The sequence below is a fragment of the Pectinophora gossypiella genome, chromosome 9, assembly GCF_024362695.1.
Source record: "Pectinophora gossypiella chromosome 9, ilPecGoss1.1, whole genome shotgun sequence".
Classification (NCBI taxonomy): Eukaryota; Metazoa; Arthropoda; class Insecta; order Lepidoptera; family Gelechiidae; genus Pectinophora; species Pectinophora gossypiella.
Window position 1 is genome coordinate 12,683,489 of NC_065412.1, and position 144,179 is coordinate 12,827,667.

The 144,179-nt window shown below is 37.8% G+C and overlaps 2 protein-coding genes across 3 annotated transcripts; one reads left to right on the forward strand and one right to left on the reverse strand.

The window, feature by feature from the left end:
* Positions 1–13,837: 13,837 nt before the first annotated feature.
* On the reverse strand, positions 13,838–56,713 carry LOC126369627 (sodium- and chloride-dependent glycine transporter 1-like). Of its 2 annotated transcripts, none has more exons than XM_050014137.1 (12): positions 56,672–56,713; positions 35,004–35,160; positions 34,299–34,577; positions 33,331–33,547; positions 28,702–28,816; positions 27,662–27,841; positions 25,657–25,846; positions 18,489–18,688; positions 17,694–17,825; positions 16,937–17,071; positions 15,432–15,584; positions 13,838–14,736 (listed from the first exon to the last, which is right to left on the reverse strand). In XM_050014137.1, exons 1-12 carry the CDS (start codon positions 56,696–56,698, stop codon positions 14,602–14,604), a joined length of 1,920 nt encoding a protein of 639 aa, XP_049870094.1. In that variant the 5' UTR covers positions 56,699–56,713; the 3' UTR covers positions 13,838–14,601. The 2 variants fall into 2 exon arrangements, with proteins under 2 accessions (XP_049870094.1, XP_049870093.1); XM_050014136.1 differs by lacking the exon at positions 56,672–56,713 and adding an exon at positions 40,543–40,616.
* Positions 56,714–56,784: 71 nt separating this feature from the next.
* On the forward strand, positions 56,785–114,000 carry LOC126369655 (acid sphingomyelinase-like phosphodiesterase 3b). Its single transcript, XM_050014205.1, has 10 exons — positions 56,785–56,909; positions 72,533–72,657; positions 84,330–84,398; positions 91,201–91,360; positions 91,835–92,031; positions 92,661–92,818; positions 103,844–104,018; positions 107,615–107,727; positions 109,354–109,556; positions 109,883–114,000. The coding sequence occupies exons 2-10, from the start codon at positions 72,570–72,572 to the stop codon at positions 110,121–110,123; spliced, it is 1,404 nt and encodes a 467-aa protein (XP_049870162.1). The 5' UTR covers positions 56,785–56,909; positions 72,533–72,569; the 3' UTR covers positions 110,124–114,000.
* Positions 114,001–144,179: the final 30,179 nt, after the last annotated feature.

The following is a 144,179-nucleotide window of genomic DNA, read 5'->3' on the forward strand; positions in this document are numbered from 1 at the left end:
CTAAGTGACTATATGATATATCTATAAGTACACAAGAAGAGACCCCCTACATATATTTCATAAAAGAACAGAAGTAGGCTTAAGAATATCTACAAAAGCAAAAGCAAAAGGTTACAAGTTGTTTAACGGTGGTTTTGACACTCTTAACCACGCGATGACTAATTAAAACGAAAGAAAGACACATCAAATATATTTCATGTTCTATGTACGAAACGCCTCAAAAACGTTACTTACAATATTAATTAAGATTTTCCTTGTCAATGTGGCCCGAAACGTCCTTCAGCGCTTATCGCTAATCGGCCTACTAGGGCCGATTGATTCTTTCAAATATAATCCCCTCAAATGCGCTCCTGAGCCAAGGTTCGCACCCAACTGTCAAGTAACCAAGAAGTTAATGCGATAAGTCACGTTAAAACCAAAACCGTGGAGTTGTTTTGTTGTATATATCTAACACTATCTTACCTAGCAAATAAGCTATAAAATGTACTAACTCTACGGTTTTGGTTTAATATTGCGTCACCAAAAACTCCACACTATAATAATTATTGATAATATATCGTTTATTTCAGGTAGTAGTCTCGTAGCATTACAAATTATAAATTACATTTCAAAACAATAAAATAAATAGTCAAACAAATAATATCATACATAACAATTACATTTACAGTATAAATCACATACAAAATTATCTTGTTTAAATTCGTGTCATGGATATAGACGATGCGGAGGTCCCGGCTTCAAATCCCGGTGGGGATGGGGGGATGAATCCGTGCTTCGGAAGGCACGTTAAACCGTTGGGCCCGGTTACTACTTATTGATGTAAGTTGTCGTTACATGAGCCATATATGGGGCCTTTGGCGGCTCAATAATAACCCTGACACCAGGGTTGATGAGATTGGTAATCCACCTAACAACCCACACGATAGAAGAAGAAGATGGATTAGAAACCGTAGTATACAGATACCACTATCTTGTTCAGGACGCATTATATTAAAAAGTTTTGTATATCGCCGTATATTATATGTCAAATTCACATTTAAATATATCTTTATTCAGTAGGTAACATAGTTACACTTTGAATCGTCAATTTTTACTTAACGAACGTCTCAGCCCTAAAACTACTGCAGCTTCTCACAACCTGTATAGCCGGGGAAAAGAAGCTGCAAGAAAAACCTCGGCACAGGGCCCTAGACGTTCTTTAAAAAAATATATTATATTTTACTGCAACGGCTTAAAATATTATTATGTTATGTTTTACTTATAAGCCTTAAGTGTTATCTATCCAAAGTGATATTGTTATCACTTCACAGTCATACACGGTGGTGAGGAGTTGGTTTAATTAAATATAACAACTGCAGAGAGATCCAGTGCGCCCTTGGGAACAATAGTTCCAGGTTTGAGGTTTGTGTAAAGTGGAAACAGACGTGGTCTTGTTATGGTGATTGCTGTGGGAACTTACTTAGGTACTTGTCAAGATACAGGGTGTTAGTGACATCGTAACTCGTGAGGAGCTCGGTGGCGCAGCGGTAAACGCGCTCGGCCTGCGATTGTTGAAGTTAAGCAACTTTCGCAAAGGCCGGTCATAGGATGGGTGACCACAAAAAAATTCATCTCGAGCTCCTCCGTGCTTCGGAAGGCACGTTAAGCCGTTGGTCCCGGCTGCATTAGCAGTCGTTAATAACCACCAATCCCTACTGGGCCCGCGTGGTGGTTTAAGGCCCGATCTCCCTATCCATCCATAGGGAAGGCCCGTGCCCCAGCAATGGGGACGTTATTGGGCTGGTGATGATGATGAGTGACATCGTAATGAATACTCAGGGGGATGATGCAGATCATGTTTCTGATATAATTTCGTGTATTATTTTGTTTTTTTAAATTATTTTCGATACATTTGCGATGGAAAATTCCACTTGATATAAACTCAGAATAATGAGCTGAATCATCCCCCTCAATATTCTACCAACCTCATTACATGAGCCATGTCAGAGGCCTTTGGCGACTTAATAGTAACCCTGACACCAGGGTTGGGTTGGTTGGGTTACTATTGAGTCGCCAAAGGCCTCTGAAATGACACATGTAACGACTGTTTAGTTACATTAGTAAGTACTAATCGGGGCCAACGGATTAACGTGCCTTTCGAAGCACGGATCATCTTATATTCGGACAATCTGGTGATCAGCCGGTAATGTCCTAACCAAACTAGGGACCACAAAGTAATTTTTGTGATATGTTCCCACCGGGAATCGAACCCAGGACCTCCGGATCGTGAGCTCACTGCTCAACCACTGGACCACGAAGATCGTTCTTACTGTTGATTTACTTATAGCACCAAATAAAGCCAGGATCAAATAAGCACTGAACAATATTTATCTGAATTAAAACACATGATAACGGGTTCTTACCGCGTTCAAAGCAGGGATATGAGATTCAAATCAAATCAAATCAAATATACTTTATTGCATACAACATACAAAACAAATTCACACAGATGGAGATAGATACAGTACAATCTGGCGGCCTTATTGCTAAGCAGCAATTTCTTTTTTCTTTTCTTTTCTTTTATATTTTTTTTTCTTTTTTTTTTTATTTAGATTCCCGATGTTTCAATATTTATCTGTCCTCCCCTCCAGCTCTATGATGTCACCGAAGCGTAGCAACTTCCAGCACCTGTGCCCACTCGAGTCACTTTGCTTGCGACTTGTTTCGCGATGTACCACCGACTTATTCTCTTCTGTATGCAGACTAACTTAAAAACTTTCCGGCGTTTATATTTTTTGTTTCTTCTCCAGATTTACTGTTGCGCAACTGAATTTTTAGTCATTTTTTTGTGCTTTTATAGTTTTCCTTATAAAATGTCTATGTTACAGTCAAAAATCATAACCGATAAAAAATACTTTTAACTGCGAAAATCCGTCAAAATAGGTTTTGAGGCCCTAAGTCAAAACCAGTTTTAACTGATTTTTGTGGTCAAAATTCGATGCTGTTTCGGCCAATTGAGTAAAGATTTAGTTTATGATAAAAATAATTAATGAATATCACCACAATCCGCAGTTATGAAATCTAATAAAACTCATTAGCACCCCATTCAAAATGGATTTAGAGTGGCTTGTCTCTTTATCGTGATTCAATTAAAAAGTTTCAGCAATGCGGTCGCTCGCTGTTATCAAGACGAAGTCGCAGACATCAAATAATGGCCAGTTATTAAAGTCCTAAGTAAAATGGATAAAATATAATTAAACTTTTATGAGGGTTGATCTACTGGATTGCAGATATTTATGATGAATTGGCGTTGTACACTTTTATAGGTATCCACTCAATTTATTTATTTATTTATTTATTTATTGAGGATATCCAACAGCTTATTAATTAACTAAGAATAATTACAGTAAGTACAATGTTTGTTCGCCAATCACAGGATACCACAAATAAAACAAATTGTAGAACTTGATGAGAACAGTAACAAAACTAACGATACAATGCTAGGCTTAAAGTATATAAAAATATACAATTATATTATAAAAAAACACATTATAAAATAACTGGAAATGTTACAAAAAGATTGTTTATAAACTTAAACCTATATATTATAAACTATTGCCATTATAAGCAGGCACAGACTAAAATTGGTTCAATTCATCATAAATCAGGTGATTTAAGTCAGTAATGTCGTCATCAAACAAAATACCAAACATGGACCTCTAGCACACCCCGGACACTTCATACAAACAACCTCGTTTTACACAGACACCACACATTGACATTATCGTACACGTACATATGTGTGTGTGACGTCTGACAACATATTATGTGCCAGTAAAATATGTCTGAATCTGTCTGGAGCAGTGAAGGGTTGCCGTTCTTTACATAGTATTATTCCTTGTCCTATGCGGCCAGTTTGTGACACCAACGCTCTAACCACTAGACCATAAGCATGTATTATAGTCATTTCATTGGATATTATGAGACCGGGTGAGAGCCTTCAGCGCTCCCCATTTGTCCGGCCAAGTAGTTAATACCATCTGCGGCAAATCTACAATAAGTCACGTCAAAAAAAAAGGATATTATGAGCCACGTTAGTTGTTATACAAATACGGTTCATTTATATGAACCGTTTTAACGTTTCTGGGAAAATAACCTTTAATAATAATAATATAATAATCTTTATTGCACAAAACTTACAACAACACAATGACAATATATAGTTAAACAATAAAAACAAGTGCAATTACAAAAATACAGATTATAACATTGGTTAATTAAACAGGGGTCCCCAAACTAGGCTAAGCCTGTGTCTTGGGGAACCAATTAAATAGGAAATTACAATTTATCCTTAAATTAGGCATCCTTTTTAATAAGACTTATTATTATTAATACAGTGGGTAAGTATGAAAAATATTTAAAAAAAGATGTACTTAAAGGAGAAACATAAAAATAAGTATTCTATTTTAAAAGCTCTTCTGTTGATTCGATTGACTACGTTGTTGTTGGAGTCCTAAAGGAAGGTTACCAATTACAGTCCTAAATTATAATAGGATTTCAATTCTTAGGTATTCACTAGATATTACCTATTGTAAAGATATTACCTATACTTCTGGGGCCTTTGAATCTGTATGTCTTTATTTAAGAGCTGCGCTCTTGTCGGTGGAGTAATCGCCATTCCTCTCTTCTCTCCGCCAAATCCTTCACCTTCTGATACGACACGACCTGCACCTTCTCTTTTATTTCATAAATGTATTTTGTTTCATAAATGTTCTCCTAGGTCTACCGCTTCCTCTCTTTCCTTAAATTTTTCCTTCTATGATATTCTTTATAAATGAATCGTGTCGTATCAGGTGGCCAATCATATTTCCTCTCCGGTCCTAAAGTATCTATTATAGTTCATTTTCCTTTAACTCTTCTCAATGCTTTTGTGTAAGCATGTTATTCGTTAGTACATTAGCCTAAAAAGGATTGTAGAATTACACAAGTTAACTATACACTAACGACCTCCTTGGTCCAGTGGTTGAGCGTTGGGCTCACGATCCGGATATCCCGGGTTCGATTCCCGGTGAGGACATATCACAAAAATCACTTTGTGATCCAGAGTTTGATTAGAACATTACACGCTGATCACCCGATTTTCCGAAAGTAAGATCATCCGTGCTTCGGAAGGCACGTTAAGCCGTTGGTCCCGGTTACTATTTACTGATGTAAGTAAGTAGTCGTTACATGAGTTATGTCAGGGGCCTTTGGCGGCTAATAGTAACCCTGACACCAGGGTTGATGAGGTTGATAATCCACCTCACAACCCACACGTTAGAAGAAGGCTATACACTGCCGAGTAATATATCGAGGATGTATATGTGTATAGGTAATCAATGTTCATCATTTACGAGCACAAAAGCATTTAACCATTAGAACACCAAGCCCAATTAGTCCAAAACTAGACGGAAGCTATTAATTATAGTTATTGCGGTGCACAGTGTGACCTGCGGTAAACGAGACTGTGCGTTGTCCGCCAAGTTTGGATATGTCGGCCATTTTGGAAAACGTACATGCATAAACTGCAACTAGGTAGATAAACCCACCAGTAGTCAGAAGACAACTTGCAGACACTTTTGGTAACGAAGTCCTTAGATGAATATCGTCGCCTTATAGTGAAAACCCTTCACTCTATGTCCGGTAGAATATACAATGGCCCCGATTCCTACAGTCACCTCCTAATTTTATTTTAAGTTATATCTGTCGTTTTCTTATCCGCCGAAAACGAAAGGGACGGACTATTGTCAACAAGCTAATTTTAAAACGAATGATAACCCGGGCGAATGAAATAGGCATCTCGCTAGTGTGCAATCCGTTTGACGTGTTTGACTCTGTCGGGTTATTGGCCTATGTAAAATTTTTAGACGGTTGTTTTAGATTTCTGCTTAAAATTGACGTGTGTTCCATAAATTTTATGCTTGTCGATTGCCCGTCCCTTTTCCCTACCCCCGTTCCCTACTTTTTCAGCGGATAAGAAAATGACAGGTATAACTTAAAATAAAATTAGATGGTGCCTGCAGGAATTAGCACCATTAAATTACCTAAATTCATAACTCGTCTCATTGGTCACACCGAAAATGCTTTTCTCGGGAATGTGGGTTTCCTCACGATGTTTTCCGTCACCGCTGAGCACGTGATAATCATTTACAATCCAACCATGAATTCGAAAACAAAATCAGTATGTGTTTATTATTATTTCTCTTTTCATTATTCCTTTTTAAACAAAGCCCCATTCTTTAAGCGATCAAGTCGACGATTCCACATTAATTTAGTTCAATTTAAAAGCAGCTGCCAGATAGCAGTTGGTCGAAAAGCCTGAAAATCCCCGAGAATTTGTGTTATTTCAAGGAATGAAACTTTTGCGCTTATCTTTGTAATGTTGGCCATCAAGAAGGTAGGACAATTGAAATCCTTTAAAACTGGCACCAAATACTCGTATATTTCTTAGATATTACCTCTATAAACATTATTTATAATCGCACAAAAAATATAGGTAAAAACATACACAGATACAAAACGGGAACATTTAATTTTGTTATTTTAGGACACCACAGAAACATTAAATTATCATTATGTGCATTAAAAATGTAAAGCAGAAAAAGAAATAATAATATATTTTAAATTAAGCATCAAAGTAAATAAAAAATGTACTTACATTTAATGAATGGATACATGTTGGTAATATCGAGTGCATTTATTTAACAGTTTCAGGAAATACACTAGAGCAGCGTACATAGAATAAGGAATCCCAACAAAAACATTTTCATGTAAAATTATGCCAAGACGAAATTATATCGATTGCCATATCAAAAAGTTATGGGGGTAAAATGGCTACACCGAAGCAATTCATCTAAGAAAGCAATATTGCTATTTGACACTTGTTAGCATTGCGTACTTACTTTTATATGCGCAAAAGTAAAATTGCAATATTGCTTTGTTAGATGAATTGCTTCGATGTGGCCTTTTTAACCACTCAGATTTCTTTAAGAGCAAGCTTCTAACTATACACGCCCTAACTATACAAACACTAAGTTCCCAAACTCTACACGTTAGGCAAAATATGGGAATCTAAATCAGACTTAGGAAGGTGCCGTGCCCCCATATATAATAATACTACGTATAGAATGGCAACTCTTCGCTCCCCACCAGAGACTTAGCTAGGTTTACCTCACCTCCCCTCGGTCTTACTAATCGTATGGGTGTCAGACGTCACACACACAGATGCGCGCATACGATAACGTCAATGTGTAGTGTCTGTGTAAAACGAGGTTTTTTGTATGAAGTTTCCGGGGTGTGGCAGCGTATGTAGGTCCGCCAGAACGTATTGCTCAAACCAAACCAAAACCACAGAATATATACTACGTTCGTACTACCTAGAATACTTTTGTCGGTCAACATTATCTGGATTCAAGCTGCTACCAACCCAATATGTAATAGTATCCATTACACGTTAATGCTTCGTACACATTTGGCGCATGTGACGATGCGTTTCACTCTATTTACACCTGGACATCCATAGAATCCATACATCAACACAACATGTGCTAGCATAGCATGCAATGTCGATGTGCAAGCCGCGATATATACCTCCCGCGACAGCCCGGCACTTCCCAGAATTTTTCTCTACACTTAGTCACATCAGTTTGCGACAAAGTTCAAGAATTTGTTCCTAGCCAAGTATACGCGATGTCTATGGTTCCTATAGATAGAAGCGGAGGAATGGCGTGAAGGTGCTCTAAAAGAGCGAAAAAGGATAAGTACCTACAGTATCATTTGTTCACTGTGACTGGTTGATTCCCACTAATTTACCCATCAAAATTCAAACTCAACACTTTCCTCGAATTATGCTTTTCATCCCTCTTCATTACATGTCTATATCATGCTAATCTGTTGCTCCTCAATTTCTCAATTTGCCAATGGCCATTTCCTCTTAAAAAAGAGAATACTGAGAACCTATCCAAAATGCGTCATTATGACCGCTGCGCTATCGTGTAAAGTCAAAACACTGTATTGCTGAACACGAAAGTTTTTTAATAAGCCAATATTTCACTATTAATAGGGTATTTAATACTGTGGCAATTTCATACATAATCCAGTGTTTTAGCTTTCACGACGCGCTGCTCTGTAACCTAGTTATATCTTGCCAGATCAAATTAATTGTAGGATATTATGAAGTAAGCATTGAATCTCTATGAATAGGGCACCTTTGCATTGGGTGTGTCATTATAAGCTTGACAGATTGTTTTAAAAAATATACTAAAAAAATATACACTGTAAGTACATGGCAACACAGACTTAAAATCTGTAAACATTTGCATAAATAGATTAATTTTAAAAACTCCGCTCATTTTGCCGTTGGCCGTTATTCAACAATGTGAAATACTAACTGGCACAACAGAAACACACCAGTAAAACAAGCACTTATTGCGATCATAAAGTAAAGCTTAACGTTGTAAGTTTAACAGTGCATATACTAGACAAAACGGCGTGGCGCGAGTTATGATGCAGTGCGGAAAGCCTACTATAATTTGGGTTTTTGTTGAAATACATCATTTCATACTAGGCTTTATCCCGATAAAGGTATGGGTGGCCAATATGGTAAAGTGTAGATGGTACGGCCACAAGCATTTATTTATACCTAACACTTTAGTTCCATGTCACATTAACTTTTTTTGGCAAATTGAACAATGTCAATGCGAAAGGATTCAAAGTAGGTACATGATATTAGTCATTACTGTATAACGACTAGTATGCAACGTTTTCTTTTCGTTTGTACTTTAGTTTTACGACTACCGGGGCCTACGGGCGGCGCCTCCACCAACCCGCAGTGAAGCAGCATGGTGGAGTAAGCTCCATGCCCCTTCCGGTTGATTGAGGGGAGGCCTGTGTCCAGCAGTGGGACGTAGGCTATTTATGTTATGTTATATATTTAGTAACATTGCAGAAAAGCTTTTATTTTAAGATGTTGATTTATTATGATGATACTGTTTATAATTTATTTGACACAATTATTTACTTCTCCCTTTATGAAAGTACTACGTATAGGTACTTTGGGGTAAAACTTAGTAAAAACCCGAAGCGAATTGGTTTTGTAAAAATAAATTGCTATTTATTTCTGTAGCTTGCTCCAATGACATGCCGAGAGAAGCATCTCTTGGCATGTCGTTGGAGCAAGCTACAGATGCGGCAAAAGATCGCGAGGAGTGGAAATCTGTAATTCGAGTCATACATCCCAATAGGAGATAAAAGGATTACTTAGGCGATTTGCACACGGCGCCGCGCACCGCCGCGGTGGGCGGTGAGGCGGTTCTCATGTCGCATTGGCCTGTATGAAATCCGTTGGTGCCTCGCACACGTACACCGCCCGACCGCGCAGTGAAGCGGTGCTCTCGCCGCCACCGCCCCTCCGCGCTGCCATCCGCGCGGATGGGCGGCGCCTAGCACACGAGGAACCGCATAACCGCGCGAATCGTCATGAGTGCAGGACGTGTTAATGTAACTTAAAAATGGATTTCGATGTCGAGAAGTTTATTTCGGAGATTGAAAGTCGCTCTGCTATTTGGAACATGAAAAAAACTTTTATAGAATAATATGAATGTCCCATTTCGAGTTCTGCTTCGCAAAAATGGATGAACCCAATATCTTCTTATTTTTTTCTTTCTACGCCATAAATAACTCCACAAGAGCCAGATTGCTGCCACTACTTCAGCGTCCATTATTGCCAGTGTCTGTGATCAAACTGTCCAAAACCGCGTTAAATCCATCCGCGCGGATAGGCGCGTAAACCGCCTCAGCGCGCGGAGCACCGCTACGAAATCCGCTTCACCGTCGCCGTCCTCCGCGGCGGTGCGCGGTGCCGTGTGTGAATCGCCTTAGAAGAACTAGAAGAAGAAGAAAAATAAATATCCGTTGGACTAGTCGAATGAAGAGATATCATTAAAAAAAACTTTTAAGACCAACTGTTTAATATTTTTGCTCATTCTCGTCTTAATTTTTAAAAAGTCATTAAGTATATTTATTTTAAAAAACGCAACGTTGAAACAGTAATTGAAAAATTATGTGTCCCGGACAATGTCTCTTCTAAAATAAACTTGCGAACTCGCCAGAGACTTTGTTTTATACTTCTTCTGGGTTTGACGTTCCAATGCGTTGTTCTTAGCAGTTTTCTTTATTTTATACTGTATAAAACTTCTTGTGTCTCCGATATTTTATCATCTAGTGAGTGACTTTTCGTGTAGTGCTTCTAAATCCAATACAAGAGTGATTCAAGAAACTGTCTTGCCATGCCAGCGAAATAAAAGTTAGGCAAACACGATAAAACGATCCAAACGGAATCGTTTTAAATATAATATGGCCAATTGAATACCATCTATGTCGTTAGAACCGACAGGGTTATTGTATCCTTTTAAAATACCTATCAGGCTAAACACTTGTCACAACTGGCGTAGTCGACGTTTTCCCTTATTCAGCACTTATCGCTATCGGCCCGCTAGGGTCGATTGATTCTTTCAAATATCAGACGACTCCATGAGCCGAGGTTCGCGCCCGACTTGGCATCCTCAGGTCTGTCGTCTTAAATATTTATTTAAGTTTTGGCTGCGCCGCTAAAATAATATAATCTGTCCTTTTATCTATTTTTTTGCAGCTTAAAGCATAATATGAGTCAGAAAGTCAAGTCAGTCAAGTAATGTGTGTATATTTTAATGTTGTAAATGTACCTATATTGTGTATCGTAGGTTTTACCTAAATAAACTTTTTTATTCTTATTATTTTTTATTAAAATAATTTTAAAAATCACTTAAACTTGGGAAATTTCACTTAATATCAACTCAGAAACATAATCTAGATCATCCCCCAAAGTTTTCGCTACGGTCACACTAACACCCTGTAAGAATGGGTAAGAAATAATACACATTTTTTATTTCTTAATTGTACATTTTATTATATTATTTAAAACGAACATTGGTGCTGATTCCAGTACACACAATCTAATTTTATTTTAAGTCTTCTCCTATCGTGTGGGTTGTGAGGTGGATCACCAACCCCATCAACCCTGGTATTTTTAGTTATACTTATCATATTCATGTCCGCCGAAAACGAAAGGGACGGATGATTAACAGGCAGAAAGTTTAACAACTTTCTCAAAATTTTACATTTGCAAATAACCCGATAGAATTAAGTTGACAGTACACTTCAAACTGGTTCCATATCAGTGAGAAGCCTATTTGATTCGCCCGGATTATTCGTTCATTCATTCATTCATTTTGAAATTAATAGCTAATCATCCGTCCCTTTCCGTTTTGGCGGATAAAAAAGAACTTAAAATAATATTAGGAGGCAACTGCAGGAATCAGGGCTATTTATCTACTACACATTAGAACTTAATATACAATACAATTTTATGAATAATATAGAATCTAGAACTAACGTCTGTTGTCTGCTTAAAATTAGCCATCGATAAAAATTATTCGATTCTGCCATGCCGACAGTTTGACTAGACGTATAAAATATTCTAATTAATCTATACATAGCTATTTATAATCCATTTTTTACTATTCTTATTTTTCAAGTGATAATAACTTGAAAACCTTCAAATGAATTATCGTTCTTAGGAATTTTCAAAATTTGAAAACCGTATTAAAAGTAATGAGCCTGACATTCGAGCGCCATTATTTTGTTATTAACAAGACGAATGTAAAAAAAAAACAGATTATAGCTACCCTGGTTATCCTAGTGGTGGTGGTAGCTATGGGTACAAGTTGACGCATTTGAGTCTATAGAAAAAAACGGCATAAAACAACGCAAACTATTAAGTAGATAAGGTGGTATTAAAAGGCCACATCGAAACAATTCATCTAAGAAAGCAATATTACTATTTGACATTTGTTTGCATTGCGCACTTACTTTTATATGCGCAAAAATGTCAAATTGCAATATTGCTTTCTTAGATGAATTGCTTCGATGTGGCCATTTTAACCCCCAATTACAATTTTGTTTTGATTTAACGAATCTCTCAACTGTATACAATTTGGATCAAGGTAATAAGTAATTAAATTAAACAGCCTCTGTGGTCTAGTGGTTAGAGCGTTAGGCTCACGATCTAGAGGTCCGGGTTCGATTCCCGATGGGGACATTGTCGAAATCACTTTGTGAGACTGTCCTTTGTTTGGTAAGGACTTTTCAGACTGGAATCACCTGATTGTCCGAAAAAGTAAGATGATTCCGTGCTTCGGAGGGCACGTTAAGCCGTTGGTCCCGGCTATTAGCCGTAAAAACACCTCCACCAACCCGCAGTGGAGCGGCGTGGTGGAGTATGCTCCATGCCCCTTCCCGTTGATTGAGGGGAGGCCTGTGCCCAGCAGTGGGACGTATATAGGCTGTTTATGTTTAATAAGTAATTATGTTACACAAAAAAGTTATAAATACTATAATCTATAGAATAAGTGAAAATTAAACTATGTTTTATTTACAATCTCATTTGTATAAAATTATTATTATAAAAATAATAAGTACAATTCTAATAAGGTACATTAGAAAATGCGTGAATGATTTCACTTGAAACCGTAAATTATATTACAATCTACACGATCACGGATGCAAAGCTCAAAGCACATAAAACTACCACTAGTTTTGGGCCGGCAGCGGAGTTTTTTTTTTTTTTTTTTTTCGTAACTCATCGTTCAGACGGGATACACTCCACGTTGCTCCACATTTTAAAGCAATTTATCAATAATTTAGCTGGACAGTATGGAGAACTGTCAAACTTTAGGAACACTCAATGCTGCCGCCTACATTTTGAGCTTTTAGTTTTATCCTCATACCATGCAGCAGAAAAAAGTGCCGTAGATTATATAAGGAACCGGCTACGCGCATTGAGATACACTACTAGAGAGTCTCTATCAAGCGTAGAAACAAACATATCCAGTTGTTAAAAACTATGTAGCATTGAAACTTAATAATTATTATATTTTTAACTACACAGAGACCTTCGCCAATGAATAGGAAGACGCGGACATACTTATGTGCCACTCAACTACCTAGTTGCTAACACTTTGGCCAAGTAGTAATCTAGTCATTAAAGTACAATGATATTACTAACAAAATATAAATACATGGATGTCAATCCAATGCCTCACAATGGGTCAGTCAATCAGTCTGTCCGCCATCATGTTTAAGAGACTGTTGGAGCTGGTCCGGACCCGGTGCAGTAAAAAAACAGTTTTTTTCCTAATGATGGCATAAAATCCATCGGTACTTGCCTGCGCAAACATGCCGGACGCACTGCAATATCTCGGCAGCTCCAACAGCATCCTAAACGCGTTATTATACTGTACGCGTAAGGCGTTGAATGGTCCCTGAGTATAGTTGACCCATAGATTGCACGTGTAAAAGGATTGACACAATGCCTTAAAATAGAGTCACTTTTACATCTCTTGTGCAGCGTGCGAATCTACGAGCCAACATAGGTTCGATAGGTCTCCCATAATACCAGCGCCGCGGCCCGTGCTAAGCACGTGTCACGGCATTATGCTGAGGGAGATCCTTTTTTTATTTTGGGCGCCTCCATTGTGTATTTAATATTTTTTTTATTTCTGTAATGTAAGTTTGTAAATGTGGCGTTCAATATGGAAATAAATATTTTCTTTCTTTCCTTCTTTCTTACATATTCCCACGGACAGCCAACGCCCTACGCTCCTTCTCAATGTCGATGTCATCGTCGAGATCTTCTGAGACCCAGTGCCCCAGGTACTTGAATTGCGAAACGTGATAATTATAAGCTCACGACTATATATCATTAGATGAAGTAAGTACCTACACCTTACCGAGCTTTCTGTTAGAACAACATGATAGGTGGTGAGCCGTATCGCCGTCTATAATGGTAGTGCCAACTGTGTCAGTGAAAACTGCACTTAAGATAAATCCATAACATTGTTGCAAGTTCGGTTTTCAAACTAATATAAAACATAATTGCTAATAGTAGATAACTATGTACCATAATTAGGTACGTAACGTGACAAAAGCTGGCCCTATTTATTACTCTTAATAAGTAGGGCCATTTTCACGTGCCGTACCTACCCTAAGTTGTTTTAAGGCCCTAAGTTGACCCTAAGTTGTCATAACATAAGCACTTGACCAAGTTCCCAATTGGGCTAGTAAGAGGTACATCCATTGGAAGGTGAACTAAGTATCTACATTTCACCCAGCTTTCTGTTAGACCGACGTAACGTATACTCGTATATCGCAACTGGATTATATAATCAGCCGTATATTATACAATTATAAGGTATCATGGAAATATAACACTACAGTGTTGAATTAGTACAATGCGGCTAAACGTGGGCCGCTATATTGTAGAATTTGTAGCAATGACAATCCGGCTAACTATTAACCCGTCCAATTACAAAATGACAATGATTTTTTATTGAAAAACGGCTAACCGTAAATTCATACGGATTATACAATCCGACTGCGACTATAATTATAATCAAGTAATTTTAACGGGGTATGGTAATTTAGTTATTATAGTAACATATTATAGTCCACGCATATCTTACCCTTTCCAATCAGGGTCATTGTCTGTCACATGACGTAGCCTAAGTTGTCGTACGGCCCCCCACGCGTCGGGGTCACTGATACTATTGAGTCTGACCGAGGGGCTGGCGCTCCATTGGCTGGTTTCCACGCATCCGTCGGAGAGAACATTGTTTTTCCTCGCTGAAACGATAGAAGATACTTTTAACACGTGTCACCATCGTCGTATTTCCGAATACAAATTAATGCTTATTATGCTTTCCATGTTTGTCAATAGGGTATTTAACTGGGTCAAAGACAAATAATAAAATGCTAAATATAGATATGGAAGTAAGTGAATAATGATCATTTATCGAATTTTATTTCTAAATTAAGTAACAATGACGACGTTTGACCGCTTTTATTTATGATATCACATGACAGAGAGTATTTCTATACAAATTTCAAACAAAACTTTCGTTTTGAATGTATCTCAAATCAAATTAAATCGAATCATTTATTCGCATAGGCTTCATGGTAGTACTCATTTGACTAGGTTGACAAGTAGCCTATTGTTAAATTTATCGTACTTATATCAGAATTTAAATTCTATTATAATATACGTTAAATACAAAAAGTCCACTGTGAAACTAAATATAAAAATAATCAAAATTTGCGTTTGCCATCCTCGGCGTCACTGCTTGTCTATTATAGGACGACAAATACCTAAACACTATAGATTTTTGAATAAACAGAACGAAGAACACTGTTGATATGACACAAGTTCTACATAACATAACAGCCCGGGAGTTTGACACTTCACATTTCTTTTTTCTTTTTTTTGCAAGTCTCTACTGGCAGAGTTGCTTTAATATAATAGTACAAATAAGTCTACTTACATATCCATTAAACCACGCCCACGCGATGCCAACCGGGAAGAATATGAGGGTAGACAGGCCTACACCCCACCCGAGCAGATCAGCGAATAATGGAAACACGTAGCTCTCATACGCGGGCGGTTTCCAGTCAGAGAATATAAAACCAAGGATAGCCTGTAAAATAATAATAATAAAAAAATAAGATTAAAACTAGAAGCTGTAATGTAGGCGGCAGCACTATTGTGTTCCTAAATTTTGACAGTTTTCCATACTGCCGAGCTAAAATTCATGATAAACTGCTGTTGCAAAAAAATGTGAAGCAACGTGGAGTGTATCCCGTCTGAAGGATGAGCGAAAAAGAAAAACAGCTAAACGAAAAAGGCAGTTTAGATTGAAAATAAGCTTTTATAAGTACCAGTAGCAGGTTTTTGTAGTAGTAAGCTTTTGTAAGTGCGGTTTTTAGTAATATTTGTTTGTTTTTTTTTTTTTAGTGGTATTCTTCTTTCCGATATTTAGGAAATAACTATAACCCCATGATTTTGAAATTAAACGCTGCGCAAAGGGTTTTTTGTAAAAATATAACCAAAACAATATGTTTGTTTACTCAAATAGTATGGGGTACTGTCAAAATTCAAGAACACTCAACAGTAGCGGCATCTGATGGGAGAAACAGGCAGTTTTTATCCTCATTCCATTATTGGTTAGGCATGTAATGATGACGGTTGAAAAGCATAGTACTTATGAGGAAAGTAATCAGTATGAAAGTAAATGGGTAAAGAGGTAGGGTGCGACCCAAGAAAGTGTGGATGGATTATGTGAAGAAGGATGTTGTATGTGAAAGAAGACGACTGAACAGAGATGAATAGAAGAGGAACACATGCTGTGCCGACGCCTTAAAGTGGGATAAGGGCAGGAAGGTGATGATTTATTTATTTGTAGCATTTCTTTTTTTTGTAGGCCCGGTTGGCCAGGAACTAAAATCTCTCAGCATGTCATAGGAGTAAGCTATAGAGGCTATAAAAGATCGCAAAGAATGTAAATCTATTGTTCGAGCCCATCATCCCAGCAAGGGATAGTAGGATTACAAGAAGAAGGATGGCATTATTTTAACACTGTGACCCACTTTCTTATTTTCCTTTCTGTTAACCGTCTACCGTCTGTTTTACTAAGCTAAGATTAAGCTTTTGTAACTGATAATCATCATCACATCACTAATTCAAGAGCCACGCTCTTGTCAGTGTAGCATCCTCCATGCTACTTTTTAGGGAAAAATAGAGCAGTGGTTTCCCCTCTTGCCTTCTGCCTCGCAGTACTCAGTCTGACGTGAGTGGAATGGCGCCCAGATTAGCCTATTTCAGTTAGTTACTGTTACCCTCTGTCAGTTTCCAGGGTCGGGTGAATACCTCAACGGTTGCAGAGGCGGAGATGGGAGCCGTCGGTACGGCAATACAGGACAGAACAATCATGGGCATGGCCTGAACTAAATACTTCTAAAAATATTCACAAAACAGAAGTCATGGACTTACGATGCTCCCAAGAGGTACGATGACAGTCCAAGAAGTCATCCAGTAGACCCTCAAAACCTTGTTCATTTTCATGTTCATTGCAGCAAGGTCGTCAATGGCTCGTCGTATTCCGTAACTCCAACCGACTGCAGCACACTACAAATAAAACCAGAATAAACACATTACTTTCCTTCTGCAGACTGTCGGTTAAAAACTGCTGATTAAAATAACGCTCATAAAGGGATCATCCAACCCTACTTCCAGATGATATTCGTCCTCGTACAAAATCCCACTCCCGTAATACCTAATGGTGGTAAACATACTAATGACATAAAATAAGGAATAATACTACGTATAGAACGGCAACTCTCCACTCACCACCACCGGCTGAGCTAGGTTTACCAGACGCGGTTGTGTGCAATTGCGTTCCCGTATTCCCGCCACACGGCGGCAAGGAGGAACACCGTTGGGTTTTAGTGGGTATACCGGGTTTCCCGGGGAGTCCCACGTAACCACGTCGTCGTAACGCATTTCCCAACGTTGAAAAAAAAGGTTTACCTCACCACCCGTCGGTGTAATCAGCTCGTCGGAATCATAATATTACGTCCTTCGGTAGTGTCTGTGTAAAACGAGGTATTTTGTATGCAGTGTCCGGGGTGTGCTAATAGTCCATCATGATCATTTCTTTGACACAGTTGGTTATCTCATGTGGAGCTGGAGGAGAGTCCTTCTGATGTTCCAGATACGTACTCCATAACATTGATTAAACCAATCTCACCTCAGCCGTGCCAATGAGGAGAATTGCCCAGGATGCTGTGTTCCAGTCCAATAATGTGAAGAGATACACTCCACCGCTGAAGCACATTGGTAGACCGAGAATGAAGAATGAGGTGCAAGTGAATGCTGTCACCTATAAAAAATAAATTATTATTAGAGGAAACATTTTTCCTGTATCCTTATTAAATATAAATAGATCATAATAATATACATCACATAGCTGGGAGTAGAATGAATTCAATGTCTTCTCATCAAAACCTATAGCTTAAGAGATAAAGTGACGCAAGGAAGTCATCATCATTTATATCTACAGGGTATTAGAGACAAGACATAACTTGCTCTTATTTTATGCCCGGCATGTAGAATACAATGAAAGCCAATCATATACCTATCTAAAGTTAAGTCCAATTAGTAGGTTGAATCAATATGAAAAAAAAATTGTCGTCTGATCGGAATGCCAAAGCAGTCGGACCACATGACCAAAGGAGAGTCTTACTCGAAGGACTCCAAATACAAAGTAGCTATAGTCAAACTTACCCTCCAATGCCACTCTCCAAGACATGGCCAAAAAAGAAGTTCATGTCGTCCGATTGGTAGGATAAAGTTTTCGAACCACATAACCAGAGGGGAGTCTTACTCGAAGTATCACTATAGAATAGCGATGGTCAAACTTAACCTCCAATAGCACTTTGGAATGTGCGGCCAAAAAAGTTCACGTCATTCGATCGGCAAAGCCATCCACATGCCAAAGGGCAGTCATGAGTATGAATAGAGAAGTATGGATGGCCAAACTTACCCTCCAATAGCACTTTCGAAGGTGCGGCCAGCGGTCTACGATTGCAGTGTTGACCGCTTCAATGCCAGCAAACTGACTTCCTAATCCCAGGATGAACAGCATGAGGAAGAATAGTATAGACCACAGCTGGGGCACTGGCATTTGCAGCAAGGCTTCAGGGTACGTCACGAACGCAAGGCCTGGTCCTTCCTCGGCTACGTCTGAGAGCAAAGTAAATATTACTGTCAGACTAGTGTTGTCGAGCTATCGATAGTTTTACGAATCCACAGATCATCCTCACACGGAAAATTCCATTTGATATACCACTCAGAATCATAGTCTGTTTCATTCCTTAGTTTTCGCTACGATTTCACTTAGCCTGTATAGGCAAGATCTGTTTTTAGTTCTTTTTGTTTTAATAAAAGTTGACATATCCTTGCATTAATAATTCTATCAACTAACAGGTATATTTTGAATTATTATTTTATAATTTAATTATGAATTCTGAGTAAATATTCTCGGTGTTGGCGAAACATAAGTAGACAATTTCCCGGAATAATCCACTGTAATAGCAGATTAGAAGGGCTGCTGCAATGTTTTTAAAGAAAATTGCTTTTTTTCTATAAGCTTGTCATAATCTGGACATAAAAGATAATGAACAAGGAAAGTGTTAGAAGGTCCGTACTACGTAGGTAAGAATGTTGTTGAACAGCGATGAGCTTATTTTATCTTATTTATTTGTTTTACCTTATTCACATTTTTGACTATTCCCAGAACTGTCTCTTTGCATTTATAAGACTACTGACTTGCCTGATAGGATGCTAACTAACAACACAAAATAAAGAATAATTATACTGCGTATAAAGGTAAATTTCCGCTCCGCACCAATTCGTATTGGGTGCCGGACTAGATTCGCCTCACCCCCCTTATTAGGTAATAAAATAATAACAAAAAGTATGCATGTCTCACTCGCACTTATGACTACAAAAACAGGTGCTTCTCGACCGCGACCGAATGTTTGAAAGTGCCTTTGCATAAATTCCAAGCCGGGTTTTTTTTTTTGCAACAAAAAATCTACAGTAATTTCGCATTAGGACACCTCTATGTCAATTGAATCGAATGATTTATGAGCCCCTTATTTCTAGTCTGTTTTGATTCTAGGAAAGTATGCAAAAATTCGCCATAGAATATATTTAACAAGACTCGAAAATTCTCCCTCGATAAAGAACTATTTCTATCGACGAATATTCGTACGCGTTAGATTTTGAAAGCTAACATAACGTCATGTGTTTTTCATTGTAAAAGTACCAAAACATAGTGTATGTTATCGTAACCAAAGGTAAACATCATCAAGTGTTAATATTCCGAGAGTTGAAGTGTAATATCAGATGTTATCGAGTAATAACTATATTATAGCATTATTGTGGTGAACATATTAACAATAAAAGAGACGTTATCAACAGACAGAATGACAGATCACTGGGGAATTTTAGGTAGTTGAAACACGTGGGTTTTTATACGAACTACAATAATATAGAGGTTGTAAGTGACATCGTAAGGAAAACTTTGAGGGACGATACATATCATGATTCTGAATCGATACCATGTGGAATTTTCCATCGCAAAAGTATAGAACTGAAAATAATTTAAAAAACAATTTTTTACAAATTTTCTGACAGAAAATAATACAGGGTATTGATTGGAATTGATATCAACTCAGAATCATGGTCGGAACCATCCACCAAAGTATTCGATACGGTGTCACTAACACCCATGCGTACTTGTATGGGGTGTAAGTGACATCGTAACGAATATTGAGGGGGATTATTTAGCTCATTATTCTCAGTTAATACCAAGTGGTCTATCGTAAAAATGTCACGAATTTTACATGGGACTTAAATATATCTGGCTAGAAGTGGGTGTATGTACGATATACATCTGTTTACTCCTTCGGAAATACAGGTCTGATGTTACGTTATGTGTAACCTAATTTGTAATAGACTACTCTGATCGCCATCCTACTCGCGTCATACAGAGTCCTACGGGGCGGAAGGCAAGAAGGAAACCACTGTCCTATTTTTCCCTAAAAAGTACCATGGAGAATGCTACAGCGACTTTTTTTTTTTTTTTTTTTTTTTTTTTTTTTTTTTTTTTTTTTTTTTTTTTTTTTTTTTGACGTGACTTATTGTAGATTTGCCGCAGATGGCATTAACTACTTGGCCGGACAAATGGGGAGCGCTGAAGGCTCTCACCCGGTACAACGTTTAAGACAACAGGCCTGAGGGTGCCCAGTTGGGCGCGAACCTCGGCTCAGGGCGTCGTCTGAGAGGAAAAATATTTGAAAGAATTAATCGACCCTAGTGGGTCGATAGCGATAAGCGGCTACAGCGACAAGTGCGTGGCTCTTGAATTGAGTGATGAATATAATTTCAGCATCGGACGTTCCAACAATAGCAAAGTGAAAAAGAATCCCAACGTTCATCTTCCTACATTGGTTATACAGCGACATGCTAATCCATTAAGATTTTAAACAAACACTAGTCCTAGCCCTGGGTTTGTTCATCAACTGGATACGGACGTTGTTTGACCAAGCACACGTATATAACCGCATACAAAATTCAAACATTCCTATGCATTGTTTCATATTGTGTGTCAACAACGAAGCTGCGTGATTGCGAGTGTTCTAAACCCTGTTTACGTGCACCTATGTGGCGAAAAAAGGATAATATTTTATCCGAGTACCTATGCCTAACCACTTAAAGGACACTCTACATAACCCCCCCCCCCCCTCCCACGCATAATTGAGAGCAAGACACTCTTCGCTCTCTCGCTTATTCCTAAGTTTACAGCCATTTAATTCCAATTGGTGCGGGACGGAGAGTTACCTTAGGTTAACTTAGGATTCCTTCGTCGAAGACGTAGATACCGAACTTACTTATATATTGTAAGGTCACAAAGGTTTATCTCGGACACTCTATACAAAACTCTCATTCATTCTCTAGTCGAGTGCGCCCATCCCCCTCCTAACCCTTACGCGTAAGAGAAAGCAAGACAGTCTTTGCTCTCTCTTATTTCTTACTTTACAACCATCTAAGACTAAAGAATAACCCAGAGGCGACGAGGTCGGCCCTCGATGCCAATTGGTGCGGGAGAGTTACTGTTTTGTATTATTTATTTATTCTATGCCTTAACTAAGGATACCTTCGCAGAAGACGTAGGTAGAAGACAAATGTTTTGTAGATCAAAATAAAGTAGATTTACCTACTTTATTTTGATCAACGAAGAATTTCTGTATTTACAGGGCAACATTTTTCCTCAAGCACTGAGTCTGTTACTTAGCGGCTATAAATTGGAGTATAAAAGTACCTAGTTATAAATTATCTTTAGATTATCACAACTCCCACGTTTGATATTTTTAATCTACTTAGCTCTTCATTACTTGGTAAGGGATTTAGATGTCATAATTTTAAGGATAACGTCATTATCTTATGACAAGATTAGAGTAAAGGTTACTTTATTGCACCGAATCAAAATGAAAATAGTAACACAAATACTTAGCTAAATACTAGGAAAATGGCGGCTTATTAAATTGTTACTGTATTTTTATTTATTCGTCTGTGCTGAACGGTTGCTTCTGTCGAAAAAGGCAGACATACTCCAACATGATATATCATTATAATAATAATATTTATAAATGAATATTATAGTATATGAACGTATATCAAATAGGTAGATCTTTTCATTATTTCTATGTTAAAATGCACTAATAAAGGTAACGAGTGGTGTGTGTGTATGTGTGTGTGTGTGTGTGAAGCAAAAGAAGTGTGTCAAGATCGAAGTAAATGGAATGCCATAGTCTCTGCTTACTGCTGAATTAAGCGTGAGTTTATGTACAGTCATGAGCAATATATTATAATGTACCCACTTTAGGACTCTATCGCACTAACATATTTGACATTTAGTCAGACTAACAGTTCAATTTGTCAAAAAAAGTTAATGTGACATGGTACCAAAGTGTATACATATTAACCTCGTAAGGCCCGGATTTCCAGACACAATAGTTAAACAATGGGATTTGGATTTTAAAAGGACTTTGGGTCTTACGACCTTAATGTTGGTGACGGTATGCATGTATGTAAGAATGCACTAACCCGCTACTACTATTATATTTGTACAAATATTTCCTGTACCCAAAGGTTGCGTGGAATAAATCGCTGCACGAACAATAATGCCGCCTGTTGTGTTTTTGTGTACCTATCTGATGTAGTTATTTCTGTATGTTGTATCCATTTTGCTCAAAGTATTTTATCTATCAATCCATCTGTTACACTTGCAATTGACTGATCACCTGATACCATGAACGATACCTGATACGTATCCACTCGTATCCGTCTTGGGTAGGAGTTCGTATCAAAGGTTGCTGCAACATAAACTACTGACTACTTGTGGTTCTTCTCGCGCCAAAAGAGATAACGGACGTGGGTTTATGTATGACACAACTTTATTTCTGACGTGACTTATTATAGATTTGCCGCAGATGGCTTTAACTACTTGGCCGAAGATGGTACGGTCACAACCATTTATGTATACATACTTTAGTTCCATGTCACATTAACTTTTTTTGGCAAATTGAACAATAAGTCTCACTAAATATCAAATATATCAATGCGAAAGGATTCTAAAGTAGGTACCATCAGAAAAGAGCTACGGTTCGTATTGGAGTGATTCAAAAATGTGGTCGCCAATTAACTTTTTGTTAATTGTATCTCCATTGACGCGTCATAAATATCGTTAATGAAAGACTTTTCAGGCTACTTTCCCCAAAAACAATATAGATGGCGTTGTACAGATTTAACGTGGAAATTATTTATTTTCTCATCGCTCGGGTGGCAGGATATATAAAAATAATTCTTGCTCGATATTTGGATCAAATATGGTATAGAGTTATATGTTGCTACCTATATTGCTTTTGTTTATTTCAGTCAGAATAATAATAGGAAGAAAATATATAATGTTGTCCCTGGGTGTATTAACAAGGGTCATCATTTATACCCAAAACAAAGATAAAAGATATGTTTGTTATTCATGAAATTAGAACATTAAAGTAGTGTCTTGTAATACGATAAACAATTGTTATGGGCGATAGGTTGATCCCTTGTCGCCATAAGTATCATCATATCCATCTAAGGACTCCGTATCAACAGTGGCTGCGAGTTGTCTTTGTTTATTTGTGGCTCTGCTCACCGCGTTATGGATTGCGGGCGTGAGTTTTCGTATGTATATAGAAGATTAAACGAAGGTAACTCTGTACGGTCACGAGTACTAATATGTATACATTTTGATACCATGTCACATTAAATTTTTTGACACATTGACCCGTAAGTCACATTATATGACAAATATGTTAGTGCGACAGAGTTCTAAAGTTGGTATATGATATTGCTCATGACTGTACAGCGCCATCTATTTATATATATTTTGGGGAACATAGCCTGGAAAGTCCCTCATTACTGTTAGAGATAAAAAATGATAAGCACATATATTAGACGACAGGTCGACATGGCAATTCTCTAGTGACGTGACGCTTTCAATATCGATATATTTTTATTATGTATGTAACAAAATGTGAATAAAATAATACCACGTTTTCATTTAAGTTAATATTTATTCATCTGAATCATCTAACGTTAATTTTATTTCTAAAATATTATTCTTAGTTTTCAATAATTTCTTAGCAAGTATATGTAAAATATACTTGCTATATTTATAATTTTGATTGACCATAAATATTTAGATTAGATTTCTTTTAAATCTATTGTTTTTCTTTTGTGTTAATGTTAATTTCTAATTCAATAAATTATGTGAGCGAGATTATAATCGATAAACGCGGTCGATACGGACTCCTGCGACACTAAGACTAAGGTCCCGCGGGGACTGTGCGGGTGTGCGGGGCGACCCCGCCTCCGCGGCTCACCTCATGCCCCGATTGCCATGTCGACCTGTCGTCAACAGTACTTTCTTCGCGTTAATACGATCAATTAATCAATATTAAACAATTGATAACTAATTATATAAAGAAATACTTTACTTTATTCGGGTGTCTTACGAAATATAATTAACTAGCTTTTGCCCGCGACTTCGTCCTCGTGGCGTGTTATAAAAGAGAGATCTTTGTGTGTGTGGGAGAAAGGTTAAAAAATGCTTAATTTTATTATTTTTAAATGAGGTTATACTATAAGTAGCTCAGTTAAATAATGAATTGTTATTAATTTTTAGATTATTAGTTCATGATAATTTGGTTTAATATAAATTTAGGAAAACACGATCAGAGGAGGCTAACCCTGAAGTACCTATAAACTTTCGTCTGAAATTCAGATATGAGAATGTTTTCTTCCCGCTAATTCCCGTTCCCGTGGGAATTTAGAGAATTCCTTTCTTAGTGCACCTCAACGGTACCTAAACTACGTCCTTTCCAAATTTCAAGTGCCTTCGTTTAGCCGTTTAGGCTGTGCGTAGATATGTCAGTCAGTCAGTTTCTCCTTTTATATATTTAGATTTCATGGGGTATCTTATCTTATCTAGCCTATTCGATCCCACTGCTGGGCAAAGGTCTCGCATTGATTTTTCCACTCCTGTCGACTTTGCGCGAGCACCGGCCAAACCCTCCGATAAGCATTGAGGTCGTCACAACATCTTTTACACGGTCTGCCTCGACTTCTACGCCCGCCTTGAGGTGACCAGTGGGTAACGACTCGTGCCCATCGCTCCGGATGCATCCGACAAACGTGTCTGGCCCAGTCCTATTTTCGTTTTACATACATACATAAACACAAGCCTGTTTCCCACCGGGTTAAGCAGATGCAATGAAATTCCATTTGCTTCGATCCTGAAATACTTCTCTTGCTTCCTCCACATCATCATCATTCATTATAATATATATTATGTACATATACGTTCATTATATGTAGGTACGTATAGAATAGAAAATTAAATTAAAGATTTTTTTTTGACGTGACTTATTGTGGATTTGCAGCAAATGGCACTAACTACTTGATGGGGAGCGCTGAGGGATCTCACCCGTTACAAAATTTAAGACAAGAAGTGCCCAATTGGGAGCGTACCTCGACTCAGTGTGTCGTCTGAGAGGAGAATATTTAAAAAAATATGTATGCAGACATATACAACTTACCATCAACACTGACTCCCATCAGTTGCGCTTGGAACCCGAGCACGGAGAAGATCGCGAAACCGGCGTAGATGGAAGTGAAGAAGTTGGCAAAGCTCACAAACACTGCGTCAAAGTGACAGTTGTTCGTAAAGTTGTTGTACGACGCCAGTGTGATCAACGATCCACACGCTATACCAAACGAGTAGAATATCTGCAAACATACATTTCCTACAATAATCCTGCAGGGCAAACATGCGCAAAGTGATAAAATTATCAATCGATTCAATATACAGGATGTTAGTGACATCGTAACGAAAACTTTGAAGGATGATTCAGATTATGATTCTTAGTTGAAATCAAGTGGAATTATCCGTCGCAAAAATATGGAATGGAATATAATTTAAAAAAAACACTAAGATTTTCATGAATTTTCCGTCAGGAAATAATATATTTTATAATATTAGGGAATTTTTTGATGGAAAGTGGAATTAGATTTAAGTACACCATTGTGCAAGTTTTTTTTAAGTTATTAGCATTTGTATTTTTATTTAATTTTTTTACCTTAATGTTACCTATTTGACATACAATTTTCTAACGTTTATATTGAAAAGACATTTCATTACAATATATTTGTTAATTTTCTATTTTGATTATATTGAATGCTATTGTAATTTATTTAATAATTTTATTTGTAATTTAATAATCTGTTATGTTTTAAATTCGTATACCAAAAGGTGCGACATAGTGCGACATATATTATATTGTAACAACTCTTTTACCTATGTTGACGAATAAATGAATTTGAATTTGGAAATTCCACTTGATATTCAAAGAATTCAGAGTCATGGTCTGAATCATCCCTGTGAGTATTCGTTACGATGCCACTAAGAGTATTTTGTCCAAAATCAATAAGTTTAACTCAATAAGTGTAACGATATGACTTATTTAGGTTCACATGTCATACCAATCAATAAAACGACATAATTATATCGACAGAATCGATGAAATGACCGTGACAGAATTTCACGTTACGCATGTTAGCCCTACTGGAGTTTTCAGGGCTATTATAGGCATTTGTTAAGTAAGCAACTCCCACCTTAGATCGGGCCGATTCGTAACGGGCGCCGACCTTAGCCTCTCTGGGTCTTACTTTAGTCATAAATGGCTATAAGCCACTATGGAGTAAGGGGGAGCGCGCAGACTGTGTCTCGCTCGCACTAACTCGTTAGGGAAAGAGACCGGGGTATGCTTTTACACTTTAATTTTTTCCTTGATAGGGTATTTGCGATGACATTGTGAGGTATGCCGGAAAGCAATGGATGAGACTTGCACAGGACCGGAAAGGATGGCGTGAAAGAGAGAAGGCCTATACCCAGCAGTGGGTGGATACAGGCTGAGTAGATATATAGATAGGGTATTTGACTGGGTAAAAGATAAATTCATCATCAGCCCATTAACGTCCCCACTGCTGGGGCACGGGCCTTCCCTATGGATGGGTAGGGAGATCGGGCCTTAAACCATCACGCGGGCCCAGTGCGGATTGATGGTTATTAACGACTGTTAATGCAGCCGGGACCAACGGCTTAACGTGCCTTCCGAAGCACGGAGGAGCTCGAGATGAAAACATATTTTTTTTGTGCTCACCCATCCAATGACCGGCCTTTGCGAAAGTTGCTTTACTTCAACAATCGCAGACCGAGCGCGTTAACCGCTGCGCCACCGAGCTCCTCAAAGATAAATTATAAAATGCTAATCAAGAAATACAAGCCAGTCTAAGATATTCAAATATCAATCTCATTTTACTTTTCGACATATTTTTGTAGTTTATTTATAAATTGAGTAATATTGAGTAAGACGTTTGACCGCTTTTATTGATGACGTCACAGGACAGTATTTCCACACACAGTTCATTTTCTATTGACGTTTCGTAAAAAGTATCTCATTTGACTAAGTTGTCAAGTAGCCTATTATAATCCCTCAGAGTAATTCAAAAATATATCTTTAAATTTAAATATGCCACCCATACCTGAGATGCGGCGTCACCCCAGACCTTGGGTTCCAATAATATTTCCCAATCAGGTAACAGATAGAAGAAAATGCCGTCGGAGGCCCCCTCCAAAGTTACTCCTCTAACCAAGAGGGCAGTCAACATCACATACGGAAAGAGAGCCGTGAAGTACACCACTTTCCCTGCAGATTGCACACCCTGAAAAAACGTAATTGGGATAGATATTGTGTTGTGACGTAGTGTTATTCAAATATCGAACATATTCTTGCGTTTCTCTTGAATAAAATTTGTATACTTTTATTAGGTATATACGTAACGTGACGTCATAGAAAATTCTGGAGTTGAAAACGTTGGTGTACGTAACGTAAACAGCCTATATACGTCCCACTGCTGGGCACAGGCCTCCCCTCAATCAACCGGAGGGGGTATGGAGCATACTCCACCACGCTGCTCCAATGCGGGTTGGTGGAGGTGTTTTTTACGGCTAATAGCCGGGACCAACGGCTTAACGTGCCCTCCGAAGCACGGAATCATCTTACTTTTTCGGACAATCAGGTGATTCAAGCCTGAAAAGTCCTTACCAAACAAAGGACAGTCTCACAAAGTGATTTCGACAATGTCCCCATCGGGAATCGAACCCGGACCTCCAGATCGTGAGCCTTACGCTCTAACCACTAGACCACGGAGGCTGTTGTGTATGTCGGTATAAAAAATGCGATAGTTTTGCCTATTTACGAATTTTAATGTAGAAAACTTTCGATCAATATATTCGATATTTAATCACATTTTTACATGACGTCACTACATGCTCTTTTAAAACAAATTCCATTGTATTTCTTGTTTTGACGTTATATAAAAAGTAATTGAATTGACTAGTTGAAAACTAGCCTGTTATCTTATTCATGTTTTTTTATTTAGAATACTTATTACAAAAGACGATTACGAGATTTGTGAAACATGAGATCAAACGGAGAAAACTGAAAACACAGCAATAAAGGATGTTTCTCTTGTCTTGTCTTTTCTTAGTAATGATTATAAAAATTAATTGTTTTACTAACTTTGATAACACAGAAGAAAGCAATAAGCCACGACAGGAAGAGTGTCCCGACCAAATGCCACTGAATGCTGCCCCAATTTTCCCATGTCGCGTCTCCTCTACCGAGCACTCGTTCGCTTGAAATATATACGCAATATTGTTAAAAAGAAGGAAAAAAAGGAGGAGCTCGGTGGCGCAGCGGTAAACGCGCTTGGTCTGCGGTTAAGCAACTTTCGCAAATCCCGTCATAGGATGGGTGACCACAAAAAAAGTTTTCATCTCGAGCTCCTCCGTGCTTCGGAAGGCACGTTAAGCCGTTGGTCCCGGCTGCATTAGCAGTCGTTAATAACCACCAATCCGCACTGGGCCCGCGTGGTGGTTTACGGCCCGATCTCCCTATCCATCCATAGGGAAGGCCCGTGCCCCAGCAGTGGGGATGTTAATGGGCTGATGATGATGATTGTTAAAAAGAAACCCTTTGTAGTATTTCACGATAAGTATATAGGTAGGTAGACGCAAGAGAAATACAACCGTTCGTTAGTTCGTTTATTGCAGAACTGCCGCATACAAGAAAATATGTATCTACCTACAATACACCCTTAAAGTTTCATGCACACAGAAGGAATACCGTTCTTCAATTGTGGTGGGATTAACTGTCTGAGAACTGATATTAGGCAGCTAAATTACTCAATTGTATACCAATATTTTATGTTTATTTTTATTTTTTTAAAGAACGTCTAGGGCCCTGTGCCGAGGTTTTTCTTGCAGCTTCTTTTCCCCGGCTATACAGGTTGTGAGAAGCTGCAGTAGTTTTAGGCGGATGAGACGTTCGTTATGTAAAATTGCCGATTCAAAGTGTAACTATGTTACCTACTGAATAATAATAATAAAACACTTTATTGCACACAAATTCACAAAACATAAAAAAGAAAAAAAAAAGTGAAATGAAGTGAAGTGAAAGTGAAGTGAAAAGTGAAAGTGAAAGTGACAGTGAAAGTGAATAAAGATATTTTTGAATTTGAATTTTGAATTTGAATTTGTGTGGGTTGTGAAAGCCGCCTAAGGCCCCTAATATGGCTCATGTAACCTACATACACATACATCAGTTGCTAAGGAGTGAAATACTCTGGCGTCTTCTGTATTTCCGAATGCATATAACCCGAGTGCTTTCAAGGCCAGAGTGAACAGAGACCTTCTGGGCGAGCTCGCACCATTTTAAGCTTCGTCAATGTCTTCGGGCAAGTCTGGGGCTAACCCATCAAAGGTAAAAAAAGGAAGTGAATAACTTTCGGTCAATCGGGTGATCAGCCTACAATGTCTTAACCAAACTAGGGATCATAGAGTGTTTTATGTGATATGTTACCATAGGCATTCGAACCTGGGACTTCCGGATGAGACCAACGCTCAATCACTGGTCAAACACAAACCGACACTTTATAAATTCTCTGTGTGAGTTTTATCAAGTCAATCAAACACAGTCATATTACACATGTTATCGTGCATAAATCACAAACTTGATCAATCAAAAACCTGAGTCGTGGAATCCAATATACGTTCATCGATAATAATGGAAATGACGTACAATATTTGATTCGGCGGTTGCTACCTAGTGGGCAGCCTTGTCTCTCTGATGTGCAACGATATCATAGAGATTATAATAAAATTATAATATCAACCAATTTGAATCGTGTTCCATAATTTGAATATTACATAACTGGGGGTTTAAAAACGCCACGTCGAAGCAATTCATCTACAAAAGCAATATTGCTATATTAATTTTGTATATTTATGTATAATATAAATATGTAGTTAAATGTACTTATTTTATGTAGGTAGTTCTTTTAATTATTGATTTTGTTAGAATGCACTAACCCGCTAAATTCAAATTCAAATTCAAATATTTATTGCATTCCATGTAGTACAATGAGGTGTTACATAGGCACAGGAACTAAAACATGGACCCTGTAGGGCACAGCAACGTTGAAGGGAAGAGAGGAAGTGTGTATTAAAATTAAAACTTATCATTTAAAAATTCGTCTACAGTATAATAGCTCTTTTTAATTAGCATTATTTTTAGATTATTATTTTTTTTGCTAGGATTATACTTGTACAAAATTGTTTGTGCTTTTCTGTATATGCTGTCCTTATATCTGTATTTTGTGTCCATTGTGCTCAATAAAGTATTTTATCTATCTATCTATTTGACTTTTGTTTGCATTGCGCACTTACTTTTTTGCAATATTGCTTTTATAGATGAATTATTATTGCTTCGATGTGGCCTTTTTAGCCACCTTCCTTTATTATATGGTCCATTTGCAAATTATTGTACGGTGGAGCCACCGGCTACAATCTGAGATGCATTGTATTTTATTATGTTAATAGGTAATAGCAGCCTTTATAGACGGTGAATACGGCTCACTACTACGTTGGTCTAACAGAAAGTACACTGATGTGGGGTCATCATCATCAGCCCATTAACGTCCCCACTGCTGGGGCACGGGCCTTCCCTATGGATGGATAGGGAGATCGGGCCTTAAACCATCACGTGGGCCCAGTGCGGATTGATGGTTATTAACGACTGCTAATGCAGCCGGGACCAACGGCTTAACGTGCCTTCCGAAACACGGAAGAGCTCGAGATGAAAACTTTTTTTTGTGGTCACCCATCCTATGACCGGCCTTTGCGAAAGTTGCTTAACTTCAACAATCGCAGACCGAGCGCGTTTACCGCTAGGCCACCGAGCTCCTCAATGTGGGCATACTTAGTTCATCTTGTGATGAATTCGTGAACTTATGTTATGTTTAATAGCCGTCGATATACCACTGCAGACCAATACCTCTTTTCATATCTTCCACTTCTCTTTGTTTTAAACTGGTCCAATTAAACGCACCACCTCTTTGTGGCTTTTCCAGACGTCTGGCGTTTGCAGCATTTGGCGATACACTTTACGTAGCTTTTTAGTCCAAAGATAGTCAGGCATAAAGAAAACAATTCCAGCCAGTCCCAGTTTAAGGTAGCGGCTTAATTATTTATCTACGTCTGCTATCTTAGTTTTGGAAGTACTAAGGACCTGATCGACCTATTTATTTGCCAAACCTTGAGTTTAGATTTTCGGCTGTCAGTCAAAGAAAGTTAGAGCCATAGGTGAGAATGGGAAGGACATATGCCCATGAGATTATGCGTTAGATATAGCGAAAGATTATTCTTGAACTTCAACAATGCCTGGAAAGGAACTCTCCATTACTTTTTCAGCATATTTTTCCTCTAAGATTTCGTTGTATTTTAATCAAAGATTTTGTATATTGATTAGAATTGCAATCGTGCGATTTATGTAAACACGAGTTTGTACATTCATTACCCTTCCGTTTGTTTGAGGCGGTGTTGGTTGGCCTGCAGTGGGATTTATATAGGCAATTAACATAACATACATAAACAGCCCATATACGTCCCACTGCTGGGCACAGGCCTCCCCTCAATCAACTGGAGGGGGTATAGAGCATACTCCAGCACGTTGCTTCACTGCGGGTTGGTGGAGGTGTTTTGACGGCTAATAGCATGGACCAACGGATTAACGTACCCTTCGAAGCACGGAATCGTCTTATTTTTCAGACAATCAGGTGACTCAAGCCTATAAGGACAGTTTCACAAAGTCATTTCGACAATGTCCCCATCGGAAATCGAACCCGGACCTCCAGAGCCTAACGCTCTAACCACTAGACCACGGAGGCTGTTGAGTTTCTATTAACAAAGATAATCGAACACGCGCGCTTGTTAAATAAGTTTATGTTGAAATACACTGAATAATCAATATAAAACAAACCCTGTCTTCCCGAATCTGTTTTAAATATTAATTTGGTCGAATCTCGACTAACACTGAATGAATTTGCATGCGGTGTTAACTTTGGGGTTCATTATTATGATTTGGCATGTCTCTAAGAAGACATTAAGGTAAAAAAATTACACAGGCGAAACCGGTTCTAAGTAGTTGCTAGTAACTAATAAATATCACTTGTCTTATCTTTATCACGAATAAATATTTATTTGATTACCAACATGTTTTGGCCGTAACTGCTAATCAAATGATGAAATCTGTTACGGCTTGCTAATATCAAACGATTAATTATGATAAACACCCATGTAGATATCAAATGAAACACTTTTTTATTCTGTATCTACCTAATATTTACCTTATGTAATTAATTAGTTTCAATTTATAGATACCAACTATACAAAAAGTGATTGCTTCTGTGTGTGTGTGTGTATGTGTGCGCGCATGTACATGTGTGTGTGTGTGTGTGTGTATACGTGTGTGTGTGTGTACGCGCGTGCACGTGTGTGTATGTGCGTGTGCGCGCGCGTGTGTGTGTTTGTGTGTGTGTGTGTGTGTGTGTGTGGGGGGGGGGGATGTGTGTGTGTGTGTGTGTGTATATATGCGTAGTTGTAGGCTAGATTAGATGATACAAAATAGTCTGTGTAATGTGTATGTCGTTATTATACCGTGGTTTACGTAAATAATAGACCTAACAAAACGCAAAAAGATTACTACACTGGAACAGAAAGAATTTCAGGCAAAGGGGCGGGCTACCTTATCAGCAGTGAGATACTATATAATAGATATAATACAAGTATTAGATAGCTAGAAACAACTTACTTATAATATTCTTCCGAAGCAAGAGTCCTGGTGACACCAGTGTACCATACGATAGGTTCTGTGTTATTCAAACAATGTGTTCCATTCAAAGGCTGGAAGTTAGTAATGGTGCATATTTCTCCAATAGAAACGCAGGTTCGCCTGAAGAATGTCCGATCAGTCATTGCACCAGTGTTGTTCTCCCGGCATCCCTTGTCATAAGAGCCACTGTAACAAACTAAGTCATTTTGTCTTCTTTGCATAAAATAAGAATGTATTGAGAGGTTTTCTAGCTAGCTTTATGGTTTATAAGCTTGGAGAGAGAAATTTAAATCTAAAAAAAAATCTGACTCAGACGGGACTTGAACCCGCAGCTCTTGTCAATACGGGACGAGCGTGTTAACCATTACACCACCGGGTCCTCCTCCTGTCCATGCGAAATTCTTTCGATCTATGTATCGTCATTAAGCCGACGCCTGCGACATCTATCTATAATATTGAATAAATATTACTTTAGACCGACAAGTCGGCAAGTAGTTTGATTCAAAAATATATTTTTACTAGTCATTTCGTAAAACAGCTAGTATCTTTAATCTAATAACTGTGTTTATAAATAGACGAAGACAAAAAAACACACAAAAGAAAATTATACAAATTGCTTAATAAGTAGGTACATTATTACAAACAGAAAAAGTTCTAAATTAGCCACGGGTACGTTGTGTGTAGCAAGTAAAACTGATAATATCTAAAATTAGGGAAATTATTTTCAGTGATACGTAAAAAAGTACATAATTAAAAGTTTGTAAGAAAGAAATTCATCACTAATTGAGTGTCAATATTAAAATACTGTTTTAAAACCTATTTATTACACGAACTCGTAAGAATAATTTGCATTGCATTTAAGCATAAGTGTGTCAGGATCAAAGAGTACAGAATACCATAGCATGTATATATTTGAAGCTTGCAAAGGAAGTATGCATAATACTTACAGTCGGTATTATAATCGTTAAAACACGAGCCCCAGTCGAGATAACCAGCAATGGAGACAATAGTGTAGAAGAGGGTCCACGCCACAATAACCATGTAGTAGATGGATACAATTGATATGACGACCATAGTACAATATCCAAGTCCAGTGAAAAATGGGGATATGGCTGTGAAGGCGTCCAAAGGTCCCATTCCAGTGTACTGTCCGATGTATAATTCAAGATAGAATAGTGGCAGGCCTATGAAGACCAACATCAGGAAGAATGGGATGAGAAAGGCTCCTGTAAAACAAAAGGTTTAGTAAATCTAATGGCGTCTCAGACCGGTCACACGTTAGACGCGTAACACTGATCCACTTTGAAAATCGCGCGCCCAGTGGACGCGTTTATTCTTGGAAGATTGGGAACGCAGCACCGTGGGCTTTTGTACATGTACGCACGAGTCAAATTCGTGCGAAGATGCATCCAAAAAATGAAAGGTTTTAATTTCACATTAGTTATTTAGACGCTAAAAAGTCAAAATGTAACAGTATACACCTAAGAACCTGCTTGATGATAAACTGTCTGATATCCTCTATCTGTGAACCAGATGGCGTGACTGATACAGTTTTATTATCTCTCAGATAAGGTTCTGGATAAGCCGTTACTGGTAAATTGTAGTCAATTTTTTGAGGCAGTAAATTCAGAAAAGGGTTTTTGTTGACTCACCTCCGCCATTTCTGTAGCACAAGTAAGGGAACCTCCAGACGTTTCCCAAGCCAACTGCGTAGCCCAGACAAGCCAGTATAAACTCTAGTGGTCGACCCCATGACGCTCTGGTAGGAGCGGGCTCATCTAGTGGACCGAGATAACTGTTACGAGCAAACTGGAAAAAAAGTTGAGTGATATAAGCCGGGTGATCCATGACGAAGAAGACTGAAAACAAGGTGGAGACGTCATCAAAACGCAATGTTCTTGCAATGTTTCTTCAAAAATGGGAACAAAACACCAGAAATCCCACCACCACGTGGAAGTAATGCAGATTAGAAACAGAGATAAAAAGAGAGAGAAAGAGAGAGAGAGAGGGGGGAAATATCTATGCTAATCAATGTAGGTAGTATATATGATAAAGATCTGCAAAGGGAAATCCAAACATCTCCAACCCACACTGGAGCAGCATGATAAAGTATGATCCATACACCCATCCGGTTAATTAATAAACATAAGTATCTTTTTTTTGGAAATCTGCCCGCAACCTCTTCAAAGAGGGGATGTAATATGTGACTTTTCGCAGTTTTCAAAGTAGGAAGCTAATAATTAGTACATTAGGAAAGGGGAACCCCGAATTTACCGCGAGCGACTCCGGAGCAAAAAGCTAGTATATATATATATAAGCGAAAGTTCGCTTACTGGCTCACTCATCACGAAATCTCAGAAACTACAAACGCTTAGAGTCTCAAATGTTGAATGGGGGATCTTTTCCGGATGTAGATGTTCATTAAGACGGTATTTTGTGAGATTCAATCCCTAAAGAGTAAAAAAGGGGTTGAAAATCTGTATGAAACTTTGTCATTCTTGATGTCAGACCCATAAAATTTAGCGCATGAAGTCGCGTGCGAACAGCTAATTATTAATAAAACTGTTACTTAGTTAACAACACCATTGATATTGGTATGCTAATAATGTAAACGTAACAATATTATCGTTTAATATTTATATCTAAGGATAGTAATAAGTAGGTACACTGGAAGGATTATCGTACACAATCGTTTCTAATCAACACGTTTATGGGTTTCGATAAATAGAGATTTGCAGTTGAAGCAGTTTTTTTATCAAAAATATCTAATCGAGATACTGAGGAAAATCAATGTCCACTTCAAAAACTTTTTTGCCCGCATTTTCCACCTGATATTAACTCAGAATCACGGAATCATTTATCTTCGGTATAATAATTTACAAATTTTTAACGGTGTTGGAACCTTCACTATATAATTTTCGGCGACAATAGAGGTAGATAGCGTACCTAAGTGTAACTACACTTGAAGGTCTAGAGAACCTCCAAACAATAAAACATATAAACTCTATTTTCTTCAGGCTTACTCTGGGTTTGAAGCTATTGACAACTTCCTATTTAAATGTCCTTTTTATTTATTAATATTACAAACTACTTTATTAAAAAATACAGAACCTAAATAAATACGTTTGTATGGGAATGTATATTTAATCAATAATTTAAAAACAATACCTTATTATTAAAGTAGCAATCGTGCATGCTACACCGACAAGAGCTTGGCTCTTAAATTAGTGATGTGACCTTATTATTTTACCTCTTGTGACACAAATAAAATGAAGCCTCGGAAATAACGATAAATGAGAAAAAGACTAATTTATTTACGTTTTACTCTGAATCCGCTATACGTTCGCCATCTAGGTAATGGATAGCAACTAGACTAGGGTCTCTACACCCTTAACCGACATTAGACTAACTCACAACTGTCGATTTAGAACCCGTGCCGCCCATGCAAGAAACACCAACTAAACTTCAATCGCCGTGGTAATTTTTACCAAATACCAGGATGACAGCGGAATCAAATTGGTACTTTTTATATTTCTCTCTAGTTTCAGAGTGAAGCAATCAACGCAAACATTGATGAAAACTGGTACCTACTTCCAAATTTGCGACACTTCCTTTGATTTATTTATTGAACAAGGCTCAAAAAGAACCCAGAAAGGTTAAAGTTATTCAATCAACCTGAAAATAGTGCTAATTGATGAGTAATTATGTGTTATAAAATCAATGCCAGTAACATTGATTGAATCCACGGGATTTCAACTCATTATAACTCGCCAATTGGCAGTAATACTTCCGCGATCGACGATGATTTGGATATAGCGTCCATACATTTCGAGTATATTTTTTTACATTGTGTTGCACAACTTCTAAACCCCTTAAGGATTGAATCAGAGTTACTTTTACTGATTCAATAACTCATTGTAACTCATCGATTCGCATAGGTGGCGTCGTGATCCGATCCAGTTTTGGGGTTTTCGGTCATACATTATGAGCATTGCCCTTTACTAAGGCTGCGTTTCCATTGAACTGGAGCTGGGCGGAGAAGAGCGGAGGTGTGCAGGAATCGACCAATCACCGTGAGGGAGAGAGTGACAGTGCGTCTTTGTTTTTTGCTCTGTCGAACGCTGTGATTGGTCAAATCCGCACATCTCCGCTCATCTCCGCACAGCTCCGCGTCAACGGAAACGCAGCCTAAAGGTTTGAGTCTAGGTCCTCATAAGTTAATAACGATGAGACGTTGCGGTGACATAAACTCAAACGAGTTCGAACTACGTAGAACGGATATTGACCCATGCTGACCTTAGCTGTACCACCAACAGACCCATTTACACTTCCTGATTTGATGCTTTCTGATTTTGCGCGTTTCAGGTCCATTATAATCTATAATGTGAAAATTCTACTAAATATTTAAAGACTGCAATATTTATTACTTGTCACATTTAATATGTTCTGTCAATGATTTGTTTCTTTTCGACCAATTCTTTGACATTTTGCAAGCTTCTTGGTATTCTTCGTTAAAAAGATTTTATTGTTCTGGCGAATAATTTCGGTCAGGTTATCGTAAAACATATACAACACGGACCTCCGTTTTATATAGATCGAGTTAGCCCGTGGCCAATTTGTGTGATTTTGGGGAATGTCTGCGTATCCACTATCCACTCTTTTCCTGTGTTACTCTAGGATAAATATATTGTGTTAGGTACTGCAACTTCTTCAAATGTTTTGCTAGCTGTACAGTGCTCGAAGATCATCGATCTCTAACATATCAAACTGATCTATTCTATTTAATCTATTGTACCATATCTCTTATGATACCTACTGGAAAGTCTTAAGCAAATATTTCCCTAAATCTAGGTACTTCCAAAATTTACTACGGCCACGGAAACAACGAGAACTAAAATTTAATCCCTTCAAACAAGGGAATAATCGTTTCCATTTAAATGTAAATTCTGACTCTGCATCGAGTGAATAGAAGCAAGTTTTCCTTCGATTCGTCTATTTGAATACTCCACAGAAGTTGGTCGGAACTAGCAGTAACTCTCAGAACACAAACTTGGCATAACCTGCGTTTATTAAGAGGTCCATTGTTTGACAACGAATGCCAAATAAAATCAGGATTATAGAAAAGTTATCTTCGCTGAAAATTAAATGACTTCCTGTGACTTTAACCGCGTTGACTTCGGTTACCGCGGTAACTAACGCCCGTATTCCAAGTTGTTCACTCAAACCTTCATTAGATACGTCCTCAATTGAGGCAACCTCAAGACCTTCCTCGAACTCAGCTCAGAACTGGTATTCTTAGATGGCGCCTCAACCTTCTTCTTATCGTGTGGGTTATGAGGTGGATTACCAACCTCATCAGCCTTGGTGTCAGGGTTATTATTGCCACTGACATCAACTTCAACCAACCTCAACCTTAAGTCGAGTTTACTCCAGTAAGTCATAACGTTATTAATTTCGTATTCTTTTTTGTTGGCAGTATGCTGGACTCCAGTGTGTAAAATCCTCAAGTCGAGGAGTGGAGGAAGAGTAGAGTTAACATCTTAGAATATGGGAGTCAGTCTATCTCTGGAGAGTACTCGAAGGGCTCTGCCTCACTAGGACACCATGGCTGGCGCCACCGTATGCAAATGTAAAAAAATAACGCATCTCACATACGGTCTGTTGTTGTTTGCGCAACTTACAAAACGGCAGGAGCCACCTGCATACATTTTGTTGATGATGCGACTGGGGTCTGGGAGCATCATGCCGGTATCACCGACGAAGTAGGCAAAGGTGTATAATTAATTCTGTGTTGCTTTTTTACCCGACTACGGCAAAAAGGAGGGTTATGTATTTGACCGCTATACGTACGTCTGTTCCAACCTAACTTCTAAACCACCTGTGTCACAAATTCGATGTCACTAGACGTCTTGATAGTCCGTTTGATTATAGACTATGTGACGTGACGCTAAATTCAACTTCGCGCCTTATAGAGCACATAAATTGATTACAAAAATATTTTTTTCCAAATGGTAGTTGGGTATTGTTGGGCATATCTCTAGCTTATACTTGCGGGTTTCCTTGTATTTACACGATAATTATTACGAATAATTGATAACATGATTGCTCAGACATTTTGCGAGTAGGTTTTATCTCCACATCTTGCATAAAACACGTATCGGAAACACGTTATCCTAATAACTAAGGCCCCAAAATAATATAAGTATAAAAACTGAAAACCTGACTGTGTAAAAATATTTTTCTCTGAATTTTTACATTTTCCATATTGTGACAACCCTAAGTGTATTTCGTGTTAAGTTACTGTTGTTAGTGCACTAAGTTTAACGATACGACCATTACCTCTATGAAGGTACACTTAACGACTCACTTGTAAACTGTTCACATCTTGTCTCTACATTAACTTAAGACTTAATCTTAACCCTCACTTCAGTTATGTACTTCAGCTGAGTTTTAGGTGCGCCGTGTAAGCTCAGTTGGCAAAACGCACACGTACGCTTTCTTTAAGGACGCTGGTTCGAGTCCATCACGGGCCTAAACCAATTCACCATCATCTCCCTAGCATTATCCCGTTTTTCATAGGGTTCGCTCACCTAACCTTACGATTTGACAGGTACGGTTTTTACAGAAGCGACTGCCTGTCTGACGTTCAAACCCGTGAAGAGAAAACCACATTTATTTTTTAAGGATTACCAATCGGAAGAATTTCAGGAAAACAAATTTACTTAATTTCTTGTTTCATATTTTTAGAGCGTGATTTTCCGTAGTTGCGTTTTAGTTTTTAAACTTTTATTTTCATCCCTAATTAACCCTTTCACGGGCACAGACCATGGGACATTGATGGTTCATAATAGATAGTATGACACCTTGGAATCGGAACGTCATTAGACGTTCTGTCCTTGAAAGTGTTAAACAAGTAGCTAATCGTGTGTTTCTGTTTGTCCAATTAGTTCTAAACAACTTGTCAGCGAGTTTCACTAACACTTAATAGATATCTTGCGTTTTTTCTTACATAATATTCTAATAAAATTTATAAAAATCAAGAAAAATCAATAAATTGTAATTGACATGTTGGCTACTGTTACGATATATTGCACGAAGCCGGTTTTCTCTTTCCTGATAACATAAATAATATGGTTCGAATTTCGAACGGACCATTCATAAACTTTATAACAAAAAAATAAGAAAAAATACCTTCTCATCACCGTTCACAACATGATTACTAGTAGCCATTTCAGTAGTCACTTTTGGAGTTCGCTCTCAATGTTCTGAAATGTCCAAAATTCCCAAACTAAGCTCATGACATGGGCACAAAGCACTCACTCGAACAACTGAGTATGTATTGTTTTTCTGTACATACAAATCCATACAGTACGACCAACATTTGCCCGAAGACAAAACACAAATGGTAGTGAGGCGGAATCGAAAAACATTATCAATGCGTTTTTATCGCCTCACAGAACGATAAAAAATGTTTATCGATACCATACCTACTTGATATTATAAATGCGAATATAATTCTGTCTGTCCGTAATTTTTTCATGCTAGATCAAATTCGATAAAAAATATGAAAATGAAATGTTTTATGCGACCATGTGCTCGCACATGGTGCTATAAACATACAAAAGCAAGTATAGAGCACTGCAACTGGTAGAGAGGATAATATACTTTATTATTAGTCAATAATGACTAATAAGGACAAAAATAAATTGAACCCCACGGAGCATTACATAAAAAGCCTATATACGTCCCACTGCAGGGCACAGGCCTCCTCTCAATCAACCGGAGAGGTAGGTAAAAATATCCTTGGAGTACATACGTACCTTATTAGGATATTTTTAAACTGTAAGTCTGATAAGGCCACTTTTGGCCACTTTTGCCCACTTTTAGTTTATGTTTTTCCTTTTACCTGTGCAGTGTTTGTGTGAGCAATAGTGTTTATTCGTTGTTTCATTTATTCTTATTCCCTCTCATGTTTCTAACAACATCAGTATTGTCAAATGATTTTTGTTTTATATAGCACTCACATGTGCTTAGAGAAACTCACAAAGAGAAAATTAAATCAAAAATATTCTTACTTCCCTAAAGGTGAAAAAACATGCATCATTTTTTGGAAATGTCCTTAGAAAAGGTTTAGTACGATCTACTCTGAACCGGCGTGCATGTATGAAGCGATTGATGAATGTGGAGGAAGCAAGAGAAGTGTGTCAGGATCGAAGCAATTGGAATTCTATAGACTTTGCTTACCCCGGTGGGAAATCGGCGTAAGTTTATGTTTGTTTGTATTTTTTTGGAAATCTGCCCCAAACTCATCAAAGAGGGGGTAAAATTTTATTTAGGACATTTCGCAGTTTTCAAGGAATAAAATAAACATGAGAACAAAATGGTGTCCAGTGTAATAGTCTAAGCGTTGCGAATGCATCTTAACTGGGCTTCCAAGTTACTTAAGGGTGGGGGGGCTGCGGATTAAACGAGATAAGCGGTAGAGTGACAACGGTGAAATAAACGTGACAATATCCACGAAACAAGCAAAATCAGTGCTCAATATTTCATCACTCGTTTTCCCTTATCTAAAAACTCTTTACCGATAAACAAATAGAAAAATAATCTATATGTTTCATGTTACGATATATCATTATTAACATTAGCTATCTTATCTCAGCTATAGAAATCCTAACAGTGAATTATTTGACATCATTGATTAATATAATCTACAAGTTACTTGAACTCTGTGTCCTTGAGATATTTCTGAGAAACAAATGTACTGAAACCAGTTTTTTGCCGAGCGAATGAAATTACGTAATTAAAACACATAATAACGGGTTCTTACCAAGTGCCATGATCACGGGATGACATCAGTCATCCCGTGATCATGGCACTTGCAACAGTGTCGAAATATCGGGAGTCTCATATCCCCATTTAAACGCGGTAAGAACCCGTTATTATGTGTTTTAATTATGATAATAACCGCGTAAACTTAAAACAATGAAATTACGTAGTTAACTACAAATAGTAACATAGCGTAAACAGCGTGTGTACGTCATACTGCTGGGCAGAGGCCTCCCCTCAGTCAACCGGAGTGGTTATGAGCCATCAAGCTGCACCACTGCGTGCCTTCCGAAGAACGACATCATCTTACTTTTTCGGACAATCAGGCGATACAAGCGTGCATGTCCTTACCAAACAAAGAACAGTCTCCCAAAGTGATTCCAACAATGTCCCATAGGATATCGAACCCGGACCTCCAGATCGTGAGCCCAACGCTCTAACCACTAGAGCACCGATGCGGTTTTAATACATTATAGTTAATAGTAAGTACTAATATATCTACAGCTTATGAAGATTATCCTTATTCGAATAATGCAGTGCTTATTAATTAATTGATTAGTAAGTACAGCACAAAACGTGTTTCCGATATCAATCGTGATAACAATTATTTAAAGTAAAACAAAAAGATTTTATCGTTTCGTTAGGAATTCTTCTTTTTATGGTGTGAGTTGTGAGGTGGAATACCAACCTTGTCAACTCTGATGTCAAGGTTATTACTGAGCCGCCAAAGGCTCCTGACATGGCTCTTGTAACGACTACACACTTACATCAGTGTAAGAAGTAACAGGGACCAACGGCTTAACGTGCCTTCCGAAGTTAGAGATTGAAGTGAACATAGTGTAGTATGCTATACTCCGAATGAGTTCGCGCCAACAAACGCTTCAAGACCCCGTCACCGAGACACCGCCGTCGGTGGTCAACGACTTCCGCTGCGCTTACCGCTTTGGGCCCACGAAAGTCAATTAATTCCTTCAAATATAATCCTCTCAGATGACGCCCTTAGCCGAAATTCACGCCCAACACCCTTAGGCGTGTTGTCTTAAATTTTGTACCGGGTGAGAGCCTTCAGCGCTCCTCATTTATTTCTCTGCCCAAGTAGGAAGTTCATTCCATCACAAGCAAATCTACAACGTGACTTGTTGTAGGTTTTCCTCTTAATAAATAAGTACATACATAAACTCACGCCTATTTCCCACTATGGAATTCCATTTACTTCTATCCTGACACACTTCTCTTGCTTCCTCCACGTTCACCAATCGTTTCATATACGTACGCCGGTTCAGAGTAGATCGTACTTAACCTTTTCTAAGGAGATTTCCAATTTGGTAAATGTACGTCCTTCTAGGTCTTCCTCAAAGAGAGAGAGAGAGATGTAGGTCTTTTAATAAATAAGTAACACGATTAATCTCTTAAAGAAATGAATTTCTGAATTTGGTTGTCAAATTCGACTTGATAACCGTAAAATCAATAACCCAAGACCGCCACGGGCAGTATCTATCTATTGTCCCATGGAGACGAACGTAATAAATAATGAAAATAAAAGCAACAAATCAGAACCAAGGACTTTTCTTAGTTGAGAGCACTCGTTGAAAGAGTAAAGAAATTCCTTCTATTATACCGGCGCTATTGAATACAGAGAGATAAAATCGCTAAGACAACGTCAAAAGAAGTCATTGAAAAAATGGTAGCAGGGACCTTCATTATGCAAATGAAAACATCTTTTATCCCCTCCTATTAGCCGTTAGTACAAAAAATTATTTGCAATTTGCAAACATGATCCTTTGCAATTTATTTGGACTACGTAGGTACCTACTTATTTAACAGGGCAACGACTATGTTCGACTTCCGTTAACACGATGAGTGCACTAAGTCCTTCTCTGGGAATGGAAAGTAAAAGAAGAAAAGAAATTATCTTTTATTTGATTCAGATTTCAGGTCTTAATCCATACAAAATACCTTCATCTACATACAATATATCTATACCTGCAGAGCTAACATGCTCAACGTCATAAAATTATCAATCGATTCAATAAATTTTGTCGAAATCGATAAGTTTGTTTTTTTCCCTAACATGCGTGACACGTGATTTTATTCGTATTTTAAAAGAACGATATGACTTATTTGGGTTTACATATTAGCAAAAAAAAAAAAACAGACAAACAAATGGAGTAACCTACGCATATAGGTAATAGATATAACAGTAGTAAGTATGTCCTTTCTCTCCCTTATCGAGTGCGAGCGAGATAAACTTATAAAGACAATTGGAAACACGTTGACTCAGTTAGTAACGGCCGCAATATACCTAGTAATTTGACATAAAGTCTAGATTAAGTAAAAAAAAATACAAGACATAATAGGTATATCTCGATCAACTGCGATGGAAATTGGTGGAGATGGGATAAATGTAAATTTAAATTAATGTAAATTAACATCCATTATGGATATCGCGAGTGCTGGCAGCTTTGCATCGGCCTGGAGTTTCGGACAGCACTATGATTACTGAATTGTAGGTACCGAAATTGACCTTTAGCCCTTTAGCTGACTACCTATAAATAGAAGTTGACTATTGCCTACTCTTTCTCCTTTAACCCTTTCACGGACAGAGACCATGGGTCATTGATGGTTCATAATAGGTAGTATGACACCTTGAACTCGGAACGTCCGTAGACGTTCTGTCCTTGAAAGTGTTAAATTAGATATCAACCCCTCACGTACAAAGTTATTTTTCGATAAACACATTGGAATTTATGTACATAGATATATGGCAAAAAAAAATGTGCCCCACATATGGAACATGCACGTGTGAGTTTCAAATTTATTGCTCCATATGTGGTTCATACACAGTGAACGTGTTAATAGTTCTATCACTTTATTGTAACCAAGGCTACTTTCACGGCGGAGAGATACCGCGGCGAGAACTCCACGGGACGCTTACATCAAATAAATGAAATCAATAAATATAACAGCACTGCAAAATTATATTTTATAACCACTGATTTAAAAATTGCGATGTGGCAGCAAACTATCCTTTAATTCTGAATCCTATATACAGTCGTTAATTAGTTTGTACATACAAATTTATAAAAATTTTACAACCGCGGAATTTTACCGATTTGCCTATGTTATTCAGTCATCCATTATAAAATTAACAGCTGTCAATCACCCGTCTCTTTCTTTTTCAGTAGATAAGAAAATCAATACCTAATTAATTTAAATTACAGATTTTTTATCATGCCTGGTAGATACTTCCGCGGAAAATTCAATATTTTTATTTTATTTATTACAAGTAATTTGCAGTTTTGTGCAAGCTCGTGGGTAAAGTTCTGCTTTCACGTGAGGGGAAAAGATTGTCCTTAACGATAACACAACTCAAACAGTGAGATAATAATTAATTTCACCTAATAATGGTGCTGATTCCTGTAGACACCACCTAACTTTATTTTAACTTATACCTTTTATTTTCTTATCCGCCGAAAAGGAAAGGGACGGGGAATCGACAGGCATAGGTACAATTCATGAAACACACGCCAATTTTAGGCAGGAATTTTAAAAACCCTCCCAAACTTATATATGGGCCAATAACCTGACAGTTTTTAGTTGATAGCACACGTCAAACGTGTTACATACCAGCGAGACGCCTATTTTATTCGCCCTGGTTATTCATTCTAAATTTTAAAATTAGCAGTTGTTAATCGTTTGTCCCTTTTCTTTTAAGTGGATAAGAAAATGACGAGTAGGTGTCGGCGTGAAGGAGGTGTCTGCAGGAATCGGGGCCAATAGGTATTTCTTTTATAATTTAAAAATAAAGTTTAATATAACCGTGTTTATTTGCTAGGAAAGTTTTAAAAAAGTTATCTCGATATTTATTTAAATTGTAAGTGCCAACCCTACCGAAGTGTCTTGTTCAAAATGTGATTCATAGATAAAAGACATTTGACAGACGAGTTCGTTAGTTAAGTATTGGAAATGGAAATACAGCCTGCAATATTAATTAATTGAAACTTCTCTCGACTTCTGGGAAAATTTTACAGACACCGATTTTGTGGGCATATTTAAAGTTTAAATAGTAACAATTTCAGCTCGGAAGCTATTCAAAAGCTGTTGCAAACTTTGCTTATTGCTTATGCGTGAATAATAACCCTGTGTGTCACCGAACTTACGAACTTGTAAGCCTGCAAGTATGTACTCTTCTTTTAGAAAGATAGAAAGAAAACATGTATTTCCATTTTATATAATAAACTTTATCAGAAACAAGCTTCTTCGACATTATTCAAAACTTCCAGGGTATTTACTTTTACTACTACAGCCTACTTACTTTTTATACATATTCTTTTTTCTATTGTTATTTTGTGTAAGTAAGCATTAAATTCGTCTTTTTAACATAAGTAATTTCCCCCTATTCTCAGTAGTCTTACCGAGTAGTTTATAGAATAGAATTTTCTTCCCAATAGACTTACTGAATATTAAGACTTCGCTTTACCCATTAGTTTTACTATGTCAAAATTTCCTTTTTTCTAAATAATAATTTCACAAACACGAACTGAACCCGAGACTTCAGACACGTCAAGCCACAACACTGGCAACTGAGGCAATCAATTTGGTTTAAATAATGAATGTTCCAAGCACTACTGCGGACTTCAGACCTCAGGCTAAATATACATCCTAGGAGAGAAGACTTTATTTTATCTGTGCTCTGATGCAACCAGATTGTGGTTTAACTTGGTTTATTAAAAACGTTATTCGGCGCTCAACCTTTCTTCAATGCATATAATATAATATGTATTGTAATGTTGTGTTCCCACGATGCAGCGCAATGGTGCAATGGCGTTGCGATGTGTGGCATGTCGTTGTGATTTATAACAACGGAAGTAAATTTACGTATAGAAAGCCTCATCGCAAAAGTAATAAATAAAATGTGTTTATTTCAGATCAAAACACACTACATCCATATTACATACCACAATATGAAATTAATGTGACTTATTTAATGGAGCCAAAACGCATTGCGTCTTGGTTGGCTAAGGTCTAAGTCTATTTTATATTATATTTATTGTACCAAAATTTTCTGTATTTTTTTTATGAAAAATAAACATTTTACTTACTTATTTACTTATACCCATTTTCTTATGCAACTCTGTCTGTGTGTTGACTTTTCACGGCTAAACCATGGAGTGAATTGGATGAAACTTGATAATATAATAATATGTAAGTAGATTGATCAAAACCCAGGAACAGACAGACAGAGAAGGTACCTACTTTAAAGAAATGAAATGATAAGAAAATAAAAAGATAAAAAAAACCAATTAAAAAAACAAGTTTAAAGAATTTAATGTCACATGTATTTTTAGATTAAAGTTAATGTTTTAAATAAATAAATAGAGCTAAAGTTTAAGTCATTCCATTATGGCTACACAGCCCTAAAATAAAAAAGCAACCAAAGAATTACAAGGCCATTTTCGTAGCATGTAAACCGATAAAAGTGGTACATTTGTAACAAGTCCGAAGTTTTACAAACTTAATTTCCCTTTGGCTAACTTGTTGGGAATCTTGACAATAAATCTCATCAAAATTTGGGTATGATTGCGCGATCGGCCCAGGGGACGTCTGTTAGGGTCCGCGTACACCGAGAGCAGTGGCCACACGGTCGCTTTTTAATAACACTGAAAAATAACCTTACCATAAAGTGCAAAATCATTCACAAAAACAGCTTGCGATGGCGCAACGCGAATATTTTCCACCCGAGCAGAATTATCTGATATCACACTGAAACATGAACTTTTCTTAACTCCTAAAGTGCCATATTGTTCAAACATAATCTCTCAGAGTAAATTCACAAGGACAATATTGTTTGTAATTTGTTATAATGTTTAGTTGAATTAAGATCGTATTTATAAGTTATTATAAGTTACACAATATTATATAAGATACACTGTCGCATTAGGTATAACCTGTAATGATAGTTGTAAAATTGAATAAATAAATAAATAATATTGTACGAGTAGCCGCTCGTCGACTAAAGCTGCATCGAGCCACACCTTGGACACTCAAAACAAAATCTTACGCTTACTTTGTGCAAACGAGGTAGTCCGCGCGCGCTCTCATTTACTTCTCAGCGGCTTTTTTTTATTAAAGTAGAAATTGTAAAAAAAAGTTACTTCTTCTTCTATCGTGTGGGTTGTGAGGTGGAGTACCAACCCCATCAACCCTGGTGTCAGGGGTTACTATTGAGCCGCCAAAGGCCCCTGACATGGCTCATGTAACGACTACTTACTTACATCAGTAAGTAGTAACCAGGAACAAACGGCTTAACGTGCCTTCCGAAGCACGGATCATCTTACTTTCGGACAATCTAGTGATCAGCCAGTAATGTCCTAACCAAGCTAGGGACCACAAAGTAATTTTTGTGATATGTCCCCACTGGGAATCGTACCCGGGACCTCCGGATCGTGAGCCCAACGCACAACCACTGGACCACGGAGATCGTTCAAAAAAAGTTAACATAACATAACATAAACTGCCTATATACGTCCCACTGCTGGGCACAGGCCTCCCCTCAATCAACCGGAGGGGGTATGGAGCATACTCTACCACGCTGCTCCACTGCGGGTTGGTGGAGGTGTTTTTACGGCTAATAGCCGAGACCAACGGCTTAACGTGCCCTCCGAAGCACGGAATCATCTTACTTTTTCGGACAATCAGGTGATTCAAGCCTGAGAAGTCCTTACCAAACAAAGGACAGTCTCACAAAGTGATTTCGACAGTGTCCCCATCGGGAATCGAACCCGGACCTCCAGATCGTGAGCGTAACGCTCTAACCACTAGACCACGGAGGCTGTTACTTAAAGCAAAAAAAGTTACTTAAAGCTAAATATGTCGCCAAACAGTGCAGTTTGTTGGCGACGTATGCACTCAATTGTGATATTACGCAATTTTATTACGGTCATAGGCTAAAGTTTGACCCAGAGGCGGTGAGGTAAATTTAGCTCAGCGACCAAAACTAATTTATGCGGGGCGGAATTATTGTTAATTCTATATTCAATACTCAAGCACTCAAGAGAACGTCCGAGTCTGCGCGAGCATTTTCCCGCTCGGTCTGTGCTAACCCTTGCTGGTCTCGCTGGCTCGCCCTTCCAAAAATCTTTACTCACGTAAACTTTATGAATTGCGCAGTTGGTATCGCTAACTGGTTAACCTTTATCTAGTTTTTTTTTTCCTGTTTTATAATGAATTATTTGAAAAAAAAAATTTAGAAGATGCCACAGCTACAATGATTTGATGTGATCCAGCCATTTTCGGCTACGGCGACTGCTTCAACTCCGACGTTCATGTGCTCGCATATGGCTTATAAAGCCAATCTTGAAAAGACCCTCGTGTAGGATGTTAGTGACATCGTAACGAAAACTTTGTGGGATGATTCCGACCATGATTCTGAGTTGATATCAAGTGGAATTTTCCGTCGCAAAATTCATGATATTTTTAGCTTTTTTAACAGTATATTTGGGGAACTTAGCCTGGAAAGTCCCTCAGTGGAATAGTGAATTTATTTTTATTGAAGTACAAGTAAAACATAATAACTTACGTAAGTATATTGAAATATACTGAAGTATACAAAGTATATTGCAATATACAAACCACCAACCCGATGGTCGGATGATATTGTGAGGTACGCCAAAGCAATAGTGAGACTTGCACAGGACCGGAAATCCTTTCCGGTTCGCTGCAAGTCTCATGGCGTGAAAGAGAGGAGGCCTATGTATAGCCCAGCATTGGTGGATACCTACTACAGGCTGAGTAGATCGATACAAATAAAAATCTTTAGAAACAATTTACAGTATTCTTCTTTCGTGTGGGTTGTGAGGTGGACTACCAACCTCATCAACTCTGGTGTCAGGGTTATTATTGAGCTGCTAAAGGCCCCTGACTTACTTACATCGTTAAATAGTTGCCAGGACCAACGGCTTAACGTGCCTTCCGAAGCACGGATCATGTTACTTTCGGACAATCAGCTGATCAGCCTGTAATTTCCCAACCAAACTAGGGATAACAAAGTGATTTTTGTGATTTATCCCCACCGGGATTTGAACAAGGGACCTCTGGATCGTGAGCCTAACGCTCAAACCGCTAGACCAAGGAGACAATTTACAGTAATAAAGGTGATTGGAGTCTCCTTTTAAGCGTAGTGCCTGTGTCAGGAGACTCTGACGGCTTGTGCACAGATAAGGTTTAACAAACATAAGAACTTAAATACTAAACATTTTTTTTTTGATCAATTGCAATTTATTTATTCAATTAATAATTCTTATTTTGAACTTAACACGTTCGCCATAGATGCGACCCTGTGGGCCCATGTTCCAAATTTAAACGCCCATTATTAAAAAAAATGATATGTAGGTATTTTTTGACTTCTGTTAATACAATTATGACGTGGGAAATGGAATTGGGTCGTGTAGTAGGTTCGAGATAAATTATGAAATTCTGATTACTAAATAAAGACTGATCCAAAACAAAAGAAAGATATTTTCATTTTCTATTTAAGTACTTAACTTAGTTACGAATTTTAATCAAGAAAAAGTTATTATTGCGTTTTTTCATACAAATTCCATAATAATTTTATTTTGGAACTAGTTGGAAACGAACCTATTGTTCGATTTTCGAATAGTCTGCTTTTATCAAATATAAACTTTAGCATACTAGCGACCCGCCCCGGCTTCGCTCGGGTGTAATGCTGAGGAAAAAATGAAATTATTTACGACATCACATTAAAGACTCCAAAAATAACAGTATTTCTCCACTATTTAATGGCTTTTATTATACATAGAAACCTTTCCCTTAAATCTCTCTATCTGTTAAAAAAACCGCATCAAAATCCGTTGCGTAATTTTAAAGATTTAAGCGTACATAGGGATTTTATTGAAGAGCTCGGTGGCGCAGAGGTAAACGCGCTCGGTCTGCGATTGTTGAAGTTAAGCAACTTTCGCAAAGGCCGGTCATAGATTGGGTGACCACAAAACAAAGTTTTCATCTCAAGCTCCCCCGTGCTTCGTAAGGCACGTTAAGCCGTTGGTCCCGGCTGCATTAGCAGTCGTTAATAACCATCAATCCGCACTAGGCCCGCGTGATGGTTTAAGGCCCGATCTCCCTATCCATCCATAGGGAAGGCCCGTGCCCCAGCAGTGGGGACGTTAATGGGCTGATGATGATGATGAGGGATTTTAGGGATATAGGGACAGAAAAAGCGACTTTGTTTTATACTACGTAGTGATATCTAAGCTTACTGTACTGTCAATTTAATCAATCAATAATACTTTATTGCACAACAACAAAACAAAGGACATAAACATACGAATAAAACATAAGCACAATAAGCGGCCTTATTGCTAAACAGCAATTTAATTCAGGCAATGTAAAATTTTGAGAATAAATTGATGTGTATTCCATAAAATTTTGCCGGTCGATTACGCGTCCCTTTCCTTTTCGGTGGATAAGAAAGTGACAGGTATAACTTAAAATCCTGACACCAGGGTTGATGAGGTTGATAAGAGGAAGACTTAAAATAAAATTAGATCATCCGTACTGGAATCAGCACCATTACAGTCATGTACAATTCATTCATCCATACGCTATGAGTTAGGAAACATAAATTATAGCAGTAGGATTTAATTGTGCTTAATGCCGATAATTCCTCTTGTAATTGCCTTGTTTCATGTTTGCTCTAAGTGGTGTGGGTTCGGGGTTGGTTGTTTGAATGGATAACCAGCAGAATAGCGAACAAGACAGAAATCACATATCTACTTACCTACAATATTCATACTCACTAAATATTGGACAGTCTAGTAGCTTAACTGCTTAATTAGAAATAATATTACAACATAAGCTCACGACTATTGGAAAATAGATTCCAATTAGGTTAGAGGTACATCCATCGCAAGATAAACTAATTACCCACACCTCACCGAGTTTTCTTTTAATAATATAACATAAACTGCCTATATAGGTTTCAATCAATTCAATCAGAAAAAATATTAAATCCAAACCTGACTTATGAGGCTCCAAAAAAACGGCGAAACGTTTCGAGAAAAGGTAGATAGTGCCTGCCCTTGCGCTTCGCTTTGCTCGTCTTGGCGGGAGCACTGCCGTGCCCCCAGATTATTTTACCTCTTGTGGCAAATTAAAATAAAGCTTTAGAAATAATGATAAATGAGAAAAAGACTAAATTATTCACGTTTTACACTGAATCCACTATACGTACAGTCATGAGCAATATCATGTACCCACTTTAGAACCCTGTCGCACTATCATATTTGACATTTAATGAGACTTACGGTTTCATTTGTCAAAAAAGTTTATATGACATGGTTTCAAAGTGTATACATATTAGTGCTCGTAACCGTACGCCATCTAGGTAACGGATAGGAACTAAACTGCGGAACCTACACCCTTAAAATATAACAAAGTTCCAGTAACAGTGTGAACTAGTGCGATGTAAGAAATACCACGCAACTCAATATTACAACCACAGCGGAACAATATAGTCTACATCTTTTGAAATGCATCTGCCAACTTTTGCAATATCGAATCCACCTTTGACTGGTTTTTCCTTTGACGGCGTGTCTTGATATTACGGAATAGTCTGCTCCTGCAACTAACTCGTAAATATTAATATACAAGTCAACTTAGTAATATACCTACGTGCAATGCGACGACGACTAAGATTTTTGTGTTTAAGTTTTTTCGCGGCCCCATTTGTCTGGCCAAAATAGTTAATGCTATTTGCGGTAAATTTACAATAACTAAATAAAGTAAATATATATTTTGTGCGTTGCAATGTAATTGCTTTATTAGACTTGTAAACTGATAAATGTTCCACATTTTTACTCGACTTAGGCGATGCAAGAAGGAGGGTTATGTGTTTGACCTCTATATATGTATGTACAGTCATGAGCAATATAATGTACCCACTTTAGGACTCTGTCGCACTAACATTTTGACATTTAGTGAGACTTACAGTTCAATTTGTTGAAAAAGTTAATGTGACATGGTACCAAAGTGTATACATATTAATGCTCGTGACCGTATGCATGTGTTTGTGGGGATATGTGGGTACGTAGTTCATCTTCCTGCGATGGATATACCTCTGATTAGCCCTATTGAGGTATAGTTGTGAGCTTATGTTTATGTTATGTTATTTATTCATTCTTTAAGAAAATGCATGGCAGATAGTTTGTACCGAAATCAATTTTTATTTATAATTATTGATAATATTTTATTTTCATTAATTGTATTTCAGAAATGAAACAAGAATTTATAAAAGGTATATTTTTGAACCGTATTTTTTATTATATCGTAGACAATTTATTATTGAGGTTTAAATTTAATACCATTAATATTTATTTCATTTTATTCTCAAACACATAACCATTACAGACAATACAAATCGACAATGTTTGCAATTTTTAAAATAGTTAAACCATTATTAAAAATGCATCACTATTATTATAATAATCCACCAATATTATATTATAATATTGTATTCCAAAATATATTATAGGTTAGTACTTGTACGCCACGTTTCATAAGATAAACTTGAGCACAATATTTAATTTTAAGTCAGTAAAGTTTCCACTAAGTTACACAAATTTTTAAGTACTTAAAGTGAAGTTTATAATTTAATATAACAAAAAGCAAACATAATAATATCGCAATTTGAAATATTTTCTTGAGAACTTTGACTACGAGGAAACCCCCATATTACGTACAGTCATGAGCAATATAATGTACCCACTTTAGGACTCTTTCGCTCTAACATATTTGACATTTAGTGAGATTAACAGTTCAATTTGTCAAAAAAGTTAATGTGACACGGTACCAAAGTGTATACATATTAATGCTCGTGACCGTACAGGGAGTTAAAACCACAAGCTACATTGAGCAATTGGGTCGTGTACTAGGTTCAAGATAAAATATGAAATTCTGATTACTAAATAAAGTCGGATCTAAAACTAACGATATACATTTTCTTTTGTCTATTTAAGTTATTTACAAAATTTAAATCAAGATCGTTTTTCTATGTTTTTGCTTTTGTTTTTTTTTTGTTTTCCTAGGATAATAGAATTGCAAAAGCGGTATATAAAGCGAAAGTTGATGGTAGGGCTGGCAGAGGAAGACCGAGACGGATTTTCGATGACCAAATTGGAGATGTCCTTAGAAAAGGTTCAATACGATCTACTCTGAACCGGCGTGCGTGTACTCGTATGAAGCGATTGATGAATGTGGAGGAAGCAAGAGAAGTGTGTCAGGATCGAAGCAAATGGAATTCTATAGTCTCTGCTTACCCCGGTGGGAAATAATAGGCGTGAGTTTATGTATGTATGTATGTATGTGTTTTTCAATGACGTCATGGAGTGCTTTTTCATACAAATTCCATAGTAATTTCGTGTTTTGACAAGAGCCTTCAGCGTTCCCCATTTGTCCGGCCAAGCAGTTAATGCCGTCTGCGGCAAATCTACAATAAGTCACGTCAAAAAATCGTGTTTTGACGTTTACTAAAAAGTAACTGATTTGACTGGTTGGAAACTACCATATTCATCTGAGAAAGCAGTAGCTATTAGACATTAAAATTTGTTTACATTGCCCACTCACTTTTATATGCGCAAATATCTAATGAATTGTTTCAATGTGGCCTTTTTACCTTACAGATTCGAAAGAAAGCGCTGATAGCTATTTACGACACAGTAGGGTCCTATCTAATCCAATCTAGCCCATAAGATCCCATTACTGGGCAAATGCCTCCCTTCCTTCTATCCATTTTCGGGGTCCTGTGTGTACTCCGGCCTCTGGTAAGCATCAAGCCACGCACCTCTTTCGAGGTCTGCCGTGACCCAATGCGCGATGACTTGCTTCTGTTACCGGCCAGTTACAATCATCAGTTATATGCCGTTCGTTCGTTAAAAGACGCAAAAGTTATGTAAAAAGTGCTTTTTACCCAGCCTTTATTCAGAAGACCAGAGTATTAGAAAGAATAATTTGAAAAAGAAAATCAGCCAGTGTCCTTACTTTGAACATTTCCGGGAATGACACATCACTGACAATCCTGTCCAGGCCAATTCCATATCAGCCTAAACAGTATCATACGGTCAAACAATAAATGTAAATACACAGTGCAGAATATTCAACCGTTTTAGGCGATTCTTACACGACACTGCTCATTGGCGGTGAAATGGTTTGCGAATTTTGGGCTGTAGAGTTTTAGTACTATGTAATTCGTTGATACCTACCACAGGAACACCGCTTCGCGATGTAACGCTACAAATACCACGTCGTGTAAGAATCGCCTTAAATGTGAATACTAATAAACATAACCAATACCTAGCAACTTCAAGCACAATACCCGTTTACATAACATCTGGGCATTTGGCAACAAAATCTAATATGAAAGTTAGAGGGTGCGAAATTTGGCAAGGCATATTAACCTAAGCCGCTCTTTACGATTTCTGTTTATCTTATTAATCCACTATATACGCTTGGACTGCCTCCAAACTTCTGTTGTGGTCCCAGATTGCAACTGGCTTTTAACATTTTGAAATCTTAGCCAAAATGTTTCATACACTCTAACGAAGGCTTTCCGTAGCATTATAGTAAAAACCTCGCTAGCGCCTTTATGACAAATCACAACCATCAATCATTTTTTTGTGTGATATGTCCCCACCGAGGACCGACCCCGGGACCTCCGTATCAGGAGACCAATGCTTTTACACTGACCGCGGCGCCTGACCATCGAGAAGGGGTGCAGCGGCTAAAAGAAGTTCATTGTGTTCGACATACGAGACCATAGAACATAGGAGAACAGTACGTTAATGGCAACTAATCTACACGTTTATTCGTGTCTATTCTACTAGAAATACGAATCCCAACAAAAACATTTTAATGTAAAAATGTTGCCAAGACGAGATAATATCGATCACAATGTCAAAAAGTCATCAGATCTCATGTAGCGCTAAGTTTCTAACTCTACACGTCCTAATTATACAAACTATAAGTTCACAAACTGTACACGTTAGGCAAAATATGAAGCATTTTAATTTGTAATTGTTTTGTGAAAATTTTTAAGTGATGTTATTGTCTTGTCATTGTGTGTGGCGTCCTTTTATAATAAACAATTTCTTTCATTTTATTATTTTAAATGTTCGTCATTTGTGACTTCGAATGCAGTGATACCCTACAGGTAATTATGTTTACATTTTATTAGTGGCGTGACCGTAGTTGCAGTGAGATGAAAAGTGGTTTAAGTGTCATTATCCAAAGAAAAATCGTACTCATTTTGTACATCCATAACTCGGTACATCACAAACACGATCCCTCGAAGTAAGATTTTCCCTTAACACGGTTATTAGGCGTAACGAGACAAAATATACTCGAGCAATTTTGACTGAATCCATTAGCATTTCATCCACTTTCATCTGTAGAAAAAGAGGGTGATGTATATTCATGTACGTACTTTGAATTGTAGGCCATCAAGTTGCATCCGAGTCGCCAAGTCTTCCGAGTTTTCCCGAAAGCTTCCGAGGGTCGTAACTTGGAGCGGTGGAAGGTTCAGTTGGACTCGGACTGCCGACCGGAACGGACGTCTGTGCGCGACTGAACTTCTCTTTCGTGATCGGTCAGTGACAGTGAATTGTATAATGTGATTAGCAACGTGAGTGATTTGTGTCGTCCACGTGATCGCTAACGCTTGCGTAAGTACTTTACATTCCCACACTTTATATAAGACTGTTTTTCATTATTTCCCACTTTTGTTTCATCTGTAAAGTTGACTGACGTGAACGTCAACCTGTGAAGATTAACCCTATGCAAAGCTTGAGTTTCCAAACTTTATTATTACTTTGAGGATAATAATTTACAACATGCGTCTCATTATGTGCAAAATTAATGTAACAATGTCATTTTAAATGTCTTGTGTGATAGGAAATGTTTAATAATATAATGCAAATGTACTTACTTACGAATAAAGTAACCTAAACTATACTAATTCTATGATATTTTGAAATAATATCTTTAAATAAATTTAATGTAAGTACTTATACCCCTTTCGACAGACAAAAATGTGATATGAAACCTAATAGGAAAAAATATTTTCCTATTCTAAAAGGACCAAGTAGGTTTAAATCGGTATTGTTACTAAATCACGACTTTTACTTTTTTCTTTCATTCTTTATAACAAGTACCAGTTTATTTGCATTCGCTGCATATTTATGATTTCCTTTTAGGAATAATGTGTATTTGATTGCTATTGTTTTCTACCAGTTTTCACTTACTTTCTTCATATTTTAAGCTAAAGAAAAAGTAAATATAAAGTTTTACTTAGTCAAATGTGTTTTTATATTTACACTAAATTAAATTATTTAAATATATTTCAATATATTGCTGAGTCAAGACCAAGACTAACCACGCGATACTTGCCGTCATTTTATTTTAAAATAACATTTTTAATTCTCATTTTATATTAAAGTAGCTTTACACAGGCAAGGTAAACATAAGCACGCAGAGCCATGTAGCTATTAATAATAAATACTTTATTGTAGTAAAAATACGGTTTAAATATACGGCTAGCTGAAATTAAAAAGATTAAAATAAAATCAGAGTTCCATTTATGAATATGTGAAATATTTTTCCCTCGTATTTTCTTACAGATACTAATGACTCTCTTCCCGTCTGACTTGTTTATATCCCGAAATATATTTTCTGAATCGTCCGTTCATCCATTACGGCGTTTGTGGTCCAGTGGTTGAGCGTTGAGCTCACGATCTAGAGGTGATGTGTTTGAATCCCGTTTGGGAACATATGCCAAAAATCACTCTGTTGTCTCTAGTTTGTTAGGATAGTATTATCCTATAAAGGCTGCCTGATATACCTGTAAAGGCTTATCACCTGATTTTTCTAAAGTAAGATGATTCATGCTTCGGATAGCACGTTAAGTCCCTGTTACTACTAACAGATGGGAATAAATAGTGGTTTAGTTACATAAGCCATGTCAGTGACCTTTGGCGGCTCAACAATAACCCTGAAACCAGATAGAAGAGATCCATTATACTGGACAAAACAACTTTTACCATTGGAACACATAATAACGGGTTTTTACCGCGTTTAAATGGGGATATGAGACTCCCGATATTTCGACACTGTAAACGCGGTAAGAACCCGTTATTGGTGCTAATTCCTGTAAATACCATCTAATTTTATTTTAAGTTATATCTGTCATTTTCTTATCCGCCGAAAAGGAAAGGGACGGGTAATCGACAAGCATAAAATTTATGGAACACACGTCAATTTTAAGCACAAATCTAAACCAACCGTCTAAAAATTTTACATCAGTCAATAACCCGACACGTTCATTTACTCATTCTTCCTAAAATTAAGAGCTGTGAATCATCCGTCCCTTTCCTTTTCGACGGATATGAAAATTACAGATATAACTTAAAATAAAATTAGACGGTGTCTCCAAGAATCGGGGCCATTATGTGCTTTAATTATGATAATAACCGCGTAAACTTAAAACAATGTATTACCATTGGATTTATATAGAGTTCTCTCTAGACGTCTCGTATGGAAAGTAGCTGCAAGTTTTCTTACGAGTACCTTTTTGTGGGTATACCCACCATAATTTATAGATTCCGGTGTGTATTTGTCCCTTTATTCAAAGAAATTTTAATCGCCACCTATTTTTAAGAAATCTTTACTTGAGGAAAGCTACAGAGTTTGCCTAGCTGCTTTAAAGATTGAACAATCAAACTGATTGATGATTTGAGTAATCAATGATTGATTCCGTCTTAATTGATTGATTGGTGGACTAATCGTTGTTTGTTTACAACCAATTACTGCAATCTTGCTCCTGTAATCGAATTGTACAATCTGATTTCAAAATTTATTTACAAAGTGTTATGAGCTTTTTCAATAATTACCGAATCGGAAATAAGAACCCATATGGTGCAACTTTGTTTATTGATCCAGGTAAGCTTATCGCTAACAAAGAGATTTCTTCTAGCTGACCTACCTGATAAGGTTGGTGAAATTGGATTGGGTTGTTTAATTATTGTGTCTGGAAATATGGACCGGAGTTTAAGATAATATTATCATCATCATCATCATTGGCCTTATACGTCTGTTTCTGATAATATTTATACACCTTTATTTAAAATATAAAATATTAGTTGTTGTAATTTCAAAATTCTATCTTTCACGTACACATTAGTGTACGTAACATACACTAAAGCAAACACTGAAGTGTACGTACACTTATGCACTATAATTATTTAGAATATTTGTTATTTTCATTTCGTAGTACGTACAAAAAATGTACAAAAGTGTGTGTAAGTACACTTTAGTGTACGTTATGTGTGTGTGTGTATTTTCATATATTTTTTGTTGTTGTTTGTTTTTTGTTATTTTTACATTTCAGTCTACATAACCAAACCATCCGTAGCGTCATAATTTTCAAATTCTGATAAAGCTTCGCTTCGACGAATTTCTGTTTCACAGTACCTAACACCTAATTCTGTCAGCTTTCGCTTCGCATCGGCTGCATTGGTTCTTCATGTTTTCAAACTCAAAACATAGATATCCTTATTCAATTGGTAACTTAGTATCTTAGTACGGGCTCTACATACTTTAAATCGTCAATTTTTAAATATATTTTTGTCGAACGCTCATCCGCTTAAAGCTACTGCAGCTTCTCACAACCGGTATAGCCGAGGAAAAGTAGCTGCCAGAAATACCTCGGCACTTTTGGTAAATTATAACACGAGATACTATACCAAAACATACCTTCAGAAGTATAAATAAGTAAATAACGTTTTCAATAACTATAACGTGTGAACTTGGGTCATTACCAGAGGACTAGTATTGTTTTCCCAGCCTTTTGTCGAGTCCCGATATCCATTTGGCAAAAGTTTTAATAGGATTTTGGTAACAATGCACTGAGTAATAAGAAATTAGGCTGTCACACGCAATGCGAACTTTCGAAGGTTACTCATAACGTTATTGTATAAGTAATTAAAGCCCGATGCACATAGAGGTGGAGAAAGCGTGATAGAACGCTGGAGAACGCGTGACGATTCTAATTTCGGGTCGGGATTTAAAGTACTTACTGCTATTATAGAACATAGAATTAATTTTAGAATCCATGTTTGGATCATAAAAAAATGTTATCACGTGAAGGTAAATACGGCAAGGAAACTCACATATACTCGAAAAATGTCTTTTAAGACGTATTAACTTAATCTTATTAATAAGTCACTGTGGTCCTGTGGTTGGCTGGCTTGCTTATCGATCGGAGAGCGCCGGTTCAAACCCCGGTGCCGGACATTCACCAATATGTTATTAATTTATCTTAAGTGCAGTTTTCACTAGCATAGTTGGCTCGACCATTATAGACGGCGGTACGGCTCACGACCTATCACGTTGGTCTAACAGAAAACTCGGTGAAGTGTAGGTTCATCTTGCGATGGATGTACCTCTGAGGGCTTATGTTATGTAATGATTTAGATAGAATTTCCCTCAGGGTTGGATGGTTAGATTTTCAGTCGCTTCTGTAAAAAAAAGACCCCTGTGAAATCTTCAGGTTAGGGGACAGCGGAACATGGAATAAGGTTATGGAAATGGCAAACATGAGCAGTAGACACGAGCTTTGGGGAATAAGCATAAAAATACATTTTCTGGCGATTTTGGAACATAAAAACGCGCACATGACTAAAACATCCGAGCCCGGAACGCTCAAGCAGTTCTGTTCATATTAGGCGTAAAACTATTATGATTGAGCTAAGTAACTTTACGTTGAGAAAATGAGATTGGTTCGTGAAACTAATCAATGTTTGTGATACAAAAGTTGGTAGCTGCGAGTGTTGTAATGTTTTATAATTTGACATTAATTTGACTTAGTCTCGAACATTGTATTGTGTGTCTATTTCAGGTATTATGCTTTTAAATTAAGTATTATTACTCTTAATAACGATATAGTGACCAAGATTGAGAAGGGAATGTAAGTTGATTTGGACACGTAGAGCAGATGAAGGATAATAGGATTACGAAGGCGGTATATAAAGCGAAGGTTGATGGTAGGGCTGGCAGAGGAAGACCTAGCTGGACGTACATTGACCAAATTGGAAATATCCTGAGACAAAAGCTTCAGTAAGATCTACTCTGAACCAGCGTGCGTGTGTGAAACGACTGATGAATTTGGGGGAAGCAAGAGAGAAGTGTGTCAGGATCGAAGCAAATGGAATTCCATAATGTCTGCTTACCCGGTTGGGAAATAGGTGTGAGTTTATGTATGTATGTACCCTTAATAAATGCATTGCATATCAGAAAATGCAATTGTTTATCAAAGTAATAAGAACACTTTATCAAAATTTATATTTACCGAAATTATGTCCGATTATCAACTTCGAAAATGCCGAATAGAAAAAGTAAACGGAATCAAATGTACCTACCGACAAAAATATATTGGTGTTCCATTAAAAGTTTTAAAATGGCGTCGAGCCCGTTTTATTAAATCGCTCGTCATTACCATCAACCTACCTTATTACTGTGGCGCCGCCGCTGATCGCAAAACTTTAATGTTCGGGTAATGCGACCGCATTTTTCATATGCGCCCCTTCCTTGACTGAGAGTTTCTCTGTTACACTACCGCACTGGATGACGTTTTCTTGTGAAGGAAATGACAATATTTTATATTCTCATGCACTGAACACTGATAACGTGACGTTTACTTTTATATATTAAGGAATCAAATTATAGGATAGTAACTACACTCGCCTGCACAACACGAGCACACTCCTCCTGTCTAGTGGCTTCAAAACCGACCCCAAGAAGGTTCGCGTGTTGGAAGGTTAGACAGACAGTCGCTTCTGTAAAAAACCGGACCTGTCAACCGGACCTGTCGGACCTGTATCTTCAGGTTAGGTAAATGGACCCTGTGAAAAACGGGATGATGATAGAGCTAATTTCGTTGTAGTTCTAGGTTATTTGTTTGTACCACCGCAAGTCAAGTCAATAAATCATGTGAAAATAAATGCCAGCATTATTCGACAAAGTTGATTGTTTCCAATCATGAGCAATCCAACTATTAAATCTAGATGGGAAGGACGAGGATAATAAATCTAAAGACACAGATAACGACGATAACAGAGACGGAAAGATAAATTATCTCTCCCCGAAAATATTGATGATCATTGAACATTTGGAAAAAGAACGATTCCTGTTACGTTAACGGTTGCTCGTGATACATAAACTGCCTATATACGTCCCACTGCTGGGCACAGGCCGGCAGGAGCATACTCCACCACGCTGCTCTACTGCGGGTTGGTGGAGGTGTTTTTACGGCTAATAGCCGGGACCAACGGCTTAACGTGCCCTCCGAAGCACACCGTGCTCGTGATAACATTTATTTAATTTCTTACGTAATTTATTTTAACAATAAGTACATTACAATATTCCAAGGTTTTAGAGACATCGTAATGAAAACTTTGAGGGATGATTCAGATCATGATTCTGAGTTGATATCAAGTGGATTTTTCCGTCGCAAAAGTTTGGAACTGAAAATATTTAATAAAAAACTCTAAAATTTTCATGAATTTTCTGACAGGAAATTCCACTTAATATCAATTCAGAATCATGGTCTGAATCATCCCCCTCAGTACTCGTTACGGTGTCATAACACCCATACCTACTTGTACAACTGCCTATACAGTACTTGTACGGGGTGTAAGTGACATCGTAACGAATACTGAGAGGGATGATTTAGCTCATTATTCTGAGTTAATATCAAGAATTTGACGTCGTCTTATTATTATTATTTTTTTGACGTGACTTACTGTAGATTTGCCGCAGATGGCATTAAGTACTTGGCTGGAGGTCAAAACACGAAATTACTATGGAATTAATCTGAAAAAGCACACTGTGACATTATAGAAAAACGTGACAAAATGGCGGACTTTTCTTGATTAAAATAAAACAATGGTTTTCGTTAGTAAAAATCAACGAATATTGTTATTGTAGATCTTTCTTTATTTAGCAATCAGAATTTCATAATTTATCTTGAACTTATTACACGACCCAATTGATGCGGGACGGAGAATGACCGTTCTATACGTAAGTAGTATTATTCTTAATTTTACACCATTGTCCTACTTTAAATAAATAGTGTATCAATTAAATAATGCTTCTACACTGGATTAGACTGAAGTAGTCAACACACAGACAAACCGAGGAATTGGTTTTGTGGGGTTTTAGTGTAACAACATTTTCTGTATTTTTTTATGAAAAATAAATATTTTACTTACTTACTTACTTATTTTTTTACATGAGTCACGTCAGGGGCCTTTGGCGGCTCAATAATAACCCTGATACCACAGTTGATGAGGTTGGTCGTCCACCTCACGACCCACATGATAAGAAGAAGATTGGATTATAAGCGAAAACAAAACATAGATCGCGTTCAGCTTCTTAAAGGAAGGAAAGAAAGATACATAGGTATAAATTCCTGTCATCATCGTCAGCCCATTAACGTCCCCACTGCTGGGGCACGGGCCTTCTCTATGGATGGATAGGGAGATCGGGCCTTAAACCATCATGCGGGCCCAGTGCGGATTGATGGTTATTAACGACTGCTAATGCAGCCGCTACCAACGGCTTAACGTGCCTTCCGAAGCACGGAGGAGCTCGAGATGAAAACTTTTTTTTTGTGGTCACCCATCCTATGACCGGCCTTTACGAAAGTTGCTTTACTTCAACAATCGCAGACCGAGCGCGTTAACCGCTGCGCCACCGAGCTCCTCAAATAATGCTTTGCTTTAATTTTTTGTGTAAATTCCTGTATCCTATCGAAATCGAAAGTGGTTACTTACTAGGTATCTTATAATGACTAGTAGTGGCTCTATCCTTGGCCTTAGTTTATGTATGTATGCATGAGTAAGTTATTGTATGCAGAATTATTTAATTCAATTAATAGTAATAACAACAACACACGCAGTTCGTTATTAAACTTGCATGACTTACATACATCTCTGGGAAATTACTTGAAGTTGCTATTAGCATACTGTTGCAACCATTGAAGTATATGGAATATGGTGAATGCGATACAAAACCGTTCGCAGTAACTTCAGCGTTCATATTACGTTGTATTTTTTTTTTCAAATTGCCCCATACGTACAATGTGTGTAATTGTCTTGTAACAGTTGACTGAGGAGTTACATAGTTGCCTGGATGAGATTGCTACTTAGAAATAAGGCCACCTGCTGTACTCTTAGAAGCGCTGAATGAGGGAAACCGTTGACCACGCCGGCGTGGTCAGTATCGGGGTTCTGAAATGTTGACCTGTTGCTCTACCCATCTTTACATGGGCGTAACTTTGTGCATAACGTGTCCCCTTTGTGTTCATATAAGTTGTTATGCATCTTGTAAGTTGTATTTTGTCACGTTAACTAGGAACTGATTCCCAGATACAGCCAGGCGTGGATATATGCAGAACTAATATTTGGTAACTCGTTAAAAGCTTATCTAGAACTTCCCTCGCGATACCCCGTTTTTAACACATGGTCCGCCTACCTAACATAATTATAGTCTGCTTACCCAATCTATCCTAAGCGTTTGCTTACGACCTTAAAAGTTTGCTTACCACAGCATAACGGCACGGCTGTCTCCTAAACATCACAATCCGCTATAATTTTAGAGAAATATTTCCTGTTTCATACTTTTTTGAGCGCGTTTTTTTCGTAGTCAGCGTTAAGATTTTAAACTTATATTTTTATGTGATAATGTTCCCCACCGGGATTCGAACCCGGATTGTGAGCCCAACGCTCAACCACTCGACCATGGAGGCTGTCAATGTTTATATTTACAATGCACGTACAAAATTTGTTCAGTTGCTATTTCAAATCCGCAATTTATGTTGCAATATTGAAAGCTGTACGCCACAGCTTCCGGCAGACGCGAAATATTTGGCATCTGACGTTTTGCAAAAAGAGGACCATTTACTAAAGCAAACAATTTATACTGCCTTTTCACCTATTTAAACATAACATTAGCTCACGACTACCAATACAGGGTGTAAGTGACATCGTAACAAATACTCAGGAGGATAATTCAGACCATGATTCTGGGTTAATATCAAGTGGAATTTTCCGTCGCAAAATTCATGATTATTTTTAGTTATTTTAAATTGTTTTCAATTCTATACTTTTGCGACAAAAAAATTCATTTGATATTAACCCAGAATAATGAGCTGAATCATCCCTCTTAGTATTCGTAACGATGTCACATACACCCCGTACAAGTACATACGGTAGCCATACAAGTAGGTATCGGTGTTAGTGACACCGTCACTTTGGTGCATGAAATGGTTATATTTCATGAAATAGTTCATTCGTTGGCCACATCACGATGTACTTTGGTCAGATCAATGAACACGAAACGTTTAACGATATGAGCAACGAAATGCATAATAACTTAACTATGGCTAAACGTAGGCAATCATATCGTAAAATTAGTAACTTTATTCACCGGTAGTGGCACTGGTGACGATTATATTTAAAACATGATTGACATTGTAATCGATGAATCCATGTAATTGTACAATTTTCCATATCGATTAGGTAAATAATTTTGAACCTAAGGAATTAATGGGCTATTCGCATATTTATTACACCACTTAGCATGGACACCTCCTACGTTAATTGAAATGTCATTTAACGTTGACGTTTCAAAGATATGGTCAACTTAAATTGGTCGAACACATCATGAAATGATCAATTATAAGATCTGGCCACGAAATATACGTAAGGACATTTAAACCATTTAACAATTATTGATACACAAACTTATAAGCGTACAATATTACCCTTTATGCAAATTCATGTTACTCGAAATTATCCCTGACCATTGAATAATACTACGTACGTATTGAACATACAGATAACAACATTCGCTAACAACTATAATCCCACTTGTGCTAGTTAGACGTACATTCATACGTCCATCCAAGATGAACTGAGAACTCACGCTTCACCAAGCTTTCTGTCAGACCAGCTAATAGGTGGTAACTGGGTAAGCCGTATCGCCGTCTATTATGGTCGAAACACAGACATAGAACAGATAGAAAAGGTTTCCTTTTATTATTAAATTTCGTACTAGCTTTGGCCCACGGCTTCGCTCGCGTTAAATTCGGGGTGACACGATTCCCCCCTTTCCTAATGTACCAATTTTTAGCTACCTACCTTGAAAACTGGGAAAAGTCCCATAAATATTCGCCCCCTTTGAAGGGTATGGGGTCAGATATAAAAAATATGCATGATTTTTTCGTTAATTACAAATAATCCGCATACCAAATTGTAGCTTTCTACCTTGAAAATTGCTCCATACAAACTGCCACCCACATTTTACGGAAGTGGGGGGTTAGAAAGAAACAAAAAGTAGCCTATGTCTCTTCCCATACCTCCAACTATCTCCACTTGAAAAATCACGTCAATTCGTCACTCCATTTTGCCGTGAAAGACGGACAAAGAAACAGACACACACACTTTCACATTTATAATATACGTATAAATATAGATTATTAAGTAACGGAATAAGGGCAAGAATATTATTTTTGTAATTTCTATTCTATTTTATTTCCCATAAAAAAATGGCTTCTTTTTTTCTTTATAAAAATACACATTATATTTATATAACGTTTTCAAACCTAATAATGTAAGACATATTGTATTGGATATTACACCTACTTTAATATTGTAATGGAAAAAGGGCGTGATGGAATCATAATATTGTATTTCACTTATCGCTCTATACTTTGTTGTGGATGCTCATACCGATTACGTAAAGATTGATAGTTCTTTGTACCTACTCCTATAATACAGATGATAATGTCTTTTGGCGGTAGTGGAGGGAGTGAGGAGGGTTAGGGGAAGAATGTGTCCAGCAGTGGGAACGTATATAAGCTGTTTATGTTTTATAGTTTTGTAATAGACTACTCTGGGCGCCATCCTGCTTGCGTCAGACAGAGTATTGCGGGGCGATAGGCAAGAAGGAAACCACTGCCCTATTTTTCCCTAAAGATGTAGCATGGAAAATGCTGCATCGACAAAAGCGTGGCTCTTAAATTGATGATGATGATGTTCTATATATGTAATGAGCGGCCTCCGTGGTCCAATAGTTGTGCGTTGGGTTCACGATCTGTAGGCCACGGGTTCACGTCACAAGCTAATCACCTGATTGTCCGAAAGTAAGGCGATCCGTGTGTCGGGAGGCACGTTAAGCCGTTGGTCCCGGTTACTACTTACCGACGTAATTAAATAGTCGTTACATGAGTCATGTCAAGGCCTATGGTGGCTCAATAATAATCCTAACACCAGGGTTGATGAGGTTGTTAATCCACCTAATATACAGGTTTAATACAGGGTGTTTCATCGTAACGAATACTGCTCATGATTCTCAGTTAATATCAAGTGGAATTTTACGTCGTAAAATTCATGCCTTTTTTCTGTCTTTAAAATTATTTTCAATTCTATACTTTTGCGATGGAAAATTCAAATTGATATCAACTCAGAATTATGGGCTGAATGATCCTCCTCGGTATTCGTTACGAAGCTATACGAGTAGGGGCCTTAGTGATACCGTAAGGAATACTGAAGGGTTGATTCAGACCATAATTCTGGGTTGATATCAAGTTGAAATTCCTGTTGAAAAATTCATGAATATTTACGTATTTTTTTTTTAAATTATTTTCAATTAATACTTTCGCGACAGAAAATTGTATCTGATATCAAATCAGAACCATGGTCTAAATCATCCGTCAAAGTTTTCGTTACGATGTAACTTACACCCTGTATTATGCAGAAGCAAGGCGTCTATTAGGCAAGACAATCCAGAGCCGGTCCTAATCTTCGCCGTAAGATTAATATTCTGATTCTCGCGGGAACAGGTTATCTATCTGCTTATTACCCTAATAATAAGACTTGTTATTATTAACGTAGACGTGTTATAAGAAGTATTATTATTTACATGAATATATTAAATAAATAATAAATTTAAAAACACTCCTCGATTTTTAACTCCTATTTGCACTTAGCTGGTTTATTCGTAAGTAAAATCTTTGAGGGATGGCTCATGATTCTGAATTGATATAAACTGGAATTTCCGTCACAAAAGTATGGACCTGAAAATAATTTAAAAACACAAAAATAATCATGAATTTGCGACGGTAAATTCCACTTGATTTGACTCGTAATCATGAGCAGAATCATACCTCTCAATTTTGGGTACGGTGTCGCTACCAGCTGTAAGTATGTCTCTGTCATATTTTTTTTATTGAAATGTTTGATTCAGTCCTTGTTATTCGACGATTGTTTGAAAAACGAATCTAGTTCGTTATTCAAATATTTAAAATTATTATTTAACGGTCTAACAATTCAGCTGGAATTTAACACAGAGACCGCTTTTTGTAGCGAAAAAAAAAACAATGAGTTAATTTTCAATTCAATTCAAGTACCTATTTAAATGTAAAGCTTATTTCATAAAGATAATTAGTTTTTCATTTATAAGCTGGCCATTTAACGAATAGTGCTTAAGGAATTTTATATTTGAAAAAGATATTACATTTTTGTGTTTGTAATCAAGCCATCCGTTTTTGAAAGGAATCCTATTAATAAAAGACCTATTTTTATCCAATTTAATTATTATGTTAAAAATTTCAACTTAGAATTACTTTGTCCCTTTTCAAATACAAATCGTCTACATTTCGTCTAGGTCTACATTTTATCAGATATAAAACATCACCCACACAAAGTCACAGAAATATATATGGAGAATTGGTGACCCACGAATCACAAAAGTCACCTTGCAGCCACCTTTAGTCACACCTCGGATACTTCATACAAAGCACGTCGTTTCACACTGACACTACACATCGACGTTATCGTACACGCGCATCTATGTGTGTGATGTCTGACACCCATACGATTGAAGACTATAGTTAGACCGAGGGGTGGTGTGGTAAACCTAGCTCAGACGATGGTGGGAAGCGGATGGTTGCCGTTCTATACGTAGTATCTTCTTATCGTGTCGATGGCAAACTAAATTGTATCGGCCCAAAACTTGGCAACAAGTATGGCGCTATCTGCAGCGCTCATCAGACGTAGTATTATTCTTTATTAATGCTTTAGTTTAAGGCGATTCTCACATGGCACCGTCACGGCTGGCAATAAAGCGATTTTAAGGTCGCTTTGACTTACAATGTAATTCGCAGATACCTAACACATGAGAACCACTTCGCTGCGATGTGCACTGCTACAAAATATTACATTGAAAATTTAAAAAAAAACCGACACTAAAAGCATGTCTTTATAAAGCTACGAATAAATAATTATAAAGCGAAAAATAATGATTGTCTTCATAAGGTTTGCAGAATATTTATTTATGGGCGCGTCGCGCGTCGTGCACCGCTGATAGCTGAGATGATGGTGTTAAAACATCTTAGTGATGTAATGTAATGATGCAGTAGATATTTTTATTACGTACGGTCACGAGCATTAATATGTATTATACACTTTGGTACCATGTCACATTAACTTTTTTGACAAATTAAACTGTAAGTCTCACTAAATGTCAAATATGTTAGTGCGACAGAGTCCTAAAGTGGGTACATTATATTGCTCATTCAGATAGATAAAATACTTTATTGAGCACAATGGACACAAAATACAGAGATAAGGACAGCATATACAGAAAAGCACAACAGGCGGCCTTATTGCTCATGCAGCAATTTCTTCCAGGCAACCTTTGGGTACAGGAAGTTGCTAGCTTATCGCACTTAATATTTCATCCATCATGTTAGAAACGAGCGACTAGTGAAATCTATTCTAATTTCTTTGTTTGTGGCTGCATCGTTCAGAAACGATGATTCTGACAACGTCAAGAGAAAATACATAACATTAAAATATAATTTTGATCGGTTAAGTTAAAATAATCGGTGGATAGTCCAATGGTGGAGATTGAACCTAGAAAGACTAGTCAAATCAGTTACTTTCTACTAAACGTCAAACACGAAATTACCGTGGAATTTGTACGAAAAATCAAACTGGGACGTCATGGAAAAAGTGACAAAATGTCGCACTTATTATTCAATTTTTCTTTATTAAAATTCATAAACAAGTTAAATAGAAAAAAATGTCTTTTAATCATTTATTTTTGACGTAGCAAACCACCCAACTCAATGAAGTTGAAAAAATAAAATTTTTAACAAAAAAAAAACCGACTTCAAACGCAAAACTAAAAAGCAATAAATAAATTTACTTCGCACAAAGTAATTAGTACGTATTTTCAATTAGTTAATTAATTTATAATTCTGAAGCCCGTGCCAAGGAAATGCTACAACGAAGTACCGATTCATATATTTTTCAATACTGATTGTTTTGTAATTTTTTGTTTGACATTGTTTTGTAATTGCTTTGATATAGGTATTAAACAATATTGTGTGTACATAGTAATTTGATATTGTAGTAGGGTTGTTGTAGCATTTACTTGGCACCGACTTCAGAATTATAAATTAATTAACTAATTGAAAATACGTACTAATTACTTTGTGCGAAGTAAATTTATTTATTGCTTTTTAGTTTTGCGTTTGAAGTCGGTTTTTTTTTTGTTAAAAATTTTATTTTATTTTACGATTTTAAGTGATGGTTAGACCGAGCAAGGATGCAGACAGACAGATTTTCTGATTTATATTCATATATAATAATATAATATATTATTAGTAGTGATCACAATTATTATTGATGAACATGTTTACACACACACACTCACACACGCGCTAACGCACACGAGCACACGCGCACGTACACACGCACACACACAGACACACGCACACACACACACACACACACACACACACACACACACAAACACGCGCGCGCACACACACGCACACACACACACATGTGTATGTGTACATACACACATGTGGTTGTCAGTGGAAGCTGCTATCATACACACTCACGCATACATATAGATACAGTAGATTTCGCGTGGTTCGCTCGCTGCTAAAGCAGCTCGCGTGTCCTGTTTATTCGAAACTGTCCCTCTTCGTATGGCGGCCATCTTGTTTTTCCGCCATTTTGTTTTTTTTCACCGGCGACAGAATTTGACCAAGATTTAAATGGGTGTCGTGGAAACAAACAAAATCCAGGTGCAATAGGTTTGCCAGGCCGTAGGATGTCTCCCTGATTGGGAGCAGTTTTCAAAGATGACGTTCCGATCACACCCCTATACATCATTTTTACCCCCAAGACATTTTCTGGAAAAACAAAATTTTGTATGGCGGCCATCTTGTTTTTTCGCCATTTTGTATTTTTTTCACCGGCCATTAAATTCGACCAAGATTTAAATAGGTTTCGTGAAAGAAAAATTGGTTCAGGTGTGATAGTTTCGCCAGGCCGTAGGGTGTCACCCTGATGCGGAGCAGTTTTCGAAAATCGGGAAGTATTTCCATACTTAACATGACGATCCGATCACAACCCCGATATATATTTTATATCCCGAGACATTTTCTGAAAAAACAAAATTGTGTATGGCGGCCATCTTGTTTTTCCGCCATTTTGTTTTTTTTTTACGCGCTATGGAATTTGACCAAGATTTAAATAAGTGCTCTGAAAGAAATATTGGTTCACGTGCGATAGTTTTGCCAGGCCGTAGACTATCTCTCTGATGCGGAGCAGTTTTTGGTGACCAGAAAGTATTTCCGTACTCTATATGACGTTTTGAGTAAGCGCCCCATACATTATTTTTACCCAAACGGGCTTCTTCCAAAATCGACAAAATTTTGTATGGCGGCCATCTTTTTTTTCCGCCATTTTGTTTTTTTGCACCGGCGATTGAATTTGATCAAGATTTAAATACGTTTCGTGAAAGAAAAATTGCTCCAGGTTGTATAGTTTTGCCAGGCCATAGGGTATCTCCCTGATGCTGACCAGTTTTCGAAGGTCGGGAAGTTTTCCCGAAGTCTAAAGATCGATCCGATCAATATGACTTACAAACGCACTAGTCGCTCCTACGATTTTTGAAAATTCCCCTCGATTTCTCTGGTTTTCCATCATCAGATCCTGACTTCCTTGACATGGGACCCCCTTGGGTATATCTCCTTTCAAACAAAAAAAGAATTATCAAAATCGGTTCATATACGACGAAGATATGCCCGAACAAACATAAAAAAAAAAAAAAAAAAAAAAAAAAAAAATATACGGTCGAATTGAGAACCTCCTCCTTTTTTGAAGTCGGTAAAAAGACATTGTGTTAAAATTACCTTCTTTCTTTTCAGGTATACGCGACAAGTGGTGAAAATGCGAGTGACTTAAATGACATGTGAAGTGAAAAGAATGGCGACCGCCAAACTAACCTTGACACTTTGTGTCATTTTGTTTACCTGCACACATGCGAAAATAGGTAAGCCAAGTAATAATAATTTACACCGGTTGGTGGGACCGTCACCTTTAGCGCCGTGTCTCACTAGGGGTGGTATTAATAAACTAATCTCAGCTGTGACTGCCCTCAAGGTCATGCTCAAGTCCCTGTTTTTTATAATAAGAACTGTCACGCTGGCATGACCTTGAGGGCAATCTCGAAGCTGAGATTTGTTTAATACTACCCCTAGTAGGTAACTGGCGCTGTAGGTGACGGCTCTAGTGAGACCCTAAGACACTAGTCTTCTTCTTCTTCTCGTGTGGGTTGTGAGGTGGAGTACCAACCTCTTCAACCCTGGTGTCATGGTTACTATTGAGCCGACAATGGCCCCTGGTATGGCTCATGTAACGACTACGTACTTAATCAGTAAGAAATAACCGGGACCAACGGCTTAACGTGCCTTCGAAAGCACGGATCTTTTTACTTTTTGGACAATCAGGTGATCAGCCTGTCCTTACCAAACTAGGGACCACAGAGTAATTTTTGTGATAATATATGTTCCCATCGGGTATCGAACCCAGGACATCCGAATCGTGAGCCCAACGCTCAACCACTGGACCACCGAGGTCGTTATTAAACACTATTGAGATATGGCCTTTAGTGAAATTCTATCCTAAGAGTTTACTTACCACGGATACGCCAACGACTATCAACTAAACATCACTATTCGAAAGAATTTCAGAGAAATATTTTCTTGCAACACCACATTTCCCACATTCCCACACCACAATAAACGAATTTGAATTTTTGAATTTGAATTTTGTTTCATACTTATTAGAAGTAGATTAGGGGTTTTAGTTTTTACGTATATAGTTTTTTTATTGCTATGCTCTTTCTATCGTGTGGATTGTGAGGTTAATTACCAACCTCATCAACCCTGTTGTCAGAGTTATTACTGAACCGCCATAGGCCCCTGACATGACTCATGTAACGAATACGTACTTACATCAGTAAGTAGTAACCGGGACCAACAGCTTAACGTGCCTTCCGAAACACGGAACATCTTACTTTCGGACAATCAGGTGATCAGCCTGTAATGTCCTAACCAAACTAGGGATCACAAAGTGATCCGAGCCCTCCGGATCGTGAGCACAACGTTCAACCACTGGACCACGGAGGTCGTATTGGAATGCTTAAGTCTATGTATGATATTTCCACCTCTACTTCAGTTTAAAGAACTTTATTCTCATAAAAAAAACTATACATAGTCACTTAACATGAGAACTAAATGTTTTTACAAAAGATAGATAAAGTGCCGTTGAGCAGGCAGAGAGGGTATGCATGTAAAATTTACTAAAAACAAGAAATACATCGCTTTGATACGTTCTTTACAAGTGTGAGTGAAGTATGACTACCTATCGCTCATCGAAAAACTAGTTAAAGGAAGGGATTGGCGTTCACAGATACAGGTTGTTCATTTAGTTACTTACTTAAAGTTTTACAAGATTATTCTATGGTACACATGATATGTTTATGCAGCTGGGATTTGAAGATATTTAGCGATGTAGTATTTTTTATGTAGGATGGCAACTTATTATAAAGATGAGCTCCCTCAAAACGTACAGTTTTCCTGCCGTAGTTATCTACTACTACTTATCTATACATAGCTATGTTATGTTATGTTTTGACACTTATAGACTACCATAATTATTAGAGATAAGATTACGAGTCTATAAAACGTATTGTATTGTAGTCCTTACGTTTTCATAAGGACAATATATCTACAGTTGACATAACAAACTGAGTTTACAACTTGTACGAGGGTAGCCATTATTGTCACGTATGCGTCATCACCAATTTTGAAAGCGAACGTGCGCGTTGAATCTTAAACTTTATTATCTCCTCGCTCGTTTTATGTTAGACTAGATATACAAAATTGTAAATAGGATACAATTTTCTGTGACAAAGACTGCATACAACGTAATGGTAGTCTGAAGCAATGTTATTTTCATGTAACTATATACATATATGGTGTTTCTACACAGTGAACGAATAGCTTACACATGACTTATAAATAATGTGTCTGACTAAAAATGAAAATAATTCTAGATAATTAATATGATATAAATAAATTGTAAGTAAACCTTTTGATGTAAGTAATTTAATTTTATAATATAATCCCACAATTAATTCAGATTGTTTTGACTTTATGTTATGCATGCCCTCTGCTTAATTTGCACACCGGAAAACAGGTTGAATATACCTACTGTACTAGATTTAAGACTTTTAACAATGTATATCGAGCAAATAAATGTTTTTATTATTATTTATTATTATTATATAAGCTGACGACTATGACCCCAATTGAGATAGTCAGAGGTACTTACATCAATCGCAAGATGAATTAAGTACTTACACCGCACCAAGCTTTCTATTAGACCAGCGTGACAGGCATCCCAGACGCGTCAAGAAATAAATATTCTGGGAAGCATAATGTGGGGAATCATTGTGTTTTGCGCCAAATTTTCAGTGGTTTGAGGTGGCTCACGATCCGGATGTCCCGGGTTCAAATCCCGGTGGGGACGCATCACGAAAATCACTTTGTGATCCCTAGTTTGGTTACAGGACATTGCAGGCTGATCACCTAATTATCCGATAGAAAGATGATCCGTGCTTCGGAAGGCATGTTAAGCCGTTGGTCCCGGTTACTACTTACTGATGTAAGTTAGTAGTCGTTACATGGGCCATGTCAGGGGCCCCTGGCGACTAGTAGCCCTGACTTCAGGGGTTTGTAATCCACCTCACAACACACACGATAGAAGAAGAAGAATAATTGAATTTTGTATTGTAAGAATTGTATTTCGCTCTTTTAATTTAAGGTACGTTCTTGTCTCGGGGCTTTTTACATTTTTAATTTAATTTTCCATCATCACGTATCAGTTCTAAGGTTCTAACAGTTCGTACACCGGCTATGTTGTACCGGATTGACCCTTTTGGATATATGGTCTATGTATGATACACACACACACCTTTGGGGGTGCACGAGTGATGCTATACCACATTATGCCAGAATAGGCTAGTTTCCGACTAGTCAAATCAGATACTTTTTACTAAACGTCAAATAACAAAATGACTATGGAATTTCTTCGAAAAAGCACACTGCGACGTCATAGAAAAACTTATTAAACTTATTATACGTTTTTCTTGTTTAAAATTCATAATAAGGTAAATAGAAAAAAGAAAATGATTTTCGTTATTTTTAAATGTGACTTTATTCAGTAATCGGAATTTGATAATTTATTTTCAACCTAGTACACGACCCAATTCAACTATGTTCGACCCTGCAAAAAGCAAAAAATGTTTAAACATGTTTTCACCACCTAGTGATATAACATTTCATCTATCACCTACTTTCACTCCGTTAGACGATCATATGGATTATTAATTATACTTAGGCCAGTAGGGCATGGGTCGGAATTAGAAAATTAACTAAAGTGTGGGGTCAAACTGTAGGCATTAGATTATCAGTGTTTACGCTGGAAATAGTAACGCGGCGGAGAATGTTTTTAAATGTAGGTATACAGCGTTTCTATTTTCCGAATGTTCTTCGGCAATCATGGAGATTCCGAATTCAAATGGATTTGAATTTGAATTCAGAACTAAGTAAGCACTTTATTGTATAGTTTTGCTTCCCGCATAATACAGATAGTTCAACTCAGTTATGGGCGCGGCCCTATGTGTGGGTAAACCTTGTACATATACAGTGACTTTGCGAGCGTGACAAGAGGTACAGTTGAGTACAAATACAGTTATTTACGGGTTTTAAAAATCAGTTATTTTGTAAACGACTGTACCCGTAGGAAAAAGCGATAAGAACACATCTTGCTCGGACGACGACTGCCGCGTCACTGCCAAACGAAAGAAAGTTGTATATTTACAAGCCCACGCACACATAGAACTGTCTGTATGGTCACGAGCATTACTTTGGTACCATGTCACATTAACTTTTTTGACAAATTGAACTGTAAGTCTCACTAAATGTCAAATATGTTAGTGCGACAGAGTCCTAAAGTGGGTACATTATATTGCTCATGAATGTACGATAATTGCGTTCGGCTCATTCAGAAGCGCTGCAAGTATTAGTGACAGATACTTAACGAAACCACTACTGGTACTATAGTAGTCGATGACCTCCGACCAAGTAGTTTTCCGGCCAAGTAGTTAATCCGACCGGCGGGTTAGTTAAGCGCCAAATACGGAAGACTCGACCGAAACCCTCCTATAACTACACACACAATTCTTCAGGCCGGCTTTACTGTGTGCCCTGTGATCGGATCTTCCGGGTGAAGTTCGGTTTCGCACGTCACATAAGAGACCACCACAACAACGACCCAGGATAGATATTTAGGAGTCGCCGTCGCCGGATACGGTTTGGACGATAATGCCATCTGCGGCACATCAACAATAAGTCACGTCAAAAAAAACAATGTGGATGACCGACATAACAACCCATAAGTTACGCCTTCTAACATGGCTCATGTTATGACTGTTTACTTATATTAGCCGGAAATGATTCAACGTGCATTTCTAAGCACATCTTTTGACGTGATTTATTTTAGAGATGCTTACTTGCCTGCGCTATAAAGTCAGTACAAAAACCTATCAGGCCTGAGGTCCATTTTCTGATTTATTTATTTATTTAATAGGTACACACAACAGGTAACAATCATGGCATGCGAAAATAAAAGGTTACAGATGTGGGTAATAACTAGATTGAAACCCAAAACGTGTATACACGGCATGGTTGGGATTTGTTTATTCGTAGCTGACAGCGCGTACGATGCGGAGGAACCATGAGTAGTATTTAAGCGATTGACGCATAATATATTATCACTAATTAAACCCTAATATCATGTATATTTTTCAAAATAGCCAATACAGTATAAAGTGGGTACAAACTTTATAAAGCAGTAATCTACACGGAGATTCACGTCGATGTGTTTTCATTTCACGGCTCCATCGTTAGCGCGCGTTTGTACGGCCTTTTTATTTACTGCTCGTGACGCTGGCCAATTTGGACTGGAGTTACATGGAACGATAGTAAAATGAAGAGTTTATAACTTAAAAAATACCCATTACCTCTGAACACACAGTTTTTTTTTTAATTTCTAAAGGAATCCGGGATAGCCCCGAGGATCGCGCGACTTATATCCGTGATTACATACTTCCGGGATCGATTGCTTAACGTGCCCTCCGAGGCATAAATAAGCTTACTTTCGGATTGATTAGCCTACAATATTCTTACCAAACTAGGGATCACAAATATAATTTTGTGATCTATCCCCACTGGGATTCATTCAAGAATGGACACTAGACTATAAAGGCCGTTTATGTAGGCTATTTGACAACTTAGTCTAATGAAATACCTACTTTTTACGATACATCAAAACAAATTTCCTAAATACTGGCCTGTGACGTCATCAGTAAAAGCAGTCAGAAGTCGTACTTATTATTACTTCACTACATAGTATAAAACAAAGTCGCTTTTTCTGTCCCTATATCCCTAAGTACGCTTAAATCTTTATAACTACGCAACGGATTTTGATACGGTTTTTTTAATAGATAGAGTGATTCAAGAGGAAGGTTGATATGTATAATAACATCCATTAAATAGTGGAGAAATACTGTTATTTTTGAGGTTTTTAATGTGATGTCGTAAATAATTTATTTTTTTCCTCAGCGTTGCACCCGAGCGGGTCGCTAGTAATTCATAATTGAAAAGAAGTCGAAAAGGAAACTGAGATTGACTTTAATCATGTTAGGCTTCTATAACTAGATTAGCATTTTATAATTTATCTTTGACCCAGTGAAATACCCTAACATAGTATGGACGTTATTCACCATTCGTTTCCGCTAAGTCAGTGTAACGTGTCCCTTACAGCTGTTCACACATTGCGGACATATCAAGCGTGGAGACAGTTAGACATAGAAGGAAGCTGGGTAGTAAATGAATGTGCACGTCCCACAGATCATAGAATGTACTACGTTCCTCGCTTTAACTCGTTTAAAGAGGAACTTTCCAGGCCAAGTTCCCCAAAAAAATGTCGGATATATAATCCATACTAATATTATAAACGGGAAAGTGTGAGTGTCTGTTTGTTTCTCCGCCTTTCACGGCAAAATGGAACGACGAATTGATGTGATTTTTGAAATGGAGATAGTGGAAGGGATGGAGATTGACATAGGCTATTTTTGTCTCTTTCTAATCTTCTACTTCCCCATGAAGGGTGGAAGTTTAAATGCATTCCGCAATTTTCAAGAAGCAGATTGATACGCGGAGTATTTGTGACTAACAGAAAACTGGTGCATCATTTTTTTTAAACTACCCCAACCCCCAAAGAGGGGGTGAAATTTTATATGTTTAGTTTTCGCAGTTTTCAAGGTAGGAAGCTAAAAATGGTACAATAGGAAAGGGGAACCATGTTACCCCGAATTTCACGCGAGCCAAGCCGCGGGCAAAAGCAAGTTATTCAATAATATAATGTAGAGGTATATACAAAAATAGTTGATGCTTGATATTTTGATCAGATATGTATAGAATTATGTTACTATACTGAAATCAGCGGCTTTCCGCGACCTTCACCAGATCGTCGGTCCACCTTGTAGCGGGCCTACCCACTGAGCGTCGCCCGACTCGTGGTCGCCATTCTAGAACCTTTCCGCCCCAGCGGCCATCGGTTCTCCTCGCTATGTGTACTGCCCACTGCCACTTCAGCTTCAGCCGCTGGATGCGGGCAGCGCAGGACCGATCGTAGTGGAGATCCTTGGGAGAAGCCCATAGGCATAGGCATAGAGGGAGGGCATAGCCCAGCAGTGGGCGTCGTACGGCGGCTGATGATGACTGAAATCAAACGCTCGCTGCCCGCGGTGCCATAAATCATCGGCGCGCTAAGGATGGACGCGTGGTGTGCAATCATTCCTTTTTATATTATTACTATCGACACAACAGTGGTGAGTCTCTACGGTCGCCCATAAGCCTCGTAAGTGCAACAGAGAGTGCATCAATCGGCGTCCTGCTTTCACGTTTTATTGCACCGCGGGCAGCGAGCGTTTGATTTTAGTATACCTACTTATATTGTTCCTCTTTATTATGATCAGCTCTGTGAGGAGCTCGGTGGCGCAGCGGTAAACGCGCTCGGTATGCGATTGTTGAAGTTGAAGCAACTGTCGCAAAGAAGAAGAAGAAGCAACTGTCGCAAAGGCCGGTCATAGGATGGGTGACCACAAAAAAGTTTTCATCTCGACCTCCTCCGTGCTTCAGAAGGCACGTTAAGCCGTTGGTTCCGGCTGCATTAGCAGTCGTTAATAACCATCGATCCGCACTGGGCCCGCGTGATGGTTTAAGGCCTGATCTCCCTATCCATCCATAGGGAAGGCCCGTGCCCCAGCAGTGGGGACGTTAATGGGCTGATGATGATTATTATTATCAGCACAATCACGGGTAGAAGATGTGTTGTGACTAGGGGTAATCTTCTTCTATCGTGTGGGTTGTGAGGTGGATTACCAACCCCATCAACTAGGGGTAATAACAAAGGTCAATATCACAAAGGTAAAATATGCACAGGTCTATTATCCATGACATTAGAAAGTTAAACGAAGGGAACATATTGCAGCGCCATCTACATTTACGAATACAATATGGTGGTCTTACAAAATCTATATTTCTATCTCTGTCTTTGAGATAGAAATAGGTTATCGCGAATAACAAACACTTGGAAAATTTGTTGGATTACGAATCAACGAACGCTGCAAACCCTCAGCGATTTCCATTCATTTTGTCTGGTCGAACATAGAATGTTTTCCGAGCTAAGTCTGGAACGACAGTCTCAGTAATAACAACAAAGTCTAAAATAAGTTAAGTCAATAAATAAATAGAATATCGTGGTAGAGTATGCGTCGTATATGCGTCCTCTAGTTCGGAATTCGTTCGTTAACAAAAAATCGGTAACATACTTTCTTGTATACGATTTGTAATTCCACCCACTTCAATAAGAAGTAAAATATATAAATTTAAAACTAAAACCCGACTATAGATAAATCACGCTGTAAAAAGTATGAAACAATGTAAATAGGTATATTATTGTTTAGGAGATAGCCTTGGTCGTATACCGTGGTATGCAAACTCTTAGGAAAGATTGACATACGAATATTTCCTAAGAGTTTGCATACCACATATCTCCTAAACATGACTGTTCCGAAGAAATTCAGAGAAATACTATTTTTTGTTACATACTTTTGAGAGCGTGATTAGGTTGGAAAAGACATGCATACATACGTAGTTACATAGCGGTCAAACACCCCCCCTCTCTCTCCTCCACCCACCCATCCATCTATCACCCATCCATCCTTTTTCTTCGCCGCAGTCGGGTAACACGCACATACGGTCATGAGTACTAATATGTATACACTTTGAAACCATGTCACATTAACTTTTTTCTCAAATTGAACTGTAAGTCTCACTAAATGTCAAATATGTCAGTGCGGCAGAGTCCTAAAGTGGGTACATTATATTGCTCATGACTGTACACCAAGCATAAATTATCCTTTACGTCGAAAAACTACCACAAACACGGATTACAACCTTACTTGTTTCTAAAGGTATCAATTATCTACATAGAACCGTGTGAGTTCGCGGTAGTATGGTACTGCTACTTTATTGCTTTCATAAAGGCGAATACACACATTGGACGGTATTTGCCCCGCACGCCTCACAATTCGGCAGCAGTGTACGACGCCGTGCGGGGCATATGCCTTGTCTCTATCCGACTTAAAAGATTTACTTAATGTTGAACATCAACTTTTTAACACAACATATTTGATAATATTTGCTAACAAAACGTTTAAAGTTTAAAATATATATTTTATAACTGTAGTGCAGCAGTACTTAGCAGTATCAATTCCCATAATTCGTGAAAAACGTACAATGATATTTAAAAAAAAAAGTAAGTAGGTACATCAGCATGGCCTGTGCGGCAACCGTGCCGCGCGCCGCGCGATATAATATATATCGAGCGCTTCGACCAATAGCCGTACAATGTCTGTTTATATTTCCTGTGTTTATTGGTAGATATAATGAGTGACTTTTAAGGCTACGTTCCCAAAAAAAAATATAGATGGCGTTGATCAGATTCAACGTGATAGTTACCTAATTTCTCATTGCTTGGTGTACATAATTCATCAATAATATAATATGATAGAATACATAAAAATAATTGTTGCGTTAAATTTGGTTCAGATACGTATACTATAATTATATTGCTACCTATATTGCTTATCTTTATTTTGATCAGAATAATAACGGGAATAATAAGGTTCAATAAGGTCTACTCTGAGCCGACGTGTGTGTATGAAACGATTGGTGAATGTGGAGGAAGCCAGAGAAGTACGTCAGGGTCGAAGTGCAAAGGGAACTCCATAGTCGCTGCTTACCCCGGTGGGAAATAGGTGTGAGTTTATGTATGTGTATGTATATAATAATGGATGGAAGACGTAGAAGACCCTGGGTATAATAACAAGGGTCACCATTTATACCCAAATTATGTCTATTATTTCATGAAATTAGATGGTTAAACGAAGGCAGATCTGTACAGCGCCGTCTATATTTATGTTGGGGAACGTAGCCTAAAAAGTTATTCGCGCCGCGCGCAGTGCGGTGGCCGTGCTGCGAAGGCAGCAGTGTAACAATACCAGTATACCAGTGTGTAGATAATTTAACCCACTAATCACGCGTTGGCCTTTTCTGCGTTGAAGGGTAAAGCTTGATTGATGATCCAACTTCCACCCGAGTTTCATATCACTCTTGCACCCCAATATACCAATACTACATAGTCCACTACAATGGGGAATTTACTGAGGCCGGGTGTATTGTTTGTGGTAATTGGAAACGACGGGTAAAGTCTGTTCTCTATTGACTATACTTTAATTTGTATATGTAAAACTATAAGTTTTTCATTACAGATTTAAATTAAACAACATGAAAACAGAACCGAAATTCGTTAAAAAATGTAGCAATCAAAATGCGTAATATCATATTCCTACTGAAAAACAAAATGGAGCATAACGACTGTCTTTAAGTTTTAATATCTCCGGCGTTAGATGAGACATTTAAAAACGGATTTCAGGTTAATCTTAAGCATATTCACGTGTGTATATTGATGAACAAAAAACAGTTAACTGTCCTAACTAAATGTTTTATTTAACGATTCAAAACCAAAGAGGCCTATGACGTGACTCATGTAATGATTACTCACTTACATCAGTAAGTAGGTAGTAACCAAGACCAACGGCTTAAAGAGCCTTCCGAAGCAAGGTTCATCTTACTTTTGGACAATCAAAATATGTCACCTTATTTTTTTCGTTATTACTGTCATTTTTCGTACAACTTGGCTAACCCCCAGCTGCGTATCTATATCTATCAATTTCGATTTATCAAATGCCACCAGCGCTAACTGATCCCAATAAATCGCGGCAGTTAACCCAACACACGGCAGTAACATGCCAATTTTATTTGGAATCTCAATTGGCAAAAGCCAATATAGGACGTGATCTACATAACTGATTATTTCATAACCACATTATATTTAGCCGCTTGTTTCGAGTCGAGCTTGTAGACAACATACATCATCACTAATTTAAGAGCCACGCTCTTGTCGGTGTAGCATTCTTCATGCTACTTTATTAGGGAGAAATAGGGTAATGGTTTCCCTCTTGCCTTCTGCCCCGCAGTACTCGGAGGGAAACCACTACCCTATTTTCTCCCTAAAAAAGTAGCATGAAGAATGCTACACCGACAAGGAATCTGAAACTGAAAGCCCACAATCGTTCAATCCATGAATTGTTCGACAACAGAACAGTAGATTAATCAAAGATTCATCAACATAATCTTTTGACAGTCACCTTTCAGCCCACAGAAAGTATGACCCATTATTTTTTCAGCAAATTAATTATTTATCAATGAACTGTGATATTTCTGTACACATTTGGAAATTATAGATGATTAGTATAAGGGTATATCAAAACCTGAGACGTGTATGGGGTAATTGGCCGAACTAATTCCATGGCGTGTTAGCCGTAGCCACAATTTATTTTATAAGCAACCATCTCCCACAAAATTAGACTATTGTTAGAGTAGCGCTCTTTTTGATACTAATAGGGTAGTATTCGACTGGGTCAAAGATAAATTAAAATGCTAATCTAGAAATAGAAGCCAGTCTAACATGATCAGAAATCAATTTCATTTTACTTTTGAATTTTGAATTACAATGAGTACGATGTTTGACCGCTTTTGTTGATGACGTCAAAAGACAGTATTACCGGACAAACTCCATTCGTAAAAAAGTATCTCATTTGAGTAGGTCAAGTAGCCTTTTAAAGTAACAGGTAATATTGTATAAATTTTTAATACATTATTATTCATCTAAATGAATTACTGATTCCATCCTAAATATGAAATTTTCTATCTCAAAGTTGTAAGTTAATTTTACCCTACTCAAGTGCTAAATAAATTACTCATAGTTATTTAAACTTTTCCACTATTCAACATGTGTTTTATTTAACTCTTTATTGTGCACACATTAGCAAAATTAAAAGTATAAAATGTACTTAAATAAAGTTTTAGTTGCCAGTTGTATCTATATGATTTTTTCCTGTTCCAGGTTACTTCTGGCACATCACGGACTTCCACTACGACCCTCAGTACACTCCACAAGGCGACACTAGAAGACGTAGGTACAAAATGTTAAATTATTTATTATACGCCAGCCTCGTTAGCGTCATAACCCCTGGATCAAGTGCGATTTTTTATGTTTGGAGACTATCAAAGTTCAATAACTGGTAAGAGCCGTGGTAGTCCAGTTGGTAGAACGCTTGCCTCTCACTTTGAGGTCGCAGGTTCGAATTCAGCACAGACCTGAACCAATGATTGTTGAATTTGTTTTCGAATTTATGTTTGGATCATAAATGATAATCATGTGCTCAGCTGTGAAGGAAAACATCGTGAGAAAACCCACATTACCGAGAAATGCATTTTCGGAGGTATGTGACATAACCAGCCCAACGCTGGTTTTCCCTTCGCGGGTTGGTAGGTCAGACAGGCAATCGCTTCTGTAAAAAATCGGACCTGTCAAATTTTCAGGTTAGGTAAGCGAGCCTTGTGAAAAATGGGATAATGCTAAGGAGATGACGTCAGCCTCAACGTCGGCATAAATCTTGACAGATTTTTGGAGTGAGTTACTATCCTTTGATACTCTCTGACGTTTGACCACCGTACTCCATACAAAAATCTCATTCCTAACGCGCCTAGCGCACAAGTGTGAGCGAGATACACTCTGCTCGATCTCCTCCTTACTCCTTACGGTCATTTAAGACTATAGTAAGACTCAGACGGGGCGAAGTCGGATCCCAATATGAATGAGGATAAAAACTGCCTGAAGAAATATGGCCATAGTTTATAAATGTAACCTATTGGTTATCGAGTATTGGTTATAGCGCTTATTATTCATAGCGTTTAATTGCAAAATCATAGTGTTATATTTACTGCCTAAAGATCGGAAAGAAGAAACCTTAGAAAAACTAATTTTCAATCAAAACTTTCTTTTTACAACTGATGGCTTTTCTTTTTCGTAAGACATTCTTCAAACGGGTCAAACATTGGTCCAAATTTTATAGCAATTTATTCCGAATTTTAGCAGAACAGTATAGAGAACTGTCAAAATTTAGGAACACTACAGTGCTGCCACCAACATTAGAGTTAGTTTTTATCCTTATTGGTGAGGGGCGGCGAATTATAGTACTGTACGTACTTATTCATTATTCTATGGTTTTCTCTATCAATCCACGTTAACACGCCTTCTGTACGTCGCTGACATATGTCAACGAGTCCGCAACAAGCGCAGCGCGGAAGTTGCTTTTACATACATACATACATAGCAGCACTCCTATATGCTCGAAGAGGTAGACATATGGGTATAATTTTATTACATCTACTCCTCGCCAACTGTGTTTAAGTCCCATCTAATAGGAGGTAAGTCTAATATCATTAACTGGCTACATATCTCGAGAACCACGAGATATCAATTAAGTATCTGTGATCTATTTATTCAAACTCATAAAGCCGAATTCAGTGTTTTAGAGCTCGAGCCAGAAGTTGCTTTTAGAGAATAATATATCTGTACGTGTCCTTCGTGATTGTGGACCCCGTGTCAAAAACCGTTGACACATCCGTTTTTGTCACACTCTGAAACGTCACGGTAACACACCACATTAAGTTGTCACAAACGGGGCCCACTCTCGACTCTCTCACAATGAAAGCGCGGTATCGGAAAGCACAGCTCCAGCATTGCATGGTTTTTATTCGCTTTTTCTGTATTTCGTACATTTAAATGACGTATTTTTACACGAATGTAAACACTTTGACACTTTGTAATCGGAAGGTCCGTAGACGTTCTGTCCTTGAAAGTGTTAAGCATGTTCGATTTGAATGAGGTTTTTATTTTAATAAAGGGCAAGTATGTTGGCTCGTCTATGCCTGATGGTAAGCACAGAGAAGCCCTTCTTGCAGTAGCAACTGATAAGCAACGCAATGAGTCAATTTCGAATCAGTTGCGACTACCATGCTGGTGTACTAAGTGCCAGTCAAATTGTCATTATGGTCCTGATAATACGGACTATGTACGAGCGATATTTTTATTAAAACGGAAAACTGGCTGAAAAAAAAATGTTTTCATCTACACCATTGATAAAGATATTTTTTACCAGGTAAGGTATCCTTTGAAGTATTAAGAAATAAAATTAATACAATTTTTCCAGAAATGAAATACGAACAATAAAAATAGGTTTAATAAAAATGTAATTGTGCGGGGTGTAAGAGACATCGTAACGAATACTGAGAGGGATGATTCAGCTGATTATTCTGAGTTAATATCAAGTAGAATTTTCCATTGCAAAAGTTTAGAATTGAAAATTTAAAAAAGAACAAAAAATTATCACGAATTTTGCAACGGAAAATTCTACTTGATATCAACTCAGAATCATGGTCTGAATCATCCCCCTGAGTATTAGTTACGATGTCACTAACACCCTGTATACATACCAGATTTTGCCAGCTCATTCCTCATACAGATGGCAAATACTCGTAGTTAATCACATTATGCCGGATAATCCCCTCGTCGACGAGTCCTTTTCTCTTTACTTTACTGCCTTTGGTCGAGCGTACAAGTGAAAAGTAATAAAAAATATTTTACAGCTTTATGAGACTTAAGTAACATGCGGTTAGGTTATTTAAATCCAATACAACGTATAAATCTAAGTACATAAAAATAATACATGTTGTAGTCGTGATCCTACTGTAGCCTTTAGTGAAAACCAAGTAAGTGCCCATTGTAATATGATTTTCCTCTCATCATCATCAGCCCATTAACATCCCCACTGCTGGGACACGGGCCTTCCCTATGGATGGATAGGGAGATCGGGCCTTAAACCATCACGCAGGCCCAGTGCGGATTGATGGTTATTAACGACTGCTAATGCAGCCGGGACCAACGGCTTAACGTGCCTTCCGAAGCACGGAGGAGCTCGAGCTGAAAACTTTTTTTTTGTGGTCACCCATCCTATGACCGGCCTTAGCAAAAGTTGCTTAACTACAACAATCGCAGACCGAGCGCATTTACCGCTGCGCCACCGAGCTCCTCAACAAAACCTTAATTTCTTTGCTCTTCTTCTTCTAATCCTTTTATCCCCAGTTGGGTTGTAGAGCTCGAATAAAAGATTGCCACTCCTCGCTCTTTTTCAGGCGCCGTAGCTTGCTCCCGTGACATATCGAGAGTTTTTATTCCCGGTAGCCGAGCGTGGCGAAGTCGCTTTAAGCCCTCTGTTGCGTTTTCCACGCGCTCGTCTGGACAGGTGTTCCACAGGTCTTCTAAGCACATGACCAATCCACCGCCATTTCCGTGTACAGATATCAGCCTCCACGATATTTTGCCCGGTCAATCTCTACTGTCCTGTATTTGTAATAGTTTTAGGCCAGAAGATTTTTAATATTTTGATTTTTTTTAATTAATTTTAATCTGGGTAAAAATTTAGACTACTTACACATTTTACCTGCATTGAAACTAGCTTGTCTATTGTAACGTTTAGTTAAGAAGACATCCGAATGTATTTTTTTAATAAGTACGTGATTTTTCACTATACCTCTAAAGCAGTGTTATGTGATATTATAGAAATATCAGCGTAAGGGTACAAAAAAGTATGTTGGGGATAAAGTAAACGAAAAGAAAACACACTGAAAAAACATTCGCTTCACGCACGATTCCAATTCCCGCCACTGTTAAAATAACCGGTAAGTAATCTAGGTGTTCCGGAAGTGAACTGAAGCATATTTTATTTGAGCGAAGCTTCAAAGAGTTAAGCGCGTGATAAATTGTCCAAGCGAATAAAGTTACAACCGCTCAGCTGTGAGAAAAGATAGGTGAAAGGGTTTGACTGAGAAAATATCGGTAGAATGTAGAACATATAAATTCACGCCCAGAATTCTTAACGAGGTGAGCACTACAGAAATAGACATAGGTAATAAAAATACAATTTGCAGTCACTCTATATACGAAGTAGTAACATAAAGTGACTTCAACGTTATCGCAAATGTCATTCCAATTAAAACTTAGATAACTATGTCATGAAATCCATCTATTCAGACCACGGTAGAAGTAAGGACTGCTCTGTTCGAGGTTCGAGTACTACATACATAAGTAAGTTCAATAAAGCGCCAGATTCTGCTAGACGATCGAATCAAATAGGTAACTAAAACATAACATATTATCATAAAACAGAACATATTATTATTAACTTAGGTAGGTAAATATATTAGGTCAATGAACGTAATTAATATAAAAGTACGATGAAAAGAAAGCGCTAAATTATGCGCCATTGAAAGGTGAAAAATAAACTCTCAAGTAATTGGCTTGAACGGCGTCCGTGGTCCAGTGGTTGAGCGCTGGGCTCACGATCCGGAAGATCCCGGGTTCGATTCCCGGTGGGGACATATCACAAAAAAATACTTTGTAGTCCCTAGTTTGGTTAGGACATTACTGGCTGATAACCAGATTGTCCGAAAGTAGGATGATCCGTGCTTCGGAAGGCACGCTAAGCCGTTGGTCCCGGTTACTACTTATTACTGATGTAAGTAAGTAGTCGTTACATGATCCATGTCAGGGGCCTTTGGTGGCTCAATGGTAACCCTGACACCAGGATTGATGAGGTTGATACACCACCTCACAACCCATACGATAGAAGAAGATTGGCTTGTAATTGTATTGTCAAATATGATATAATATCATCGGGGTGGGAAATTACGAAAATAAAAATTATGCAACTGGTGAAAGTGGTTTTCACAACCGCCAGATTTATAGTGATTATATTTTATTTAGTGCTTTATATTATTGATCAAAAATAATCTAGCTCCAAAAGCGCTAAGGAAGGAAAGCACTGGCCTACGTTATATCGGTATCATAGTTTTGAATACCGTACTGGGTATATTACATACCATTAAAATATTCGGAAGTTAAGCAAATATGCCAAAGTTCAGACAGCTTAGCGGTTTCTTAGAATTTAACTGATCAATTTGTGTTACAGGGTGTACCTATCGTAATTATAACTTTCCCAAATTGCACCTCAACATCAAAGACAAATATCCTCTTTTTGAATGAAAGTAAGCAGGAAACTCAGAATGTTAAATTTCATACCGAGGGCCATGACGTCACAACGAAACGGCGGCGCGGTAGTAATTTACCGATATAATATACAGGGTGTTAGAGACACTGTACCGAATACTGAGGGTGATAATTCAGTTCATGGTTTTCGGTTAATCTGAGTCAAACGGAATTTTCGTTCTCAAAATTCATGATTTTTTCGTGTTCTTTTTGTTTTTATTTTCAATTCAATTCTTTTGCGATGGGAAATTCCACTTGATTAATATCAAGTGGGCGATGATTCAGCACATGATTCTGAGTATTAACTCAGAATCATGTATTCGTTACGATGTCATTTACATCCCATACAAGTACGTACAGGTAGCCGTATACGGGTAAGCATGGATATCAGTGACGCCGCAACGAAAACTTTGGGAGATAATTCAGAGCATCATTCTGAGTTCTTCTTCTTCTATCGTGTGGGTTGCGAGGTAGAGTACCAACTTCATCAATCCTGGTGTCAGGGTTACTATTGAGCCGCCAAAGGCCCCTGACATGGCTCATGTAACGACTACTTACTTATATCAGTAAGTAGTAACAGAGACCAACGGCTTAACGTGCTTTCCGAAGCACGGATCATCTTACTTTTGAACAATCTGGTGATCAGCCAGTAATGTCCTAACCAAACTAGGGACCACAAAGTAATTTTTGTGATATGTCCCCACCGGGAATCGAACCCGGGACCTCCGGATCGTGAGCCCAGCGCTCAACCACTGGACTACGGAGGTCGTTCTGAGTTGATATAAAGTGGAATTTCGTGTCTTTCGTGAAAAGTGTTTTTTTCTTAATATTTTCAGTTGCATATTGTAGCGACGGAAAATTCCACTTGATATTATATCAACTCAGAATCATGGTCTGAATCAACCCTCAACGTTTTCGTTACGATGTCACTTACACCCTGTATAAAGACGGAGCAATACAGCACCACCAACGTATCGCAGCGGAGCCACAACATCTGTCGACTGTACGACTTCCTATTTCTGTCTATGGTATCTGTTCACTACGTTTATCTAAAGTCAACAATTAAATTAACTTATTCCTCAAAGTTTCATCCCAATTATGCGAAAGCTCGAGGCTGGCAACTCCACACACTCGTATAGGTACGTATGTGGCTTTACATTAAGTTACCAAAATAGAGCTCTTGGTAGATAGAGAGTGAAGGACGGATATAGAGCTCCACTTTCACAGGTGAAGGAATTAACGTATCATTTGTTCATTTGCCACAATTCTGAAATTCGAGTGTCTGTGAATCTGAAGGGCTACTTCTCTTACTAGGTAAAGAGAGAGTACTTATAAAATGCGTTCAGCCGCTTAATCAAATCAGGCATATTGTCAAAATCTAAAAAATAAAGGGATTATATCCTGTCCCAACTGATAGTATATAAAGGCCACTCTCACTACGGCATCATGGTGGCGTTTGCATTATTGTATATGTCTTAGTGAAATAGGCCTAACGCGTGATAGTCTGGTAACATGTTAACACACAATCCATCTTAGGACTTCAATAAGTACAGCTGGAAGTTGACCTTGTGATGTGATGCTGCCCAATCTGATAAGGATTGCAAACTCAAGTTTTCATACATTTAATTCTGTCACAAACAAAATACGTCTATAAAGATGACTAGGTAACTATGCTTAGTTACCACGACAAGACAAAACAAGAGCCGTCTAAATGTAAGGTTCAGCAGAAGCGTTGCCTTCCTAAACGGGTCTTACATCTCCTATACCAAACACCATCACCGTAAGAAAGTTCCGTAACACCTCATAGACCAGTGGTTGTTCGCAGAATGTCGGCGAGCGGACGAGCGCGGCAGCTCGGGGCACCACCGTGCGCTGGGCCGCCTCGGAGACTACTCGTGCGACGCGCCGCTCGCGCTCGTCGAGTCCGCCGCGCGATACATGCGCACGAGACACGCAGACAATGTCGAGTTCGTGCTCTGGACAGGGTGAGTTTTCTACTTATGCGCTACGAGCGCGCGTGTGGTACCTGCGCTCAATGTACTTACTTTCCAACAAAATGTATAATACAGATAGAAGCGCCGATGGTGCGTCGTAGCGCACCATCCAGGCGCCATTTCAGTCTTGCCTGCGTCTTACGTTGCTGGAGGTAAGAGATGACAATGATACATTATGATACCCGACATAAAACCACCTTGAAACATCGATTATAATTCTACTCTGATCATCAAGTCCTTATGAATTCCTGTTGTCCCAATCTTGATTTATGTAGGCTGTAAAGATCGAGCAACTATTAAAACCAGTCACTAAGTGCTAAAAGCCGGAAATCGTCTATTTCTGGACATAGGCCTCCCCCAAGGCTCACTACAATACCCGGTCTTCGCTGCCCGCATCCAACGCTAACAAATAAATAAATTACATTACACTAAACAAATGAAATATCCCGTTATTTCCACGTCTAGTGACATCGTCTCCAGTCAATACAACGAAGATGAGAAGTACCAGGCCATCAGAAACATGACGGAGTTGCTCCGAGGCACGTTCAGCTCGCACTTCGTGTTCCCAGTGCTAGGAGACACGGACCCTGCGCCTTCGGAGCGGCTCACCAGCCTCTGGATGAAGTGGCTCCCTTTAGAAGCACTGCAGACCTTCCAAAATGGTAACTTCATTTAAATCATTCATGTTCTAATGTTCTAAGTAGGTGCAACAAGAAATGTACGTTAACAAAAATCGTCCCTTAGCTTACAACACCGCTTAAGTCATTTTTACCAACTTTACAGGAGACGAAATAAAATGTCTTATTTAAAATATCTGTAGATTTTTTTATTGCTACTTAATACATACTCTAGTTAGCGGTTAATAAATAATTATTTATACTTATTTTGACGATTTACTTTATTTTAACCTTTATTTTCTTCATCCAATGGCATTAATATGTAAAAACCGCCAATTTTCGACTTGAGCGGTGTTGTAAGCTAAGGGACGAAATCTCATTTTGCCTAGTTTTTTAAAAAAAAATGCCAAATCTGGGCTGGTTGAAGGTGAAACAGGCAGTCTCTTCTGTAAAATACTGGATGTTAAATCTTCATGTTCGATAAACGGTCCTTGTGAAAAACGGGATAACGCTAGGGAGATAATAATACATACATATATAAACTCACGCTTATTTCCCACCGGGGTAAGCACAGACTATGGAATTCCATTTTCTTCGTTCCTGACTCACGTCGCTTGCTAACTTTGCTTTGTAATTTTCACATATACAAAAACAACATGTACCTATATCTACAGGGGGCTACTACACGATAGAACAGACTCAGAGCAAGTTGAGGATAGTGGTGCTGAACACGAACCTGTTCGGTGCGCGGGAGTCGAGTAGCGCGCCTGCGCAGAAGCAGTGGGAGTGGCTCGACGAGGTGCTCGAGAAAGCCACCTCCAACAGAGAAATGGTGAGTTTTATATATAGCATTAGCATGAATATTTTATTTAATATTATTTTTATAAAAAAGCCTATATAATGTCCTACTAATGGGCACAGGCCTTCCTTCAATCAACCAAAGAGGAAATGGAGCATACTCCACCACGTTACTAGAGTGTCTAGTATTTGGGCTAATATCCAGGATCAACGGATTAAGGTATTTGTATTAAAATTTTAAAAATAAATTATGTCGAGGTTTTTCTTGTCTTCAGCCATAACATAACACGTTCAGACGTGGTGATAAGTGTAAAATAAAAACCGCTTAAAAACCACTTTGGAAATCGAAATTAAAAACCGTATATTCTGTAGATAATTTCGAGGCATCACATCTAAAGATTTCACACGTAACTATAATTATTTAATTCTACTTTTTATATTAACAATTCCAATCCTAAGTTTGTTTTTAAATTCATATTTTAAAAGTAGAAACCTACTTAGTAGAAATATTAATAAAAAACAAAATTCGTAGAACCCATTTTTATTTGCCAAGGAGTATAATTCTATGAGTGGTATTAATACACTAATCACAGCTGAGACTGCCCTCAAGACCATGCTCAAGTCCCTGTTTTTATATGAAGACTGTCATATTGACACGATCTTGAGGGCAGTCTCGAAGCTGAGGTTAGTTTATTAATACCGCCCTATGACAGACCTGATTAATCTTATCTTGGTTTGCCTGGAATTTGCAACAGTCCACTCCAATTTGAACATTGATCCCATTTAGCTGTAGATTAGGGAAACATTCAATTATGTATTCCGCCTCTCGTGTCTCAGGGAAGTCGTCGATGTGTGAAACGGCAGCACCTGACATTTCTGGCTAGACTGATGCAGTACTGTTTGGTACCTAAACCGTAGAATGAGCGTCTGAGCTAGGTTTACCTCAATCGGTCTTACTTTAGGCTCCGGTCGTCACACAGATGCGCGTGAACGATAACGTCAATGCGTGTCTGTTTAAAAGAGGTGTTTTGTATGAAGATTCCGACGTGTGCCTAAACTAAAAAGGATATAGGTTACACAGGTTAAACTGTGGCGCCGCCATCTTGACTTTCCGCCATCTTGTCAAGATTCAATTTATGTTAGGTACTAGAAAGGTAGGTACAGAAAAGTGCTAGATTTTATTTTTGACGTGACTTATTGTTGATTTGTCGCAAATGGCATTAGCTACTTGACTGGACAAATTGGGAGCGCAAAGACCTCTCATCCAGTACAAAATTGAAGACAACAGGTCCGAGGGTGCCAGTAGTCGTAAAAACCTCTTCTTTCCCAAAACAATTGGGTCATGTACTAGCAAGATAAATTATTAAATTTTGATTACTAAATGACAATAGATCTAAAATAAAACTAACGAAACACATTTTCATTTTCCATTTAACCTATTATCACGTGTCTCTAAGACGTCACAGTGTGTTTTTTCATACAAATTCCGTAGTCATTTCGTGTTTTGACGTTTAGTAAAAAGTAACTGATTTGACTAGTTGGAAACCTATTGATTCCCTGGCGTCTTTAAAGATTAATTTATACTTCTAAAATAACGTGCGGCAGGAAGCACGATGCAGTTAGAAGAGATCACATATAAACATTTAGAGTAGGTAAGCATTCCGCAAATAAACGTACAATGAAAAATGTCTAAATGTCGTATTCGCCGAAGCAGAATTTGTCCGTTGGTTCCTGCACATAAATCGTGTTGAAACAGCAATGTAATTTGTAACACAACACAGCACTCAGCAAACAAAGCCACGGCTTACCTCAAAGCAGTGTAAATATTGCAATGTGTACGCTATAATATAGCTATGATTAATTCGAGGCACACGCGTCGAGAAACCCTTTCTTAGTATATAGACTTAGCGCTTCCCATTTGTCCGGCCAAGTAGTGAAATCTGCAATAAGCGACACGGAATATTCAACATAACCACGTTCGCGATCTGTATTAGAATGGGTAGAGCAAGCAATCAAAAAACAACGCACAGCCATTTTGAAGCCCTAATGATAAACCGGTGTAACATTTAATCAACTCAACATCGCCTATATACCTAAATGTAGTGAATATTCTAATTTTCATTTCATTACGAACTAGAACGCGGGCATAGATACATCGCTTCTGTGTGCTTTAAACTAGTAAATAGGTACTTATGTATTTATAAATGTGAAAGTAACTTTGTCTGTCTGTCTATCTGTCTATTACATACGCTTTCACACGAATATATCTCAACCGTTGAGCCATGTCAGTGGCCTATGGCGGTTCAGTAATAACTATGACACCAGAGTTGATGGGGTTGGTAATCCACCTCACAATCCCCACGATAGAAGAAAATCTCAACCGATTTTGATGAAATTTCGTACAGAGCCGACCAAGAGTATTGTGAGAGTCAATTTTGTATCATTAACATCATTTACAGGTATATAAAATTATGGATTTCGATATCCATCCGTGCCAATTTAGAAATCGGTAAAAGAAACTAATTCGCGAAGAAAGCTTATATACATACTCGTAATTTAAGGCAGCTATACACCACACTCGGAACAGCGTAAGGGCCGCAATCAAATATGGCTGCGTTAATAAATTACAGATTAGAAACCCGTTAATCTAATCGTCTCTTCGGAATTGCAGGGAAGTAATATTTGAACAGCCTCCCGTAGGTAGCTGAAGGATTACGTGAATGTTTTATTTGACTTGTTTTTTCTTGAGATTAATGTTAGCAGGTATAACAAATTTTCACGATATATATCTTTTTGCTCTAGAGTTTACATACAAACGCAAAATCACATTCGTGGTCGGTCGTGATCACTGTATGATGCACCCTGGTCATAGTTACACTTCTAACTACTACCGGACCACTAAGCAGTACACAATTTCCAATTAAGTATATCAATAAAATCTACCTAATCTCTACGTTCACGTGTATAGTAAGAAAACATTTACATCAAAGCATTAACAGAAAATGGTTTTATAACATAACATTTAACATAAACAGCCTATATACGTCCCACTGCTGGGCACAGGCGTCACTTCAATCAAGCGGAGGGGGTATGGAGAATAGTCCACCACGCTGCTCCACTGCGGGTTGTTGAACGTTTTTTTTACGTTTAAGAGCCGGGACCTTCGGCTTAACGTACGTACAGAAAATCAGGCGATTCAAAACAGGCGAAACAAAGGACAGACTCACAAAGTGAATTCGACAATGGCCCTATCGAAAATCGAACCCGGACCTCTAGATTGTTCTATTAAAAAAATAAAAAAATAGCGTAACGCTCTAACCGATAGACCACGGAGGTTTTTTATAGGTAATAGTGATGTTCAGAATATGGCTGTGGTCGAATGCCGTAGTGAGCAAACTTAGGACAGATTGGCACATACAGGGTGTTAGTGACACCGTAACGAATACTGAGGGGGATGATTCAGACAATGATTCTGAAAAAGAAGTGATCAAGTGGAAAATTAATGAAAATGTTTGTCTTCTTTTTTAATAATTCCAGTTCCATACTTTTGCGACGGAAAATTCCACATAATAATTATCAACTAAAAATCATAGTCTGAATCATCCCTCAAATATTTCGTTACAATGTTACTAACAGCCTGTATATTATATTATTACGAGCCACACTCTATTGCCATTATTATGAATGCTTAGTGACGATTTAATAAAGCTTGCTAAGGCATGTACCAAATATTCGAGCGTTTCGTAATATCAAAATTTAATTATCATATTTATAGGTATTCAGTTTTGGGATAAATTCAACTATGGCTGAGGTTATCCAAATTATATTATTATCAATATTAATTGTTTAACATAAAAACACAAACAGCCAGTATGTAATTTGTTGGAACTGTATCATCACCAGCCCATTAACGTCCCCACTGCTGGGGCACGGGCCTCCCCTATGGATGGATAGGGAGATCGGGCCTTAAACCACCACGCGGGCCCAGTGCGGATTAGTGGTTATTAACGACTGCTAATGCATCCGAGACCAACGGCTTAACGTGCCTTCCGAAGCACGGAGGAGCTCGAGATGAAAACTTTTTTTTGTGGTCACCCATCCTATGACCGGCCTTTGCGAAGGTTGCTTAACTTCAACAATCGCAGACCGAGCGCGTTTACCGCTGCGCCACCTAGCTCCTCTTGTATGATGATGATAAAATTATTAAAAGTGGCAAAAGCAACACCCCTTCGCCTTGACGTTAGAAGGGTAGAAGCAAGATTACAATGCAGTGTTGCCATAATAATATAAAATAAATTTTAGTGTGTACTACACATACGTAAATAACCGTATGCAAGAGGCAGATAAACGGATAAGACTTCTTTGGCAGTAGAAAAAGAAACTGTAAATATGTATAGTTGTAAAAATAAATGAAATAAAAAGCCTAATTGCGTATTCATTTTAAAAGAACACATTTTGCCTGGAGTATACTTCATGCCTCCTCCGGTTGACTGAGGGCAGGCCTGTGCCCAGCAGTAGGACATATAAAGACTTTTTATGCTATGTTATCTACATTTTATTATTGTATACCTGTTTTTATTATTTTTATTTTGACTTCAGCTCGCCCTGACCCGAGGTTAGCGCACCCTTAAGCCTGATGTCTTAAATTTTGAACCGAGTGAGAGCCGTCAATCTTCCGGCCAAGTAGTTAATGTCATCCAAAAATCCTCAATGTGTTGTTAACATAAACGTTGGTAGTTTGTTAAATATACATACATATATAGATAAACTCACGCCTGTTTCCCACCGAGATAAACAGAGACAAAAGAATTCCATTTGCTTCGTTCCTGACACACTTCACTTGCGTCCTCCACATTCATCAATCGTTTCATACACGCACGCCAGTTCAGAGTAGATCGTACTAAACCTTTTCTAAGGACATCTCCAATTTCGTCAATATACGTCTTAGGTTTTCCTCTGCCAGCCCTACCATCAACCTTCGCTTTATATGCCGCATTCGTAATCCTATCAAATAAATAACAATACAAATAAACCAAAATAATAATACTATTATAATACAAACAGACAGAGTACTGCGAGGCGGAAGCAAGAGGCAAGAAAGAAACCACTGCCCAATGGTTCCTGTACTATTGGCAGTCTTTTCCCTAAAAAAGTAGCATGGCTATTAAATTAGTGATGATAAATAACATAATATGATGATGATATATTATGTATACTTTCAAATAAACTTTCATTGTAATCACGGGAATTGTTTTGAGAGAAAACTGTTCACTTACCTATTTGTAGTAACATACCGATTTATAACCAAAAAAATCCTCAGCCAAAATCATTGAACACATTTGTAACGAGCTCTCTAACAATCTGTCCTGTCATATCGCTCATATTGGCCGTGCAACTGTTGTATAAACCATTTCCAGTACGTCATGTACGTATAAACTCCACATTCGCAATTATGAATAATTACAATAGCTTGCAATAAGTTACCGCGTTAATGGTAGCAGGCTTCGATACCATGTTACAGAGTACAGTAGAACAGTACGATTGTGTTATTCGACCGATTTTACCAACTCCAGAGCATAGAATAACGTGTAGAACGTTAACGCTCCGCCCCGCACTAATTCGTGTCAGATACCGACTTCACCCCCTTTGGGTCTAACTTTAGTCTTAAATGACCGTAACACGCTAAAGAGTAAGGAGTAAGACGCGAGGACTGTCTCGTTCGCACTTACGCGTTAGGCGGCACAAGAATGAGATTTTAGTAGGGAGTGTCCAGGATGGGCCTAGAGTCAGGGTTATAATTGTGTGACCAAAGACTGGTTCAAGTCACACACTAGACACTCCATATAAAAATGTCATAATTACCTTAAGCCGCCTAACGATTAAGTGCGAGCGAGACAGATAGTCCGCGCTCTCTCCCTTACTCCTTAACAGCTTAAAGAAGGTGAGATCGGCACCCAATACGAATTGGTGCGGGGTGAAGAATTTACCGTTGAATATGGAGTTACTATTCTTTATTTTATGCTCATGTTACGATTACATACTCAGAAAGGCCGGGCATAGGATGGGTGAAAACAAACAAAAAAAAAGTTTTCATCTCGAGCTCCTCCGTGCTTCGGAAGGCACGTTAAGCCGTTGGTCCCGGCTGCATTAGCAGTCGTTAATAACCATCAATCCGCACTGGACCCGCGTGGTGGTTTAAGATCGGCCCGATCTCCCTATCCATCCATAGGGAAGGCCAGTGCCCCAGCAGTGGGGACGTTAATGGGCTGGTGATGATGAAGTAGTAACCGTAACCAGTGGCGGAGCAATAAGCATTAAGCACGTGCGCATGGGTCCCAGAGGTCTCCTCTTCTGTCACACGTTGTGTGAAAGTTCTATGAAATAATGCTTTGTCCTCGAATAATGCTTCGACCTTATGTATGTATGTAAAAATGTAATTCCCCTTCAGAAAAACTGCGAAAGGCATACTTACAATACAAGGAATAAAAATAAAATGTAAGTAGATTAAGTAAATCAAATTCATCTTTTTGGGGTTATGTATACGTTTTTATAGGAGAGATTTATACGAGATAATATTTTAAATTTGTCAGAAAATAAATTTAAAGCTCATGTGAAGCTTACTTTATGTAAAAAAGCTTATTATAAGATTAATGATTGAGGGGAGGCCTGTGCCCAGCAGTGGGACGTATATAGGCAGTTTATGTTATAAGATTAATGATTACCTAAATGTAAAAATGTCTGGTATTGAATGTGTTCCTCTAGTTATTAAATAACTTGTAATGTACCCTCATTGATTTAAAAGATGTTTTACTGTTGCAGTTTCTTGTCATTTCTTCTCCTCAGCCAATAACACCTTGCGAAATGACGTTAATTCAAATATGTAACATTGACCTTCAACAAGTTTATCCATGATAATTACGTTGAATAAATGATTCTGATTTCTGATTACTGATTACCTTTGATCGAAGGTTATTTCCCCGAACTTTTGTTTTACCAAACTATAGGAAATTTGTGAAACAATTAAGAAAACAGATGGACAAAAAGTAAATAAATAAGAACATATTTGTATTAAAACAGGTCACAATTTACCACAATAATAATAATAATAAAAAAATAATTATTATTATTATTAATTATTTTTATTTTAATTTTGGGTGGGGATTTTTTTTCGTTTTGTCATTTGTATTTACAATACTTACTAATATTTTCCAGATTCAAGTAAGAGAGGGCTTGAGCGCTTTGGGCCTCAGAAAATCTCAATCCGCCACTGTCCCAAGACCAACTGCTTAACGTTCTTTTCGAAACACAGAATACTTAATGATATTTTTGGGAAATATACCTTCGGTTTGGACAAAGGCTGTATGGTGTAAATTTCCGCAGGCATAGCTAGCCTGTATGAAATGAACATATAACTTTAGTACACTGTGGCATCAGCACGTAAATAATTTCATTTGAAACGGTTGCAGGAATAACAATGGTGGTATAAATGGGAGACTTGCTGCACAGAACCTCATGTTATCTACCCATACCAACACTCTTAATTGTTTTCTTTGGTGTACTTCTACAGATGACATAATAATACTTGGTTCCCGTTATATAGATAGATAGATAACGGCCTCTGTGGTCCAGTGGTTTCACCGTCCGGAGGTCCCGGGTTTAAATCTCGGTGGGGACATATCACAAAAATCACTTTGTGATCCCTAGTTTGGTTAGGAAATTACAGGCTGATCACCTGATTGTCCGAAAGTAACATGATCCGTGCTTCGAAAGGCACGTTAAGCCGTTGGTCCCGGTTACTACTTACTGATGCAAGTTAGTACTCGTTACGTGAGCCATGTCAGGGACCTTTGGCGGTACAATAGTAACCCTGACACCAGAGTTAATGGGGTTGGTAATCCACCTCACAACCCACACGATAGAAGAAGTTACAGAAATAACATAAAACAACAAGTCATCTCCCTAGCGTTATCCTGTTTTTCACTGAGTCCACTTACCTAACCTAAAGATTAGGGTCGGTTTTTATAGTGGCGAATGACTGTTTGACAACATGAAACATTCCTCTGTTGGCTATTCGAACCTGGGAAACAAAAACGTCTTATGTCATCATTATCATCATCTCACTAGCTTTATCCCGTTATAACTTCAAGATTTGACAGGTCTGGTTTTTTTACAGAAGTGACTGCCTGTCTGACCTTCCATCCTGCTAAGGGAAAACCAGCCCAATCATGTTAGGTCACATACCTCCGAAACGAAACGGGGATATGGGGTTCCACGACGTTTTCTTTTACCGCTGAGCACGTGATCATTAAAGGTATAATACACGAATTCGAAAACAAATTCGAAAATCATTGGTTTAGGCCCGTACTGAGATTTGAACCTGCTCACAGTGCGAGTCAAGCGTTGTTCTCAAAAAGCATCTTTTTTTTGACGTGACTTATTGTAGATTTGCCGCAGATGGCATTAACTACTTGACCGCACAAATGGGGAGCGCTGAAGGCTCTCACCCGGTACAACTTTTAAGACAACAGGCCTGAGGGTGCCCAGTTGGGCGCGAACCTCGGCTCAGGGCGTCGTCGTCAAAAAGCATCCGAACCATGTCGTAAATACGTAAACATTAAGTTATGTAGATAATATGAGTTCGTTCCCTCAAATTAAAATGTTATAGATGTTCAAATAAAGTGCAATATCGGTTGTACAGTGTCGTTAAACGCCGTCACTAGTGACAAAATGCGTCGCGGGCACTTTTTTACGGAGATTGGATGTCTATTTGTTATGCGAGGTCTATGACTAGGTAGGACACGCAAATATAACAAGCCTGTCTGTACATAAGGCTTCTAAATGTCTTAGTATAGTACAGTGCCCTTTTAAATTCAGGCGATCCAGAAACGGTTTTTAAATCGGAAATTAAACCTGTAACTTTTTGTAGGTACAGCAAGTGCCAGGTGACAACCAATGGATTATTAAATAGAGCTTTAGTAAACATCTTAATAATTTTAACATGAATGGTGGTCACACCTTGGACACTTCATACGTAAAACCTCGTGTTACACAGACACTACACATTGAGGTTATCGTACACGCGCATCTGTGTGTGTAACGTCTGACACGCATACAATTAAAGACTAAAGTAAGACTGAGGGGGGTGATCGCAGGTGGGGAGCGGAGAGTTACCGTTCTGTACGTAGTATTATTCCTTATTCTATGCCGAGATAACAAAAAATATAATAATGAAACGAAGCACTTCAAATCTTTTTTGTTACAAATCTGTATTTTCTATTTATCTTGTATGTGAACTCCATTTTCATGAATAAATAATATTTATTTGAAATCCCCAGTCTTTTTAAAGCATGTAAATGTATTTGTAAATATTTATTAATACTTGTTTTCTTTTATGTTTTCGCGACGTATTTTGATTGCACTTCGCGTCGTGTTTCCACAGAAAAAAAGATTTCAGAGAATCGCTTAATTAGACGCTTTTGTAATACGGAGTGTAAGTAACATCGTAACGAAAACTTTGTGGGATTATACAGACCATGCTTTTGAGTTGATATCAAATGGAATTATTCGTCGCATAAGTATAGAACTAAAAATAATAAAAAAAACACTATTTTTTTCATGAAATTTCCCACAGGACATTATGCCATGTTTATGTATGGCTACTATACATACTTGTACGGGGTGTATGTGACATCGTAACAAATACTGAGGGGAGTGATTCAGATCATTTTCCATCGCAAAAGTTCTATACTTTTTATTGAAAATATTTGAAAAAATCTAAAAACAAATCCACTTGATATTAACTCCGAATCATCGTCTGAATTATGGCCCTAATATTCGTTACGATTTCACTAACACTCTGTATAAATTACAGACACACTTCTTTAATTTTCAATCATTAAAAATTTACCATTCAGAGAGTCGAATAAATTATTCCATCCAATAAATAGCTTTTATAATTTCCCTCAAAGTGTTTGTTTGGATCTTTATCTAAACTGCTAACAATTTATTGTGGCACTATACTAGCTGTTATCCGCGACTTCGTTCGCGTGGAACCCTACTATTAAAACTGGGGATTGAATAGGCTAGTTTCCAACTAGCCAAATCAGTTATTTTTTACTAAACTTCTAAACACGAAATCACTATGGAATTTGTATGAAAAAGGACATTACGACGTCATAGAAAACGTAATAAAATGTCAGACTTATTTTTACGTTTTTCTTGACTAAAATTCATAAATAAATTAAATAGAAAAAAGAAAATGTTTTTCGTCAGTTTTAGACCTGTCTTTATGTAGTAAGTAATCAGAATTTTATAATTTATCTTGAACCTAGTACACGGTCCAATTTCGCAAAATCCCGTCTTCTAAAAGTAACCTCCATGCAAAAAGACTCCTAGCACTTGTAGTTTCTGAGAATTCTTGATGAGAAGAAGACTAAGAGAGTGACGACTAGTCGGTCAGTAACATTTCGCCTCCAGATCGTGAGCCTAAAAACTCATCATTATCAATTTAAGAGCCACGCTCTTGTCGGTGCAGGATTTTCCATGCTACTTTTTTAGGGAAAAATAGGGCAGTGGTTTCCCTCTTGCCTTCTGCCCGCAGTACTCTATTTGACGCAAGTGGGATGGCGCCCAGAGTAGTCTATTACAAAGCCATACTAGGACTCCTGTCCTCTGCTTCTGCAAGTACTGACAGTTACTGCTGCCCTCTGTCAGGTTCCAGGTTACAGTCCCTGTGACTCGCCCCTTCCGTCCTGCATTGCCGTACCAATGGCTCCCATCTTCGCCTCTGTAACCGTTGAGGTCTTCACCCGTATCCCTGGGGAAGGAATCTACGTTATACCCCGTAGGTCTGGGTCCCTGTTCGAACTCAGCCACCATCGCACTCCGACCTACTGAAGTAAGAGCCGCCTAAAAATTAGACCATTATAATTATGTGAATGTTTTTTAAAATGTTTCGTGTACATAATATATATGTGTAAAATAAAGAATATTTGATTTGATCACGGATACTGTTAATATAAATTAACAGGGTTAAAAATATTATATATTTTCTTCTCAGGTGTACATAGTAGGCCACGCGGCGCCGGGGTTCGCACCGCGCACGGCGCAGGTGTCGTACTCAGCGGATGCCAACGCGCAATACCTGCGCACAGTGCGCAAACATGCGCGTATCATCGCCGGCCAATTCTTTGGACATCTCCACGCAGACACCTTCAGAGTTTTCTATGACAATGGTATGCATTTAAATCAAATTATTTATGTCTACTAACTTTCTCTGCTTTCCCGCGACATCTTTCGTGTGAAATTTGATTTTATCGCACCCAGACATGATTTTAGCAGCCCCTTATAAAAACTATATCTAATGTCTTTTCTTGGGTTTCTCAATTATTCATTGGCGTGGGTGTTACATAGGCATAGGAACTATAACATGGACCCTGTAGGGCACAGCAACGTTGAGGGGAAGAGGAGGAGGTGGGTTTTCTGTGGTTTCCAGTAGTTGTGCCCGGTTAATGGCAATAGGTTACTCCTGTAGATGCGTATACTAAGGCAACAGATAGACATAAACACAAACAGAATTACTCTTGCATTTATAATAAGTATTAGTATAGATTGCAATGCAGGAGCCTCTTTGACAGGGGATAAAAAAAATCGAAAACCACTGGCATATCACACAAATATTTTTTCCCCAGGCTATGTGAAATAAGTAAAGAGCACATTATTAGCTTCGCCATAATACAGAGAGTAAATAATTTACGTGGGTAAGTGGGAGGGCGAAAATAAACACTGAAATCTTCATAACCCACTATATTGTCTCAGAATAAAACACAAACATAAATGAACACAGCACAGATATTTAAACTTACTTAAGTATTATTCAAATTAGAAAAAAGTTTTCGTGTCTTTTTGTAATTATTTTTTTTAATTTGGGTGCAATAAATTGTTGTATTGTATTGTATTGTAGCTTTCAGCAGGGCGCACACGTCGTCTTCCATTCCTCTTCTGTCCTTTTTGTCTCATACCTCTCGTTCTTCTACTCTGTTCAACTGAATCCGTCTTCACTCATATATTTTCTCTTTCACACACGTATCCTACATCTCTGTCTCGCGTACCTGTCTCTAATTTAAATTCAAATTCAATTCTCTCTTACTCGTTCATCTTATATATTATCTTACTCTTTTACCCACACTTTCATACACCCCACATTCGTTTGGTTAGTCAAAAAAAATATACATCTGATATAGAGCGTAAAATCTGGCAGAGTCATGCGACTATGACGTAAGCAAACTTCCTTCCGCTCGCTCAATGCGACGCCATAAGGCAAGCGAGACGTTTATTCATTAGATGTAATCTTCTGGAACAAATGCCAGACATACCTATGAAATTAATTGAATAAATTAGAAATGATATATGAGCGGATAAAAATCAAAGCAGGTGGTATCCTTTCTAACGTGATGCAATAATACAGTACAAAAACTACAGTATTCACATAAACTAATAATCATCGGAACTCGTGGAATTAAATAAAATAGCATAACAATATATATAAGTTCACGACTATATCTCAATTAGAGTAGTGAGAGGTGGATGTAACTCTGCCGCGAGATGAACTAAGTACTCACAACGAGTACGGTCATGAGCATTAATGTATATACACTTTGGTAACATGTTACATTAACTTTTTGACAAATTGAACTGTAAGTCTCACCAAATGTCAAATATGTTAGTGCGACAGAGTCCTAAAGCGGGTACATTATATTGCTCATGACTGTACACTTCACCGAGCTTTCTGTTAGACCAACGTGTTAGTTGGTGAGCCATGTCGCCGTCTATAATGTTCTAGCCAACTGTGTTAGTGAAAATTGCACTTAAGATAAATTAAATCAAATGCTAATTATAAAATAAATTCAATTCGTATAACCTTTTCCCCTACCTACGCTCAATACTGTATGTAATACTCGTATATGAATGAACGTCTGATTATATTAATAGGTAAGTAAATATAATACTAACTTCAATATAAACCATACATATTGCTTCCTATGGCACTATTGATAATACTCTATGCCTTTACCACGCTCAATTAAATTATTATAACCTACAAACGCGTGTCAAAATTATAATAATGTAATTTATATTCGTAACATTATGATATTTATTGAACAACTAATTATACAAACTCCCAGGTAAATTACTACTTCCAAAAACTCATGTATTTCCCAGAACACGTATATACGTTATATACAACTTCAGGCTTCAAAGCAAATAAATCTTCAAGCCTTAAAAAGAAGCCGAAAGCCAAACATTTCCCACAACTCAGTGCCATATTTTAGAAAGTTTAGGATATTTTGGACAGCTAGTTGAGATCCCAGAAATATAAAGTTTTAATGGAACCGCTTCGGAATCTTTTACCTCTAAAAATATTCGAGGCGTAGGCCAACCGGGATTTCTATCTCCAGATTTATTTTTACTTAATAGCTTATAATGTACAGGGTGTTAATGACATCGTAACGAATACTAAGGAACATGATTCAGACCATGTTTCTGATTAAGTATCAAGTGGAATTTTCCTGTCGAAAAATTTATGAAAATTGTAGTTTCTTTTTTAATTATTTTCAGTTCCATACTTTTGCGACGGAAAAATCTAGTTAGAATCATGTTCTGAAATATCCCTCAAAGTTTTGGTCACAATGTCACTAACATCCTGTATGTGGTTATCCTTATACAAGTTGAAATGTAGAAAAGGCTTAAGAGTTTCTAGGGACGAACTTAGATTAATAATCAGGGCAGGACTTAGTATACAGGGCTGAACTTAGACTACTCTCCAGGGCTCGTTTTAGTACACTTTCCAAACATCTAGTACTTTCCACTGATTGTCTATTTCAAGATGAAATATTTTCAATGGACAAAGAAATCTTTCCAGGGTCAGATTTAGATTATTATTAAATTCAAATTCAAAAATATCTTTATTCAGTAGGTAACATAGTTACACTTTGAATCGTCATTTTTCACATAACGAACGTCTCATCCGCCTAAAACTACTGCAGCTTCTCACAACCTGTATAGCCGCTGCAAGAAAAACCTCGGCACAGGGCCCAAGACGTTCTTTAAAAAAATAAACATAAAATATTTTTATACAATTGAGTAATTTAGCTGCCTAACATCAGTTCTTAGACAGTTAATCCCATGCATTCATATCTTCTAAATAATCACTCAGTTTATAATAACCTTTTTTGTAAAGTTTTTGTTTAACTACTGTCTTAAAACAGTTGAAAGGCAAATTCTGAATATCAATGGGAATCTTATTGTAAAAACGTATACATTGCCCCTTAAAAGACTTAGTGATCTTATGTAATGTCTATTAAAAATAGACACATTTTTTAAACGTGGTATTAACCGAAAACCACGCGGGCAGAACAGTAGTCGTACATAGAAAACAAAGCCTATTTGGATATTCAGGTATCTTCATCTAATCCTTTTTATACCCTGTTGGAATGTAGGGCTCGTATAACATATTTCCACACCTCGCGAGATATTCAGATATACGAACTTTTTACATTATTTGAGGTTAACGCGGTTATTATCATAGATAAAAAACATAATACGCGAGTTCTTACCGCGTTATTTACCAAAGATATGAAACTAACAATATTTCAACACTACTCCACTCCAATGTCATCAGTCGTCCCGTGTTCATGGCACTTGCAACAGTGTTGAAATATCGGGAATCTCATATCCCTGATAATAATGCGGTAAGAACCCGGTATTATGTGTTTTAATTATGAACTTTTTAATTGAATATGTACTAAATAATATTAAATATTCAAAACAGATCGCCCAGTGTCGTGGGCCCTGCTGGCTCCGTCAGTGAGCCCTCACCGGAGCCCCTCTGGGTCCTCCAACCCCGGCCTTAGACTCTACAAGTTCGACATCAACTCCGGAAAGGTAATTTAAAACCAAATAATAATAAATAAATAATAATAAAAAAATAGTTTAGCAGAAATCTGTCGCCACAGCACTACCGGTGTTACTAGGCGCTGGTGCGGAGCCATCGCGACGCCAGTGTACAACACCAGCGCAACGCTAGAAGTTATAATTGGGTAGTTTCCTAGGTCAAAGATAAATTATATTTTGCCACGTTTTTCTATGACATCACAGTGTGTTTTTTCATACAAATTCTATAGCATATTCGTGTTTTGACGTTTAGTAAAAAGTACATATTAATTGATTTGTCTAGTTAGACACTTTTTGTCGCACTAAGAACCGTGATGCCGATCTGCGTGTGATTTTGATTATTATGTTATAATATTTGCAATAAAGAATATTACTTAATTGATTGATTAACATGAATTTCTAGATTATTAATCACAATAGTAGTTTATCATTAATCCATGTCGCAATGTACCATTTCATGCAAAAAAAAGGCAGCAAGAAAAATCACTGAATAATTTAATCTTGAATAATATTGCTATCAACTTTTAATATTAGCTAACATAAAAACAAAGACAAAAAGAAAAATAATAAAAGTCAATTGGGTATGTAAGGTATTTTTGAAGGTATATTTTTGTGAAATGAAACATTATGCTATATTATAAAAAACGAATTTGATAGTTTTGCTTTTCAAGCAGTTATTTTTTTTTTAATATATCCTAAATGATGTTTATACTTTTGCCTTTGCTTAATTTGTATCAAAATTTTAATATTGACATTTTGTTAGGGGAAAAGTACTCAAACTGTGGCCGGTTTATAAGAGTAGGAGTATTCAGATGCAAATGACATTGTGATAATTTTTCATTTATTTAATTAAGTTTGTATAGTTTTTGCTTGTAATAAATATGATAGGGATTAGGCCAGGCGCGCACTACGAGTTTTTCGCCACGCGGCAGAATAAAGCAGCGGCATAATGTCGCACTGTAATTCTGTACCAAACAGTTTTAAATTGTATTGCGCGCACTGCAGAGCCGCCGCAGCGGCGCTGTATTACAGTGCGACATTATGCCGCTGTTCTTTTCTGCCGCGCGGCGAAAAACTCTTACTGCGCGCCAAGCCTTAGTGATCCTCATTATTATAGAAGTTATTTCATTAAGTTTGTTAACAGCACACTCGTAAGACACCTTAGTGGTGATTATAGACAGATCATATAAAATTTTATTTATTATAAACGTCATTTCGAAACGACAATTTGGGTAAACAGACTATCTTTAGAGGTCACATGAAGTTCAAATAAGTACACGATTATTACAGAAATAATCACCATCAGGTTGATTTGAGAGCTAAAAATAAAGAAATAAAGCTAATTAAGACGAAATCTCGAAATGGTTTTAAAATTAGCGTAACTTTTTTCCCTTAAGTACCGAATTAAAGAATTATGTTGTTCAATAAAAATAGCCCAGTATTTTCCTATAACGGCCGCACAATTTTATTTTATTTTTTATGCGGAAGACAATTTGGTCGCTAAGATGTCTTCTTCAATGTAATATTCAGAACAATTATGGACTTAATTTGTCATCCTCATCGACATTTAAATCCGTTTATGTGCCGGAGGGAATCTCATTTATGGAATGTCTTTAGGTATTAGACTACACCCAGTATTATATGGAGCTAGCGGGAGCGAATCGCGCGGTCGGCGCAGTTGGCTCGGTCGGCGCCGACTGGGCGCCGGCGTATAACCTAACGCAGCACTACGGCCTACCCGACGTGTCGGCATACTCGTTGCACGGCCTTGCCGACAAGCTGCGCTTCGGGATGCCGCACGAGACGCTCACATTCAACAAGTGAGTATCTAACCCCCCCCCCCCCCCCCCCCATTCAAATCGATTTGACAACAAACACACGAAACTCTCGAGAATTAATCAAAATTACGCCAATTCACGATACGTGCCTGTGAGCGTTATGTCTCCTCGTCACTTGTATTTATTATTCACACACACGCACACGCGCATGCACGTATACTGCAGTGCACGCACGCATACAGGTGATGATTTTGTATACGCCTGTATTTCAATACAGTACAGATGTTGGAATCTAGTCATTGAATGTCTCACGAAGAAAACTTCACTATAATGTAAAAAGCGTGGCTTCATGGCATTTCTACTTGTAGGTACTTACGAGCATACAGTGTGAAGTATGAGAGCACGGAGGCGTGTGACGGCGCATGCGCGCACCAACACTTCTGCGCGATCACGTGTCTGGAGCACGCGGCGTACCGGCAGTGCGTCGAGGCGGCCGCCAGCGCGCTCGCCGCTGCCAGCAACCACGCTCCGCTCGTCGCTCCGCCTGTCACAATGATAGTCACCTTGTTGACGTTTATTCCTAAAGCGGTCGCTGTCACAAGTTTATAAGTTAGAATCGATATTTTCTGAAATCTAAAATGTTTGAGATCTTAAAATACAAATAATTTAAGTTTACTTTACAAATCTCAATTTCTTCATGTAAACATTTCACTTATTTCACGTAATAATGACTTAGTAGTTTTTTGTAATTCAGTTATTAATTAATTATAATTAAACAGTGTGTAATTATGTTTTTACCGATTCAATATTTTCTTTATTTCTTGTATCCAGACAGAAGTAGATGTAACTATAAACTGACGATGACAACACGCCTATGTAATTGTATTTCAGCAGAAGATATTCCGATCGAAATACTGTAAATAGTCATAGTTTAGATTCAGATAGGTAAGTATATACTTAGAATTTTATACGCTGTAGAAATTGGTTTAAAAAAAAACAACGGTCTATTTTCCCCGTTGCTATTTATAGTTTCGAAAGCTCGCAATATATTGTAACGTAGCACCTAATACCCTTGTGTAAAATGAATAAAAACCTGACAACAACTTTTCACGTGGCGTGAAAAATTGCTTACAACGGGTAGAGATTGTCCCCAACACGTACTACACGTAAAGTGGAGAGAACAGAGTGAAGTGGAGTACTTGCCACTTCACTTTAGACTACTCTAGCGGCGAGAGAACGAGCAGGCCCGTAACCAGTTCTATTTTTAAAAATTACGCAACTTATGACACTCATAAACAGCCTATACAATTCTACAAGTACTGATGCACCGCTCCCGGAATTTTTTTCGCTTTGAGAACATTCACAGTAGTTTTTTTTAAGCCGCAAAAAAATATGTAAATAAAAAGACCTTTACCGGCCTACCTAGCCTTTAGACAGATAGAAGCAAGAGTACAAGAAGTAACAATTTGAAAAGAAGGCAGTCAGTATTCTTACTATTAAAAAGTTTTTTTACAACAGGAACATTCTCACTTTGAGAACATTCCCGGGAAGGGACACGTCCACTGTCTACAACCAGATCAGATCAACCAGAGTGGGTATGAAGCATAGTGCTGAAAGCACATACTAATTTTTTCGAATCGTACGCGCTGTCTGCCTTTATTTTCAGTTTTGTCATAGAATAAAGAATACATATAGAACGGACACTCTCCGCCCCGCACCTATTCGTTTCGCGCGTCAAGTTAGATTTACCTCACACCCTCTGCGTCTCACGTTGGTCTAAATGAGCAGAGAGTAAGTCGCTAAGAAGTAAGTGGGAGCGCACGTGGACTGTCTCAGTCGCACTTACGCGGTAAGATGGCACACGATTAGAATGAGTTTTTTCTATGGAGTGTCCGCGGCGTGGTTTTCTATGGAATTATAATCGTTAACAGATAAGGTCGAATTTTGTACTTCATACGTAGTATTACTCAGCTCAACAAAGAAAAAATATTTTTGTTTCTTTGAATATGTCTGCGGATTTGTATACCTATCTATACGTAATATATTCATTCGTGAATTAAAAACTACATAAAATAAACCTACAAAAATGAAATAACAAAACAAAAAACTTGCTCGAATATTCGTGAAAAACGAATATATTATTTTATTCCTGAACAATTTGCGAATATTTATTTGTGAAAGTACTGAAGTTGGCTAAATGGGTAACTTAATATTCAAATAAATAAAATGTTATTTCTTTTTTATACCTTGGATTGTTCCTTTTACTTCGACTAGTTACTAAGTAGGTAGGTAGGTTTACGCAATTAAGTTTGTGGTCGTTATATGAGACTTGTCAGGGGCCTTTGGCGGCTCAGTAGTAACCCTGCTACCAAGGTGTTTAGGGCGGTCATTGACCTAACAACCCACACCAGAAAATTTCGGGAAAATATAGGTAATTACAAACATTTTTTTACCGCACACATTTTGTAATTTATTGCCTATTCTTTGTCGGACATCCAAATAAGATGCTTTTTTATTGTAAATGGGAAGAGATTGTGTGTAAAAAATATGTATGCTATGTAATCTAGGTAGGTATTGCTTAAAGTTTGTCGTACAATGCTTCGATTAAACAAAATGTGATTCTAACTTAAGATATGGAACTGAAAATGTCTATAAACTATTTAGTATGGCTATTTCTAAGCGTGATCATTCAAAACAAGATTCTTCTGTGATTTCTTTCGCTGTTTTTCTGCTTTAATTATTAAATATAAATTGAGGGCCTTAACAACCATTGTAATTTGAAATTTAACTTATCGTGTCCCTAGAGACGTTATTCCGTTTTCACGGGGTCCGCTTACCTAACCTGAAGATTTTTCCAACACGCGAAAGGAAAACCAGTACAATACAGGTCCGGTCACATATCTTCGAAACGCATTTCTCGGGAATCTGGGTTTTCTCACGATGTTTTCTTACACCGCTAACTATTTTATTATCACTTAAAATCCGTATTATGAAGTGCATTTGAATTTAACTTATGTTTTGATAAAATATTTAGACTTAAATTTGCCAGAAAAATCACCGAAAAATCTTATTCCGAACAATCGCCCTTGAAGTAAAATATTTTCTGTATATAAATGGCTAATTATTTATAAATTGTAAATTGAGGAACAACTAGAGATATAAGCCGAATTAGGACGTTTGCTTAATTCATTTTTATTTAAGAGCTAAAATCAAAACTGTTTAATATTTGGGAACAAAATCGTCACTAAATTATATTTGAAAAGAAAACTAAAATATAGCTCATTATTTTAATTAGGGTCGTATCTCACTAGGAGACCACGGTGGCGTAACTCCAGTTGTGTTAAAAAAAATATACCGGGCGTTAGTGACATCGTAACGAATATACCCTGATTCTGAATTGACACCAAGTGGAATTTTCCGTCGCAAAAGTATGAAACTGAAAATAATAGAAAAAACACGAAAATGTTCATGTATTTTCCGACTGGAAATTCTCACTCTCAGACTCAAAATCATACTTGGAGTCATTCCCCTCAGTATTCGTTACATTGTCACTGACACCCTATGTAGTTCATTAACCTCGTATAACAAAATGCAGTTGTATAAAGAGTTACCTCACCTGGGTTGTAAATTATTTCCAAAAGCGACAGTAAGTGATAAAATGCATTAGATTGACGTAAGATGACATACTAATCCCCTACGAATAAATAATATTTATTTAGTACGTCATCTTACGTCAATCTAATGCATTTTATCACTTACTGTCGCTTTTGGACATAATTTGCAACCCAGGTGAGGTAACTCTTTATACAACTGCATTTTGTTATACGAGGTTAATGAACTACATAGGGTGTCAGTGATATTCAATCCCATATATTTTTACCACTATCACTGTTGTTTTTTGTTATCGGTTGCAGTGTGGCTAAGGCGCTTAATATTAGTTTGGTTATGCAACACTGGAGGCGCCACCATGGTGTCCTAGTTAAATAGGGTCTAAGTTCAATGCACAAAGCGGCGAGTACGGGAGCGATTTTTATAAACGTGTGGGTTTGTACGCTAGCGTTCACGCTATCCCATACCATCTCACCCTTCCCACGCCGCAACGGTTACCGCCACTGTGTGTATCGAGCTTAACATATTTCCTGTATAAAAAAATATAGATAATCAATTAGACATATTCATCATTGTAAGATATTAAAGTAATAATTAGTTAGAAAGTTAAACTTTTTACTTACTTATAGGTCTCAAGTGAAATATAGAAATGTATTTGCAGTATATGACGTCTTATAACTTTTAGCATATTTTTTTGTTTCTTTATAACTTGACTGTGATAAACTCTGTATCTATATTTCAAATCACATTGCATTGTAGGTAAGAAGAACAAGTGTTTTCTAAAGAAAAAAAATGCGTTTATTTTATACCCACCGTTACTGATAAGATTATCACGGCCAAGCTATAAACTATATTGCTGTTACTATAATTATCGGAATCGGTGTTGTTTAATTTAATAAAAATCTTGTAATTACAAATTTGTTTCATTCGATTGATTTATATGACTACTTCTCGTTATTACTTACTGAGTTACGGTTACTACTTACTGATATAAGTACGTAGTCGTTACATGACTGTGATGATGACAACACGGACCTCCGCGGACATGAGTCATGTCAAAGGCCACTGGCGGCTCAAAAACAACCCTGACGAAGTTTGTAATCTACCTCGCAACTCATACGTTAGAAGAAGACCTTAATGTAACTTAATATGTCTACATACGTAATGGAGTGGGAAGAGCCACAAGTAATCAAAAACATCACGCTCCCATTGTTCGCTAAGTCCTAAGATAGATATGATAAAGATTTTTTTTTTTTTTATTTATTTTATTTATAAATAATGAAATTCTGGTTAAGCACTAAATAAAGACAGATCTGAAGCTGACAAAAAACGTTTTCTTTTTTCTATTTATTTATAAGCTAAAGTTAAGAAAAACATTTTATTTTTTCTATTTAACTTATTTATGAATTTTAATAAAAAGAAATGTACTTAATAATAAGTTCGCCATTTTGTCATGTTTTTCTCGCAGGTTGATGTTTTATACCAATTCCAGAGTAATTTCGTGTTTTGACATTTAGTAAAAAGTAACTTATTTGACTAGTTGGAAACTATCCTATTGGCTATCATGTTGGAAAGGACACAATTCCTGTGTGAGTTGCCTGCCTGCTCGAGAAACAAGTTTTCTATGTTTTTCAAGTGTTCTATGTTTTTTTTATTCGCTCCCAATCCAGCATAGAAGCTAATAATTTATATTTCTTTAGTTAAATAGAATCGCTTAAGCTCGGTGACTGTAGATACTTAATAATCTTGAAATGAATGTACCTTGGAATATTTACTACTACTAATTGGGATATAGTGTTAAGCTTCTATTATTGTTAACAAAAAACAAGGACGCTGCTATGCGACAGAAAAGTATGCCGATAAAAGGAAGAATTTACGATGCCATTCCAGAAGGCTCTGGTTGCAGAGTTTGTTTATGCGATGTGACATTGTCAATCCGTCTCACCATGTTGTAAATAAAATATATAAGTAAGTACAAGTCTTAACTGTTAACACGTATTGTGAATCAAAACTTTAAATACATTACAATAGTTTTATCTTATATAGCCTGTCTTATAACCAGGGGTCCTTTAAATCACGGGTGTGTTGACAATTGCAACATAAAAATACCTTTTAAAAAAAAGGTTAAAAAAATATTAATTCTTTACTATTTTTTAAATTAATTTTGTATTCATCGAACTTCTCTTATTGTCGGACGTGTTTATAACGTTTGTAATTATCTACTAAAACCGAATTATATACGAAGTGGCAAAACAATCAGCGTTTCTTTTAATACAGTCTGCGAGTGGTGAAACCACACACATTTTAACAGGGTGAATAGACATTTTTTGGGTAAGCTCGTTCCAACGTCGATCTCTTCTTTTCCTCGTGGAAGAACGAAGTCAAGAGCAAACTCATCTTAATTTAAAAAAAATCTTATCTACCCTATTCGCTCCTGCTGGGCAAAGGCCTCCCCTTGATTTTTCCACTCCTCTCAACTTTGCGCGATCTCCGATAAGCATTCGTCGTCACACCGTCTTTTACGCGATCTGCCTCGACTTCTATGCCCGCCTTGAGGTGTCTAGTCGGTAACGAAACGTGTCCGTCGCTCCGGATGCATCCGACAAACATGTCCGGCCCAGTCCTACTTCAGTTAAAATAACAAATAAATAAAATTAATTTATTGCAAGTAACAACAGCATATAAAAGAAAGAAAGAAACATTTATTACTTCCGGACACCACAGACACAAACAGACAGGTCTATTACATTCAACACAGGACAGAAACCACACGGAAATCAATACACAGAAAAAATCCAAAACAAAAAGAAAAACAAACCAAAATCATAAAAATAATAATAAAAAATATTTTTATGATATTGGTTTGTTTTTCTAAAAGTAAGTATCTATAAATAAATAAATATAAAATGAAACGCACTGACGAGTAAATGAGTAAGTAATACTCTTATATACTAACAAAATACAATAATAAATTATTTTGATAAATATTCGATTTTAGAATATTACATTTTTTGATGTGATTTATAAATATGTATAATGTATAAATAAAATGAAGAATCACAAAATATTATACATAATATTTTCTACTTTAAAATGACTTACCCGCATAATTATATTATATATAGCTACAAACCCATGTACTGACTGACTGACTCACTGACTCACTGACTCACTGACAGGGTTGTTCTCCCAGAAGGAGCGTCGGGGGGTAAAAGTGATGTATGGGAGATGTGATCAAGATCTTCCGATGAGTATGGGAAAACTTCCAGACCTTGGAAAACTGCTCCGCATCAGGGAGACACCCTACAGTCTGGCGCAACTATTATACCTGGATCAAATTTTTTTTCGCAAAACCTATTTAAATCTTGGTCAAATTGTATTGTCGGTGAAAAAAAAACAAAATGGCGGAAAAACAAGATGGCCGCCTTACAAAATTTTGTTTTTCCAGAAAATGTCTCGGAGGTAAAAATTGTGTATGGGAGTGTAATCGGAGTGTCTTGTTGAGTATGGAGACACTTCTCTATCTTCAAATCTGCTCTGCATCAGGGAGACACCCTACGGCCTGGCAAAACTATCGCACCTAGAACAATACTTTTTTCACAAAACCTATTTAAATCTTGGTCAAATTTTATTGCCGACGAAAAAAAATCAAAATGGCGGAATAACAAGATGGCCGCCATACAATTTTTTCATTTTTCCTGAAAATGCCTCGGGGGTAAAAATGATGTATAGGGTTGAAATCGGAACGTCATTTTGAGTTTGAAAATACTTCTTGGTTTTCGATAACTGCTCCGCATCAGGGAGACACCCTACGGCCTGACAAAACTATCGCACCTAGAACAATACTTTTTTCACAAAACCTATTTAAATCTTGGTCAAATTCTATCGTGAGTGAAAAAAAATCAAAATGGCGGAAAAACAAGATGGCCGCCATACAAAATTTCGTTTTTACAGAAAATGTCTCGGAGGTAAAAATGATGTATGAGAGGTGTGATCGAAACGTCAAGCTGAGTAAAGAAAAACTGTTCGATCTTGAAAAACTGCTCCGCATCAGGGAGACACCCTACGGCCTGGCAAAACTACAAAACCTGGAGCAATTTTTCTTTCGCGAAACATATTTTAACTTTGGTCCAATCCAATCCCCGCTGAAAAAAAACCAAAATGGCGGAAAAACAAGATGGCCGCCATACAAAATTTTCGTTTTTCCCGAAAATGCCTCGGGGGTAAAAATGATGTATGAGGAATGTGATCGAAACATCATGTTGAGTATGGAAATACTTTTCGATCTTCGAAAGCTGCTCCGTATCAGGGAGACACCCTACAGCCTGGCGAAACTATCGCACCTGGAACTTTTTTGTTTTCACGAAGCCTATTAAAGTCTTGGTCAAATTTTATCGCCAGTGAAAAAAAACAAAATGGCCGAAAAACAAGATGGCCGCCATACAAATTTTTGTTTTTCCAGAAAATGTCTCAGAGGTAAAAATGATGTATTGGGGTGTGATCGGAACGTCATCTTGGAAAACTGCTCCGCATCAGGGAGACACCCTACGGCCTGGCAAAACTATAGCACCTGGAACTTTTCTGTTTTCACGAAACCTATTTAAATCTTGGTCAAATTTTATCGCCGGTGAAAAAAAACAAAATGGCCGAAAAACAAGATGGCCGCCATATAAATTTTTGTTTTCCCAGAAAATGTCTCGGGTGTAAAAATGATGTATAGGGGTGTGATCGGAACGTCATCTTGGAAAACTGCTCCGCATGAGGAAGACACCGTACGGCCTGGCAAAACTATAGCACCTAGAACTTTTTGGATTTCACGAGACATATTCGAGTCTTGGTCAAATTCAATCGCCGGCAAAAAACAAGATGGCCGCCATACAAAGTTTTGTTTTTCCAGAAAATGTCTCAGAGGTAGAATTGATGATCGGAACGTCATCTTGGAAAACTGCTCGGCATCAGGGGTCACCCTACGGCCTGGCAAAACTACAAAACCTGGAGCAATTTTTCTTTCGCGAAACATATTTTAACTTTGGTCCAATCCAATCCCCGCTGAAAAAAAACCAAAATGGCGGAAAAACAAGATGGCCGCCATACAAAGTTTTCGTTTTTCCCGAAAATGCCTCGGGGGTAAAAATGATGTATGAGGAATGTGATCGAAACATCATGTTGAGTATGGAAATACTTTTCGATCTTCGAAAGCTGCTCCGTATCAGGGAGACACCCTACAGCCTGGCAAAACCATAGCACCTAGAACTTTTTTGATTTCACGAGACCTATTCAAGTCTTGGTCAAATTCTATCGCGGTAAATAAATGGCGGGAAAAAGCTTCGAACTAATACAGGACACGCGAGCAGCTTGCTGCGAGCGAACCACGCGACATCTAGTTATATTATATATAGCTACAAACCCATTGACTCACTGACTCACTGACTCACTGACAGGGTTGTTCTCCCAGAAGGAGCGTCGGGGGGTCAAAATGATGTATGGGGGGTGTGATCGAGATCTTCCGGTGAGTATGGGAAAACTTCCAGATCTTGGAAAACTGCTCCGCATCAGGGAGACACCCTACGGCCTGGCGAAACTATCGCACCTGGAATGATTTTTTTTTCGCAAAACCTTATTAAATCTTGGTCAAATCCAATCGCCGTTGAAAAAAAATCAAAATGGCGGAAAAACAAGATGGCCGCCATACAAAATTTTGTTTTTTCAGAAAATGCATCGGGAGTAAAAACTGTGTATGGGGATGTAATCGGAACGTCTTGTGGAGTATGAAAACACTTCACTATCTTCAAAATATGCTCCGCATCAGGGAGACACCCTACGGCCTGGCAAAACTATAAAACCTGGAACAATTTTTCTTTCGCGAAACATATTTAAATCTTGGTCAAATCCAATACCCGCTGAAAAAAAACCAAAATGGCGGAAAAACAAGATGGCCGCCATACAAAATTTTCGTTTTTCCCGAAAATGCCTCGGGGGTAAAAATGATGTATGAGGAATGTGATCGAAACATCATGTTGAGTATGGAAATACTTTTCGATCTTCGAAAGCTGCTCCGCATCAGGGAGACACCCTACAGCCTGGCGAAACTATCGCACCTGGAACTTTTTTGTTTTCACGAAGCCTATTAAAGTCTTGGTCAAATTTTATCGCCAGTGAAAAAAAAACAAAATGGCTGAAAAACAAGATGGCCGCCATACAAAATTTTGTTGTGGTCAAATTCTATCGCGGTAAAAATAGCGGGAAAACAAGACACGCGAGCAGCTTGCTGCGAGCGAACCACGCGACATCTAGTTTTAATATATGCCTGTAATGTTGCCTGTCTCTGTCTCAAGTTATTTAGGAAGCGAGAGACTCAACAGTGCTTACGACACGGTCACAGGAAACTTAATACTAAGCTATTTTGTTACATAAGGGAGATAGAATATCAACTAGGTAGGTAGTACTTTGCATAACAACGCTGTGTCAAGTCGTTCTTCGTAACTTGACATGATTTTGTATATTAGTTGATATCATGTTTATTCCATCCATAGGGAAGGCCCGTACTCCAGCAGTGGGGACTTTAATGGGCTGATGATGATGATGATGATCATGTTTATACGGGACGAAGTTTGTTCCTATTATTATTAAAGTGATCATGAAAGACCAGTTACAATAAAAGTCATGTTTTTAGCTCGTAATACATTATTTGTTTGGTAGTTATTCTGCTTTTTTTTTTAATTATTTACGAATGGAGTGAAAATGAGTAGTTTTAGATGTAAACGTGTGACTGATGTAAAACTCTAGGCAATGGCAGTTTCATCATTTTAACATTGTTAGTCGCAAATCGTTAGAAAATAAATAACTTTTTCCTTCAACACCTTTCTTTTGATAACATAATGGCTCTCTGTCTACCCAAATAAAGACGCAGGCTATGTATATATACATAGGTATTGGCGCTGATTGTTGAAGACACTATCTTATTTTTAGATATAAGTACCTGTTATTTTCTTATCCACCGAAAAGGAAAGAGACGCATGACTAACCGCTGTTAATTAAATAATAATGATCTAATAAGTATCTTGCTGGTATGCAACCGGTATAATGAGTCATCATCACAGGCCTTTACATCTTTATCAGATGATTCAAACAGCGTTTCTGTGGCAGCTTTTAAAATGGCTGTAAAGTCCGATGCGAGAGCGACAGTAGCGGCCGCACGACTGGCATTGTAGTTGAGGGTTATTAGACGGCACAGGTGGTAAATCAGCCCTTTCATTTCTGTGTCGCCTCTCGCGCTGATGAGTACTGTCAACTTAATTCTGTCAAGTTACTGAAAAATGTAAAATTTTTGGAGGGTTATTTTAGATTTGTGCCTAAAATTTACATGTGTACCATACATTTTATGCCTGTCGATTACCCGTCCCTTTCCTTTTCGGCGAATAAGAAAATGACAAGTACCTATAACTTAAAATAAAATGTGATGGTGTGTACTGGATTTGGCACCATTGTATACGTGTATTGTAAATAAACTTGTATTTTCTTATTTCCAATTCTTTACTCTAAAATCCAATGCTTATAATAAGCGTTATACGAATTGCTACGCCGTAGCAGTCTGCAACAACGTTACGCTCGTAGCATAAAAGCCGTGAAAACGTGCCAGGTGCTACGCCGACACATGTTAACACGGAAACATAGATTTGACACAGTTTAAATTCTTATTTTTAATTCACGCCCGTAAGCACTTACAGGCTGTGCACACCAATAAATTGTCAGAAAACAGTGGTAAGTATGTAAGATTTTTAGTCAGAATGTTCTTTTGTTGGCCTATCGTTATACAGAGTCTTATTTTTAATAAATATTAACTACCTATTTACCTGTATAAAAAAACATAATATGTTTTATACTCTACCTGATTTTATTTTAGTTTTATTGATCTATCACAGGAATCCCTTAATAATTTGACATATCATTGTTTAAGAATTTTGTGTTGTACAATTATTTGCTGACACAAAAAAGAAAAAAAAATGGTATTTTGTTGTAAGAACGTAAACATAACCCCAAAAAAACTAGTTCGGTGATGGGTGAATGATTCAAATAGTCCCGACCAATATAAAATTCTTGAACAAGAATATGAAATAAATATTGTTAATTATGGAACCTGCGCCGATAATCACAGATAATTCGAATAAGTTATTCGAAAAATAAATTTAAAGCTCATGTGAAACTTGAGATGTAAAAAAGCTTATTATGAGATTCATGATTAGCTAAATGATAATATTAAATAACTTGTAATGTATACCTACACTGATTTAAAAGATGATGCTGTTGCATTATTTTAAGTTGACGCGGTTATTATCATAATTAAAGCACATAATAACGGGTTCTTACCGCGTTTAAATGGGGATATGAGACTCCCGACCCATTTAAACGCGGTAAGAACCCGTTATTATGTGCTTTAATTATGATGCTGTTGCAGTTTCTTGTAATTTCTTCTCCTCAGCCATGACGAAATACGAAATGACGTAGATTCAAAAATGTTAAATTGACATTTAACAAGTTTATCTTTGATAATAAAGTTGAATAAGGCCGCCGATTGTACTGACAGGAGTGTCACATTTGTAATTGTATTTTAGTGTTGTGTTTATATGTGCAATAAAGCGTTTTTGTGTTGTATTGTATTGTGTTGTATTGTATTGTATTGCATAAATTAATCTGATTCCGATTCTGACATTCTGATTCTTTTTCTTTATTTTCCGTGTAACAGAGTAGTAAATTTCAAGGAAAAGTCCATTACAGTGCAGCAGACATTAATTTATTCTCGAAATGAAGACACTTTTCATTTATTTTCTTACACTTTTTCCTGTTTTGTAAAAGAAGTTTATTTTAGAACTAACCGAGGGGCAACAATAAGGAAAATATAAGGTCCTCAACCACCTACGTTACGGTTAGTGTTTTTTAATTAATTTTCCTGTTCAAATTAGAAACTCGTACTGTTTTAATGTTGTATTTTTCTTAATCCCACACAATTTCCGTTTTCTAATTACCCTATTTCTACAATAATTTTATGGCTAATCAAAAAATAACTGGAAACATAGTATACAAAAAAAAGTAATTGAAAGAGAGATAATATATCTAGACTAGCTTTTGCCCGCGACTTCGTCCGCGTGGCGTGTTATATAAGAGAGAGATCTTTGTGTGTGTGGGAGTGCATATCAAATTTCAAGCATCTAACTTATGCAGTTTAGATTTTTTCATACAATTTTTTTCCCAATAACTCCCATTTTTCAAAATACAGCCAAAAATAAACTTTATATATTTATTAAGGTATGCATGCATGCTAGATTGAATCAATTGATTGAATTGATTTTTTTTAATTGATTGTTCATTGACTTTTAATTTTAATACACACTTCCTCTCTTCCCTTCAACGTTGCTGTGCCCTACAGGGTCCATGTTTTAGTTCCTATGCCTATGTAACACCCCATTGTACTACATGGAATGCAATAAATAATTTAATTGAATTGAAAACATCTATCTTACGCGGTTTCGATTTTTTCATACAAATGTTTTTTTCCCGCTAACTCCCGTTTCCGTGGGAATTTTGCAATATCCTGTTGCAACTAAGCTTTAAGTTAATTAAGGTACCTGCATGCCAAATTTCAAGCGTCTAACTTAAGCGGTTTAGATTTTTCATACAAAAGGATTTTCCCGCTAATTTCCGTTCCCGTGGGAATTCCGGGAATTCCTTTCTTAGTGCACCTCTACGGTACCTAAGCTATGTCCCTTCCAAATTTCAAATGCCTACGTTTAGCCGTTCAGGCTATGCGTTGATATGTCAGTCACTGAGTCAGTCAGTTTCTCCTTTTATTTAGATTTGATTTTTTCATACAAATGTTTTTTCCCGCTAACTACCGTTCCCGTGGGAATTTTGTAATATCCTGTTGCAACTAAGCTTTAAGTTTACTAAAGTACCTGCATGCCAAATTTCAAACGTCTAACTTGAGTGGTTTAGATTTTTCATACAAAAGGATTTTCCCGCTAATTCCCGTTCTCGTGGGAATTTCGGGAATTCCTTTCTTAGTGCACCTCTACGGTACCTAAGGTATCTGCATGCCAAATTTCAAACGTCTAACTTGAGAGGTTTAGATTTTTCATACAAAAGGATTTTCCCGCTAATTCCCGTTCCCGTGGGAATTTCGGGAATTCCTTTCTTAGTGCACCTCTACGGTACCTATGGTACCTGCATGCCAAATTTCAAACGTTTAACTTGAGTGGTTTAGATTTTTCATACAAAAGGATTTTCCCGCTAATTCCCGTTCCCGTGAGAATTTAGGAAATTCCTTTCTTAGTGCACCTCTACGGTATCTAAGGTATCTGCATGCCAAATTTCAAACGTCTAACTTGAGTGGTTTAGATTTTTCATACAAAAGGATTTTCCCGCTAATTCCCGTTCCCGTGGGAATTTCGGGAATTCCTTTCTTAGTGCACCTCTACGGTACCTATGGTACCTGCATGCCAAATTTCAAACGTCTAACTTGAGTGGTTTAGATTTTTCATACAAAAGGATTTTCCCGTTAATTCCCGTTCCCGTGGGAATTTCGGGAATTCCTTTCTTAGTGCACCTCCACGGTACCTAAGGTACCTGCATGACAAATTTCAAACGTCTAACTTGAGTGGTTTAGATTTTTCATACAAAAGGATTTCCCTTCACTACTCTGCTCCTATTGATTGTAGCGTGATGAAAAGTATACTATAACCTGTCCAGGAGTGTGAAGAATAATTGTACCAAGTTTCATTAAAATCCGTCCAGTAGTTTTTGTTTCTATAAGGAACATACAGACAGACAGACAGACAGACAGACAGACAGACAGACAGACAGACAAAAATTTTACTGATTGCATTTTTGGCATCAGTATCGACCACTTATCACCCCCTGATAGTTATTTTGAAAAAATATTTAATGTACAGAATTGACTTCTCTACAGATTTATTATAAGTATAGATAATGAGATTCTCTTTAAATTCTTTCACTTTCTTTATATCTGCTTTTGTGTCTTCGGTACGAATATCAAACAAAATCAAAGTTAATAAAATAGTATATATAATAATTATAATTAATTCAGAACTTGCTTTGACATAACATTTATTTTTTTTTTTTTTTTTTTTTATTTATTTAAACTTATACAAACTTATAAACTAAAAACAATAGATCACATCAATAAACCCCAAAAGGGTTTGTCCTGATGAACATTCCGCTTTAAAATTACTACAATTTACTTAAACTATTGATACCCACTACGCGCCACAATAGGTACCGAGTACGATCATCGGGCCGGCTGCAAACCTGTTTCGCACTAGCTGCTCACACCATATACAGGATGGTTTGCGCAATAATGTTTTTCGGCCCATTGGAATACAACGTCTTTAATGATTTGCGTTGCATTTTCTGGTGTTATTTTTCCGCGTGTTTGAATGGGTATCTGGTTAATTAAATCGGGTATGATATAATTAGATGTTCTTTTACCGTAAAAGTTTTGATATTTTGGTTTTAATAAAATTTGGTTTGTTACTTGCCGTGTTATTTTATCGTGTGTTGTATAATTATATAATTCAGTTCTAAAATATTGTTCTTTTAAAATTTCGAGTTTAAATTTAAAATGCACCGGTAGGACTTTACAGAAACTAAACAGATCAAATTCATTTTTACAATTATTTTTTATATTAAAAGGTACAATCATTTTTAATAATCTTAACTGCAATTTGTATATATTATTAAGATGTGATTTAAAAGTCCTGCCATAACTACTTAACCCGTAAGATATAATCGATTCAGCTAGTGCTATGTACATTGTTCTTCTGATCGCATACGGGATCCTATTTCCAATAATATAGAATTTGGCCAAAATAGCGCGCAGTTTCTGGCAGACTATTTTAATATGCTCGTCCCAGTTAAAACGATTATCTATTTCTACTCCTAAGTACTTCATAGTAGTAACTATCTTTATTGGTGAACAGTTACACTGTTGGGGAGATGGTTCTATGTGTAAACAGTTATGGTCATGGCCTACTATTCTCACGTCAGATACTGTCCTGGACTGACTCGAGTGGACATGCATGTTTTTTATCGTTGAGGTGTTTATTTACTTCATCACTGAATCGAGACAATAATAAGGTGGTACTCTTTTTCGGTTGAAAGCCGTATTGATTGCCTGAAATGATTCCATTATTATGGTAAAATGCATGTATTTGATTGCTGATGTACTTTTCTACTATTTTATCTACTATAGGGAGCATAGTAATGGGACGGTAATTTGAACAGTCTTTACTGTCTCCAGCCTTTGGTATAGGGCGAACCAGTCCTGTTTTCAAATCACTAGGATATAAGCCGGCATCAATACTTGTGTTAATAAGATGAGCTATAACCGCTGCAATCTTATCTGCAATAAGTTTGATGTCAATTGTACGTATGCCATCAATCCCGGGCGCTTTATTTCCTTTGAGACTAGAAACTATTTTGTGAATATCTTTGGATGTAGCCTTTTTAAATAGCATGGACTTGTCGATAGGCTTACGATATGTATTTTCGTTTAAAAGCTTTTTATTACAATTGGGAATTATATCTAAGACATTCTGTTGGAATTTCTTAGCAAATAAATCTGCTATATCTTTATCTGAACCCACCTTTTGAAAGGACTTGCTTATCACATCATTTATAGAACATGCAATTTTTCCAGATATTTCATTTAAAATTTTCCACAATTCTCTCATATTTCCTAAATTTTTGTAAATTTTGTTTTTATAATAGCAGTGTTTGTGTTTTTGTACCATTTTATTAGTTTTGTTTCTTTGTCTATTATATTCTAGTCTTTTCATATTGTCTTTTGTATCTTTTAACCATTCTAAAAACAATGAGTCCCTTTTATCACATTCTCTAGCCACCCGAGCAGAGACCCATGCCTGTTTGTCACGTTTAGATGTAGACAACCTGTGCGTATAAGTTGATTTTTTATAACAATCCGTAAATTTATTATTTATGTATTTATATAAATCCTCTGGATGTTGTAAGTCCTTATAGTTATCAAAACTGATATTTTGAAGCAACTCAACCAAAACTTTTTTATTAAATTTAGGCACAAAAATTGGAGCATCCTGTATGTGGTGTAGCTGTAGGAGACATATTGCAGTCATTTTGTGATCGGCCAGTTTAGCGCAGAGCGCACCGCAGTAACATAATATACCATAGCATTATACCTGTATCCCACTCTTCGACAGCTATTTTAAAGTTTCATGTAATAGGGGCAAACCTATAGACTGCATACCATAACAATTTATAACATACATTATGCTATTTATGTATGCATATCATACAGTTAGGTAAGTTCATTTCTCCAAAGGCACGCCCGCGTAACGTAACTAATTGACGTATTCGATGAATAATCGTTCCGTTAGATTCCACTGATGTATTATTGCCATCAAATTATGGATACAATAAGCTCGGTTAGAACAATACATGTACAACAAGATAAGTCAATGTGGACCTGTTTGTCACAAGCTTGCTTCTCAAACATTTTGTCTCAATTTATTTTTAAATATTTTTTGTTTTTTTTTTAAGAACGTCAAGGGCCCTGTGCTGAGGTTTTTCTTGCAGTTCCTTTTCCCCGGCTACACAGGTTGTCAGAAGCTGCAGTAGTTCCTGGCGCATGAGACGTTCGTTATGAAAAATGACGATTTAGAGTGTAACTATGTTACCTACTGAATAAAGATATTTTTGAGTTTAAATATTTTTGAGAAAAAGAGGAGCGCTGGAGTTGCACTTGCACCAGAGAGTTGACTTACATGTGCAAGGGAGTTGCTGCGTATACGAGTAGTAGAATCAACAGTGATACTTGGGACTTTCTATCAACAGTGGCTGCAAGGTGTATTTAATTACTTGTAGTTCTACCCACCCCATTAGGGATTACGGGCGTGTGTTTAGGTATGTAAACTTTCAAATGCAAGATGTTTATAAAAGCGACGGTATCGAGATCGTATATTACGTAATTTGGACGTCGATACGTTTCAGTGGCAGTCCTGAGGGATCACCTGCTATTCTGGTAGCACTCGGAAAATACCTGTTCTAGTTTCTCTCATACTTCGAATGGATAAACTATTTTTAAAACCTTCTGCACGATGTAGCAGAAAATAAGCCGTACAGGAGTACTAGTCCTGATACTGCATGCATAATTCAACTCACACCCTCATGTTATGGACAGACCTTTAATTAATTGGAAGACCACTGTGTTTCTACGCTGGGCCAGGAATGAAAAACAAACGGGTTTAGTTATGACGATCGATGCCCGTTTTTTGACAAGACTTATTGTAGTATTGCCGCAGATGGCATTAACTACTTGGCCGGACTAATGGGGAGCGCTGAAGGCTCTCACTCGTCGTAAAAGCCCATAATAGAATTCTAATTAAGTAAAAGTCTATTTCCACATGACCACACGATTCGTCATATCCATCTTACGACTTGTCAAAAGTTTCTGCAAGTTGTTTACGACATAAAATTTATAATCTTTGCCAACTATATTATGTCCATTAATAAACTGTCCCCTTCCAAATAAAGTTGCGAACTGAGCTGCAAGATTATATCTTTATTTTATTTTATTTCACTACACAACTAAAATGTTTCCCTGTTCGCAAGTTGATTGTTTATTGTAGGTACTTACTTAAGAAAACTTCGGGTATGCCTGCCAATCGCTATACAACACTAATTAGAAAAATAATAACTATAGGAACTATACATTGTTTTAAGTTTACGCGGTTATTATCATAATTAAAACACATAATAACGGGTTCTTACCGCGTTTAAAGTAGGGATATGAGACTCCCGATATTTCGACACTGTTGCAAGTGCCATGATCACGGGATGACTCCGCCCATCCCGTGTGTTTTAATAGGAACTATAGTTTACAAATTATTATTTAACCTAACCTAACCTAACCTAACCTACCTACTTCTTCACTACCGTGTGTATCCATCTAGTATATCTTTATTGTATCTACCTACAAAATGTAAAAACAGACGATGAGTTGCGGTGTACAGAAAAATCTGTCTATAGGTTTATGAGACACCGTTTTTTGATTGTAGAATGTTTATTATTACTTTGAATAAATAAAAAAAAAAAAGAATTTAAATTAAAATTCAAATCGGAATATCTTTCTTTAAATAAAATTGGAACCGAATTATTTTTGGATTGTAAACATTTCATTAACGATCGCTGGAATGAGTTTGTACTTATTTACAGTCCTAACATTGACATTTGACATTTAATAAGACGTACAGTTTGATTTGTCAAAAAAGTTAATATGACGTGGTACTGAAATATGTGTACATAATAAGTGTTAAACTGGCATAAGAAAGCCTAAAATAATGTGAACGAAATGCCAAGTGATTTTAATTATATTTGGATGTTAAATCGAGTAGAAATTTAATGTGCTGGTAGGCTGTTCCCAACGCTGACGTGGCTTTTTACGGGGTAGATTGTGGAAAGTTGTCCCTGGGCTGGGTTCGATAACTAATCAACAACTAATTATGAACAAAGTTGTTAATTGTTGTTGCTATTCCAACGCGTAGTCGAGAAGTTTGCCGAAAAGTTACTCATACTATTTTATTCTGGTTCCGAAACATAAATGGCTGACCGGAAGACTGAAGTAATATTCGTAATAGTCATAATCTTGAGTTACATATTTGATATTATAAACTACATAAAACGCCTCCGTCTGGTGGTCAGAGCGTTAGTTTTTTAATATAAAGGTTCCTTTTTTTTGACGTGACTTCTTGTAGGTTTGCCTCAGATGGCTTTAACTACTTAGCCGGACAAATGAGGAGTACTGAGGGCTCTCAACCGGTACAAAATTTAAGACATCGATCCTGAGGGCCAACTGGGCACCCTCAGGTCGTTGTTCGCCTAACTAGGCGCGAACCTCGGCTCAGGGCGTCGTCTGAGAGGAAGAATATTTGAAATAATTAATCGACTCTAGTAGGTCGATAGCGATAAGGCTGAATAAGGAAAAAAATCGATACTCAGTAGGGACATGTCACAAAAACACTTTTTGAGTTTCCCTAGTTTGGTTAGGACATTGCAGGCTGATTACAATGAATATCCGAAAGTAAGTTGATCCTGGAGTGCCCTAACGGGAGGAGTTAAGTAGTCATTCCCAGCTACTAATTACTTAAGTAAGTACGTAGTCGTTACATGAGCTATGTCGAGGGCCTTTGGCGGCTCAAATAGTAAAACTGACCAGGGTTGATGAGGTTGATCATTGATGTCACAACCCACACGAGAGAAAAAGAAGCCATGTTAGTAGCCTTCCCGCAACACATCCCAAAAAATCACTTTGTGATTCCTAGTTTGATTAAGACATTACAGGCTGATCACCTGATTGTCCAAAAAGTAAGATGATCCGTGCCTTGGAAAGCACGTTAAGCCGCTGGTCCCTTTGACGGCTCAATTGTAACCCTGACACCAGGGCTAATGAGGTTGGTAAGTTACCTCACAACCCACACGATAGAAGAGAAAAAGAAGCTTTTAGCAGCTCAGTAAGTAACACTATGGTTATTGGTAAGGTCAGTCATAGACCTCACAATCCACACAACAGAAGAAGACCTTGAAGATCATCTAATGTTGCTTGAAATAAATTGCTGTTTGGGAATAAAGCCACTGATGTTTTTATCCATTTGCATTCTGTTCATAAAAATAAATCATAAACTGCCTAAATGAATGTTGTACAACTTTCAAATTAACGATAATGACAATGATTGATAAATACTTACATACAAATAAATATAATCAAATCAAATCAAATCAATAAAAAAAAAGTATAAGTAGTAAAACAAAGTATATGAATATACTGGACACAGCCCTCCCCTCAACCAAACGGAGGGGAGGGGGTATCAAGCATACCCCACTACGCTGCTCCACTGAGACTTGGTTACGTCCCACTGCTGGACACAAGCCTCCCCTCAACCAAACTGGGTATGGAGCATACTCCACTACTCTACTCGACTGAGGCTTGGTGAGAGTAGTCTTTGTCAATAGTAATTGAGCTTTCATGTTGGTCAATATTTGTCCGTCCTCGTATGATGTCGAGTCCTTTGCGATGACAGGCAATAGTGTTTAGATTACGATATCGACGGTAAAAAGCAATCCTGCTGTAACCCACAAAATGCAAAATGTTCACCAGAGCCCAAAAACTTTTGAAAAATTTGAAAAAAAATCATATCTCCTAAACTATTACGCCTATAAATGTGATTTTTAGAACCAAAATGTATTTTTTGTTTATCTATCAAGTCAAATACCTAAAACTTACTAGAAGTTAATTTAAGCCTATGTTTGTGTGGGTTACAGCAATCACACTTTTTTTTCTGTTACACAAAGTTGCTGTAAATGAAGCAGGTAAATGTATGGGCCACTCAAAATCAAGTACTTTATTTATACGCAAAATTGCTGTAATTCACTTATGATAACTATTCCTATATAGCAATTTTGATGTAAAAGTCGTAAGTCTGTGTTAGCTGGTGCAATTAATTGTCTTAACTAACAGAAGTTGTGAAATGATAATAAAATTAAAATGATGTAAGTATGGAATGACATTTATATGAAGTCATTTTAAAATGTTAAAGTACATAAACCCACTAATAAATAGCTAAATTATGAAATTAAAAATTACCATCTTGCATACACCTAAGCAACAATAGTGTACTCCGACCGCTTATAGCACGGGGAATACTACCTGTAGCGTGCTATACTATTTAACAGGTAAATTGTGAGATCAAAAACATTATACACTACTCCTACCTATGTATCTATTGAAGAAAATACTTTTGTAGATTTGCCGCAAATGGCATTATTTACTTGGCTAGACAAATGGGGGGCGCTGAGGGCTCGTACCCGGTACAAAATATAAGACAACAGGCCTGAGGGAGCCCAGTTAGGCAGATTAGCCACTGTACTTAAAGCTTTGAAGGTACTCGGAAGCCAACCTTTTTCTGCGGCTACCCACTCTGCGACCTGAGGAGTAAAGTAGGAGGTGTATTTTAAAGTACACTCTTGCGCGGTGACAAACGATACCACCGTTACCGCTCCTAAACCAGCGAGTCTCACCGGGAAGGGAGTGGTAGCTAGTGCTCTGTGAGACGGCCCGCTAGGCTTCGTACCGGTGCAGTCCTGCCACGCCTAGGCCGTTAAGATCGAAGCATGGCTCTCCCAATGGCAGGCGTGACAAAGGAACGAACGCGCCCATTTGTTCGCTCGCGCATCCCTATAGCGCCAGCCGCTGCCTCGAGCCGCAACTCGCCGCATACCAAATACGACGCCCACGCCATACTTCGCTGGCGGAGATCTTCGGCCATCCCCTTTTCCAATGCCCCTACCCCAACTCTCTAGATAAGAACATGTCGGGAATAAGAGGATAACAACACCGCCAGAACGGCAGTCAACGCACCAAAACCTATACCGATCTGCGGTTTCTCCATGCCCTCCTTGAACATGGAGACGACACCACCGCGCTCATGCGCGGCGGTTTACACTACCCCTGGCTCACCTCCACATGCGCCTCCATGTCCATCCCTGCGGATGACGCCCACGCCTGCGCCCGCTCTCGCTCCGGTGGTGGATCATCTGCTCAATTGGACGCACCACTTCCGACAGATGTGGGATAAGTTAGGCCATGTTCCCCACGCGCGTCCGTACGGCAAAAGAGCACGCTTCCTGGCGAAAACCGAGGAGGAGTTCAGGCTTTACCAGCGTTACGTCACCAACCTGGAGAAAGACACTGGACTCTTTTGGTTCACGTACACACCCCCGATGGAACATTCGCTGAAACTGGCGACCCGCGGATTACCGGTGGATACCGACATCGCAAAACTCGAGGAGGAGCTGAAGAACCGAGGCTACGTACAGGAGTATATCCGCCCCATCCAGGCCCGCACAGGCAAGCCTGGTTGCATCTTCTTCGTGGAGATCCGGCAAAGCCTGGGGTTCCAAAAGATCTACGAAACCTCCGAACTCCTATGCATGCCCGGTATAAAAGTCAAAGCATGGAGAAGACCCAAGCGCCACAGTGCCACCACTGCCAATAATTCCGGCACAGCAGCCTCAACTGTCATCGTCCCATAGCCTGCGTGCGATGCGGTGAGAGCCTTGTGGCGAAAGACTGCATGCCTCCCCGTGAGGAACCGGCTACCTGTTGCAACTGCAGGGGACTTCACCCGGCTAACAGCTCATCCTGCCCGGTAAAGGTGCGCGAGCTGCGCAACATGAAGGGGGGCACTACGCCATCAACGAGTGCAAGAGCCTCGAAACCCACAGCAGCAGCTACCGTCACGAAGCATCCCAGCGAACTGACAGCCCAGAATTCGCACATGGCAGCGGCAACCGGTTCAGATGGGCATAAACCGCACAGGTCGAAGCACTCACGCAAGAAGGCAAAACCCGCCCTGTCTGCCGCTGTGGATTCCGAACCACCAAGATCAACACCAACCGCAACAACAACAGGTCGCCGCCCCTCCATAGGAGAAGAAGGCCAAGCGGAGACATTACTTCGTACAGTGAATAAGCTGGAGATGCTGGAGCAGACTATCCAGCTACTCTACGATATCCTGGACGCCATCCGAAGCAAGATAGACCCGGTGCCCATTATAGTGAGAAGCTTGGCCTCACTACTAATCCAGTTCAGTGGCGGTACTGACCATCTCCATTGGACTGCTAACGACTGGAACGAGGCTGTCCACATCTACTACTCCTCGCTGAATAGTTAGTATTGTGGTTACCTTCGAGGGTGAGTGACGTTTCCAAGTGGTAGTTAACAGTCGTCGCCCCAAAACGTCCACCTTCTTCAGACCGAGCAAGATGACGGAGCAGCCCTCCAACACCGGACTCGACCATCGCCACAAGCTGACGTGCGCTCACCGGGCCTCTCCCAACGGGTAACCACCCGGTGGGCTTGACCTCGCTAGTGGCAGAAATAAGGATTAGACCAACTCCAATGGACAATCCCGTGACCCACTCGTATAAGTAATAATAAATAATTAAAAAAATGACTCCATATTGGTAGCGAAACATAGTTACAGCAAATATGTCACTCCTTCCCGACTGTCGCGGAGTAACTGAGCGACGCGGTAACCCGCGGTCATATACGCGCGAGCGTGTATTATAATGGCGGTAAATGCGCATGACCAGTAAATAACGATATTTTTAAATTGGCGTAAGTTGTCATTGTCTGTAATATTATACTTGTTTAAAATGTAGTAAATAACGCCGATCAACAGATTATTGTCTAATAAATGTAGTAAACACAGTACGTTACTTAAATGTGTTATGCAATTATGCAGTAACCCGCACTGTTCAACATTAAATAGTGCTGTAACTACAAAGATCAAATTATTTGCAAAAGCAAAATTGGTGTAAAAGACATATCACAGAAAAATGCTGTTTTAAATGCTATTTACAGCAAATATTCAGTTGACTTTTTGGAAAAATAAGCAAAATCCCAACGCTGTACAGAAATTTCTAGAAGTCGTAGAGCCATGGGAATAGGACCATTCGACGCAGGATTTTTTTCTGATTCCGAATCAAAAATAAAAAAAATTGGCCAAGGTGTGGTTTACAGCAGGATTGCTTTTTACCGTCGATATGTTATCTGCAAAATATAACTAATACGCAATGAAATTGCGATACTCTGTGTCCCATTTTACTTTATTTTGTTACTTTATGAGCGGCAAAAAGACATACAGGCATTTCTTGATACTTAAGCTAGGTATGTAAATGTGTTCACCTTCCGAACATTATATTTAGTAAACATTAAATAATTATAATAAAAAGCCGGTCAAGTGCAAGCCGGACTCACGCACGAAAGGTTCTGCACTACTGACTAGCTAAATAACTGTAGGTACACAAATTTAATATTGGAAAATTTTTAGCAAAAATAGGCAATAAAATGGGCGTTTTTATTATCGACTTCAAAAAAGGAGGGGGTTCTCAATTCGACCGTATATTTTTTTTTTTATGTTTGTTCGGGCATAACTTCGTACCGAGTACTTCGGCACCGAGTTCAAAATTATAAAATTAATTAACTAATTGAAAATACGTACTTATTACTTTGTGCGAAGTAAATTTATTTATTGCTTTTTAGTTTTGCGTTTAAAGTCGGTTTTTTTTGTTAAAAATTGTATTTTTGTATGCCCATTTTAGTATAGCTAATATCGTCGTTGCTAATTTAAAAGCTCTTATGTGTCGCCCTCACCAAATTATTTTTTTGTCGGGATCGAATAGTATTTTGCACCTAAAACATTCAATACAAAGTATTATGTACGCAAATATCAATTATCTTTTAATTTAATATTTTTAACACAGTCTTACAAAAAAAATCAGTCAGAAGTTTTTTTTTTAATTTCTGTAATATTGACCAGATTGCACAAATTAGATTTTAAATTGGCAACGACGATATGTAGCACGCTGCAGCGTGGTATCGCATGCACGTGTAGCGCTACACATTCGAACTCATTCCAGATGTCCGCAATGTAATGCTCAGTTGGGTATACTCAGATTCAACGCTCGAATCTGACCTGTGAAATTAGAAAGGGTCCCGGTGACTGACCGCCTTAATGTGGGAATTGTATGTAAACAATGTAGGCTACGGTATTATGTTTATTAGTGCGTTATTAGCTACCTATGCATGGCCTGGGATTTGAGTACATGCTGTTTATTACCTAGGCCACGGCCTGAATGTCGAATAAGGCTGTGAACCCCTTGGTGTTTGTATGAAGTGCGCACAAAGTGGTTCATGTACTTTTAAATGATGGTTGATGGTTGGTGCTCGTGGTGGCAAGAGGGGAAACCCTACCCTTATGCGGAACAGGACAGATTCGGGATTGGACAGATTTGTTTCTTTTAAACAACTGTACTTCTGCCGCCAAGAAGACCATGAATAGCTTACATGGAACAGATTAAAGAAAAAGTGATAGACTGGAATGGAAAATGCTACACCGACAAGAGCGTGGCTCTTAAATTGATGATTATGACTACTGCCGCATAGCTAATCCGTCGAATCCAAGAATCTATTGACATCCAACAATCCGATTCCTGCAGACACATCCTAATTTTATTTTAAGTTATAATGGACAGACGATTGTCAACTGTTAATTTTATAATGAATGAAATAACATAGGCATCTCGCTTATATGCAATTCGTTTGACGTGTGCTGACAACTTAATTCTGGTTATTGGCCGGTATAAAATTTTGGAACGACTTTGGAATTTCTGTCTAAAATTGACGTGTGTTCCATAAATTGTATACCTGTCGATTACCCGTCCCTTTCTTTTTCATCGGATAAGAAAATGACAGGGATAACTTAAAATAAAATTAGATGGTGTGTAAGCGAATCAGCATCATTATACACTTACATTTGTTTCGATTATCTACTAAATTTTCTTAGATGAATTGCTTCGATGTGGCCATTTTAACCCCCCTGTAGTTCAACCATTGTCAATCCTTTTCGCTCTCGATCGTCAACTGTCTTCTTCTCTGTTCTTCTCTTCTCAAAAATGTCCGCCATTATGTTTCTTTTTATAAGGGTTGGACCATAGAGTTTTGGCCAAAAGAGTATTTACTTCGTTCGACGACAACACTGCGATTATGTAAACGATATTACTAGTATTTACTTAATACTAACTAAAGGTAAACTACTTAAGCATGCTCTTAGGAGGTAGTTACACGGTTCAAGTCGCTATAAAGTGACTTAGAGAAAGTTCACCCGCTGTTTGGGATTTTGTCCGCATAGCCTTTGATTTCGAGTCGAAGTTAGTCGTTGTAATTATGTACAACACATGCTAGAACAAACATCAATCAGATTGTGGTCTGTTGTGAAATTTAGACGTGAATTTGATTTAAGATTTGGGAAGTTCGTATCACAATGTAGGTACCATAAGGTGCAAACGATTGTGGTAATGGACAGTGATAAACTAGGAAAAGGTGCCACGTCACTGTCACTGTCGATTGTCATAGCAGATTGTCAAATATGACAACTTAGTCAAATGAAATACTTTTTACAAAACGTCATAACAAATAATTTCTATTCAATTTGCACGGGAACACTGTCTTGTAATGTCGCAATCATTTTTCCTTAATTTGTAATTAAAACTTAAACATAAATCAGAAAGTAAAATAGGATTATTTTTTTATCTCTTAAGACTGGCTTCTATTTCTAAATTAATTATTTATCTTTGACTTAGTCAAATACCTTTGTCATCTTGGGTAAGGCTCCAGGTTGGCGATAAGGGGCTACTTCTTCTACGGTACCAGGCCCTGGACTCTCTTTTTGATCCCTCTACTTGAACTCCCGTATGACCCAAATACGGGCCTCAATATTTTTTCAGAGTACGGATCATACTCTAGAAACACCGCAATTACAGCGATATCAATTTTGGCAAAGTGCCCTACGTCGACTATTACCCAAAAATACCTGCGCAGTAACGGAAATCTCATTTATTCTGTAATTCAAGTGGTGACTGTAAGGCCCACATCAGATTGCGGGTCGACAGTAAAAATGTATGAGGGCGGGCGAGGGCAGGGTGGGGGGGAATAAGATGAACAATGAGTGACATTCCAGGCGCTGTCTAACGCTGCCTCTAATTTCATAGATTTAAGACATCTGAAATAAAAGAAAAGGTGCAGGTCGTGTCGTATCGGGAGGTGAAGGTTTTGGCGGGAAGAAGAGAGGAATGGCGGTTACTCCACCGACAAGAGCGCAGCTCTTAAATAGAGAGAGAGAGAGAGAGAGAAGACATCTGTATCCTTTATCTCTGTTTTTGGGTATAAAATAATGACCGTTGTTATCTTAAGTAAACGTAAACCTGTTAGGTAAACGTAAACCGGGAGGACAATACCTGCGTTACAGGGATGTCTTGAAACGTCATCTGACTGCTATTGGCACGTCTAGTGAATCGTGGGAGAAGCTTACCACTCAGAGATCGGACTGGCGATCTGCTGTCGAATCGGGATTAAAAAACTTTGAACGAACCCGTCTTGATGATCTTGACGCCAAACGCCAGATCCGAAAAACTCGACCCAAGCCCTCCTACCACTACACTTATAACTCAAATGGGACTCTCTATTGTGCTTCTTGCAACAGAACTTTCAAAACTAAATTTGGTTTTGCTAGTCACGCCCGCGCCCATGCAAGAGCCCAGGCTAACACTAGCTAAGGGTGTCGCCGTCGACGGATACGTCTGGGAGGACATCATCATCTATCGTGTGGGTTGTGAGGTGTAGTACCAACCTTAGCAACCATGGTGTCAGGGTTATTTATGAGCCGCCAAAGTCTCCTAACATGCCGTTCTAATTAAGACACAATTTTCCAACCATTATTATTCAGATCTAAATAAAGAGAAGCAATATAGGAATAGGTACACCACGGAATAGAAGAAAGAGAAGAATTTCTTCTATTCCTCCTTGGCCTATTTAGTCTTTTTTTTTTAAGATGAAAATACAACCCATGTGATAGCGCCCATGTAGTCCGAATTGAAAAACCAAACCCCATTGTTTATGTTTTGTGTCTAGAATTTTGTTTATTAGAACGATTTACGCGTTTAGTTTATCAGATAAGACATTTACTTTTGTAAAACATACCTATATAGGTCACTTTTACATGTACATTATGATTGTATTACTTATCAAAATCATAATTAAAACACATAATAACGGGTTCTTACCGCGTTTAAAACAGGGATATGAGACTCCCGATATTTCGACACTGTTGCAAGTGCCATGATCACGGGATGACAGTCATCCCTCTTTAAATGCGGTAAGAACCCGTTATTATATGTTTTGATTATGATAATATCCGCGTAAACTTAAAACAATGTATAAACAATGTATTATTTTTTATTTGTGGTAGATTGTAATTGGCCTTTACTTTACTACTAAGTGTAATATTGTGTGAATTAAGCTGTAAGCTCCCCAAACAAAATAAAATAAAATAAATAATCAAAATCAGATGGTGAGGTGATAGCAACAACGTCGAGGTCACGTCTGATGTTCCTCCAACCAGCACCACATTTGGCTCCGTGCCATCACCGCTAGCACCTTCCCTTCACTTACACCGGAGACGAAATGCTAACCAAAATAGGAAAGTACGTACAAAGACATGGTATCAAGAAAAAATCCGGTAACTGCAATGAGTATATCTGACACCTTTGGTGACTCAGTAATAACTCTTGTAGTGTATACGCCTCAATATCACTACATAGTATAAAACGAAGCCGCTTTTTCTGTCCCTATATCCCTATGTACGCTTAAATCTTTAAAACTACGCAACGAATTTTGAAGCGTTTTTTTTTTAATAGATCTTCTTCTTCTTATCGTGTGGGTTGTGAGGTGGAATACCAGCCTCATCAACCCTGGTGTCAGGGTTACTATTGAGCCGCCAAAGGCCCCTGACATGGCTCATGTAACGACTACTTATTTACATCAGTAAGTAGAGTAACCGGGACCAACGGCTTAACGTGCCTTCCGAAACACGGATTTTTAATAGATAGAGTGATTCAAGAGAAAGGTTTAAATATGTATAATAACATCCATTAAATTGTGGAGAATTACTGTTATTATTGAGGTTTTAAATGTAATGTCAGCATTGCATCCGAGCGAAGCCGGGGCGGGTCGCTAGTAATATATAAATAATTATCGGATCGTTGCCACACACTACGTCTTCACTCCACCCCCTTACATACCTGTACAGTCATGAGCAATAACATGTACCCACTTCAAAACCCTGTCGCACTATCATATTTGATATTTAATGAGTCTTACAGTTTAATTTGTCAAAATAGTTATTGTGACACGGTACCAAAGTGTATACATATTAATACTCGTGACCGTACGATTCACTTTTTAATTGTGGCCACCGCGTAGTGCATTGCCTGAGACTACAGAATATAATATAGGTATTATGTGAATCGATTTTATTAATTTAAGTATTTTATAATATATTACATATTTATTTATACCTACGTGTATTACAACAAGATGTGTTTATGTACTTATCTAAACACTACAATTCTGGTATTTAGGTCGGTGAAGTGAATCATTACCTTACAAAGAAATGCTCAACTTTACGTACATTGTCTGTCTCACGTATAAAATATACTAAAAGAATTGCGAGGCATGTACTTCGCACGCATCACTGTGTTTGGATCCGCTTAAGAACTACCACAAATATAAGGTGAGACGTATTATTTACACATCTGCGTTCGTTGGACGGAAAGCGATTTTCAACCCCGTACAGAGACAAAATCGTTTGCGGTGTAAGAGCAGCCGATAATTTATCTTTACGAGGACAGCAGTGTAATTCTAAAAGCGATATAAACCGAGATTTGCCGAGAATCCATTTACAACCATTCCGAAATGTGGCGTATTAACACGTTTCCGTTTGATAAACTTTACTGCCCCTCTACCTGGAACTTTGTCTTCTATTGATTTGCAATATTTACGCTTAATGTTCAAAGTTTGATGTTTGTTTATATCGGATCAAAGGATATTTATTGGGGCAGTGTAAATAGTTATCCATTGATAAGTTGTGGATATATCTGCAAAATTAAACCCGACAATCCTTATTGAACTTGTATTATATTTGACGTTTAATTTTAGAAATTTAACTAAGTTTTATCTACAGTAAGTAATTTACTTGATTTCTAATTCATCTACCATTTCAAAAATCCAGAATTGTTTTAGTCATTAACATGATTTTCCAAACAAAATGTTTTAATGTAGATAGTTCTACTAATAGTTGTAGTAGGTAATGTTAATATGTTTTGTTTGAATGCAATAAAATGTATTTGATTTGATTTAGTCCTAAGAAAACCTACGATGAACCACAAGCGGAGAAGCCCATAGCCTGTATCACTGTCGGTTATTAAAACACGCCCGAAAAGGTAAGCTGCTAGAGGTGTTCTTGTTTTTTCGCTCCCAGTCAATATGGAAGTATTTTTGTCCGACTGCGGCAAAGCAAAACGGAGAGAAGTAAATATTTTTTACCGCTATGTATGTATGTATGTGTGTACGCACGTCTGTTTCAGTCTAACTTCTAAACCCCCCGTCAGAATTTAACAAATGAGTTAACGCTAGAACCGCCTTGATTGTCCGGTGGTCATAGGCTACATGTCATCATTCTAAATTTAATGAGGAGTCTTCTAGAAGACATAAACTGAGGACGAAAAATAAAGTATTTTGTTGGGTATGAAATGAGATATGCTTAATTCGCAGAAATATGTAAATATTACTAGCTTTTACTTGAAGGTTTTTCTCTGAATTCACTTGATAATTACGTTGAATTGATAACCGTTCCGGACAGGTTCTATCTTCAAATATTGCATAAAACACGTATCGGAAGCGCGTTATCTTAATAAATAAGACTTCCAAATAGTGATGTTTAGAAGATAACCGAGGTCGTATGCCAATTTGTTCTAAAATTTTACTTACCACAGCATACGATCACGGCTATCTCCTACTATTGGGACGAATTTTAGATATTTTCTTGTCTCATAAATTTTAAAGCGTGATTTTTCCGTAGTCAGGTTTTATTTTTTGAACTTATATTCGGTCTGGTCTGCTGGAGACGTCTGTTGCTCTATGGTCCCACAGATTTTTTTTTCCCACAGATGAAAATTTACACAGATATCTTTCTAATAAAATTTTACATCTTCAATAAGTTTTAAACCTCTATATCGAAAGTTTTGAGAAAATCGAATTTATAATTTCCCTCTTTACTCCTGAACTTGATATGGCTTGTTGCCAACATCCATTCTTCTTAAAGTAAATATGTGCTCTATAATTCAGGCCGTTCTAAAAGCCAGCGGAAATTGACGAATCCGTACCAGAGCTTCATTGATCCGAACGGAGACCACACATACATAACTATCTCTATACGAGTATATATTATAAAGCTAATCTTATTTTGCTGATCCAGGGACGATACAAAGTCTAAAGTTCGTCAGTCACAGAATCAATAAGCCTTCTTCTGCCGTGTGGGTTATGACATTGACGACCGACCATCCAGTTCTGGTGTTAGGGTTATCATAATAAACAACCAAAAGCGGTACACTTAAGTAAAGATTACTTTCATAAATAGCCTATATACGTCCCACTGCTGGGCACAGGCCTCCTCTCAATCAACCGGAGAGGGTATGGAGCATACTCCACCACGCTGCTCCACTTCGGGTTGGTGGAGGTGTTTTTACGGCTAATAGCCGGGACCAACGGCTTAATGTGCCCTCCGAAGCACGGAATCAACTTACTTTTTCGGACAATCAGGTGATTCAAGCCTGAAAAGTCCTTACCAAACAAAGGACAGTCTCACAAAGTGATTTCGACAATGTCCCCATCGGGAATCGAACCCGGACCTCCAGATCGTGAGCCTAACGCTCTTACCACTTGACCACGGAGGCTGTTAAAGACTACTTAATAAGTAGTTATTAATATATCTTAAATTCAGTTTTCACTAACACAGTTGGCTTGACCTCTATAGACGGCGATACGGCTTACCACCTTTCACTTTGCCGTTGGTCTAACAGAAAGCTCTGTGAGGTGTGGATACTTAGTTCATCTTACGATGGATGTATCTCTGACTACCCTATTGGGATATAGTCCTGAGCTTATGTATGTACTTAGTAGTTAGGTATTCAGGATAGTGCCTTAATCATCAAAACACCATCATCAAAAATTATCTTAGTTTTGGACATTCACATAAATCGTCCTGTAGCGTTCGATTATAACGAATGTCAGTTTCACATTTATTTTTGAAATGTTTCCCTTGGGATTCAAACGCAGGCCCTCCAGAATGTATGCCGATATCTCTAATACCTACCCACCACGAAGGCCGTTAAAAACTACAGTAATATTTCATGAATATCTAGAAAAGTCATGTATCTTCCTATTGCCAATCTTTGATGTTATATTATGTAACTTTTTGTATACAAATTGACGTTCATGTTCGGACGACTCAGTTCTATACATATCAATTCCTAAAATAAAAGTAGTAGTATATTGTTTTTCTCCATCACTCGTTATATCGAATTATGGCTTTGATAGCGAACGGCGATTCCCGCTACCGCGGCGAGTTGTTTTCTTTAGAGCAAGTGGCTTTGATGTCGCGTTTCTCTACGATGTCGAGCGAATTTTTATTTGAACACTGAGGTCGTAGGTTCGAATCTCAGCACGGGCCTTGGTTTTCGAATATATTTTAGAATTCGTGTTTGGGTCATAAAAATGATTATCATAATATAAGTTCAAAAATTAAAACCCGACTATATTTATTTATATTATTTTGGGGTCTTATTTATTAAGATAACGCGCTTACGATAAGTGTTTTATGCAAGATTTGGGGATAAAACCTATTCGGAACATCTCTGAGCAGTCATGTTATCAAGTCAATATAATTATCGAGTACATACAAGAAAACCCGCAAGTAAAAACCCAATAATATGAACATATGTGAAATGTGCAAATTAAGCCTTTTCACTTGATACCCAACACACTACCATTTGAAATAAGTTTTTGTTCTCTTTTTGTGTCCTCTAGAGGGCACCACTTTGAATTTAGCGTGACGTCACATAGCCTGTAACCACCGGACAATTAAGACGCTTCTTGTGACGCTTCATTTGTTAAATTCTGACAGTTGGTTTAGAAGTTACGTTGGAACAGACGTGCATACATAGATACATACATAACCCTACTTTTTCTTCGCGGTAGTCGCGTAAAAAATGGATAAAATATTTTGACGTCCTACACAGTGTGCAATCAATAGAAGAGCAAATGATTCCCAATAATATTAAACTCAACAACTAAACAAATACACAGGGTATATTGAAACCGGAACGGAGTAGAATTATTTTACATGGGGTCGTACCCCACCCCACCCCTAGTTCATGTAACTTTAGGACGCCGGGCCTACAATTCGATACTGCATTGTAATTGGCACACCCATGTCAACCCTTATCAACCTGATGTTTTTTGAATTATTCCTAAGCATTTTGCTTTTCAAACTCATGACAACAACGTCAATAACCGGGAGTGATTGATAAAGGATGGGTGAAGAATCTGGTAAAGAAAATTATGAAAGTGGCCGAGCGTGAGGCGAAGTCACACTAACGCTATATTTCGAATTGCGATTCAAGTTGATATTCCAATCGTCTCTATTATTCAATTATTTGGAATATTTTTTCGAATTTATACAATACATAAATTCACGCGTATGCAACAGAAGTAATCTTATTTTTCTGTTATTTAAAATCTATTTGTCGTAAATAATTTGTTTCATTTCATTTTTGTTTTGTTATAATTTAAATTACTTATTCCATGCGAAATCCTAAGATGGAATGATAGTCTAGTGTCTATCATATCATAGCTCTCTTTAGCGGCTTACGGCCTTTTAAGACTAAAGTAAGACCAAAAGGGGGTGAGGTAGGCACCCGATACGAATTGGTGCGGGGCAGAGAGTTACTGTTTTATACGTAGTATTATTCTGTATATTTTTTTTTCGGTCGACTCGCAAAGAAGAAGATTCTGTTTTCAAACAAGGTTTAAGAGATTATTTAACTCGTAGCACTATTGCGCTTTTATTTTAATGTTAAACGGAATTCTCTCTCTCTCTTTATTTAAGAGCTGCGCTCTTGTCGGTGGAGTAATCGCCTCCAATTTCATTACTCCATAGATAGGGTGTGTAGAACGGTGGTTGTCCTAATCGCCTTCCGATCCGCAGTACACCGACCAATTTCCCAATCGGTGATGTTCTAGCTAGAACCCTACCAGAATCCATTTCCTCGGCCTCCAACCAGTATTGATACCGCTGCTGCCCGGCATCAGGGATGCGCTTTTGAAGTAGCGGCGCCTACTCGCTACGTCACAAGATCGTCATAGAACCTAAGTAGCATTTTATAGGTTAGCCCGTCACTACGTTCTGCTAATCCTGTCGCTGTTTGGTCGGGGACTGCTTATTTTTATATTCGCAGCTAACCATCATATATGATGGCCGTTCCACTATCCGC

What these genes read in the sequence shown, in the direction of transcription:
- LOC126369627 (XM_050014136.1), bottom strand. Translation starts at nt 40,581, where the DNA reads ATGGCTACTAGTAATCATGTTGTGAACGGTGATGAGAAG. An exon ending in TAACGATTATAATACCGACT is followed by an intron (nt 33,548 to 34,298) that starts GTAAGTATTATG and finishes AAAATGACTTAG; the next exon opens with TTTGTTACAGTGGCTCTTAT. An exon ending in TCGTACCTCTTGGGAGCATC is followed by an intron (nt 15,585 to 16,936) that starts GTAAGTCCATGA and finishes ATTATTTTACAG; the next exon opens with GCTATCCTTGGTTTTATATT.
- LOC126369655 (XM_050014205.1), top strand. Translation starts at nt 72,570, where the DNA reads ATGACATGTGAAGTGAAAAGAATGGCGACCGCCAAACTAACCTTGACA. An exon ending in CCACCTCCAACAGAGAAATG is followed by an intron (nt 92,819 to 103,843) that starts GTGAGTTTTATA and finishes TTTTCTTCTCAG; the next exon opens with GTGTACATAGTAGGCCACGC. An exon ending in GAGACGCTCACATTCAACAA is followed by an intron (nt 109,557 to 109,882) that starts GTGAGTATCTAA and finishes TTCTACTTGTAG; the next exon opens with GTACTTACGAGCATACAGTG.